Source organism: Anastrepha ludens, chromosome 2 (genome assembly GCF_028408465.1).
Source record: "Anastrepha ludens isolate Willacy chromosome 2, idAnaLude1.1, whole genome shotgun sequence".
Lineage (NCBI taxonomy): Eukaryota > Metazoa > Arthropoda > Insecta > Diptera > Tephritidae > Anastrepha > Anastrepha ludens.
Genome location: NC_071498.1, coordinates 56,251,469 through 56,395,647, shown reverse-complemented (window position 1 = coordinate 56,395,647; position 144,179 = coordinate 56,251,469). Strand labels below are relative to the sequence as shown.

The 144,179-nt window shown below is 36.6% G+C and overlaps 8 protein-coding genes, 1 long non-coding RNA gene and 1 other non-coding gene across 17 annotated transcripts; 7 read left to right on the top strand and 3 right to left on the bottom strand.

Moving 5' to 3' along the window:
• Positions 1 to 73,179: 73,179 nt before the first annotated feature.
• On the top strand, positions 73,180 to 74,622 carry LOC128871530 (microfibril-associated glycoprotein 4-like). Its single transcript, XM_054113353.1, has 3 exons — positions 73,180 to 73,348; positions 73,424 to 74,137; positions 74,371 to 74,622. The coding sequence occupies exons 1-3, from the start codon at positions 73,230 to 73,232 to the stop codon at positions 74,495 to 74,497; spliced, it is 960 nt and encodes a 319-aa protein (XP_053969328.1). The 5' UTR covers positions 73,180 to 73,229; the 3' UTR covers positions 74,498 to 74,622.
• Positions 74,623 to 74,801: 179 nt separating this feature from the next.
• Positions 74,802 to 92,843, top strand: LOC128871529 (ubiquitin carboxyl-terminal hydrolase 15). Of its 4 annotated transcripts, none has more exons than XM_054113351.1 (10): positions 74,802 to 75,287; positions 77,119 to 77,323; positions 77,407 to 77,979; positions 78,037 to 78,199; positions 78,262 to 78,789; positions 78,863 to 79,234; positions 87,059 to 87,289; positions 89,616 to 90,073; positions 91,286 to 91,504; positions 91,662 to 92,843. In XM_054113351.1, exons 2-10 carry the CDS (start codon positions 77,220 to 77,222, stop codon positions 91,789 to 91,791), a joined length of 2,778 nt encoding a protein of 925 aa, XP_053969326.1. In that variant the 5' UTR covers positions 74,802 to 75,287; positions 77,119 to 77,219; the 3' UTR covers positions 91,792 to 92,843. The 4 variants fall into 4 exon arrangements, with proteins under 4 accessions (XP_053969326.1, XP_053969325.1, XP_053969324.1 ...); XM_054113350.1 differs by lacking the exon at positions 74,802 to 75,287 and adding an exon at positions 76,896 to 77,055 and having other exon boundaries at positions 77,124 to 77,323; XM_054113349.1 differs by lacking the exon at positions 74,802 to 75,287 and adding an exon at positions 76,896 to 77,055.
• A 4,675-nt stretch (positions 92,844 to 97,518) lies between these two features.
• LOC128871526 (protein CLEC16A homolog) lies at positions 97,519 to 102,645 on the bottom strand. 2 transcript variants are annotated; one of them, XM_054113346.1, is made up of 12 exons: positions 102,163 to 102,645; positions 101,939 to 102,078; positions 101,705 to 101,853; positions 101,482 to 101,624; positions 101,322 to 101,408; positions 100,345 to 101,264; positions 99,831 to 99,947; positions 99,304 to 99,762; positions 98,881 to 99,188; positions 98,554 to 98,822; positions 98,296 to 98,445; positions 97,519 to 98,231 (listed from the first exon to the last, which is right to left on the bottom strand). In XM_054113346.1, exons 1-12 carry the CDS (start codon positions 102,363 to 102,365, stop codon positions 97,904 to 97,906), a joined length of 3,273 nt encoding a protein of 1,090 aa, XP_053969321.1. In that variant the 5' UTR covers positions 102,366 to 102,645; the 3' UTR covers positions 97,519 to 97,903. The 2 variants fall into 2 exon arrangements, with proteins under 2 accessions (XP_053969321.1, XP_053969320.1); XM_054113345.1 differs by having other exon boundaries at positions 98,296 to 98,496; positions 102,163 to 102,644.
• A 356-nt stretch (positions 102,646 to 103,001) lies between these two features.
• On the top strand, positions 103,002 to 104,203 carry LOC128871527 (uncharacterized). The gene is made up of 4 exons (XM_054113347.1): positions 103,002 to 103,138; positions 103,210 to 103,377; positions 103,442 to 103,644; positions 103,745 to 104,203. Exons 1-4 carry the CDS (start codon positions 103,030 to 103,032, stop codon positions 104,135 to 104,137), a joined length of 873 nt encoding a protein of 290 aa, XP_053969322.1. The 5' UTR covers positions 103,002 to 103,029; the 3' UTR covers positions 104,138 to 104,203.
• LOC128871528 (28S ribosomal protein S33, mitochondrial) lies at positions 104,141 to 104,658 on the bottom strand. Its single transcript, XM_054113348.1, has one exon. The coding sequence runs from the start codon at positions 104,531 to 104,533 to the stop codon at positions 104,189 to 104,191; it is 345 nt and encodes a 114-aa protein (XP_053969323.1). The 5' UTR covers positions 104,534 to 104,658; the 3' UTR covers positions 104,141 to 104,188.
• Positions 104,659 to 108,136: 3,478 nt separating this feature from the next.
• Positions 108,137 to 111,167, top strand: LOC128871517 (60S ribosomal protein L3). 2 transcript variants are annotated; one of them, XM_054113343.1, is made up of 6 exons: positions 108,137 to 108,235; positions 108,490 to 108,682; positions 108,880 to 109,048; positions 109,661 to 109,796; positions 110,153 to 110,542; positions 110,739 to 111,167. In XM_054113343.1, the coding sequence occupies exons 1-6, from the start codon at positions 108,233 to 108,235 to the stop codon at positions 111,090 to 111,092; spliced, it is 1,245 nt and encodes a 414-aa protein (XP_053969318.1). In that variant the 5' UTR covers positions 108,137 to 108,232; the 3' UTR covers positions 111,093 to 111,167. The 2 variants fall into 2 exon arrangements, with proteins under 2 accessions (XP_053969318.1, XP_053969319.1); XM_054113344.1 differs by lacking the exons at positions 109,661 to 109,796; positions 110,153 to 110,542; positions 110,739 to 111,167 and adding an exon at positions 109,311 to 109,654.
• On the top strand, positions 108,731 to 108,811 carry LOC128856141 (small nucleolar RNA U43). Its single transcript, XR_008453807.1, has one exon. It is a non-coding gene; the product is annotated as a small nucleolar RNA U43 (small nucleolar RNA).
• Positions 111,168 to 115,877: 4,710 nt separating the features above from the next.
• On the bottom strand, positions 115,878 to 122,648 carry LOC128871503 (HIG1 domain family member 1A, mitochondrial). The gene is made up of 3 exons (XM_054113341.1): positions 122,371 to 122,648; positions 116,853 to 117,045; positions 115,878 to 116,528 (listed from the first exon to the last, which is right to left on the bottom strand). The coding sequence occupies exons 1-3, from the start codon at positions 122,462 to 122,464 to the stop codon at positions 116,510 to 116,512; spliced, it is 306 nt and encodes a 101-aa protein (XP_053969316.1). The 5' UTR covers positions 122,465 to 122,648; the 3' UTR covers positions 115,878 to 116,509.
• A 259-nt stretch (positions 122,649 to 122,907) lies between these two features.
• LOC128871482 (uncharacterized) lies at positions 122,908 to 123,857 on the top strand. 3 transcript variants are annotated; one of them, XR_008456024.1, is made up of 4 exons: positions 122,908 to 123,033; positions 123,088 to 123,155; positions 123,216 to 123,564; positions 123,612 to 123,857. It is a non-coding gene; the product is annotated as an uncharacterized LOC128871482 (long non-coding RNA). The 3 variants fall into 3 exon arrangements; XR_008456028.1 differs by having other exon boundaries at positions 122,909 to 123,033; positions 123,216 to 123,496; XR_008456020.1 differs by having other exon boundaries at positions 122,919 to 123,033; positions 123,216 to 123,857.
• A 5,006-nt stretch (positions 123,858 to 128,863) lies between these two features.
• LOC128871466 (ATP-dependent DNA helicase 2 subunit 1) lies at positions 128,864 to 131,127 on the top strand. The gene is made up of 2 exons (XM_054113340.1): positions 128,864 to 129,670; positions 129,723 to 131,127. The coding sequence occupies exons 1-2, from the start codon at positions 128,995 to 128,997 to the stop codon at positions 130,937 to 130,939; spliced, it is 1,893 nt and encodes a 630-aa protein (XP_053969315.1). The 5' UTR covers positions 128,864 to 128,994; the 3' UTR covers positions 130,940 to 131,127.
• The last annotated feature ends 13,052 nt before the right edge of the window (positions 131,128 to 144,179 follow it).

The window sequence follows — 144,179 nt, the reverse complement described above, 5'->3', positions numbered from 1 at the left end:
CGCCTCCCACTTAGCACTTGATGATCACATTTATTGTATGAGGTTGATAGGACTAGGTGAGTTTCCCAAAACTCTTTGAAATATTGCACGTTCTCATGCGACGCGATCACAATGAAAAGTCACGTGTTCCGCACTTTCGATTGCATTAGGGCATATTGGGCATACAAATTGGCTATGTGCCAGCGGAAAGCGGTGGAAATTTTCCGTCAGGTAATAATCAGTATCACCTGCTTTCTTTTCAGACACTTTTCGAGATGTGATATTTCTACATTTCTACCTTTTTTTTATTTTGTCAATCACTTGGTATGGATTTTTAAATGATCAATTCCCAGCACTTTTTTCACACGAATGTATTCACAAACATCCGTTTTTAACCAGACACTGCACTCATTATGAGTATTTTCAGAAAAATTGATATTTAATGATTATTATTTATTGTTTACAGATCCGAGTGGTCTATGTGAAATCTATTCAGATCAGCCAGATATACCTGACCTAACCGATTATTTTGTCTTGTGTATTTTCTCCAAAGAATGCTCGAAATTTTTTTATATGAAAAAAAAATTATAAAAAATTAACGCGATTTTTGAGTTACTTTAAATTTCAAAGCCATCTTTCAATACTTTAAATAAAAAAATTATCAAAAATTTATTTTTTATTGCATGTAAACATATTGAAAAATTCTGAATTTTTTTTTTTTTGTATAAAAGCAAAGTTAACCTCAACGTATAAAAATTGTCACTTTTTCTACTAAAATTGAAAGGCCTGCATCTAAAAGTTTTCCAAATATTCTGATCAAAAATTTTAAATTTTGATGATAATTTTTTGAAATTTTTTGTACGCTATTTCAGACTCTGGTTTAAAGGGTTTTTGTTATACTATATTAATATATATATATTATATACTATATTTTTATAAAAACTTAATGAAAGAAATATAGCATAAAAATATTACATATCTTATAAAAAAATTAATTAAATGGCTTAAATTTTGAGAGGTTCGAAATTGACTTCCAAGATATGCTTTAATATAATTTTTTCTTAGTTTTTAATATAAGAATCTGAATCTGCTAGAAACGATGTTGAAAAAATAATACAGTTCGATAAAAATTTACTCGCCCGATGTCAACACCAGCCCAAGTGCTTTTAGTCTCCGAGGCTTTACTAAACTTTTCAGTACTTTCAGCGCTGGAGCTTCGCTTGAGGTTTCAGCTTAATCGACGTCTATAAAGCTAATATTCGTACATAGGCCATCAAGCTGGCATAAAGCTCACGAGCAGCTCAAAAATGATATTATCGCCTTCAAAGTACTCACCATCAACTGCAACGCACTAATGCTCCAGGTATAGCAATCAGAGCCGTCTTCGTTTTTTCCATTACTTCATTTCGGTTGTTAAAACGCGTTCCCCGTAGTGTTTAGCTTTTGCCAGGCGCAAATATATAGAAAATTTAAAACTAAATCAACTGTTTCCTACAGCCAGAAGCAATTATTCGCGTTAGATGAATGACCACAATTATTTAGTTATTTTAAGAAATCATTTTAAAGTTTCCTGTAAGTAAGTTAATGATAGTGTTCATGTAACAACATATTACCTCGTTCAAAGGGGATGTTGTAAAATGTGAAGGAGGCTTAATATTGAATAGCAGCTAACTTATATTAGCTAAAATAAACGTTCTTTCCTTTTTCCCTTGGACGTCAGACGGTGTGGTCATGCAGAATATATATAAACATACCCGCACTGTTTATATAGGCGAATGCTCTATAAAGGATGATTTTTTAAAGTTCTTACATACGATTATACAATAAATTGAAATATAAAATATTTGTTGAGAAAAATTTGACATTTATAAAGGGTGATTTTTAAGAGCTATAGGAAAGCTTTTCAAAAAAATACACGTAAAATTCAGAAAAATGTATGAAATTTTTATTTAAATCGATATTACAGTCCATATAATTTAATGTTTGAAGATTATTTCATGCAAATTTTGACATACTCTTCCCAATGTTTCGGCCCGTATCTCACATACCTATAAATGCTTTAATGTTGTCTTCCAATGCGTTAATTGAAGCAGGCTTATCTAAATAGACATGAGCTTTAACATAGCCCCACAAAAAATAATCTAAAGGCAGTATATCGCACGATCTGGGTGGCCAATTGACAGGTCCCGAACCTGAAATAAAATGTTCACCGAACTCGTCTCTCAACAAGTCTATTGTTACGCGTGCTGTGTGGCATGTGGCACCGTCTTGTTGAAATAAATAAGAAAGTGCGCAAGTTGTTTCTTTCTCGTGCTAACCGGCGTCAGTTGGACACACCAAGTGAAGCCAAGTCCTTCTCCACCTGAACTTTCCAACGCAGAGGAGGCCTTCCTCTTCCTCTGCTACAACCAGCTGATATCGCATCGAGTACTTTCAGAGCAGGAGCGTTTGTATCCATTCGGACGTCATGACCCAGCCAGCGTAGCCGCTTGATCTTTATTCACTGCGCTATGCCTATGTCATCGTAAAGCTCATAGAGCTCATCGTTCCATCGCCTACGATATTCGCCGTTGCCAACGAGTAAGGGTCAAAAAATTTTGCGCAGAATCTTTCTCTCAAACACTCCAAGCATCGCTTCATCGGATGTTGTGTTCGTCCACGCTTCTGCGCCATATGTTATTACGGGCATGATGAGAGCCTTATAGAGTGTTACTTTTGTTTCTCGAGAGAGGACTTTACTACTCATTTGCCTACTTATTCCACTATCTGTCATACTTGGATGTGTTTAATTTCACTCTCATCCGCACGATTTGGCATGTTTCGAGAGCAAGTTTACAGCAAATTTTTGTTCTGATAGAAACAACTCCTGTTATCATGGTGCAAGATCCATGAGTTTTCTTTCCACAAATTGGGCCGTTTCCTACGCATATTCTCTCTCAACCGTTGCATAACTTGCAAATAATATTCTTTATTTACCGTAGAACCGTTTGGAATGAATTCCGAAATTCCGAGTGCACAACACCATGATAATCATAGAAAACGAGTAGCATGACTTTCACTTTTGACCGACTTTGACTTGGTTTTTTGGGTTTCGGCTTATGTGGATAGCTCCATTCAGCCGGCTGTTAACTGGTTTGCATTTCAAACTAATATACCCACGCCTCATCACCTGTTATGATGATCTGGACGTTGGGTCCCAGTTCACTTGCTCAAGCATGTCTTCAGCCACATTCTTCCGATCAATTTTTTGAAAGAAATTCAACTTTCTTGGAACGAGTCGAACAGCCACGCATTTCATGCCCAATAAATGGTGTAAATGTAATGTTGAGAATTGATTCGTGGGACACGCTAAGGTCACGAGGTACCTCCCTCAAACTTAAATTATGGTTTTCCAGCGCTATTTCCGTGCCTTTGTTGAGGTTTTCATCCGTTGATGGGCGACCAGATCGGGGAAATCTTTCACGACTTCTCGGACCTCTTCAAAAGCCTTATAACACTCGTAGACCCGTGTTTTTGATAATGCACGCTTGCCATAGGCTTTCTGCAACATTTTCAATGATTCGGCATACGAAATCCCGTTCAAAACACAAAATTTAAGACAAATTCTTTGTTCGTTATTTTTATCCATAGAGAAAATCGCAGAGCACACCTGTGGTTGACAGACATAATTAAATACTGATAAATCAAAAAAAAGCTAATTGACAGATCACGCTCAATCTCTGCGACACTATAGAGAGCAGTTGTACCAACATTCCTGCAAAAAAAATTTTGACATATGTGTACGTGTAACGCTCGCTTTTTAAATGAACAATTCGCGATATTTTTTTGACAGAATGTATATACGCGAAGACTAAAAAAATCTTGGTACGAAAACCAAGGCACTCGGATTTAGATGTACGAATAATTTTGTGGTACGATTCCGTACGGTCAAACTATGATCATGCGAGTAATTTCCAAGTGGTTACCTAAATGTTTAAATTAATTTAAATCTATTGCTACTAAATTAGAGCCTAAATGTTCTTCAATGGTTACGAAAATTTTCGATTTTTCCTGGTACCTCTACCGGCACAGTCTCTTATATTATTTGCATATATGGCTGTACAAGGAGTTCTGTTGGATGTTATAAATACATACAGTTGCATGCGTCTGTTTTCTGATATTAAAAATAACATTACATTTTAGCTGTACTTTTCGTATTATTGCTGTTTCTGATGGCAAATTAATTCGCTGCCACTCGCTGCTCATTCGTCACTCTTCCGTTTCGCTGACTTTTACAAGTGTTCCTAACTGCAGACATATTTTTCTAAATCGTTTGACATTTTTTTCTCTCTGTTGTTATTTAGTTTTGTTGTGGATTCATTTATATTTCAATTCTCGAAAAGCAAACGTAAATCGTGCGTGTAAACAACACAGTTGGTCTGTCCATTATCGCAAAGGCAACAGCGACGTGAAGCCCAACAACATTTACAAGCTTTTGCAGCCAATGCCACCCACTAACCAGGCAGAGAAGTTACATCTCATACGCCATCAGCCAGCCAACTAAATTTCATACAAGCAAAAAGTTATGATTTCGACAGAGCAAAAACAATGGTGCATGAAAAAAATGCTCGTAAATGTGACATAAACAGATTGAAACTGTTTACTGTTATTTATAATAAATTACAGTATTGTGCACCCGACACGCCCACTTGTACACAGAGTTTTCGTGGTTTGTATTTAATAGGTTGATATGCATCAAAAGCTGTTGCACGGCCACATGCGTTCGTAATCAAGTTGAGTGGGTTTTCTGCTCTTCATTATTTGAATAATATGCCGAATCGGGGTGAAAAATATAAATTGCGGTGAATTTAATAGTGAACTATTGAACGAGTGTAATATAGTATATGTACACACACATCTACAAAATACAATACATACTTAGTTTATATATAAAATAATTGGCGTCTACACCTTTTTGGGAAGTTTGGCAGAGCTCCTCCTCCGATTTGTGGCGTGTGTTTTTTGATGTTGTTCCACAAATGGAGGGGCCTACAGTTTTAAGCCGACTCCGAACGGTAGATGGTTTTATACAAGGTGAAGTCCAAAATAAACAAGACTGGCGTCATAAATATGTTTTTGGTGCCGCCATCTTTTTAATGAGTTATTGCGTTGGAAGTGATAACCCTAGCTGACTTACAATGAAAGCTTGGTGACATTCAATTCAGTGGAAGCGAAGTTATTGCGTCTAAAGTATCGGCATGTTTGTGTCATCGGCACAACAATAAGTTTCGAACAAATAGCTAATATCAAATTTTGTTTTAAAATTGGTAAAACGTTTACCGAAACATTTGAATTGATGAAAAAAGATTATGACGATGATTGTCTATCTCGTATCATAGTTCATGAGTGGTTTACACGTTTCAGAAATGGTTGTGAGGACATAAATGTCAATAAACATACGGGCCGCCCAAAATCAGTAACACCCGAAAACTCTATCGAAATTGTTCGTAAATTTATCAAAAATGAACTGAACAACATACGAAAGACTTCATTAAACATTGTAACTGGTGATGAAACGTGGTGTTTCTAACATGAACCTGAAACTAAACATCAAAGTGCCGAATGCAAGGCCCCAGTCCAACCACCACCCAAAAAATCACGTTTGGAGAATTCAAAAATCATGTCGATGCTCATTAGTTTTTACAATTCCAAGGGAATTGTCCACAAGGAGTTCATGCCAACGGGCCAAACTAGTCAAAAACATTTTGACCATCAATCACTCACCGTAATCGCCTATTCGCAAAATTGCATTTGGCCATGAAAGGAAAACGTTTTGCACCCGTAGAGACTATCCCAAAGGCTTGTACCGACATCCTGAAGGACATTCCGGCCAATGACCTGAAACACTCTTTAGATTGTGCAAATTATTGTATCGAGACCAGAGGGGACTATTTTGAATAAAAAAACTTGAAGCTATCAGAACAAAGCTTCCGTCGTTTCTATTTTAGCTCAGTCTTGTTTGCATGAATTCAGGGTGCGCCATATTTTATGTCGGTATGTAAACGCTGAATAACTTTGTCATTTACCAACCGATCGACTTCAACATACGTGTTTTCGATACGTCAATTCAGTACACTTTCAACCATGGATCGCTTTACACCGAAACAACGCGCTGAAATAGTGACGCTATACATCGAAAATAGTCGTTCTATTGTTCTAACTCAATGCGCATATCGCAAAAGGTATCGCGGCAAACAGGCACCGTCTGATAATACTATTCGTCATTTGGTGTCGAATTTTTTTGATCACGGGACAGTAGGAGATCGTCAACATGCCGTTCCTCCACGACCAAAACATTCCAATGAACTTGTTGAAGCAGTGAGGGAGTGCAATTGACACAAAGTATATTGCCGACAGACCGATTCACGTCGCTTGGAATACGAACAGTGGCTCGAATGGTTGACACTGGATCCAATTTTTGGAAGCAAATTTTAATGACTAACGAGGCACATATTAACCTCTCTGGTAGCGTGAATAAACAAAACTGCCGCATTTAGGGAACTGAGAATCCACACGAGATCCATAAAACGCCATTGCATGACCGGAAAGTAACTGTTTGGGCCGGCATTTGCGCCAAAACCATCATAGGGCCATATTTCTACCGAGAAAACGAAATGGTCGATGGAAACCGATATCGCTGGATGTTGGTTCATTATGTCTTCCCGCAAATGCGTGAGAAAGGTTTAGACGATTACTGGTTTCAACAAGGTGGTGCGCCATGTCACACTGCGAATGCAACAATTGAATTTCTGCAACGGCAATTCCTGGGAAGTCTAGTGTCAAAAAGAGGCGACATCGACTGGCCAACCAGATCACCTGATTTATTCCACCCCCCCCCCCCCCTTCCCCCCCGGATTCCTTTTTGAGGGGTTATCTGAAAAGTGAGGCTTACGCCAACAAGCCGCAGACTATTGACCAGCTTAAGGCAAACATTCGTGCCGAAATCGTCGCTATAAAACCCGAAATGCTTGACAAGGGGATGATAAACGCTGAAAAAATATCGCAGTTTGTGATTGCTAATAAAGGCGGCCACTTGATTGATATTATATTTAAAAAATTGTTTTAATAAATTATAAATAACCAAACCAAATAAAAATACCTCACTTATACAAATCAGTTTTTTTTTTCAAAGTTATTCATTGTTTTCATACCGACATAAAAGTCTTATAAAAAAAAGAAGTCGTAGAAAAATTAGTCGTTGTGCCTAAACTTATCCAAACTGTACTATTCAATTGGTGTAGAAAGAGCAAGGAGAGCCCTTTTGATAGTTGCAAGAGAAAGGTCATATTTCCCTTTTTTTAAATTTTCTTAATTATGTTTAAATTTTGCACACCTGCTATTTAGGATAACAGAAAAGCCCTTCTATGCATGCCAATATTGAAGAAATGTGTTATGAAAGCGTGAGCTACAGTAAATGAATATCTAATTCAGTAAAATTAATTCAGTAAATTAATATCTCTTGAAGCAAATTAAAAGGCTTCATTTTCTTCTTTAATACACAACCAAATGTTTAATGTTTTTTTTTATTTTCTTTCTTTTAATTTTCTCAACTATGCTGCTAGTGTGCCTTGCACATTGTCCTGGTGACACTTTAAATTAGAAAGAAGACGCACACAGTAACTTGAAAAGCATAGTATCTTCCAGCGCATTTGTACATATACATAGGAATAACACCTAAGAGTACAACAAAAAAGACAAACTAACTAATATTTCTTTTAAACACATTTTTCCTACCTAAATACATACTTATAGTCTATTTTTCCCAAGCTCACTCTTTTCACATACATTTTGTTAGTGTCACCCGCAGTGTAATCTCTTTCACCCGCAAAGGCAAACCCCAAAGATTTGTATGAAAACCCCGCTGTAGTTGAAACTCGTTTATAGTGTTGGTGTACTAAGTAAAAATTAAGCAAAAGTGCGCTTTAAAAAAATTATAAATGTACCCATTTTTTCCCGGCCTATTCAATGGCGCTTGTTTTGCTTTCTTTCCAAGTGCTTACTTATTTTCTCTCGTACTTATTTACGAGCAATGCAAAAATATCGCCCTGAGCCAAACATTCGTTTCACTACTTTTGAGTGTACAGTAGATTTTAATGCAACCTGCAACGACACTATTTTCTATTCGTTGCTGTTATTTAGTAGCATAAATTGTTGTTGTTGTCGCTGAGTTTATGTTCAATGTTGTTGCTAGCTAGTGCTGCTGGCAATGGTAGGCCATTTTTTGAAATTGCAACGCAGCAGCTCATCAAGGCGACACCGACAACCTCTTGGTATGTATGTATGTATGATATAATAGATGTATATGCATTGTATATCCATGCATATGTATATATATTCATGTGCATGCAAGTGGCGGTACAACAACAAACGTCTTTTATACCCCATATATTTCGAAGTGCATAAAAGAGGCAGAACGAGTAGCTTTCGGTGAATGTAGGTAGCTGGTAATGGTGGTGCCAATGGCGGACGCCTTCGCTTCCACTCTACAATAGCAACAGCAACAAAATCAGTCGTTATGTTGATTTCCGTCGCTGCGCCTATTCGCTAGCGAACTACTATACAATGGTGGCCTCATTAGATGATGTGACTCACAAATAGTGCAAGGATTCTATTCCTTTTTTTAATCTTTGTTTTTTCTATTCCTACGCGCACAAAAATAGTATTGAAAATATACGAAAATATGAAAATGCTGGTTATAAATTACTTAGTGTAGGTGTATATCGCAACGGCCTGTCAACATCCACACGTCCCTTATATGCATTTTTGTTTTAGTACTTACTTAATTTTGTTTTTTTTGTGTCAGTGGCAATCAATCGAAATGTTCTTTGTTGCATTTTTCACTAATTATGAAAAAGCCGAAAATTAACAATCAATGCATCGTACCTCCGCACTCTTGGCCTTCGATATAGGTATGTGTGTAGGAACTCAATACAATAGGACAAATACTACAATTTATTGAGGAATATGTACATGAAGGGATCAGAATAGATCTGTCAGGTCACAGTGCTAAGACCCCTCATAATAATAATAATACGAGTATGTATGCAGGTTGCTATTCCAGTTTAGTGATATGGCAACACTACTGCAAATATGTCAAATTTGGCATTGTCATCACAAAGTTTGACATTTTAATAGCAATCATACTCAGAAAATGTTTTCATACGAGGGATTTTTGTGTTGTTTACAGGTTCTTGAAGCATTCACTTTGGTCAAAAACTGAATTTAAATCGTCAAAAATTTGCGTACGACGATTTTTCATGATCGGCTAACAACAGTGTACCGATCAGCTTAGTTTGACTCTTTTAACTTATCAAATCGTTCAAAAAATGATGAGGATATGGGTAGTTATATACATATATGTATGTTATATATAATATTCTGTTAAAAAATATCGGGAATTGTTTATTTAAAAAGCATTCGTTACACGTACACATATGTCTATTTTTTTTTGTTGGAATGTTGGTACAACTGTCCTCTATAGTGTCGCAGAGATTGAGCATGATCTGTCAATTAGCTTTTTTTTGATTTGTTAGTATTTAATTATGTCTGTCAACCACAGGTGTGCTCTGCGATTTTCTCTATGGATAAAAATATCTAACAAAGAATTTGTCTTAAATTTTGGGTTTTGAACGGAATTTCGTATGCCGAATCGTTTAAAAAGGTTGCAGAAAGCCTATGGCAAGCGTGCTTTATCAAAAAAATGGGTCTACGAGTGGTATACGATTTTTGCAGAGGGCCGAGAAGTCGTGAAAGATTTGCCCCGATCTGGTCGCCCATTAACGTCTTCAACGGATGAAAACGTCAAACGTCGACAAAGTCAAGGAAATGGTGCTGGAAAACCATCATTTCAGTTTGAGGGAGGTAGCTCGTGCCCTTAGCGGGTCTCATGAATCAATTCGCAACATTTTACACCATCTATTGGGCATGAAACGCGTGGCTCCTCGACTCGTTCCAAGAGAGTTGAATTTCTTTCAAAAAATTCATCGAAAGAAGGTGGCTGAAGACATGCTTGAGCAAGTGAACTCAGACCCAACATCCAGATCATCATAACAGGTAATGAGACGTTGGTATATTAGTTTGGCATGTAAACCAGTCAACAGGCGACTGAATGGAGCTATCCACATGAGTCGAAACCCAAAAATCAAGTCAAAGTCGGTCAAAAGTGAAAGTCATGCTACTCATTTTCTTTGATTATCAGGTGGTGTTGTGCCCTCGAAATTCATTCCAAATAGTTCTACGGTAAATAAAGAATATTATTTGGAAGTTATGCGACGTTTGAGAGAGAATGCGCTTAGGAAACGGCCCAATTTCTGGAAAGAAAAGTCATGGATCTTGCACCGTCTCACAAGGCTCATATTGTGTACACTTTTTTATCCAAAAACTCGACAAATATCATCGAACAACCACCATATTCACCGAATTTATTCCTATGTGACTTTTTCCTTTTTCCAAAACTTCAATTTCCATTCCGTGGATGCCGCTTTGAGTGATAAGAAGAATTCGCTGAAGGAGCTGAAGAAGATCTCTTCAAACGCGTTTAAAAGGTGCTTTGATGACTGAGCTAATCGTTGACAAATTTATATTGCTTCGAATAGAACCTATTTTGAGGTTTGAATAAGAAATGGTGCCTTTAAGTTCCTAATTTGAGTTCTATGAACACTTTTGATTGAATGAGCAGGTTTTGTACGAATTAATTCACTCTACCTGAATTCTACTTTAAAATTTGTGCTCTTTTTTTAATTTTTTACACTTTTTTAAGTTTTAGAGGTTGTTCAGGGCCCCTATAAAAAATATATTAGTTACAATAATTTTTTTTAAATAAAGCACAGAGTATGGTTTTTTGGGCATTTGTCCAGAGAAGATTAAATAATAATATACCAATCCGTACACATTTTATACCAAATTTAGGAAAACGTGTTTTTCCCATTGAAATTCAGTGGTAATGGCGTTGGCGGCACAAACAAACAAATAGGTATCTAATTTTTTAAGCCAAAGTTCAAATAAAGGGCGATGACAACAAGAAAACCAGAAAACACTTTTTTTTTGCCATCCTAATATGCTTGTACATGGCAGTCAACTACTTTTCAAGTTCAATCAGTTCGATCTGTGTAGACAGATTATCACCTCTACTAGAAGTCCAATGACACATTTCAATTTTTGATAACTAATACCCGGCCTTGTCCATATGTAGATAAAAAATGTGTCGATACTTCCATTATCACTAAACCCAACACACATCTTTTCGTACATCTTGCATTCGATCTGCTTCGCGCATGTATAATAGGGTCGCCCTGACTTCCTCGGCTTCAGGCTTCCATACTAGCGAAGATAGCCTTCTTTTATTTTTTGCTCAATTGGCGTTATTTTAAGCCTTCTACGAATGTATAGGTTTTGGAACTTTGTCCAATGGTGTGATCCATGTTGACCGTCTCAGCATTTTCATTTATGCAGCTTGAAATTTTCTTTCGTGTGGATCTTTTAGAGTCTAGCATTTAGCTCTATATAACAGGGGGGACGCGCAGCCGTTTTATAGATTTTGCCTTTTAGATGGAGCGGCATCTTTCTGTCGCATAGTACGCCGGTTAGTGTTTCCTATTTTACCCAATGCTGCACGTTTTCATGGCTTTCTCCGGTATTTGGACGGAGCCCTATTACTTAAGCATAAAGACCACGTTTAGTGGGCTGTCGTCATCCAATAGGAATGGTGACCTGCTTGCTGATGTTGAATTGGTGGAAAACTAGCAGGGCGTGACCTCTGCCTTTTTCCTGTTTATTTCCAGTCCATACGACACAAGTTTGTTTTGCCACTGATTCAGCGTGGCTTGAATATCGTCTGGATCTTCGCTCACCAGCCCAATGCCATCTGTGTAGTGTACACGCAGCATCGGGTTGAGTGTTGGCGGTTTTGTAGTCTTTTACTTTGTAGACTTTTACAGCAAACTCATCACTTTCGCCAGCTACTGCTCTAACTTTTGTACATAGTTACGTTGTCATACATGTCCTGTATTAGTACGTAGTATTCTGGTACTCTCTGTGCCCTGAAGGCCTGCCATATTAGCTTATGGGGTACTATGTCGAATGCTTTTTCAAGATCTATAAAAATAAAATAATGATTGTTCTTATTTTCTCTATACTTCTCTATTAGTATTCTTATTGTGTGAATAGCATCACTTGTGGATTTGCCAGCCATGAAACCACACTGATTTTACTGATCTCTATCAACCGCACGTAGTCTATTATTTAGCTGTAAGTGCTTTACTCCTCTGCAGGGGTAAGCTTTAGCTTTAGCTCTAACATTTATGAAATGAAAATTCTGTCAAAGTTATATAAGAAAGTTATATATGAAATTTCTATGACAATTTATAATCTTATTAACTTAAAGAGCCTTGAGAAATAATTTGGTTTTTAACTTACAACTTTTGTCGCGAGAATTCAAGGGTGAAAATTTGCTGATGTGACAAGTCATAAATTTTCGATTATATGAATATGATAAACCTGCTGACTGGCGTTAATACACTTAATCATGGCTGATTAAAAGCCAACACAAACAATTTTTTGGCAGTTGTGGCAGCAGCCTCTTCACGACCAATTGTTTATACTTGTATGAGTGGGTTGTTGTTGTTGTTGGGGAAAGCGTGTGGCATGATAAAAATGATGAAATTACTTAATGGTGCGGAAATGCGATGATAAGAAAAAGAAGAAATATGTACTTTTGTACGATTTGCGAAATTCTTTATTTTTTCATGCTAAAACCAGTTAGCTTGAGAGGACGAGAAAGATTTAAACATAAAAGGGACGAAAATAACTGAAAAATTAGGAAAAGATGTAGTCAAACATGAATATGAAGATGAAGATGTTTAATGAAGATGAAGATGAAAATGAAGATGTAGTCAAACATGAAGATGAAGATAAAGATGAAAGAAGAAGTAGAAAAGGGCAGAAAACTCTGGATATGATTGACACTTGGTGTAGCGCGAATAGGCTATCGGCAAACCCTACCAAGACTGTTATTGTCCTCTTTACTAGAGAGAGGAAGCTTAATGGACTCGTTAAAAGGAGTCACAATTCAGGCATCCAAAAAAATTAAACATCTTGGAGTAATCCTCGATAGTAAACTCTTTTGGATGTCACACGTTGAATTGGAGGCATCCCTTTCTTTTCATTTATTATCACCTATGCATCAGTGGTCTAGAGCAGTAGACTCTCTCTTGTGGGAGTCAGGAGGACCTTATCAACAACACACTGTGGCCATCTGTTGCACCGAAGCAACAGACTACTTTAGGCCTGGCATTAGATGCTCTAGTTATTCTACCACCAATTGATGGTTTCATCCAAGGAGAGGCCTTGAAGGTCATCTGCAGGCTGAAACACAGTGGGAATTGGTACGGCCCCTGTCCGACATTGGACAACATAAAAGGCATGGGCCGAAGTCGAAGTCAAACGATCCTCTCCATACACCTTGACTGCATGTCATCAGGAGTCGTAGAGAGGTAGAGTGCGGTGCTGCCAGAGGCTCAATTGAGGTCAACACTGTGAAACACTGTTTTCGTATTTTCACTGACGGCTCCAGGACCGAGCACGGTTCCGGCTCTGATGTGTACATGAAATCCTGTGGGACAAAACTACGTTTTGCTCATGGAATGTACGCATCTGTGTGTCAAGCGGAGGTGTATGCTATTCAAGAAGCAATGAACTTTGTTGTAGAAAACAGATGGAGGGGCTGATCTGTATGAGTCTGCAGCGATAGCTTATGGCCTTAGACAGCCCACCAATCTCTTCAAAGGTAGTTGAGTCCTGTAAATCTAAGCTGAAGTATGTATTCTGATGCTAATATGGGTATCGGGACACCTGGGTATCGCGGGTAATAAGACCTCTGGCTCTTTAGCTAGGATGGCCCGGAGCCCGTTCAACCACTCCCTTATTTCGCCATCGAAGCCACGGTTATCAAATAGAACACTTCAACCCACAAACGAGTTGTGAGCCGACCGACTGTCACAGAATCTCTTGTCATGAAGCAGAAGGGGATGTAGGCAGCTGGTTGAACTGATGACGGAGCACTATCTATGGGCGAAGCACTTGGAAAAGGTAGGCATCTCGGATAGCGCACTCTGTCTAGCATGTGAAGAGGAGGATGCGATGGTTTACCATCATGAAACGGTAGCAAGAGAATTCGTTCGGTTTCATGTTGGTATATTAAAAGATATGACTTTGACGACATGGATACGTTGACAAGGAGAAGCCACTTGTATAGAAACTCATCCTGTTGGAGTTTCTATAAAAAGTGTTGTCCAGCGATATATGTATGTTCCCCGCTCATACCCACAGTGGGTAAGGAGAAACTTTAAATTTAAAGGTTAATTATGTTACCGGACACCCTGTATCTAATGACTAGCTTCAGAGAAATATCCGAAAATTCCTTGATTGATCTGCCCAATTTACCCGATCTGAATTCGATTGAAACCTGTGGGAAATGATTAAGATGAAACTCAACTGCCAAAAGGACTAATTTTAAATCTTTTGCTTACTCTAAATATGAGTGTTTGAGATTGAGGCAATAAATTTTCGTGTTTAAAACTTTTCTATGAGTCCAACATCTTCTTTATGGAATGTTGAGGCTTTAAGTGTTTCTTTGTCCACCAAAAATGTTTGAATAAAGGTTTAGGAAAGAAAGTGAAGGAAGACTTAAATATGTATTTTAATTTTTGATTACAAGTCACTCGTTCCAGGTATCCCTAGGCCAGTTTGACAGTGTTCCTTCACTTGGAACCAAGTTTTACTACTGAATGGTTGGGAAATATGCTAGAAAACACAAAAATGTCCAATTCCTGTCAAAAAAAATATAAAAACATGCAAAAGAGGTAGTTCCCTTCATGGCATTGCAGCTTAGGTTTTTTATGAGGAGCTTTTTCATGGCAGAAATACACTTTTTTCTTCATTTGGTGTTTCATCGAGATTCGAACCCACGTTCTCTCTAAATTCTGAATGTTAGTCACGCACCAACTCATTCAGCTACGGCGGCGAAATTATAAAATAATAATAATAAATAATTAGCTGAACATTTACCAGCTGCAAAATTAGAAGAGCCCAAAGAAGCCGATGTATAGTGTTTTAAATTTCGAAATACCTTAATTTATTTTTAACTATTAACAATATGGCAACGCTGCCAGCAATAGAACAGATTAGGAAACTTAAAACAACCCTGTATTCGTCAAATAATTTTATGTGAAACTACACCCCCTTTTTTGTATCATGGAAAAACTTTTTGAAGAAGCATAAGCCGGAAAAATATTAAAAAATGAGATGGACGAATTTTTTTAATTTCATGATCATTGTTAAAAATCCTATGGTAATTTAACTTTCCGAAATTTCTCCAAATTCACTTAATTTAATTGGTTTTTTCGATTTTTATAGCTAAAGTTTAAGTTAAAAATCTTTCCGTGTTAGTTCCGCTTAAAATTAGATTTGATTTAATTTATGTATGAACTACAAGAACTCATGCGTACTTTGAGAGATTAAAAACTATTTTCAAAGTTGTTGAAGACTATTCTTAAATTAAATTTTGAACGCAGCTGTAAGCAGCTTGTTTTATGACTTTTTCAATTACTTAGATTGGTTGGTTAACAAAACACATCTCCATAATTTCAGGTAGAGTCCAAATTCCATTAATTTGCACCTGACACATAAAGAAGTCTAATATACGAGTTTAAGTGAAGTTGAAAAAACGTAAAGCAATTTAAATTTATTGTAATTTAATGTAGGTTGAATGCGAGTTGAAATTAAAAACGTAATGACATTAAACAGAGCCATGACTGGCTCAACGGCGCTTATTCGGTCGACTGTCGCTGTGCAATCATTTGAACTTCATAGATAAGCGAACGACTGGGTTTTAAGTGAGGGTGGATTGATGACAACGCACACATGCACAAATACTTATATATTCAACATAAAAGTGCAGCATTGACAGTGTAAAATATTTGTATACATAATTTGTGCGCACACATACATACACACTCATACACTCATATATCGCCGTTAAATACAGTGGCGCAAATAAATTGCAACGGTTAAACGCATTTTAACTCACTCAACGGCACACATTCCGACATAACTTCACTACCACTTCCGCATATTTACTCCCACCATTTCTTGCCCGCTCCATTTTGCTCGGTGCAAATGAAGTTCGAGTTAAAAATCTACTCCATCCATCTACACATACCCCACTTTGCTGCTCGTTAATTCGACAGCGCGATTTTCATTAAACAACGTCAACACCAGCCGGCCAACTTAATGCACTCAACCCGAGGCGGCCGTGCCTACGCCCACTCATAGTTTATGTGTGCGCCCATATATTGCATGTGTGGCAAATAAACAGCATGCTTTTACACGCACACATAAATGCCTACGAGCGTATGCGTGTAGGTGGTTATAGTGGCTTACTCGCTGTTCGCATCAATACTCGTTTGTTTTTAATGAGTTTACTGGCAGCTTTAGTGTTGAAGATTTTGTTAATTTTCGGCGAAAATTTGTTGGCTCTTTAATAAAGTCGGAGTGGTGACAGTTTTTCTGTGAGTTAAATACGAGTTGAATACAGTCGAATTTTTTGTGTATAGGTATGAATGTATGTATGCGCATACAATGTACATTTGTAGTGTATTTATGGGACAAAGAAATGGAAAAATGAACTTTGGAGGGATTTTGTGATAGCTAAATGCTTAGAAATGGTATTTCACAATTCGGTTTATAGCTGAGACTGGCTATACTATATATATATATATATAATTGGCGCGTACACCCTTTTTGGGTGTTTGGCCGAGCTCCTCCTCCTATTTATGGTGTGCGTCTTGATGTTGTTCTACAAATGGAGGAACCTACAGTTTCAAGCCGACTCCGAACGGCAGATATTTTTATGATCACAAAAAATATTTCTCTCATCACAAAAAATATAAAATATATATATATAAAAATTAAGCCGAAAAAAGTGTGCATTTATCCGGGGTAATCTCAGCAACGCGTGTAAGGAAAACAATGAAAGTTTCACACATTGTTGGTGTTGCTTTGGTAAAGGTTTCTGTGAAGTTTGGTTGAAATCCGATAACGCGTGTGTGTGCGGTGCGTCGGTTAAGTGAGTGTGTTTTTGCTATTTGCCGCACGTATTTTTTGTACCGCACATAGCATTCATTAGAATGGAATACATTTTGGTCGTGTGTGTCTGGGCCGATTATTATGAAATTTGGTACATATATATATTTTTCCACGGTGAAGGTTAGTATAATATGCTCATTGATTCCACTCGCCACCAGGGGGCGCTGCCGAAGGCCAAAACGAGGACCCGGGTAACCCTAGGATGTGTTTTTACATTGTGGGCAAAGCTACTGATGAGTGCTTTAATACAGAGTATTTTTTAGATCTCTGAGGGACCAGGGTCTCTAGATATAGCCGAAAAGGTGGGCCAAGGTACCCTTGGATGTGTTTGTACAATATGGGTATCAGATGGAAGCTGTTGATGAAAGCTTTTAAGTGAAGTAATTTTTTCTGCCCGTTTCCGGGATGAAGAAAGGAGATGGAGCTGGAGATGGAAGAGGAAAAGGAATAGCTACAGGAAGAGGGAGAGGAAGACCACTTATTATTAAAAATTAAAAAAAAAAAATTCTAAAAAAATTTTAAGATGTTATTATTATATCTGAAGTTAATCTGAAGTCAGTTATAGTGAAAAATTCATTGTATCATTGCTGGCGTGATTGGTGATCGTTTCCTTAATTTTTTGCAGAAAGGTTATGCTAATATGAGATATTACCAATATCATTCATATATTTACGTATTACCTGTGTACTCACAAATATACGGTTGAAGCAAATATATGTCAGTTTTTTTACTTCGCCTGGAAAAGTTTATATAAATTTAAGAAGAGTAAATAGAACTTATTTTATATCAGAATTCACGCAAAAAAGTCATTTGTACCTGAACACATAGCTGGGTTAAAGCGGGGGGGAATAGAACAGTTCTCTTCTCCTTCTCCGCTTTTTCGCACATGTAATTGTATGGGATGAGTGCACGATGGCATATAAAAAGTCACTGGAAGCGCTTGATAGGACATTACGAGATTTGCGTAGTAAAAATTAAATGTTTGGTCGTGCCTTAGTGCTGCTGGCAGGTGATTTTAGACAAACACTGCCTGTTACTCCTCGAGCAACTGTAGCAGATGAATTGGCTGCATGTTTGAAATCATCATATTTGTGGAGACATGTTCAAACACTCAAACTAACTACAAATGTACGTGTTCTAATGCAAAATAATCCATCAGATGCTCAATTTTCACAGCAATTATTGGATATTGGAAATGGCAAAGTTCCTGTTGATAATTTAACTGGCTTAATAACTTCACAACCAAACTTTTGTCGAATAAGTCAAACGAAAGAATAGTTAATTCAAAGTATTTTCCCAAATTTGCCCCAAAATTACAAAAATCATGATTGGCTTAGTGAACGAGCCATCATGGCTGGCAAAAATAAAGATGTGAATGAAATGAATCCGGCTATTTTGGCTAACATACCAAGTCCAGAACAAACATATCAATCCGTTGACACTGTTACAAATCAAGATGATATTGTAAATTATCCCACTGAATTTTTGAATTCCTTTGATTTGACTTGAAAATAGGAGCACCCATTATTATGTTGAGAAACATAAATCAACCACGACTATGTAATGACACTCGATTAACAGTTAAGAGAATGATGAATAACGTCATTGAAGCAACAATTTTGAATGGAAAATACTCCGGTGAAGACGTTTTAATACCGCGAATACCAATGATACCATCGGATATGCCGTTTGAATTCAAACGTCTTCAATTTCCTGTTCGCCTTGCATTCGCGATTACTATTAATAAGTCACAAGGCCAAACTTTATCAATTTGTGGTATTGATTTAGAATACCCATGTTTTTCTCATGGCCAACTTTATGTTTCATGCTCAAGAGTTGGTAAGCCATCGGTATTGTTCATTTATTCAACAACGCATGGAAAAACGAAGAATATTGTATACCAAAGAGCATTACAATAAAAAAAGTAATAAAGTAAATCACATCAAACGTTTTTTAATTTCTACTACTATTTAAAACTTCTTTCATTACTATTCATGCGCGAGAATTTTTATAAAATACGCACAGTATTTTTCGGCTTAATTTAATTAATTAATCTTGACCTTTTTAAAGACGACCAGCGGAACGGGCGGGTTTTCGCTAGTAGCATATATAAATGCCATTCTTCAATTCGTATATTCGCAATCTAAAGGATAGATTTCTAAACATACAGATATATTCCTGGACTTACTTACCCGATAATACCTCGTGACTCAACGATAATCTTATAGTAAATTTGAAAGAAAAAAAATTATATTTTTTATAGACTTTGGCACCTGGGATAGTTTGATTTGATTTGCAACATAAAGTCCAAAAATAAATTTCAAAGCCAATAAACTGTACCGGGTGTATGTAATTTATTAACTATTCTAGCAACTGTTCCAAAATCAACTTGCGCGAATGAAAATAAGTGTATGAGAAAAAATGGAAACTAGTTTGAAGTGAAAATTTTATTAGCTTAACATAGCTTAAATCACTTTTTGGCTCTACACCAAATCACATTTTTTAAGTAATTATTAAAAATAAAGGCCGCACCGATTATTAAATAGAGGAAGTAACAAGTTTCAACCAAAAAGTTTTTTGGTCTTAGTATTTTCGAGGTAAAATAGATTTTAATTTACAACTATGTACATTGAAAGAAGGTATCAGCTATGTACTACCATTGCACTACCATTGGAGAGGACTCCTTAGCAATAACTTTTCTTACACAATTATTAAATTATTGGCAAATATGAGTATCATTTTATAAAGGGATGGAAAAGAGAATTTTATTTTTGGAAAAAACGAGATCTGTGAAGCGTGTGCAGTTTTTCCAAAGATATTTGAAGCACTGAACACTGCCTTCTCTGCTTTATTATGAAATTATTTCTTCTTCGGTGGTCCAAGTAGGAGTTCCCGCCATGACGAGGACAATTACTCTCGCTATGCTAGTAACTTAAAATTTAGTTGATTTACCAGGTAGATACCTATGAAATGAGGTTTTCAGCTATTCGTCCATAGATGTCACTAGGAGTATTTTTAAACCTTCCCAAATGTCTTGTTTTTTTCGTCTATCATCTGTCAACAATATTCAGTTCATTGTTTGTTCCGTTTCATACAACAATGCATTTTTGTCGCTCTTAAAAATGTCGAATTTCGTGCCTTCAAACTACGGTTTGCGGACATCGTTGATTTTCGGTTATCTATTGAAGAAAAAAGCTTCTCAAGCTCATCAAATGCTTAAAGAAGATTATGGTGGGCATGCTCTAAGTAGAGCACAGTGCTTCAGGTGGTTTGAAAAATTCCGAAGTGGTGATTTTAGCGTGGAGAACGAGGACCGTGGCCGGCCAAAAAACCAAAAAACCATTTCCAAACGTTTGAAAGACATGGGAATTGGTGGAGATGTACGATTGGGAACCGCTGGTGCATGCGGTTTACTCACCAGACTTGGCGGCTTCCGATTATCATTTGTTTGCATCGATGGGCCACGCACTTTCCGAGCAGCGCTTCAATTCTCACGAAGAAGCCAAAAAATAGCTCGATCATTGGTTTGTGGCCAAAGACGGCAAATTTTTTTGGCGCGGCATCCACAAATTGCCTGAGAGATGGAAAAAATGTGTCACTAGCGATGGCTATTATTTTGAAGATTAAATTGAATTAAAAAAGGTCTCATTTCATAGGTATCTACGATGGAAGTAAAAAAAATGAACGACCGTTTTCGAGAGTTGCACATTTTTTATTGTATTATTTGAGGTTAAAAAAATGTATTCCCTACGTTTTTGAAATTTTAATTGAAGTGCAAATTATTTGCATACATTTCAAACCTTATATCACCAAAAACGGATGAAAAATAAGAAAGCAACACAATATTACGCTAAAATTTTATTTAAGTTTCGAGTTATTATTTCGAGGTTGTAAGAGACTTCGTTTATTTAGGAACCAGCATTGCCAACGATAACAATGTCAGCCTTGAAATTCAACGGAGAATCTCTCTTGCCAACAAGTGCTACTTTGAACTAAGTAGGCAATTGAGTAGTAAAGATCTCTCTTGACGAACAAAACTTACACTTTATAGGGCTGTCATTATGTCCGTCGTATTACGAAAGATTTTTAGACCTTTGCATGCTGTCAACGGCGAGTATCGCAGGCGATAGAACAAAGAGTTGTTTGCTCGATTAACACTAAGCCTACCGATACTTTATGTATTCCTATTCCTACCAAATTTCTAGGTAAAACAATTAGCAAGAGATAAGTAAATCTTGAAAAATACATTCAATGTATTTTTTAATAAAAGTCGCGAAGGCAAACGGCGATTTAATAATGTTATTTCTAAGAACTTCTCAAAAAGTTTAAAATGTGTTATTTGACCAGTCGTGGTAGATTCAGTGTTAAAAATCCAGCGACTTCTTGGGTGGGTCATGTCATACGAATGGGTACAAACGCTCCGTCCCTGAAAGTATTCCATGTGGCTGGTGGTAGCAGAGGAAAGCCTGTTCTGCATTGCAAAGATCAAGCCCTTCTCCGATTTCACTTTATGTGCTCAACTGACACCGGTTAGAACAAGATAGAAACGATTGCTACGCTATGTTAAACTCGGCCAAAATCGCTTAAATGGTTATAGCGCCACTCAGGAAGAAGAAGATTCCGTACTCGATACTTTGTGCAAATACCGTTCAAATGTCAGGAACGAGAAGAAGCTTGTATCTTTACTTTTATCGGAATCGAATGATCACAAATTTGGTCATCAGATACATATCATTCAAAAAAACTGCAAAAAGGTTTTTACAAAAAAATTAAAATTTCAAAAACTCTTCTTTAAGAAGATAAAGAGAAAAACAAAAATATTAAAATATCAAAATGATCCACTTTTCTTTGTAAGTACATTCAAGCCACTAAAAACTTGTAAATTATATTTTTTTATTAGTAACGTTCTTACGGTCATGCTCAAACGAGGGTCATTTTACTTTATTACTATATTATAATTTTAAATATATATCAAAATTTTTGTTACTACTCGCCTTAGTGAAAAAAAAAATTGCCAACAAAATGATACCTACAAATAAGTTTAAGAGTATCATTGGTTTTCAGCGCTACCGACACCTTTAGTCATTTATTATTTGTAAGAAACTATTGACGAGCATTTTACACACAAAACGCCTCAAAAGCCTTAGAAGCTTTGCAAAAATGGAAAATGGGGAGCAAACAGCTGAAGAAGCCAATTTGCTACTGTATTCATAAACACGTACAACTTATGCCTACTCAAATAAATTTAATGCACAATTGTTCTACACAATAGAACTTCACATTTTGTTCTATGTAACTTAAAGCCAATCTAAATCACCAAAAAAGAAACTAAAAGACGAAAGCAACCACCAAACATTTCACATCGCCAAGGACATCAAAGATAGCAGTCGATGGATGGCATTTCGCTCAATGATACAATTAAGTAGTCACAGACAATTACGCCAGACATACAGGGGGCGTTCATTGAAATAGAAACACCACCACATTTTTAGTGAAAAGTAGAAAGAAATGGTAAGCAGTAGTATCAACTGCTTTGCAGAAGGGTAAAGTAATTTTGAGAATTCTTAAAAACATCCTAAAAGACAGATTACACAGGCCGACGAAATTTAACCAACATTCAGACCCAGAAACCAGACTATATATTTCCGAAGGTTTATGATGCGCTGAATCCAAATCTGGCCTCAGAATTGCTCTATCAGCTCTGGTTTTCGAGATATCCTAACCTAAAAGTGCAAAAAACCCCATTTTTGCCCATATTTGAGGTTATGTAGCCTTGCAGATGTTTACTTTCACCAAAATTAAAGGATGGCATCTTTAAATACAATCCTTCTTTTTTCAAATGGCGTTTTGTTTGCTCAAATATCATTTTTTTTCGCAGAGATATCGCATTTTGAAATTTTCATGTTTCGAAATTTTCCTACACCTGAAAATCGATTAAGATAACATAGACATGATATATTCGATTACTAATTTTCTTGAATTGAGTCTTATTTTTCTTAAAATTTCGTCTCACACCATAAGTGTGCTGACTCACCACATCCCTACACTATCTAACCTTTGGGTACCGAGTCACACACAGCCCTAACCCCTAGAAACCACCCCTATCATACCGCGAGCAGGCTAACCCACATAACCGCAAGCAGGCTTTCCCACAAACTCCAAATTTACATACTATTAATCCATATATTTCAGGCCCTCAAACCCAAGAAAATTAGTAAGCGACTATATCATGTCTATGTTATCTTAATCGATTTTCAGGTGTAGGAAAATTTCGAAACATGAAAATTTCAAAATGCGATATCTCTGCGAAAAAAAATGATATTTGAGCAAACAAAACGCCATTTGAAAAAAGGAGGATTGTATTTAAAGATGCCATCCTTTAATTTTGGTGAAAGTAAACATCTGCAAGGCTACATAACCTCAAATATGGGCAAAAATGGGGTTTTTTGCACTTTTAGGTTAGGATATCTCGAAAACCAGAGCTGATAGAGCAATTCTGAGGCCAGATTTGGATTCAGCGCATCATAAACCTTCGGAAATATATAGTCTGGTTTCTGGGTCTGAATGTTGGTAAAATTTTGTCGGCCTAGTTCCATTAAACACGAAAGATACGATTATCGTAAAAACTCAAACTAATAAATTAATTTTAGTTATCAATCCGAATTTTGCATGGACAGAGAAGCAGATATTGGTTTAAATTATTTCGGATACTTTTCCTTGTAGACTAGTGTTATCGATATTTCACCGATGACTTGTAAAGACGTCCTAACAAAAACAATTTAAAATGGTAATTTTAAGTTAGGTTAGGCACATTGGACAGGTAGTAGCAGTCAAACAAAAACAGAAGGAGCAATGTGTTTTGTTTTTGCTTTTGGTACCTAAGGCGCCAAAATCCAGAGTAATAAAATATTTATTATACATTAAATAGAAAAAAATTAATTCAGTTGCTCTCCCGCTCCTACCTGCTCAATGGGCTTTCAGTCAGTGGATAAAATAAAATTTTATTTCCGGATTTTAATTTTAGAAAACTTTTTTGTGAACTTGTCCCGATCGATTCCAATTGTTTTCTACTTTATTTTAAAATGTTTCATTTCATATTTCAATTCCAAGAACATTCGTTTTGTTTGAGTAAATTTAAAAATGTTAGAGTATTTAGAAAAGCCGCCAAGCCTAATTTTATAAAAATTAACAACCATTCATACGGAAAGCCAGTATTCTTTAACATACAAATATATGTATAAGACTATATCCTTTATTTATTTATTTGCAATATAGATATGAATAAAATGGAAAATTTTCAAAATGAACATAGAGGAACGACAAATTCTCTATTTTTCGTTAAGGTTTTAGCCTGGTTTCAGGCTACTTGGGTTGCTTCCAATTTTTGCTTGGTACAGCGGAATCATGTATTTAGTGTACGTCCCTGTCTAACACGTTAACGGTCGTTATTTGGTCGGCGAAGAATGTGGCCTAGCCAAGTCCATTTTTTACTCCGAATTTCTATTTCTACTGGCCTGGTGTCTGTGCCTAACAAAAGCTCTTCATTTGAAATACGGTTTGGCCAGAAAATTCGTAGTGTTTGTCGTAGGCATCGGTTGATAAAAATTTGGAGTCTGCGACTTATTGCCTGCGCCAAGCTCCAAGTTGTGTAACCATATAACAGCATTGCATTGGCACTGCAGTTCAAGAATCATATTTTTGTGCTCAGTGAGATGTTACTGCATCTCCAAACTTTATTGGGTGTAAGAAAGGCACTTCTCGCAATATTTGTGCGGTCGTTGATATCTTCTTCGGATACGCCATCTTTAGTAATTTTACTGTCAAGGTAACAAAAGCTGTCAACATCTTCAATGGCCTGACATCAATTGAGAACGGGTTTACATTTGATGTATATGCATAAGCTTGGTTTTTCGTGTATTGATTTTAATAATAATTTGCTAATTGTTTAGTCGAGCTTTTCTGCTAAGAAGGTATGTACGGCCTCACATTTTTACACAAATGGACTTACAATTTTATGCCAACCCCAAATAGCAGATAATATTTTGTGAGAAATAATGTGAAAAAACATAGAATTATTGAAAAAAGATGGAAGAGAAAATATTTTTTTTTTAGTGTACGAATTACTTAATTAACCACCTAATTTGAGAGAATCATCTTTTTTCAAGAATATTTTCAGCGGCTAGCGTTCGGCAGCAATAAATTCTGGGTGAATTAATAGAATTTGTGTGCAGATGAGCTGAGCAAATGTAACTGAGTCGTCGTGAAAATAATCCTGTCTCAGAATATGGCGATGCAGAATATAGGCGAAGATCTCGGTTTTCCTTATGTTGTTGATCGAAAATTGAGCTAGGAACAAAATCAGAAGTTACATAAAAAAGTTTTCGAGAACATTTTAGACGCTAAACGTGAAGATTACAGATTTCTGCAAGTTGAGGCTCCATAGCATACATTGAAAAGGATTAAAAATTCTTGCTGAAGATAAAATTAATTTTTAGTATTTTAAAATTTTTTAATTTAACCTTTTCAAAATGTGCTTTCCGGTGACTATCAATTTCTCTTCACTACACATGAAGCGGCAAACGCAATGATTGACTCCCTTAAATGTGGAGATGCACCATTTGTTTGGCAGCAAAGAGAAGTCGTATATTTTTCTTTATTCAGCGTTAAATTCTTTTAGTTACACTAATCGAGTCACTACTGTAACTGAATTAGAATAGTGTGAATAGAAATAAATTCTATTGTCAATATCACACTTTTATTCCACGCATTAGAATCTGGCTTCGCCTTAAATAGTTTGCCTTTTTCTTATGCCTTTCCACCGATTTGGCGACATTCGGCAAATGGCCATTCACACACACTCTTCCATTGGCACTACTCAGGTAAGGGGTGAATCATGTTGGGTGATAATAAATGTTGTTTGCGGTTAAGGGTTAATAACTACAAAAGATGCGCCACAAAACGTGGCAAATAACAATAGAGTGCGAGCATAAAAATGTCACTAAAACGGCAGTAAAGTAAGTGTAATAAATAAAATACAGAAAAAAGAAAGATGTCAAAAGCAGACAAAGTCTGTCGACAATCTATTTGGAGCAAACAGAGCGGGTAGGCAATTGCAAGAGGCTTTTAAAGCCCTAATATACCCATAGAAAAGGCAATTGACTTGGTATTAAAGTGTCTCAAACTTTATTTTCCTAATACTGCATGTGTGCTTCGAACTATTCGTTTTCATTTTTAATTTTTTTTTTTCTTTTTTGAAACTCATTTATTTTTTTTCTAACTATTTTTCTGCTGCTGCTGTCATTTTAAGCTTTGAGCGCATTACGAGTAAATATGTGTACTGAAGTGGTAATGCAGTAATGCTAATGAAAAACTTTGCCACCTCACATGCACTCGCCGACCCAAGGCATTTATAGATAATGTAAGAGATATGTAAGCTCTGGGGTTGTTACGTCCTTGGAGTTTGGGGTGGCTGGAGTTCACATGTGTAGCCACTTATTAGCTTGCTTGCGCTTGTACTCATATGCATGCATTTCCCTATTTATGTATGTGCGTGTACGAATTGGTTGTTTGTATCTTCTTGCCTGCTTGCTGTTGGATATTTATGTGACTTACAAGTCCCACGCAGACAGGCGTAAATTTGTCAACGCAGCAGAAATAACATCAGTACAAGGACAACAAAGGCGATGCAACATGCGAGTGTAGTTTAACTGCTGCATTTCCTGTTCCCACCGCAGCAGCGCTACGGTTGTGATGCAGAACAGTTTGAGGAAATGTTTAATAGAATAAGTGCACGTTAGTAAATACATTTATGGAAGGTACCTAAGTACTTTTATTAAGCAGCTTTAAATAAATTACTTTAGCAGGGATTCTAGATAGATCTTTTTAACTAAAATATTATTTTAATTGATTAAAATTTTATTAAAATTGCTTTACGTGTATTGAGTTATAAAAAATGTATTAAGTTTCCAATAAAAATAAAATAAATTAATAATTGGCACATACACTTCTGTTATGTGTTTAGCCGAGCTCCTCCTCCCATTTGTGGTGTGCGTCCTGATGTTGTTCCACAAATGGGAGATTCTACAGTTTTTAATAGCGGTTACACCTCGGCAGGCAATGGCAAACCTCCGAGTGTATTTCTATCATGAAAAAGCTCCTTATAGAAAATATCTGCCATTCGGAGTCGGCTGAAAACTGTAGGTTTCTCCATTTGTGGAACAACATCAAGACGTACGTCACAAGTAGGAGGAGAAGCTCGGCCTTTTTACTAATTTATACTAATTTATTATCACATGAGGTGTTTTTTAGGTCTGGTGAAGCCTATGGGACTTGCAATAATTTCTGTGACAAAAGCGTTTGAATGCGATTGGAGTAGTGTGTTGAGTGATGCGTATTTTCGTATTTCTTCAGTTATTGTGGGTACTTTGAGATCACGATGAATTTGTGCATTTGTGATATACAGGGTCCCGCACTCGAAGTGTAACCAATTAAAAAGGCCATATATTTAGATTAGAAAATTACTTTTATTCAATTCAAAATAAAAAATTAGTGAAAATAATACAAAATCAGAAATCAATTTACTTTTGCTCGATATGACCTCCTTTTGCCTTGACTATACACTTTAGAAGGTCCAGAAATGAATCGCAAGCTGCCCGAATGTGACTTGCAGATCTTTTGGCCGACTCGCGGACAATGACTTTTTTCAGCGCCTCGAGGCTGGTTAATCTTTTGTTCGGACCTTGCTCTCCGAAATGGTCAAAAGATAATAATCCATCGGATTCGCCTATGATGAATTTGAGAGCCGTTGTGTGGGCGATATGAAGTTCGGAACCTTGTTTTTTAGCCATTCTTGGTTCCCTCGAGCTTTGTGAGACGGTGTCGAGTCCAGTTGAAACGTCCATGGTCTGTCGCTGAAATGTTTGCTGTGAGCGTAGGCTTCTGAGCAACCTCCAGAATACTTTTCCAATAATATTTCAGATTTACCTTTACACCAGGCTCGATGAAAGCGATTGGAGAGCGGTAACAGCGGCCCAAACCATTACCTATGACGGGTGCTGCCTCCTGGTGGCCAATCGAAGACTCAAATTCTCGTACGAACGGTCGGTCAAATAAACCCCATCGTTTTGGGAGTTTTCGAATTGCTCAAATTGAAAAATTTTCTCGTCAGAAAACATAATGTTCGAAAATTTACCACTTTCGGCGAAGCGAATCAGCTCTTCGCTCTCTCAAGTCTGACTTCTTGCTGCTTTGGTGTGAGATCATGCGCCGTCTGGATCTTATACGACTTTACTTTGAGATCATTTTTCAGTATGCGACGGATACTACGGTCAGATATTTTTAGATCTTTTGCCATTTGATTGGAACTTCGTCGGAGATTTCGCTCAAGTCGCTTCTTCACTTTTGAACCATTTCACGTGACGTTGCAGTCTTTTGGTGACACCTCCATGACGTTTCGCGATGCTATCAGTATCATTGTAATGAGTAATGGTACGATAATCAAAAACTTCATTTGCTTTAAAGTGCTCGAGCTCACGAACAATCACTGGTTGTTATTTTCCAGCCAAATATAATGCAATCACACTATTACTTTTGAAATCCATTACTGATTTTCTTTTGCGCTTGTAAACAATACTCTGGACTGTCATTTAGCCAACTAACAGACAGCAGATGTCCGTGCATCAGCGGAAGCCGTCTGAATTTGGTTACACTTCGGGTGACGGACCCTGTAATAAGGGTAATTTGAGATCATTCTGAGGGTTTTCGTGAGGAATCTTTGAAGTATTTCGATGTTGGATTCACCTGCAGTGATTCCAAGTTGAATGCCATACGTCCATATAGGGTTAAAGAAAACTAAGTAAAGTGATAGCTTACTTTCGAGAGCAACATGAGAATTTCGATGTAGTAGCCAATATAGGCTTCTAAGTTTTATTCCTAGAGCCTTCCGTTTGGTGAAAATATGGGTTTTCCATGTGAGTTTGCTATCAAGACGCATGCCGAGATATTTTGTGTCCTTAGCTTGGAGGATAGTTATATTATTGAGCTTAACGAGTGGGCAAGTTTTTCGATTTAGTGTAAAAGTGGCTTGGGAAGATTTTCTCTCGTTTGACTTACTGCGCCACTCTTTCAACCTTTTTTATTAAATCCCTCCTGTAGTTTTTGGTAGGCCACAGGGGAATCAATTGTGAATACGCCAGTTCCGACCATTGGTTCTCCAGAAGCTGGGCCTATAATACTTCCTTGGGGTTCACCAGCTGAACTTACACATAGTTCAGACTGTTCTTCGCCTTGTCTGATAAAGAAATATCGATTTTCGAGGCAGGATAATAAATATGTAATAGTTTATTAGTAGAGTGGCTTTTATTTTATAGAGTAAGTCATAATGCCAAACGCGGTCAAATAGATATATCGATCGGTAGATATATCGAGAAAAGCCGCTGCGCAATATTTTTTTTTTTTTTGTTCAAATACTTTGCGGATGCTGTTTATGAGTCGATGTACTTGTTCGATGATACTGTGTTTTTTCCTAGAACCGAATTCGTGATTTGGGATAATATTTCAGTCTTAAATTATAGTCTTCATTCCTTTGAGAAAAAGGGATTCCATTACTTTAGAGGCAATAGGCTGATTGGCCGATATGATTCCACTTGTTCAGCGCGTTTTCCTGGTATGAGAATCATTTTTTCTTGTGCTACTTTTCATTGAGGGGAAACAAAACCAGATGTAAATGTAATATAATTAGATATGTACGTAAGAAAAGTGACCCCTTCTTCTAAACTCGTCAGATAAGACCCCCAGAAACATTAAGCTTCCTCACAAGGACCCACTTGTTGAATAAATTTTGCAGATTGAGCAGTGTCAGAACGTGTCCTCGTGTTTTTTGCGTTTTGCAACAGATTCTGCATCGTCACCTGATGCTTCCAATACGCGGTAAAACTTATGGTCGTTTGAATGGAAAAAAATTAGGAATTTCGAAAACGATGTAATTTGCACATATAAGGACGCAAACTGCATGCCTCTTCCTTTCTTGAATTACATTCTAGTACTCCATACCTCATCTTAAAAAGAGCAAAAAGAAAAATAATGGTTTTCCCCAAACACTCGCTTTCCGGTTAGAAATAGCTGCTATTCGTGTAAATGGTTACACGATGATAACTGGAGACCTGTGTGAGTTATGGTGATGTACTTTTTATGGCAGTAGTGGGCATTTGATTCTCATTTTATTTGTCGTCTTATCCTAGTTTCTGGTGTAATTATGCTTTATTAGATTCTTTTCCTATTATTTCTGTCCTCTCCGTAATTTACTATTATTTTTTCACAAGCACAATTAACATTTTATCTACCAACAGAGTTTTCACATGAACTCTTCATGAGCCGGCGCACCGATTTGTTGACAGAGTGGACAGCTATGAAAACAAAAGTATTCACAAATACCGTTGTAATCATAATACTGGCAGAAACAAAAGCATAATTGGAATAACAATTTTAAGCCGTTTATCACAAGCGGATGTGTTTGTTTCCTTCGCTGCTGAGCTTGCGCTGCAAGGAAACTGCTTGCTTTTATTCTGTGGCAGCATTGTCATTTTGCTTTTTCTCTACTCCATTTTCACTTTCGCATGGTCACTATTTTTTCAAAATTTTCTCTACCTTTATCCATTTCAGAATCCGACTCAGTGGAGGAAAAAACAATCAGTAAAGTTTTCAGTGCGCTTATTTGTCCAGTAAACCAAAATCGCCAATTTTTTAGAAATTATGTAGTGGTTTTTTTTAAGGTCGGAAGTGAACTGAGAGTAGGCGAACATGGCGCAAACCTCGACTAAACCACTCAGTTGATCAGTTGATTAACATAACAATTTCGATTATTTCTGTGATTTTATCGACATTTTCCTTACCATCAAAAATGCGTTAACGGAATCGACGAAACCATTGCGAGTATTTTGCTGTTACAGTATCGGCACAATAAGCACCATTCACAATTTCAGTGGCCTGGCTTGCACTTTCGCCTTTATCAAAGAAAAACTGTGAAATATCCCGAATTTTCTCTTTGTTGACTTCCATTGTTCACACCCTGTAACTAACAACTGAATGGAACAAACGAATTTTTTTAGTGTGACAGCCTTGACAACGAGCACAAACTTCAATTTGTTTGATCGATACTTTATGAGATATCGATTGCTACAATGGATTTCTTTTTTCCCAAACTAATATTTTGTGGATTTTTTTCAATATTGACAATTTTAAAATAGAGTTTTTAAAGTGAAATATCATGGACTAATTTTAACCCTTAAAAAAATTTTATACAAATTTTATAAAATTAAAAAAATTAAAAATAAACCTTTTAACAAATTTGTAAAATTGTTTAAGATGTTTTTTGTCATTTTTGGCACTTTAGCTCTCTCAGTTGAATATTTACAATTACTTTTATTGTATTAAAGTCATTAATTTAAAATATATTATGTAAAAAGTATGTTTGATAAAATAAACTTTTGAAAAAAAAATTTTTTTTTTGTTCAAACTTTTTCGGAAAATAATATTTTTTCCGAAATTTTTGACATTATAGCTCCTTCAGTGATATATTTACGACTACTAAATAAACTTTTTACAAGACCTTTTTTAATGAAAACATTTTTTTTTTTAAAGAAGAAGAACAAAAAATTATTTTTTTGGTTAAAACTTTTTGGGAAAAGAATCTTTTTTGCGTACTTTTTGCTACTGTAGTTCCCTCAGTGGAATACTTATGACTACAACCATTAATTTTAACCCTTAAAATATATTTTTGATAAAATGAACTTTTTCAAAAATTTGTTTTTTTTAATAAAAAAAATATTTTTTTGCGTTTCACAATTTTTGGGAAAATATTCTGTTTTGCCATTTTTGGCACTTTAGTTCCCTCAGTAGAATATTTGATATTTAATAATATTTAATATTATTTATTTAAAAGATTCTTTTTTCGTCATTTTTGGCACTATAGTTCCCTTAGTCGAGTATTTACGACTACGTTTAATATATTAAAATCATTAATTTTAAGCTTTTAAAAATATTTTTCATAGAATAAACTTTTTAACATTTTTTTTTTAAATAAAAAAATTATTTTTGTGGCTCAAAATTTTTGGGAAACGATTATTTTTTATCATTTTGATACTGTAGTTCCCTCAGGGGAATATTTTCCGACTATATAAAACCATTAATTTTAACCTTTAGAAAATATTTTTCATAAAATAAACTTTTTAACAATTTTTTTGTTTTGAAAAATAAAAAAAATAATTTTGTGGTACAAAATGTTTGGGAAAAGATTATGCTTTGTCATTTTGCCACTGTAGTTCCCTCAGTGGAATATTTATGACTACCTTTAATATTATATTTAATAATTAATAAAACGTGTTTTTTTAGTCCAAACTCGGAAAACTTTTGCTAATTGGCTATAGCACGAATGTAAATGTATGTGTGTATGCATGTATCTGATATGGGTGTCGTTGAAAACGATCATCTAAACGCATAATTTCTACACAATTCCTGAAAATAATATCCAAGTCTGCAGCAGTCTACCTTTCGAAGTTTGTTTTTATGTCCTTCTATTGCTGTTGTTCTTGTTGTTATTGTATTGTGTATTCAAAGCCAACGCAGCAACTTTGCTTTCCAACACATAAGGAAGTGATAAGTCGTCAATGGCAGCAAAATGCGTTCTATAGTGCGGCTATAAAGTCAAACCAATACAAGAACACCCATATACACACATACGAATGCTTGAACCCATTTGCATATGCTACGTTTTTTTTCACAGCATTGGTTTAGTATTGAATTGTGAAGGGCATCCATCAGTGGTTCTCACTCGATTGGTCATATGTGGGTATATGCATACATATAAACAACAAACTCGCACGTGTATGTGCACTTTACGCCATTCACGCATATGCTTTTGTTTTTGTTTTTTCTTTATTTTTTGCAGCTGCGTTGTTCACATCTCTCTTTCACCGATTCTACAGGATGTTTTTGCTACTCTGTAGGTATTTTTGTGATTCGCCCGAAAATGTTTGTCATTAAGCTCTTACCAGCCATTGTTTCTGTCCCGCTACGAAAAAGCTGCAATGTCAAAATCATTCACTAGTGAATTTCGCATCGTAACAAGATTAATGATGTCATACAATGTTCACTTGAAGCGCTGAAGGCATCAAGCAATAGTGGCCAACAAATTGTGCTGGACATCTGATTGGGCCATTGTGCATTGAAGTGTAAGCGTTTGCGATGAATGTTCATATTCACTGGAAAGTTGCATACGCTTGCTATGATAAGAGCTGCCTATTAATGGTAGCTTTTTAAGCGAATTCTGGAATAGAAAACATGGTGTTGGTGGCAATAGCTAATCAACAATATTCGAAATAGTTTATGTTAACGAAAGTCACGTGACCCAGAGTGCGGCAGACATCTGTATATTCAGTTTGGTTTGATTAGCTTAGAAGGGTTGCGCTTAAAACGGGTTCACTTGGTGTACAAAAACACCTTTTGGGATGATCAGGAGAGGTATCATTAGGTATCATTCTTAGGCTATTCCGACCTTTGTGCTAGTCCAAGGAGGCTCATCAGCGATACTGTTCTTACAAGGGTTCATTCGATCCTCACAGAGTCGCGTTGTTGTGGCAGGAAATGATTTCCGAAGACCTATCCTTACATACCTTTAATCGCCGCGCACCTTTCGGGGAATGGAATCAGCTCCTCCAGGAGACTATTTCTAAACTGTTTAGGAGGAGCTCGGCCAAACACCCAAAAGGATATACGGGCAATATATTAGATCCCCGCCAGAAATCTGAAGTGGCCTCCTCGAAGTGGTGGCAGAGTTGAGGGCGCTCTACTTCTTTTTTCACTATTTAGCTTAAATAATAATCATGAGTGATGGGCATATGACCAGCAGTCGTTAACTTCCTTAGTAAATAAGTAAAAAGTGGTATGTTCGCTTTCGAGAGCATCTGTATGTTCCTCATTTTTCGTTCTTCGAACGTTGGTCACAAGTGGAACGCGGTAATCTGCAGTTTCGTCCAATTGCTAATGCTGTAGCTGCTCCAGTCTTCTTCTCAACTTTGCAAAAAGAGTAAGGAGGAAATTGTATGCTTGAACTCGATTCTTTTAGTCGTTTCTCAGATATCAACCTCTGCTCATTTACCTAGGCACCACTATCTCCGAGTTCCACAATTGATTAACGCTGTGTTTTCCAATGGATTTTAGGGATTTCCCACATTTTTAAAAACATTTTCAGTTAGTCACTGCAGATCCAAAGACCAACCAGAAGTAGGCAGAGTTTTGAACCAGCGGGGTCCATCATACTTACCAGCTTTTCCCCCACGGTAATTGCAATGACCTCGACTTGAGAAGCGATAGAAAGTTCTCTAAGTAGTTAAACTTCTGCCATAGAGAATTGTTGGGAAAAGAAGCCAGTATGTATTTTTGAATAATTTACGAAGAGTGGAGTCTGATTCTCACGACAGCCGTAGCAACCCGGATTAGGCTGTTTCAACAAGTGGAATCTGGTCATCGCTTAAAAGTTGCTATCCATAATCTAATAGTCATAGTTTTATGTTCCACTTCTGTTCCATTCAAGACCTAGCCTCTACACGATATCTGCAGCCTGTTAAGCACCCTAAGTTTTAGTACACTATACCTGAACAAAAAGTTCCCGGAATATATTCAGAAAATTCAAAACTCAAGTTTATTCCTCAAAAATGATATTATCGTCTTCAAAGTACTCCGCATCAACAGCAACATATTTATGCTAAAGTTTGATCGAGCTTCAAAAATGTCCGAAATTCTAAGTATGCCGTCTTTGATTTTTCCATTACTTCATTTTCGTTGTAAAAACGCGTTCCCCGTAGTGGGTTTTTGACTCGATTACACAGAAAAAAATCCCAGGGAGCCATATAAGGTGTTTTCGATGGCTGTTGGATGGTATTCGTTTCATTCTTGGTCAAAAATTCACGGACAATGATGGCATTGTGCGACGTTGCGCTGTCATGATGCGAAATCCGCGAGTTGTTTTCGCACAAATCTTTTCTTTTCTGGCGAATTGCTTCACGCAAACGTCTCATAACCCCCAAATAATTGTCCTTATTAACTGACTAATTATCTGGCAAAAATTCGTCATATACCGTTGTAATCCATAAAAACCGTGAGCATTGCTGTCTTTGTTGACTTAAAACTACTCGATTTTTGTCTTGGTTCATGTGAGACTAGCCAATCAATCGCCTGATGTCTGGATTGCGTATCGCACTCATAAACTCATCTCTCGTCTCTAGTAATGACGATTTGATGAATGTTGGGTCGGATTCACCCTTGGAAATCATGTTTTTGGCGATATTTGATATTAACGCAGTCCTTTTTTTGAATAAAATTTAGATTATTTGTGACCAACTTTACAGGAACACGGCGCAAAGCCAAATCATTAATTCCAATATCCTGAATGGATCCATAAGCAATGTTCAAGTCCTCTACCAGCTCTCTGATGATTAATTTTTTATTATTGATCAACTTTCACCTTATTGATGTTTTCATCAGTCTTCGAAGTCGATGGTCTGTCATTACGTTCGTCATTGCCGACGGACTCACGATCTCTTCTGAAGCGTTCATGCCGCCTGTAAATGGCGGTTTTCTTAGGAGTATCATTACTGAAAGAGTTTACCCAAAATTTCTAAGGTTTCCGCACCAATGAATTAATTTTTAACGGAAAATTCTATACAAACTCGTGATTGTAAATTCAATTCCACTTTTAAAACTTTAAAAATCGAAAACACGAGCAGAGATAGATTCACTTAAGATGACGTAACTTTTACAAATGTCAAGCAAAGGCGAAATGTTGTTCACAGCCTAACAAAAACAACAGAGCTCAAATCAGTTCACTTAGAATATCACCTGGCGGTTGTCCTGGGAGCTTTTTGTTCAATGTGGTATGTCTGTACGTGGAGTAATCAGAAATATCTACAGGCAATTAGTGCATATGAAAAAGAAATTGCACTTTAACCTTGACGTCCATTATGCTCTTATTCAGCTAATATATCCTGGATTGAATCCCCACAGCCTATTGAGGTCTTAGATTTCCAAATCATAAACCATTTCAGCGGATGTCGATTGTGATGAATCGTTTCCTAAAACTGAATTCAATCCTCACAGCCTATTGAGGTCTTAGATTTCCAAATCATAAACCATTTCAGTGGATGTCGACTGTGATGAATCGTTTCCTAAAACTGGATTCAATCCTCACAGCCTATTGAGGTCTTAGATTTCCAAATCATAAACCATTTCAGCGGATGTCGATTGTGATGAATCGTTTCCTAAAACTGGGGCATAATGAGACATATGAAGAATAGTTGAACAACACGAGCTTCCTTTTAAAACTGTAAAGCATCGCAATACATTCTCACCTACTCGTACAGCATATTTACGTAACACGAATATGTACAGTCCTTTGCCAATTTATTGACTGCATCAACTAGTAAAAAAGTGTCTACGTACGGGCGGAGTTGAAATTTTTGGACTATTACAAACAACCGTCAGGTGTACAAAGTTATATTACCCTAATGCACTACTCTGTGCATGAATATGCAAATAATTGTAAGAAAAAAAATTAAAAACAATTTTCTATCGCGACCTAACACAACAAATCACAACCTGCCACTGTAATGTATCTAAACCACCAATGTCATCACCGGCTATGTTCTTGATATTGAGAAAATGTTAAAATCACGTAGCCTTAGCCACGTAACTGGTTTGTGGCACAGACGATGAGAATTGGCAATATTTTCCTTTTCAATTTGCAATAAAATAACTGCTTGAGCCAAAGGTGTTAGGAAAGTAGAAAAAAAAATCTTTCTCCCAATGGAACAGATAAGAATTGCAACAAATGTCGTGGCACAGAGTGATAGGAAATACATAAACAAACAAGATTTTGTAAATATGTGTAGTTGTGTGGCAGAGCAACTTTAAGGGAATAGGGAAAAGTATTGACGGTATTACTGGTGAAAGATTGAACTTCGAATTATAAGACAAAATTAATTTTTTATATAATATTTTTCTTTTCAGTTTAGGGTTAAGAATTTATGTTTTTAATATTAAAGCTTTGAATGATGATTTTAAAAGTATCCAGAAATAATCACACATTTCATCAAACTTAAATTGATTTTTAAGAAGAGTAAAATTTATTGTATAGAACGTACTCTGTGGGCAAAAAGTAAGGTTAATTTATTTGTCAAACTTCGCGGGATTAAAATTTCGCTCTAGTTATTTTTTTCATGAGTTGGCAGCACTGTTAATAACATCTGGGCCAACTTTCATGTGAATGTCATTATCAGTAATATATTTACGCTTGTGTTTACCAAACGACCAAGAGTGCATTTTTCGATTTTTACAATGCGTGATTTGATTGAGCAGAGAAGTGCCATCAAATTTTGTTTACGGAACGAAATTTCGGCTGCGGAAACGTTTAGCATGTTGCAGAAGCCATTTGGTGATTCGATCATGTCGCAGAAAAACATTTATAAGTGTACAAAGACTTCAAAGAGGGTCGAGACGGACGACCATCGACGTCAACAGATGACCAACACGTCAATAAAGTGAAGGAGTTAGTGCTCAAAATCGTCGGTTGACTGTTAAAGACCTTACTGATATGATCGGAATATCAGAAGGATCTATGAAAACCATTTTGAAAGACCATTTGGGCCTACGAAAAGTCAAATCTCGTTCTTGGAAAAAAGTCGTCGCGTTGATGTGTGTGAAACAATGCTTTCAGACTATCAGGACAAGCTCAAATGCATCATTACGGGAGATGAGACTTGGATTTATGTAAGTCGTTCAAAAATAAAGGTAATGATGACCTTTGAGCGTTATGCGTCGTTTACGTGAAGCAATTCGTCTAAAAAGACCAGAATTATGAGCCAACAACTTTTGGTTTTTGCATCACGATAATGCACCGTCTCACACTGCACTCGTTCTTCGTGACCATTTCGCCAAAAATTCCACGCATATCGTTCCGCAACCACCGTATTCGCCTGATTTGGCTCCGTGTGACTTCTGGCTTTTCCCAAAACTCAAGAGACCACTCCGGGGAACGTGTTTCGAGTCGATTGAGGAGATAAAAGCTGAATCGAAGAAGGTGCTGATGGCTATACCGGAAATGGACTATTTGGCATGTTTCAGGGATTGGAAAAATCGTTGGCATAAGTGTATTTCATCGAGAGGGGATTATTTTGAAGGGGATGAAATTGATTTACAAGAATAAGTAAAGATTTTTCATTTTACAACCAAATTCACCTTACTTTTTGCCCACAGGTATAAGGCCAATGGTATTTTATTTAAAAGAAATAAATAGAATTCTTGATCTGTTTTGACCATTCGACATTAATCGCACTTTTAAGGCTTTTAGCGCTGTCAACTATCTTCCGCTTTTGAAAACTGATTGAGAAAGTATTGCCCATCCATTGTCGATTAGGTTAAGGCCAGGGCTGCAGGCACACCATTCTAAAATACGTGTATTTTTTTTTTTTGCTGCCAAAATCTCTTTTGTTGCCTTAGCGTCAAGAATAGCTGCGTTGCGATGTTGGAAAATCCTCTCGTCATCGAAGTTATCATCAAAAAAAGTAATAAGATATGAAACATATAGGCGTTTTCGTTTGACACCAATGGTACCACGGAAGCACTAACTGTTTGACTGATGAACGACACTCACAAACTCCTGAAGTAGCGCTCACGACGATATCAGATGGAAATAAGTCGATACTAACAAATTTGATATCGCATTCTTCCGATATTTCTTTGCCTTCAAAAAATGGAGCAATGGAGACTATCGATGACATAAAACCTCCATATGTCAAAAGGAGAGGATTGCGTACAGATCCAATTTTGGTCAATATAACGCAAACGCGACACATATAGAGACATAAGAAGACGAGCTTATAGCAGGAAGTTGGCTACTTCATGAGCGTCGTTCTGGGCTCCCCCGAAGTAATGCAGAAAGTAGTTCCGGAAAGGGAGTATCACCCCAGAAGAGGAGGAGGGATTGTTTTAGTGGCCACACCACTCAACGCAGTCGACAACGGTCGCTGTAAATGCAAAGGCATTTTGAACCCTATCTTTCTTCTCCTTAATTGGCGCGATAACCGCTTATGCGATTTTGGCCGAGTTTAACAAAGGTCCCCTTCCTCTGCTACCACCAGCTGGTGTTCGGACGACATGACCCAGCCAGGGTAGCCGCTGGATCTTTATTCGCTGCGCTATTTCTATGCCGTCGAAAAGCTCATACAGCTCATCGTTCCATCGCCTACGATATTCGCGTTGCCAAGGTGCAAAGGTCCGCAGAATCTTTCCCTCGAACACTCCAAGCATCGCTACATCGGATGTTGTCTTCGTCCACGCTTCTGCGCCATACGTTAAGACGGGCATGGGGAGAGTCTTGTAGATAGTTAGTTTTGTTCGTCGAGAGAGGACTTTACTAATCATTTGCCTACTTAGTCCAAAATAGCACTTCTTGGTAAGAGAGATTCTACGTTGGATTTCCAGGCTGACACCGATAACGTTAATGCTGGTTCCTAAGTGTTAACGGTTAACAGTGACATGGGTGCCGATACGCGAGTGCGCCGACTGTTTCTTTGATGACCGAGGTACTTCATTCTGTCCTCTTTCACCACCAGACCCATTCGCTTTGCTTCTTTATTCAGTTTAGAGAAGGCCGAACAAACAGCGCGGATGTTAAGGCCGATGATGTCAATATCATCCTTTGTCTTCCGTTTATCATGCCAATACATTTGGGACCCATCTGGTCCGTCTAGATTGAACTTTTATCCTTGGGAAAAAATTAATTTTCTCATTCATCTTCCCAGAATTGGTGCTTTTCTGCAAATGTCAATCTGTCCCGTTTGTGTCGTGTGGTTAACTTAGATTTAGGTACTCATTGTACATATTCTCCAACTGTAATTTTGTCCCGCTGGATTCCACGTAGACACTAGAACCGGAGCCGTGCTCGGTCCTGGAGCCAGCCGTGAAAATGCGAAAACAGTGTTTGCCGGGCTCATTTTTAGAGTTTGACCACAATTGAGCCTCTGGCGGCACCATACTGTATCTCTTTTCAAGTACGACTCCTTCTCAGTTGTCTCATGCCGGATAGGAGTCGTACTAATTCCCATTGTGTTTCAGTCTGCAGATGGCCCTCAAGGCATCTACTTGGATGAAAACATCTAGTGTTCGTAGACTAACTAGGGCATCTAATGCCGTCCTGATTCTCACGAAAGGAAGTTTACTTCCCCAGAACACTGTTGCATAGATGATAATAAGTCTTATCATGGTTGTGTATATCTAAATGATCTTGCTATGAGAAAGACACTTTTGCGCTGCCAGAAGACTGTCACTCTTTTGGATGTCTTTGTTTCAACGTGTGACTTCCAAAGAGCTTATTATCGAGGGTTACTCCAAGATATTGATTTCTTTGGGTAGCTGGATTGTAACTCCTTTTAGCTTGGGCAGAACGAGTCCCTCAGAGTTTAATGCACTTTTCTACAGATGTTCATAAACGAAGGGCTCGTTAACAAACAGGGAACGTCGTCCGCATATGCTTGTGCTTAGACTCCCGCAGCATTTAAAGTGGTGAGTAGACGATCGATCACCTTACACCACAGCAATGGAGACAGCACACTGCCTTGGTTGCAGCCTCTATTAACCCCGGTTGACACCAGCAGATCTTCCTTTGTTCACACCGTGACGATTCTTTGGACTATCATCGAATGAATCCAATTCACCAGCACCCGGTCTACGCCATTATGTATTTATGTATTTATAGCTAAACATGTAACTTCCCAAATATAGCACTAAGGTTTGGTTTTCTACCACTTCTCTTGGTACATCCGTACTTTTCTTTCAAATGGAAGTAAAGGCAAATCACAGTTTGTTTTAGTAAATATCATCATAAACATCTTATTCTTGTAATTTTTTCGTGCGGTGTATACCTTTACTTTTATTAATTTTTAATATCTTTACTTTTTTTTGATTTTCTATTGCTACACTTTTTTACATATTTACTAATACAAATTTAGCCATAGTTTTAGTTTTTACTCACGTTTCCATTTTTAACTTTAATTTAAAAACACGTACCAAAAAAACCGTTTACTTTTTTTTTAATCTTCATAATATATCATATGTGCATTTAGTATGCGCATCCTGCCAGAAAGAGTACAAAGTGTAATCTTCATGTTAGTCATAATAAAAATATTAATTTCCCACACCTGCATTTCAATGCGAAACTACTTCAGCTTAGCTTCACACTAGCATACATTTAGGCACTGATGCGCACCACCCATCATTTGTTAAGTGTTTTGTGGCAACTTTGCGGAAAGTACTAACTCTTACTTACATACACGTATTTTGTTTTTTTAATTTCTGTAATCCGTGCAACATATCTTTACACATTGATGCACATACTGAAAACAAACTACGAACAACAGCAACCACAATGAAAAAAGTGTTGCAGTCAAACTAACAAATTAAAAAATGCAACACCGGAAAACAAAGTAGAAAAGTAATGTTTATTTACAACGTAAAAGCTTGAGTGAATGTGGGCATTTGGGTTTATTTGCTGTTGTTGCTCTTTGTTGAGACAGGAGTTAGCCACTTGACATAGCATAAGGGGGCGCATAGGCTCCGTGGGAGCGCAAAACTATAGTGCAGATCTAAATAGGACTCTTTTTTTTTAAGAAATAAAGCTACAAATTTAAAATTTGAAGGTTATAATAGCCCTTCATTTAAATGTATTATTTTTAATATTTATTGGCAAATCATAGATTTTCATTACCAAGGATAAGACCAGGGGTGCATTAAACAACTGCTGGGCATTGCACTAAACACCTCTTCACAGGTTTACTCAAACATATCCATGTATTAATATTAATAATATTTCTGTCCGCTTTGGTCCAGCTAATCGAAACAGTCTGTTACCTGAGCTCATCGTTAGATGAGATTCACGTTGACAACTGATCACTTCACCGCTCTAAGCAGGTATATGTAAATTACTACAACAACAACACCAAAAACAAACAAGGATGCGATCAATCGGGAAGATTCTCACTAAACAAGACTAAACGCAAAGAATGTTATCGGTAAACGAGGGCACTTGCCTGGTAGGAACATTTTATGGTTTATTCAAGTGTGAATGAATTAATAAAATTGAGGTTTGCCCTTTGATCTCTTCACCTTTTTGCGCTCTACTCATCACAGAATCTCATCCAAATCCAGTTCCCTTAATAAACTTAAGATAGAGTTGGGTAGGGTTGAGCGTATATGCCTTTTTCTGGCTGCAACTGGCCGAGATGTCTCAACCTTCTCCGCGCTATAGCATCACATTCCAGAAAAAGGTGTGTTCGATTCTCCCGAGACTGGTCGCAGAAACGACAGGAGCCAGCGGGCCATATCCCAATCCTGTGCAGATTACAGAACCATCTGCAATGACCTGTGAGAATGCGCGTGTGCATTCTATTCCTATATTCATATATATGAGGTGTGTTCAAAAAGTATCGTGAAATTTGTGTTTTGTCAAAAATTATTTATTTATTCATTAATATCTATTTTGTTATTATGCATTTGTTCCAACGTTTGTTCCAATCTTCGAAGCAGTTCAAAAAATCATTTTTTTTTTATCTTGTTCAGCTCCTCCTTCGATTCCGTCTTTATCTCGTCAATCGTAGCGTAGCGGCGTCCTTTCATGGGCCTCTTCAGTTTCGGGAACAAGGGGGCCAGATCTGGGGAATACGGTGACTGTGGCATCCTTAGTGTGTTGTTTTTGGTCGAAAAGTCGCTCACAAGCAACGATGTGTGAGCAGGGGAGTTATCGTGATGCAAGAGCCAAATCCAGCCGCTTCTGGCGGATTGCTTCGCGCAAATTGCGCATAACTTGCAGGTAGTATTCCTTATTGACCGTTTTACCCTGTGGCAAAAACTCATAATGCACAACGCTCCTGCAATCGAAGAAAACGGTAAGCAAAACTTTTACATTCGACCGAACTTGGCGCGCTTTTTCCGGTCTTGGTTCGTGCGCCAGCTTCCATTGAGATGATTGAGCTTTGGTTTCCACGTCATAACCATAAACCCACGATTCGTCACCAGTTATGGCCCTCTGGAGCGAATTTGGGACAGAGTCCAACATCTCATTAGCAATTTTCATGCGATGCTGCTTTTGGTCGAAATTGAACAGTTTGAACTTTGCGGCGACCCGTCTCATACCAAAATCATTGAAAAAAATTGAATGGCATGAGCCAATTGATATGTCTAGGACCTCAGCAACTTCTCTAACGGTGATTCGACGATTGGCCAATACCATTTTCTTCACTTCATTAATTTTTTCATCTGTTGTTGAAGTGCTCGGGCGTCCGGCACGCTTTTCGACCTTCTGAGAACATTTTGTACCACCTATAAACGTTGCTTTGGTTCAAAGTAGCTTCTCCGTATGACACAGTCCACGTTCGGAATGCATCCATGCACTTAATTTTGGTTCTTTGATCCATCTAGAACAGATAAAAATCGAAGGCGAGCCGAAACACGTGCAAGCAAGCAGCTGTCGACAATTAACTGAACATTCAAAATAGCCACACTCATCGGCACAAGTGAGAGACATGAGTACCAACATATCGCCACAAAAAAATCGAAATTCAAATATACGTATCCTGCGAAAATTCAAAATTCGCGATTCTTTTTGAACCCACCTCGTATATGTATATAATTAGCGCTTACACCCTTTTTGGTTGTTTAGTCGAGCTATTCCTCTTATTTGCGGTATGTGCCTTGGTGTCAATCCGCAAATGGAGTGACCTACAGATTTAAGTCGACCCCGAATAGCTTTGGTTTTTATGAGAAGATTTTTCACAGCAAAAATACACTGGAAGGTTCACAATTGCCTGCCGACAGGCATCCGCTATTACGAAAAATCTTTCTATCATTTAGTGCTCCAAGCTTATCCTGGGTCACACCTATTATCTATATCATTATTAAACTTTATTAAATTCCATATATTAGTTTTGTTTCCAATTTAATCCCCCATAGCCTCAATACACTTGTCAGTTATTGAAATACCCACTATAATTTTGACCATCAAAACATGTTTTTTGTTTTAAATACCGTCTCTTGCATTTTTCCTGGTCATCAAAAATTTAACTTCTTGCATACCTATGTAGTTATCGTGACCATTTAGCCGATATTACTTGCATATTTCGCACTTAGTGTAAAAGAACGCATTTCGAGATAAAAATAAATGTTGAAGCCTCTCTTATTTGTATACAGCGCAAATGGTACTCCCTACCCCACGAAGTTCATTCTGCGTTCATAGCAACACATTAAAAGAAACACAAATTGCAACCAGGATAACTAACAAAGAGAAGCGGGTGCCCACAGGAAATCCATGAACGGCCATGCAACTAAACATTGATGTGCAGTCATTCAATGAAGATATGCAACTTTTTTTGCAAGTTAAACTTTTCCTGTGCAACGTTTTATGAGAACATACACATGCACAGACATATGTACATACGTGCCGACATACTTACATATGAATTGCATGTGTAGCTATGTATATGTACTGCCTATGTAAAAGTAGATTAATAAAAAATTAATTGAGAACTTTAATGCTGTCTGGCTGGCAAAAATAGTGATGCAAGACCCAGATTCTGTGAAGCAAACATTATTTTACAGACCAAAAACTAAGCTTATGGTTTGGAATACCAAGTTGTAGGACAAAATGAAGTCCAAAATAAACAATAGTGAGCTATAATAGAAACGACAAAAGCTTTGTTATGATAACTTCGAGTTTATTTATTCAAAATAGTACCCCTCTGGCCTCGATACACTGTTTTGCGCGATCTAAAAATTTTTCAAAAGGATGTTTCAGGTCACTGACCGGAATGCTCTTCAGGATATCGGTACAATCCTCTATGGACGCAATTCGTTTTCCCTTCATGGCCAAATGCAATTTTCTGAATAGGTAGAAGTCACAGGGAGCCATGTCAGGCGAAAGCGGTGAGTTATTGATCGTTAAAATGCGATTTCTAGTCAAAAAATCAATCACAAGAGGGGATCGATCGCGGTATTCTGGGCAAATTCGACGAATGCTATGCAACAAACGCTTCAAAACGCAGAGATAGAAAATTGCTTTGACGGTTTGACCCGTTGGCACGAACACCTTGCGGACAATTCCCTTGGGATCGTAAAAACGAATGAGCATCGACTTGATTTTTAACTTCTCCAAACGTGAGTTTTTGAGTGGTGGCTCGTCTGTGGCCTTCTATTTGGCTCATTGACGCTTAATTTCAGGTTGGATGTTGGAAACACCACGTTTCATCACCAACTACAATTTTGTAAAGGAAATTCTGTCTTCTCTCGCCTCTTTATTAGGTAGGTCTTTCGAATGTTGAATTCTGAACAATTTTTGATCCTCAGTTAACTTGTGCGGAATGAAACGTGCACTTGAATTTCAACGATTCCCGATTCCATCAATTTCAACGATGATTTCGGTTAATTCTTGATAAATTTACAAACAATTTCTATGGAGTTTTTGGTGATTACTGATTTTGGGCGGCCCGTACGTTAATTGTCATTTATGTCCTCACAACCATCTCTGAAAAGCTTGAACCACTCATGTACTCTGGCATGAGATAGACAATCATCGCAATAAACTTGTTTAATCAAATGCTTCGGTGAACGTTTTACCGATTTTAAAACAAAATTTGATATAAGCTCTTTAATCGAAACTCATTTTTGTACCGATGACACAAACATAGTGACACTTTAGACGCAATAAATTCGCTTCCACTGAACCGAATGTCACCCAGCTTTCACTGTAAGTCGGCTAGGGATGCAACTTCCAACGCACTAGCTCATTAAAAAGATTGCGCCATCAAAAACATTTTTATGACGCCAGTCATGTTTATTTTGGTCTTCACCTTGTATTACAAGATATTGGTTGGAGTACTGACGGGGCACTGTCTCACCCTACATCACACAGCCAAAATGGGATTAGTCCAGAGCGATGCCTGTAACACATGCAACGAAGCGAATGCTGGGGTATTACTCTCCCACTCCCTGCTGTTTGTAGGACTAGGAAGACGTGCGCAATGAATTATATAATATATAATTATATCTTCGACTCTAAATGCATAGCACTGGTAACACAATGGGTCCTAGAGGTCTAAGTAACTTGTTTTACTAACTCTTGATTCCTTATATATGGTGATGATTTGAAGATCCTTCGAACCATTTAAAACTCCTTAGCCTCCATAAAATCCAAACTGGCTGAATGATGTTTCACCCTGGTATCGAGCCAGTGGTCTCCAATTCAATTTAAGAAATTGCCTTCACTTATCATTCTCCAAAACGCGTGTCGATATCCCCACTTCTTTTTATTGTATTGACGGCACTCGGCTATCCGCTCTTAACGAGATAAATGACTGAAGTGTAATTTTTGACTCGAAATTTATATTTAATACCTTCTAAATTGCACCATTGCTAATGCATATTTAGTACCAGCTTTTATTCATCATTTAAGCTCAGATTTCACAGATCTCTATACTTTTCAGCTATTGCGACTTTTTGCTGGAGACCTCATCACGTATGTTTGTCATATTTCTAAGCTCGAGTGGGTTCAAAAAACGTGCGTGCATCTTACTCTTCGCTTGTTGAATTTTGCCCTTCCAGTTCCCTCATACCTGTACAGAGCTAGATGTGCACTAATTAGTTCAAATCTCTTCAAAACAGAAAAACTACTCTTTCGCTCACCTTTGTTTTTGACTTTATTAAGGGTGTAATTGATTCACCATATCTTTTCGAGCGGTATAGACCCGGTAGGTTGTCTCAGCTGGTCTTCTTTGCCTTTCCTCTACTTCCTCAACAAAGGAAGGAGAAGTTACCGATTCCTAGACAGTAAAATAGTTCTTGGATGTTGGATTAATGAGAACTCGGGGCAGCCCAAGAAATTAAGACTCAAATAAAAATGGCAAGATCAGCATTCTGCAACTATAAAGAAGAGCCCTGAGGTCATAAAATTAGCATGCAGTAAACAATTCTTTCGTCAAATACTACGTAGGCAGCTTCTCACGGCGCTGAAACGAAGGATAGGGCATATTCTAAGAAATCGTAAGTACAAAATGTTGCAGTTCATCCTGGAGGGCAAAATGGAAGGAAGACGATGTATAGGAAGAAAACCAATATCATGGTTGCGTAATGTTAGACTCTGGACAGGCATAGGAAACAGCAGAGAGTTATGGAATGTGACAAGAGGCAGAGAAGCTTTTATCGAAATCACAAACAATATTTTTTAGAAACTTTAAATTGTAATTGAATTGTAATGAAAATTGAATTGTACGATCGCTTACGTTCGAAAACCAACATACAAATAAAGAAGAAGAAACCCCTTTCCTGGCTAATTTTTCTAGTGCTTAATACGACATTCCAGCACCAGTCTTTGTATAACCTAGAAAGAGTTGAGAGCCTTGATTGCTGCCTGGTTATCAATAAAAATAGATATGCTTCTGTTGGTCTAGTTGAGTTCAGGGTTAAGGGAGCGCATATTTCTATCTCCTAGTCTTCGTTTAAAAAATACTTACGTTCTTGCCTAGTACTCCCGAGTTTCTTTTCTCTGATCTGCAGACACCTACCTGTGCCTTCATCGGTGAGTGATCCGCCCGTGTATGATGTTCTGATTTATTTTTTTACATAACCCTTCATGTCCGATTGCATTGAGATCTCCGGGATTAGTACAGCAAGAGCATTCATGAACGCCTGAGCCAATGGTAGCTTTACTTGTTCCTAAATAATACACAAATATTATATTAATAGTCCATGATTTGTAAATAAATTCCAGGTAAAATATTAATTAAAATTTCTCCATCTCAGCTGAGAATTGTAAACAAAAAAATATTAACTCTAAAGTTGTTTTAGGTAGGCGATTTTTTTTTTTTGGTTCTGTGTATTTATTTGCTAAGTGTGTTAATATATAATTTGTTTTTATTCAAATAAATATACTAAAATTGATACGCCTTGCTTTTTTATTACTTACTACAGCCGGTGCAGCTGGGTGAGTTGTTGCGTGACTACAATTCGGTAATGCCCCGGTTTGACTCCGGGGGATGGAAAAAGTTCTGCATGTACATAAAGTTCCATTTCATTCTGTGAACTCATTCTTTGTTTACAAGCCATTTGGTATCGACGTGTCACAGTGTTTTCTACAATGAAAAAAAATCAAGTATTGTGCAGTGATTGAATTTTTATTTTTGGAAAGGTTAAAAGCAAAGTAAATTTATGAACAAATGTTGAAAGTGTATAAGGACTTCTCGGCATCAATTAGTACAATAGAAAGATGGGTTACTGAATTTACACATAATCGTACAAGCCTTGACGACGATCCACGTCAAGGGCGTCCACAAACAGCGGCAAACACGGCAAACAAATTCGAATGCGGCTTTCTCAGCAACATTTAGAGCGATTTCGAAAGGACAAAGTGGATGGTGTGCTTCGATTCATCCCTATGGATGAAACTTGGGTCTATCTTCCTGATCCTAAATCGAAACCAGGTTCTTCGGTTCCGAAACGAGTTCGAGCTTTGAAGGTGTTGGCATTAGTTTTTAAGGATGCGAAAGGAATTTGGTTTATGGATTACTTGCAAACTTATAAAATAATAAATTCTGTCTATTAGCGTAACTTTTTAAACCAGCTGAAGGAAAAAATTCGTGAAAAGTTTGCAAAAGAAAAAAAATATTTTCCATCAGGATCACAAAAGCATTTTGACAATGGCTAAAATCCATGAATTAAGATTTGAATTATTGGAATATCCACAGTATTAACGAGCTTTGGCCCCTAGCGACGACTTCCATTTATTTCCAGACCGAAAAAAATGCATGCGTGGAAAGCGTGCTTCATCAAATGATGAGGTCATAACAGCTGTCGAAGCGTATTTTGAAGCTCTTCCAGATTCTCACTTTAAAGATAGAGTACATAAATCGGAATCTCGTTGAAACGAGAGTATTAATGCGCAAGGAGACAATACTGAATAAAAAATTGTATTTCAAACCATAAAATTGTGTTTTTCTTATCGAATCGCGAACCTTATTGAATAACCTAGCATATTTTTGGTGGTGCAAAATAAATCATTTTATTAGTTTTTAAATCATTTTTTTAAAAGTATTAGATAAAAAACGAACGTGTGAAACAGTATATCTTGACGTAGCCAAAGCTTTTGACACAGTATGGCACGCAGGACTTCTACAAAAACTCTTGACTTATTTACCAACAGACTACTACAAATTAATGAAAATGTATATAACTGGAAAACAATTTTATGTAAAATTCGAAGATAAGTATTCTGATATACTAACAATGGAAGCAGGTGTACCGCAAGGTAGTGTCCTTGGGCCGCTTCTTTACCTTCTTTATACAGCTGATATCCCTACACCGGCAGCTAAGAACTCTTTAATAGCAACATTTGCAGACGACACTGTCTTGCTAGCATCAGGCAAAGATCCAAGAACGGCTGCTTATAAACTTCAGGAATTACTTGACAACACCACTCAATGGTTCGAGAAATGGGGAATTAAAATAAACGAAGATAAAACCGCCCACTTCACATACACTAACAAGAGAAAAAACAATACAATCCAATATTCATAAAGTATCCACCACAACACAAGGGCAAAATACTTCGGTATGATTATAGACAATAAACTTAACTGAAAGTTACACATTGGACAAAAACGACGCGAAATCAAGACTAGGTTTAAACAACTTCATTGGCTTTTGGGAAAAAATTCAACGCTCTCACTAGAAAATAAGATACTAATATACAAAATAATTATAACATCAATATGGAAATATGGCTCAGAGCTTTGGGGAACTGCGAGCAGTACAAATATAAAAATTATACAACAAAGGCAAAATAAGATACTTCGTATAATATCAAAAGCAGAATGGTATATACTAAATGATAATATCCATCGAGAACTTAAGGGGGAACGCCACTGTGAAGGGTCAAAAAATAGTCGATTTTTGGGAATTTTTGTTTGTAAGTAGGATCGATTTGGGAATTTTTTTTGTTCGAGGATCGGACAAAAGGCAATATATTATATATGTATTAAGCTATATTGATATAAATCTTTATTTAAAAATATTGAAAATTTACAAATTTATGTAAATAAACGTAACGAGTTAAAAAAATGACATCTTCTGGTAGCAGAGATACAGCAATGAATAATCATCTGAAATCAAAAACCCAAAAATTGTATTAATCTACACAATAGTGGCTATCGTTATACGTAGCCTGTTTTTTTTTTTGGACAAAATGGTGGTGATGTGTGTTTTTCACCATTTTTTTTATTTTCAACAGGCCCAAAAACATAGTTATTTTTAAAATTTTGAAAATCGGCTACGTACAACGATAGCCAATGCGATAACAAAAATTTTGAAAAAAAAGAAAATTAAAATGGGTTCATTAGTCTTCGAGAAATCGTTGCCACCGTATCAAAAAAAGTCGTTTCGAGAAAAACGCATTTGAAATAAAGCATCGTATCGTAAGCGCTACGGGGCCGAACCGACGGGCGCTCACTTAAATGCACATAGAATCGGGAATAAAATTCGCTTTAAAATTTTTACCACATTTTCTTGAGTAGATATACTAACAATTTATACAAAAAAAAAAACGATTTTTTTGAATTTTCACAGTGGGAACGCCTCTTAAAGTAAAAAGAGTCCATGAAGAAATACGCAACAACAGCTTAAGACACACAAATCGACTACTAGAACATTCTAACAGGGAAAATCGGTAACTTCCATTAAAAGAGGAAACCGAGACGAGGAGACTTAAGCGCAAACGACCAACTGCAGATGTAAATGGTGTCACAATTTTATGAATAAGAATGAATAAATATATAATTAAATAACGAGTTAATTTTTAAAGCAAATGTATATAGGTTTATTGGCTTCTAAATAAAGAAAGAAAAATTGTAAATATTTTAAGTTGAAATAGAAACAATAACAAAGGGTTAAAAAAAACAAAAAGAAAGTAATAACAACTTAAATATAAATAACTAAGTTTAAAAATAAATATTTAAAGTATCAAAAATCTTTATTTTGTCCTTTTCGCGCTTCATTGCATCATACAATATGTTTGTATATTGCAGCTATCTAGTTCCCAAGTGTCAAATATGATTGACGTAAGATGCCATTTGCCAAAATTAAAAATTTTCCGAAAAAGCGATTAATTTTGAGCCACCTTGTATCATTAATACTATCACAAAAACTTATAAAAAAAAATTAATATAAGTTATTTTCTGGTAGTTTTCAAAGTTAGTTGATGCGCTTATAATTATTTCACTGAAGTTATGCACCTCAACTGACTAAAGACTTCGAGTGGGAAATGGTAAGAACTTCTTAATTCGCCTAATACAATATTCTGTCACCTCTTCTCAACATCTTTTCTCACTTTTATAAAGAACCTTTATTTGAAAAAAAAGTCTTAATAGGCTTACTAAAAAGGAATGAAAGCATTTACTTAATCAGTTTGAGCAGTAGCCAATAACAACGAGGTGCGATGCATTTATTCCCCGCAATATAAATCTTAGTCGCAATGTAATTAAGTGCAGTAGCAGCTGAATTTGTATGGAAAGTTGTATGAAGGTGTGAAGCAGAACTTAGATTTCTGTTTCTAATGCGACGGTCCTGTTTATGGAAACTTTTTTCATCTTTTTGAGAGAAATATAAGAGCTTGTTTTTCGTGCTTATATTTGGTTGCCCAGTTGGCGTAGCGCCAGCAACATGTAGCCAGCCTCTGCGTGTGGGTGTATTTGCGAAATGGATGCGTTGCACAGCAAAATTTCGCCTAATTAACTAAAATGCCATACAAACAAATACCAGTAAATTTTTAACAGTTGCAACTGAGTACTTAGTTGCAAGGGGAAAAATAGAAATTTGCGGCAAAATTTGTTTTTCCGATTTTTTTCATTTTGTTTTTTTGTAATAAAAAGTAAAAGCTGAACACGAAAAAGGTCGACCTACATCTACTAATGTGCTGCTTCGTAATAGTAAATCATTAAACATTACACTTCCGATCTGCCTCCCAATGTGGGTGTGTGCACACTTCCATAGATAGGTGGCATTCAATACTGGGTACAGAGTAATTTTGCTAAATCATAGTGCAAACCGGTAGCTTGTAACAAATTGGGTGTTATTGAGCGGAAAGTCTGTTGATAAGACAACAAGACTTCTTACTCATATCAGCCGCAGTAAAAGGAGCAATTCGTTGTAGTAGTAGTAGTAGTGTCTTTAACGGTCATGGAATAGCATCATTCGTCATTTTCCACGCACATTGAAATGTGTCATCAACATTAACGATGTCGCATCAACATTTTTCCATTGTCATCAACGCAATCAGCATCGAAGAAGGCCGCGTCAGTTGATGTTAACGCAAGCAAAGTAGAGGTTTTATCTATTTAGTATGTAAACGATTTAATGGCGGAAGCAAAGATAGCAAAGAAAAAATACAAAAAAATAACACCAGGAGTAAGCAAAAACAAAGCACGTCAAAGAAAAGAAGGAAAAGTGAAAAATTAACTACACCCTCCAAACCACAAACAACAAACATCATTAAAAAGCCAATTGAGCCGAGCAGAAGAGATAGATGGCACCACCTTCCATGTACGCGCTTCACCAAATACACGCACACACACGTACATTTTTTTCCTCGTCCATACTGTACAACAACTCACTATGTGCCACCAGACAGTTGCTTGTAACTGTCGTTAGCACACGCGACATTGTTGGCATTATAAGTGCCAGCAAAATGCCAACGCCAGAAAACAACAACAACATCAGTAGGCTTCATATTCTAGGGAAAGAAACACAACCCCCGGTCGCCGTCAAAGGTCAGAGACCAAAGAGTGTTGCGCGTGAGTGCTGCTGTTGGGTGATTTGTCTGCAACGCATCAAGCTGCAGTTAATGTTGTTGTTATTATTGTAGTATTCGTTAGTCCTTTTTTTTTGTGCTGCTTCTGCTGTTCAATCGTCTGTGGTTTCTGTTTTTAATGTCCACTTTGGTGCGACGCATCGAATTAGCTCCTGCTGCCAGTTTCCGACCAAACGTTGAAATGTGTGTGTGTGTATTGGTGTGTGTCCAACTAATTGCTTGGGAAAGCGTGAAAATGATAAAACAAAGTGGTTAACCAAGGATATTTTTCATTTGGTAGGTGGAAAAGGCATGAAATTCGAAAAGGTATCACTTAAAATTTTATGAGGAATTTAAAAATTATGGGCCTATTTTAGATTAGCTCGAGTTAAAGCATTAAGCTAGTAACGCAAGTGGCAAGAGTCTAGAGTCCTTTTTCAAAAGATCATCACTGCGTTCTACTCATACAACCAGATGTTATAGGATGCGACACTCGAAGTGTAACCAACTTCAGACCGCTCGCGCAGCTGATGCACGGGTATCAGCTGTCTGTTAGTTGGCTAAATGACAATCCAGGGTATGTTTAACAAGCGCGTAATAGTGGATTTCAAGCGTAGTAGCGTGATTGTGGCTTTAAAATCACAACCAGCGATTGTTCGTGAACTCGAGCTCCTTAAAGTAAAGAAAATTTTTGTTTATCGTACCATCACTCGTTACAATGATACTGATATATATACTTATATATAATTGGCGCGTACACCCTTTTTGGGTGTTTGGCCGAGCTCCTCCTCCTACTTTTGGTGTGCGTCTTGATGTTGTTCCACAAATGGGGGGACCTACAATTTCAAGCCGACTCCGAACGGCAATATTTTTATGAGGAGCTTTTTCATGGCAGAAATACACTCGGAGGATTGCCATTGCCTGCCGAGGGGCGACCGCTATTAGAAAAATGATACAATGATACTGATAGCATCGCGAAATGTTATGGAGGTGGTCATCAAAAGACTGCAGCGCAACGTGAAATGGTTCAAAAAGTGAAGAAGCGACTTGAGCGAAATCCCCGACGAAGAAACTGAAAATATCTGACCGTAGCATTTGCCGCACACGGAAAAATGATCTTAAAGTCAAGCCTTTCAAAATCCAAAAGGCGCATGATCTCACACCGAAGCAGCAACAAGACAGATCTGAGAGAGCGAAGGAGTTGCTTCGGTTGACCGAAAGCGGTCAATTTTCTTACATTGTGTTTTCTGATGAAAAAAATTTTCCAATTGAGCAATTCGTAAACTCTCAAAACGATGGAGTTTATTTGACCGACCGTTCATACGAGAATTTGAGTCATCGATTGGCCACCAGGAGGCTGCACCCGCCACAGGTAATGGTTTGGGCCGCTGTAACCGCAGATGGGCGCTATCCAATCATTTTCATCGAGCCTGGCGTCAAGGTAAATCCGAAATATTATGGGGAAAGTTTTCTGGAGGTTGCTTTGAAGCCATGAGCAGATAAACATTTCAGTGGCAGGCCATGAACTTTTCAACAGGACTCGGCACCGTCTCACAACGCTCGAGTGAACCAAGAATGACTAAAAATCAACGTTCCGAACTTCATAACGTCCACTCAATGGCTCTTTAATTCACCAGACGCGAATCCGATGGATTATTCTCTTTGGGCCATTTTAGAGAGCAAGGTCTAAACTAAAATATTCATCAGTTTCAAGACGCTAAAAAAAGTCATTGCCCGCGAGTGTGCCAAAATACCTGCAAGTCACATTCAGGCAGCTTGCGATTCGTTTCTGGACCATCTCAAGACCATAGCTAAGGCAAAAGTAATTTGATTCTTAATTTTGTATTGTTTTCACACATTTTTTACTTTGAATTGAATAAAAGTAATTTTGGAAACTAAATTTATGGCCTTTTTAATTGATTACACTTGGAGGGCCGGACCCTGTAGTTTATTTAACACGTCCACCCATAGCTATATCGAATTATTCGTATGATTACATATTATTTAATCTATATTTTGAGCATTAAATAGGTCAGGAAAAAGCCTACTGCGGTTCATGAGACGTTGCTCCGTGTCGAAAATGAACCATTACCGCTGATTTTCTTTTCCTAGAAAAGACCCAAAAACCTCTTCTGTTCTTAAAAAATGTGTACAGTTAAGCTGCTCCTAGCCAGCTCAACAGCAAATTCATTACGATGACTTGATATTTTCTCTGCACCACTTTGCAGGCCTAGATGTCACTCTCACAAAAGCCAAAAGCTGAAACAATAGCACTGTTCCTCAACGTTCTGAGGTTAGAACTGTGTTATAAGCCTCTCAGGCTTCTTAACCTCAACCTAAAAGGCTCACTGAGTCTGATCACGCCATAAACCTATCAATATGAAGATCCATTGTAGTATTTCCTTCCAGTGTTTTCGGAGAGAGAAAAAAGTATCTAAGTTCTTATCAAAGAAGATTATTGAGCAAATATTATCTGATGTTCTGCAACTTCCTGTATCGTTGAAGGAGTAAAAGATAAGTACATGTAAATACGTTTTTTCTAAGGTCTCAATTCAAGGGTAACTAGAGAACTCAGGCATATGGTAGATAGCTTCTCACTTTCAGAGCACCTGTTTGACATGATTTGACCACCCCAATAATACCAATACACGCCAAACGCTGCAATTGCTCGTTGTTATATTCAGACCATGACCGATCGGTAAGATCGAGCATTTTCGTTCTAGAAATAAAGAGCCCCATATGCTTTCTTAACATTGCATTCCGTCTGGCAGTCTCAGCAGGAATTTTACGGTATTGCATTAGCCGTCTCGCGTACACCTCTCATAATGGTCACCAGTTAAAAATCTGATCCAGTGGGTCAATGTTGCAGATAAAATATACAAAGATACGATAGCGCATATTCCTGTAGCAGAACGATTAGAAAAACGGGGCCTAGGCTTTCTATATGATGCTAAACCTTCTTCCGGTGGACGTGCTTGCCCACTAAAACGTAAATCTCTAGAAAAAGAGTGCCAAAAGAACCCACGGTGGAATATTAACCGAATTGTCGGAGATTCTCTGATTTAGTGAGTTATATAGTACATATAATATCGACCACAACTGTCATTATCAACGTAGAAAACGGGCGCTTTTAGAAGAGCCCAATGTTTACACGTAAACACAAATAGATTGAAGCGGAATGATAAAGTCTCTGACAGTGCATATTTCAACCATCTTTGGGTATCCTTTTGCTTTCATCTTCCCGACTATTACAATGTTTTTCAGGCTAAACTTATGACTATCAAGGAACCACGATATAAGTAAAATAAGACGCGATATCTGGAAGTGATTGGCTGGTTGGTTGGTTAATGTGGTGATTAATCCAGAGTTCAACTAGCGCTTCAGCATCATTTTGTTGCCACATTCTCGCTATCAACTTGTTTCATATTTGTCAATATTGATGTTCATTTGAGGTTGTAGGTCCCTCGGTGCTTGTGGTTTGGTTCCTCCACCTGCATTCCGCGATTTGTAGATATTTGAGGAAATTGCATTATTGATTGCAACCAGGGGTTTGAATACCGATTCTGCAAGAATGTTATTCATGCAGATTCTCCCCTTGCCAGTTCTTCGGTTTTTCGTTTCGTTCAATGTGCCGATATCTCGGTACCCAGATTAAGGTTTACACTCGAGATAGTAAGGCTATTTCTTCTTTGTTCCACCAGTTTAGATTGTTTTAACTAAATCCAGTGCTTGACTATCCGAAATAAAAGCGATACTGCACTTAAAAGAGAAGTCTGCGATTATTAGCCTGCAAGCTTCCCCTATTACCAGTACTTCCATCTGAACGACACTGCAAGTAATGGGAAGACGCACAGATTTTTCAATTATAAGTCTATGCGAATTTATACCAGCCCTAATGCCAAAATACATTTTTGAACCATCTGTGTAGACTGTAGTGTCGAAGTTGTTTCGTAAAAGCCCCAAAGTAAAGTTGTTGTACATCTGTAATGTTGTTGCTGAGGTTGAGAGGTTTTTGTCAGATGACTATAAAATTGTGTCGCCTGCAAATTTTGCTATAGTTGAGTTAGTTTCGTCTGGGAGTGGTATGTTAGAGGTAAATAAGACGTATAGCAGTGTATATATATGTATATGTAAGTATTTATCATTGTATTTAATGTAGAAGCATCGATCGGTAAGGTAGTTCTGGATAATTAAATAAAAGTCCAGTGGTAATATTGTCCAGATTTTATACACGAGATCTTTGTACCAAACTTTGTCAAAAGCTTTTGCGACGTTCAAAAATACAGCAACGCAATATCATTTATTTTCCATGCCTGAAATTATTTTTTGTATAACTCAATGTATTTGATGGATAGTTGAATTTTTTTTTCGAAATTGATGATCTGGAATGATATTTTTTTGTGCCAAGTATTGGGGTAATTCTGTCATGGAAAAGTTTTTCTGCGATTTTAGATATAGTCGGAAGTAGGCTTATAGGTCAATATGAAGTTAAAGCTGTTGGATTTTTAGTCGGTTTTGATAGCGCAATGGTTTCTGCGACTTTCCTTACTTTTAGGAAGTATTGTAAGCGGAAGATTGTCTTAAACACGTTTCTAAGGAATTGGTAGCTCCATAAAGGCCTTGCTTTTTTAGGTTTAAAATGTTTCGAATAAATTTTACGTAGTAGATATGTCCATTAAGCTATTATAACTTACTGTATAAGGAAATAGTCTTGAATATGCAGGGATAAAATTCTATCATTTACTTATTGCTTTTGTTATTAATTGATTAATTGATTTCTGTTGCCCCAGAGGTACTTTTTAATTTTTGTTCTGTATCGATAGAATTTATGTGAGCAATAGTGTTGCATTAATTTCTTTCAAAAATCACGCTCGCAGAATTCATTTCTCTACACCCCCAAACCAACTTGCACCGGAAATAAATTTGTTGCATACCCACGGGCGTTTGAATTATGAAATTTAGTGCAATTTTCTTATTAGCTGGCAAGCCATTGTGTAAAGTACACTGTGAGGTGTGTATTATTGGGAAGCTACACGGATAGATATTTCTATTGAATAGCTGGGGATATTGAAGCGATAAATTACCACAAGATATGCTCACATTTCAACAAGTTAGTCCTTTTGTCTGTACGACTGTCTCCACCAAACGCCAGCCATAAATACAGTTCATTGTGCGAGCATATGCGTATGCAAGCAAGTGTGGAATAGCACCTAAAGGAATTTAACAAATACTCACTCCACTCGTCAACAATTCCCACTCGAGAATCATTCCAATGCAGAATTTATGGTTTGTAAATTTCTGCAAGTAAAATATTTGTTGCAACGTTCGACTTAGCACCCAGGCGAATACATATCTAAATATACATATACATATACATATTTGTGTGCATGATGTCAGCGCATGAGATGGGTTAAAGAAATGCATGCATAAGTGTTTATTTAGCTATGTTTGTGAGCACAATTGTATGTGTATGTGTGTGTTTGTTGCACAAATATTTGTCGCCTATAAATCACATGAAAATTGCACTAATTGTAATGTTACGCCTATTGTTCAACGATAATATCCTTTTAATCCTTACTGTCACACACACACACACATATGTATATACCCAAGCATAGCGAGTGAAAAGAAAAGTATGCAAATTGCCGCTTACATATACATACATGCATTCATGAGTGTGTGCCTATTTGGTGTGCCTGCGAGTGTGTGGGTGTGAGCACAGCGTGGACACTTGCGAAAATTTTCGAGGAATTCCAACAATGTAGACGTTTTTATGCTAAAACTATTTTTGCATTCAAAAGCATGGAGTAGGTGAGGATGGCAGGGAGCCAACAACAGCAGCGCTGCACAAATCAAAGCGAATTTTTTCGTTATAGAATGGCTGCGAGCCTTTGTATAATCGGCGTACGATTTTTTCGGTGCAAACACTTTTGTTCGCATGATTTTTTTTATTTTTTATTGGTACTCTTTTCTAAATTGTCGCGTAATTTCACTTGAAGTAAGCTCTCCCCACCTGCTACAAATAGCCGGTAAAATTTATTTAGCGCACGCGGAAAAAATAAACTTTGGAATTTTCATAAATTCCTACCAATTTACATGAGCCGTGCAAACAAAAAATTCACAAAGAAAGCTTATACGGAAATATGAGCTCGATCAAAACTGCCATAAAACGCACAGTGGGTAAAAGTGTTTGAAATATTATAATATATAATAAAAAAATAAAATAAAATTATAGCAGCGAATCTTAGAAATATTTCGGATTTCTGCAACTTAAAGGAATCAACCACGCACGATTGAAAGCTGTATTAAAAACGAGTCTGAACAGTGGAAATAAATGCAAAGCAATTAATACCTGGGCCATACCTCTTTTGACTTACTCGTTTGGAGTAATAAAATGGTCTCAAAGAGATATCCTTCGGATTGAAACGCTGATACACACCACTTTTACTAAGTTCCAAAGCCATTACCCCCAACGCGCTGTGGAAAGAATATCGCTTCCTCGAAACGCTGGTAGGGGAGGCATCATTAATATAGCGCTTCTACACTTTTCGCACACGTCGAAGCTACGTACATATTTTTTTAGCAGCGTGTCTCATCTATTTAAAGCTATCGCTATGGGAGATAATGGCTTTGCCTCACTCAGTTTGATCGAGCAGGAGTTCCCAGTACCGGAGGGGGTTAAATCCCCAGCAGAAATGATCGCAGCATGGAAGGCCAATACAATACACGGTGCCCATCCGCATGATCTCGAAATGGAATGGATAGACGCACAATCATCCAATTTATGGTTGAAAAGAGAAAAATTATTTTCTGAAACAGAAGGTTTCGCAATCGCTATTCAGGACCGAGTTATTCCAACCAGAAATTTCCGAAGGTCGATACGTGGCGAGGTAATAGAAGATAAGTGTAGGAGGTGCGGCATTTACGGTGAAACAATCGCCCATATAATTGCTGGATGTAGCGTACCTGCCCCCCGTGAATATGTGATGAGACATAACAATATAGCAAAGATCCTCCACCAACAACTTGCGATAAAACACGGTCTCTTACAAGCAGAAGTCTTGTATTTTAAATATGAAGCAAAGGCAATATTGGAAAATGCAAATTTTAAACTGTACTGGGGCAGATTTATTTCCACAGATCAAACCGCAACTGCCAACAAACCTGACATCATCTTGTTCGACAAGATAAATAAAACAATCGAAGTAATCGATATAGCGATGCCCCTTAATCGCAACATCCAAACCACATACTCCACTTAAATATCGAAGTATGCAGCTTTGGCCATAGAACTTAAATTTATGTACAAAGCGATGGAAGTGAAGAAGAGGGATTAGAAGAAAAAGTATGACTGCCACCTTTTTTCGAAGATTTTTAAATATTTAAACAATAGTAATCGCATGGGCGTAGAACTTGGACTACACTCCACTGTGGAAAGGCCGGAAACTCTGCACTTCACCAAGCAGTCAGTGCAGCTGATGACAAATTTACACCTCTCAGAATGATGCACGAGTTTAACAGCAGGAACACTACAACACAAATGGACAAAGTTGAGCAATGGTCACGAATGCCCATACATGGTGTAAATAACATCGAATTGAAAAGCCCGCATGTCGATGCGAAACAGTCGCACTTATGGCTAATCAATAAAGGAATTTTCGCGGAAAGAGAAAGTGCTCTATTTGCTAGGCAAGATAGAGTAGTACCCACGGGAAATTATGTAAAGTACGTCATCAAAGAGCCCAACGCTCCGAAAGCCATATTTCGTAGATGCGGCGGCCACGGCGAAACTCTAAACCATGTTCTAGCTGGGTGTACTCTATTAAGAACCTCTCTCTACCTTAAATGGCACAACAATGTTGTAAAAATTATACACCTACGAATTGCACAAATGTACGATTTTCACCGTGAGAAGATATTACCGATATGTTCCAGAACCAGTGCATGAAAATAAGAACATGCTTCTCTATTATAACAGAACAATCCTTACGAATACCACAAGAACTCATAATAGACCTGACATATTTGTGCTGAATAAAAATGACAACACTGCGTTTTTCATAGACATTGGCGTCCCATTGAACAAAAATATTCATGAAACGTGCACAGAGAAAATCGGCCAATACTCCGATTTGGGGATTGACATCAAGCGGCAGTGGAAACTCAGAAAGGTCTTTATATTGCCACAGATCATATGGGCCCATGAACTCGTTCACGTAAATCTGACGGAAAACCTCAAGAAGCTCAAATTGGAGAAGCACTTTATCTATGACCTCCAAAAAGCGGATCTGCTGAATTCTTGCCACATCATAAGAAATTTCCTTCAGTAAATTAGTATACATATATTTAATATCACATTTTATTAGTTCTATTTTAATTTAGAGTACGATAGTTAAAAACTTATTAAAAAAATGTAAACATCTGACTTGCAGCTAAGCAGCCGCCAAGTTGTGTAAGTGCCTCTCAAAGAATGGGATGTTTGATAAAGTTAAATACAATCGGATGAAAGCATGCCTGCCGTTTCAATTTTAAGTGTGCTCTGCCCAATCCATAAGAAGGGTGATCCTGCAATCTGTGCCAACTACCGTGGAATTAAAAAAAATAAATAATTGGCGCGTACACTTCTTTTGGGTATTTGGCCGAGCTCTTCCTCCTATTTTTGGTGTGCGTCTTGTTGTTGTTCTACAAATGGAGGGACCTACAGTTTCAAGCCGACTCCGAACCGTGGAATTAGTCTTCTAAATATCGCCTATAAGGTTCTAGCGAGCATATTGTGTGAAAGGCTGAAGCCCACTGTCAACCAACTGATTGGACTTTATTAGTGTGGCTTTAGACCTAGAAAATCCACAGTCGACTAAATATTCACAATACGCCAAGTCTTGGAAAAAACCCATGGAGAATCGACACACACCATCTTTTCGTCGACTTCAAAGCTGCATTCGACAGTACGGAAAGGCGTTACTTGTATGCCGCGATGTCTGAATTTGGTATCCCCGCAAAACTAATACGGCTATGCAAGATGACGTTGCTCATTACCAGCAGCGGCATCAGAATCGGGAAGGACCTCTCCGAGCCGTTTGACACCAAACCTCGTTTCAGACGGGGTGACTCGCTATCGTGTGACTTCTTTAACCTGATTTGGGAAAGGATCGTGCGAATCGCAGAACTTAATCGCTCAGGCACAATATTTTATAAGAGCGTCCAATTTAAAGATTTTAATTAAGTTTAATTTAAAGGTGCCTAAACCCTTGGTTGACCATTTGACCGAGTTTCTGCTCAAATTTGTGGTGTGCGTCTTGATGTTTTTCCACAAATGGAAGGACCTACAGTTTTTGGCGAAAGAGCTTTTTCGTAGCAAAAATTCGCTCGGAAACGTAAAACTGTCCAGTCACTACAGAAACTTGTTCACGATTAATCACTTCGTTGATATCAAAGAAAAACGATCACCGTATCCACTGCATTTCAGGATGATTTTCAAGGGTATTTTGCCACATCGCACTAAAAATCAGACCATAACACGTTACGTTAGACCCATAAAACACTTGCGAAAAGTGATATCGATTTGAAACATCGACTCAAACTAAAGAGAGGTCCCTAATTTTCGGACAGTGTTGCCAGTTTCCGAGTTATAGCTTAATTCCCAGAATTTAATTGCCTCACCTCGTAGTAAGACTAATGAAAACAACTATATTTAAGCAGACTTTGAGTTCACCCCGTGTTGACTTTAATAGAATATTAGCACTATATCACTTCGCCACAATCCAAGGGCATTTATGCTACATATATATATATATATATAATTGACGCGTACACCCTTTTTGGGTGTTTGGCCGAGCTCTTCCTCCTATTTGTGATGTGCGTCTTGATGCTGTTCCACAAATGGGGAGACCTACAGTTTTAATCTGACTCCGAACGGCAGATATTTTTATCTATGTTACTCTATCGATATTTAGAATATTTCACGTAACTGTAAGTTAAAGGGGTTACATAGTACGTCCAGCTAATTTATTTTAATGTTTCTTTACAAAACTTGGTATATAAAAAATCACATGACCCGAAGTACAATGAAGGAAAGTTGCTCCACGGTCTGCATCATTTCTCCTTGAAATGTTGATGGATCTGTAAAAAGAAAAAAAAAATCTTATAAAATACATTTGTGGTTATAGTCAGTCGAGCCGGATTTTTGAATTTCGAAAAATTTTGCAATTTACGGCATTTAAAAAAAAAAAGTATGCCTTTTACCTCATAAATGTCACACTTTAAATATGTTTATAAAATTTTTTAATAAAAATATCAAAAATCCGGCTCGACAAACTATAGAGAAAACACATTCAAATATTTAAAAACAAACACTGCATGAAAAAGTATTAAAAACTGTATGAGTTATCATGCAGACTGTGCTGGAAAAAGTAGTTTCGATAAAAACGAGTTTAAACTTTCTGACTCAAACGAAGTACAGCAACCTATGCGTATCAAACTCTCGTCGGGCAGTTACATTTTTTACCATAACTTTGCATCAATGGGGAATTTTTACAGGCGACTTTCACAGAAATACGCCTAAAACTATAAAGATTAGTAATCTGTAAAAAAATCGATTTTTTGAAAAATCTGGACGTATGTAACCTCTTAAGTATTAAAAATGTTGAATAAAATACAAAAATCAAGAATTTGTTCAGAAAAACTAAGAGTGTAAAAAAACAAACTATTTCACAGAAACCAAAAAACATTTATAGACAAATTTACTGTTCCAAATCCACTGTCATATCACTTCAAACAAAGAATATGTATTTATGTGTGCATGTGTGTAAATAGCCATCTCATTGTCTAATAAGCACTTAACGAGATAAGCCCAATTTCATTTCAAAGGAAATTTCGTTAAACTTTCTCGCGTAAACTTTTTACCTCTATTTGTTTTTTTTTCTTTTATTTGGGGTTTTTTGGCCTGGAATACGAGTACCCGATGTCATTTGATATGCTTTGGAGCAGCTGTGAATAAGGCTTGGCAAAATTACTCATACGCCCCTCCACTCTACCCTAAGCCTATTTTAAATCACAATTGGTGAAAGTTGAAATTGAAATTTAAATATAATATAAAAATTACTATTTGCACAAATTTACCACTCATGAGCGGTGCACTTGAATAAAGTTATGTACATATGGAGTTTGGAGAACTTCCTTCTACTTCCGAAGGAATATTTGTGAAGTTAAGGCTGCCTCTTCCCATTTAAGTCAATAGTTATGTTGTGTATTGCTGTGGTATGATATCAATAATATCTACTAAATCCTTGGCATGGACACTTGTACATCAAATGGGCGTGGTCATCTTATTGTGTATTGATATTGTATAACATTTGCTAGGTGACCAGCAAGAGACACATTTATGCTCGACATAAAATAATTTTTTTGACTAACAAGTAAGTATTTATTAAGGCTACATATACGTCTATGCGTTTAATCGAGTAAGTTGAGCAGTTTGTGGATCATTAATCAATTATTTTATTAACAAAAGTTTTGCTTAGGAAAAGTGAGCAATACTTCAATAATTTTAAAAATGACCATTCAAACAACTTTTCACTTTGTTCATATGTCGTGTAATAATGCAAAGAGTGCCAACCAGTTTAATGTTCGCACATTTCAAGTTTCCTCATTTTCATTTTTAAAGATATTAGTTTGAAAATTCGGCGGATTCAACTAAGTATGAGAAAAAAAATTGCTGAAAGCAACTCTGCAAACTTCGAAAAATTGTTTTATTCGAACAACATTTGATCGCTTTTGTAATAATCCATGATTTCCAAAAATGTTGCATGAATTTTTTTAATTTGGCACCCCGATCTGCCATTTATTTCCTCAATTGTATTTAAAATATAGAACTATGGACACATGTAACTTTACCACAAATTAGACACACTTTTTTTAAAGCATTTCGCACTAATTTCAAATTAAGTATATTTTGCTGTAGAGGCACGTGGAATTTTTGGATTTTTAGGGTGGGTACATAGGAAGACTGCTTCAAATCGTTTTTCACACGCTTAACTCATTTTGTAAAACCAACATGAGCTTTCTGAATCTCTCACAAACCTAACAAATTTCACAACGCGTATTGCGAAAAAAATACGCGTATTTAAAAGCACTCGCATTTTTTATAAAGAAACTCTAAATTTGAATTTTGGCAGTCACGCTTCCATTAGACAGACTGTAATTCCATTGCTCTCAAAGCCTCACGCCTGAAAGTATGCAATGAAAAATTGTAATACACTTATCACTATATACAGGGTTGGCCATATTAAACTGACCCATTGAGTAACCCTATAACTTTTTACTGTAATTTCAGATCAGCTAATGACATACCGCGTTGGAAGCGTCAGTCGAAGGAGATTTATACCATGAAACAGTACACCCCAATAGAACGCGCTGAAATTGTTCAGCTGTACATTCAAAATTCCTTCTCGATTGTAAAAACGCAACGTCATCAAATCATTATGAGTGAAGAGGCCCATTTCTCCTTGAACGGAACCGTAAATAAGCAAAATTGCCGTTTCTACGCCACTGAAAACCCTCAAATTATTGAAGAGGTACCTCTCCACGACCAAAAAGTTACAGTCTGGTGTGGCATTTGCGCTGATATGGTCATTGGGCCGTTCTTCTTTGAAAATGGTCAACACCAACCATTGACCGTCAATCAAGAGCGTTATCGGGCCATGATAACCGATTTTGTGATGCCGATTGTTCGTGAAAATGGTATGGAGCACTTCTGGTTTCAGCAAGATGGCGCACCACCACACACAGCACGAGCCACCGTCAACTTATTGAAGACTTTGTTCCCTGGCCGTTTGATATCAAAAAGCGGCGATTTTGACTGGCCGCCACGATCACCGGATTTGACGCCACCGGACTTTTTTCTTTGGGGCTATTTGAAATCTAAGGTTTACGTCAACAAGCCAAAGACACTAGGCGCACTTAAGGCCAATATCCGACGGGAAATAGCCGCCATATCGGCCGAGACGCTGGCCAAAACTATGGAAAACGCCGAAAAACGGGCACATTACGCTATACGAGCTAAGGGCGACCACTTGCGCGATATCATATTCAAAAAGTGATGTAAACGAATCTCCTTGAACTAAATTAAATGTTTTTCACAACGAAACACAAAAAAATGTTTCTTTTTCCATATTTTTTTAATAATCACAAGGGTCAGTTTAATATGGCCAACCCTGTATATACTACTAGCTTTAACCCGCGGCCCCGCTCGCGTAGGAGTAGTTTTGAGGGATTTAGGATATGTATATAAAAGAATTACAAACAATAATTTCATAGAAAATAATTTTTTATTAATAACCATAATATTGCAATAGCCGGCATCCGTTGCTATGCCTTGTTGAATAAAATCAAAACAACCAATCAGAAAAATAGCAAGCAAAATTATTATATTGGGTCATAGTTGAACAGCTTATGCGGATTATGAAGTCTAGAATGTGCTATAAAGTGGGAAATAGGAAAAACTAAGATTTTTTAGATTAAATTTAAGCAAATATTCGATTATTAGTGACGAATGAGAGTGGTGGCGCGGCCTGGGGGCTGTGGGAAGGGACTTCCATCATAAAAACATGCTTAGTGTAGATTTTACAACAAGAACAAGCACATATGATTATGAGCGTGAGTAAATGCACATTTAATAAATGCGGCACCATGAACACATTTTATACACACATATGTAGATATAATATATACATACATACATATGTAGATATATATATACATACATATAAGGCTCAACATAAACGCCACATTAATTACACTCTCGCAGCACTTTGCTCCCGCTGCAGTTCAAATGCTATTACATCAAGGATGATAAAATTGTGAGAGTAACTGCGACCAAAGCTTTGACAGAGAAGCGCATGAAATGAAAGCAAAATGTGTAAAGTGAAGTTAGTTGATTACGATGTGGGTATATATATATATTATATATATATATATATACATATATAATTGGCGCGTACACCCTTTTTGGGTGTTTGGCCGAGCTCCTTCTCGTATTTGTAGTGTGCGTCTTGATGTTTTTCCACAAATGGAGGGACCTACAGATTTAAGCCGACTCCGAACGGCAGATATTTTTTTGAGGAGCTTTTTCATGGCAGAAATACACTCGGAGGCTTGCCATTGCCTGCCGAGGGGCGACCGCTATTAGAAAAATGTTTTTCTTAATGTTTTTTGTTTGGTGTTTTCACCGAGATTCGAACCTACGTTCTCTCTGTTAATTCCGAATGGTAGTCACGCACCAACCCATTCGGCTGCGGCGGCCGCATACGATGTGGTTAGCAAACAAGAATGATATAAACAAGATTGCGCCCATCAGAGAGTGAGTGACGTCACATTAGCTGAATTGTGCAGTGCTGCCAACCATTTGCTCATTGTGGTAAATTTAGTGCTTTTTTATACCTGAAATGCTACAATTTTTAAGTTAGGTGTTTGTTTCGTTTTTTAATTTAAAGCTACCGGCTCTGTAATTTAAAAAAAAGACTGTATTATTAATCAAAGGAAGGTTAAAAAAGGTTACTCTGAGAAGAATTTAGTGCTAATGAAAATTTGCTGATTCTTAGAAAATTTCGTATTTTGAAAGTGTAAATTCAATTTTTTGCTTCTTTTAAGTTAATGCAAGAATATTAAATGTTCTTCTGGCAACTCTTCTTCGCATTGAAAACCTGTTAACACATTTTAAAAAGCGTTTAAATTTACTGAATACGAATTAAACCATAGAAGTGTAATCGTTTCTTCTGGTCCTCAATCCTTAATGCGACATACACATCAATAGGTGTATTTATAGCAAAAATTTGCAGCAAAATATCAGAAAATACTGAAGAAACCATAAGGGCATTGTTTGCAAAAAGAGGACCTTATCTTATTACATAACCTCAAATAGGTATAACAAAAAAGAGTATCTCTTAATAAAGCCCATAGATTAAATTTAACATAACCATAACACATTTAATTAGGAAAACGCACATTTTAAAGACAATTTTTCACGCATGCAAAGTTCTTTAAGTAATTTAATAAAAAGTTGATATTTTATTTTCTTTAAATGGGCATTTTAGTGTATTTTTATATCTAAAGCTAGGCAACACTGCAGTAGCGAGATAGAGATTTGACTGCTGGAAAGAGAAGAACATCAACAATAACCTCAACCGTGAGTAATGTGACCAGATGTTAAAAAAAGTAAAGTTAAATAAAACTGAGTGGATTATTGAACTAATTGTTAAGAAATGTATATTTTACAAGATTATAAACATTATATTTTAATTAAAAGAGGTTTTAAATTGTCGTTAAGAAAGAACTAAAACTCCGAGACTAAATAACATAGAAAATGCTGAATAAAGTTACGAAAATGGCATCTGGGCATACCGGTCAGCAATTGTGCTAATATGACGTCCCTTTTTGTCAAATTCGCTGAAAGCAAAGTAACCGTACCACGATAGGTACCACCTCATCATTATTTCCATCAAGGTAGGCAAATTATGGAAAGTTGTGTGTTTTACAAATGACCAGAACGGGGATTCAATCACGAAATTTGTATTGATTTCGATGAAGGCGGTGATCTACTGTATGCAGTATAGAAAGAGCCTGGAATGCAAAGATCCCATACCGCTGGATTGGCTCATACTAGCTGCTACTATATAAAATCCGAAACAATTTGAGTTACCGCGAGAGTTACAAGCAAGAACTTGTTTTTACTGCCACAAGTCGTATAGAAATGAGTCTTGTGGTACGTGTGAGTACTGCCTAATTCTTTAATTGAGATGAAAGGACACTAACGGACTTAATGCAAAATGCCTTGAACGCAACATGGGAATGGTGTAAAAAGGAGGGGCTGTCGATCAACCCTAACAAAACCACAATAATCCCCTACCCCAACAGCTGGCATGGAAGCACTCCTTAATCTTCCACCACTTCATATAGCAATCCAAGAGGAAGCAGCTACGCAAGCACTCATGCTACACATGAAAGTAAATTTCAAATTGGGCAACCTCACCGGTCACCTAAATATCCTAAACAAAATCAAAAACACCATAAGCATGGCTCAAGTTTCAGACCACATTGACCCAACCCTCTGTTTCACAAAAGGATACTCAGTTACCTTTCCAGAGAGGATAGAGTGGAAAACAAACCCGAAATGGATGAATGATGATTCACAAAAATGGTATACTGATGGATCAAAAACACCTTACGGTGTAGGAGCAGGTGTAGTGGGGCCCAGAATCCACAAATCATACACTCTCACCAGGGACACCACTATCTTCCAAGCGGAACTATACGCAATAATGGAAGCAGTAAACATCATGCAACGCAGAAACCACAAGAGAGTAAGAATTAAAATACTCTCGGACAGCCAATCAGTCCTAAAAGCTCTAGATAGCTATACATACAACTCAAAAACCCTCTTAGAATGTCACAAGGCACTCAATAATCTGGCATCCAAAAACAATGTCTCATTAATTTGGGTACCGGGACATGAGGGATATGACGGCAACGAAAAGGCAGACGTTCAAGCCAAAAAAGGGGCAGATGAAAACTTCATCGGACCTAGTCCTATGTTCGGATTCAACAAAAACAACCTAAAACAAAAAATAAAATACTGGGCCAAAACTCTATTAAATCAGCATTGGAACAATGTAGAGGGTCTTAGACACTCCAAAAAGTTCCTAAGTTTCAACGCTAAAAGAGCCAACATGGCCCTCACGTTAAACAAAAAGAGCATTCGCACTCTCACAGGCGCCCTCACGGGTCACTTCACCTGCAACAAACACTTACATAAATTAGGCATAACTAACACCAGCACCTGCAGATTCTGCTGCGAAGATGAGGAGTCTATGGAACATCTCATTATCGAATGTCCGGGGTTGACGCATAGAAGAAAAAGGTTTTTAAACAAGTTCATGCTTACAGATGAAGACCTTCAATCACTCCCTCAGAAGGAGCTGGTACAATTCATAAGCATACTTAACAGTCAATAGACAGCATAGGGTGCACAATAGATCAATATGGTCGCAGTGCTAAAGGGCTACTCCTTAACCCTCTACAACCATTAACCATTAACCATTCATTGAGATTACGTGAATCAACTGATGACCCTACCAACTGTCCACTAGAATTGGTTTTTTGTGGCCGGAGTTTCGAACATTTGCACTTCCGAATGATAGTCATGCGCCAACCCATTCGGTTACGGTGTTTTCCAAACCACCTTTGCGTAGAGAAAACACCTAGCCAGCTCATCAGCCATACAGTTTTCTTTAAAGAAATTGCTTTAGTGGAGTAGTTTGGAGTTTTTGGTTTGTTTAATTATTATTAACGATATGAAGAAAATACAAGGGGAAGGAATAGCTAATTTGATTGCGCAATTGGCTGCTAGTAATAAACAGTTGGGGGAAATTCGTAAAAGATTAAAAAAATTATGGCAGCAATACGCAAGCGAAATTCGATATTACGTTTTAGAATAAGCAATAAGAGTACAAAGCGTTTAAGGACACACGTGTTTTTTTTTTATTATATAAAAGCATAATTAATAATACCTAACAAAAATTTTATTAGAATTTTGTCTACAAACCTTTTTTTTGCCGGCGTCCATTTTACTTAGTTTTTACTTTGACGTCTCCCTTTCCAATCGTAAAAATAATTATCCATAACACAGAAAACATAGAGTTGTATGTAAAAAAGTATGCTAATAATATAGGATAATTTTATAAACTCAGATTTCGGGAGAGAAATTTTGAATGGGTAATCTCGCCTTTTAAAACGGATTGGGAGTTAAGCACGAAATTAGCGAATTTTACGGAATGTACTGATTTGTTGAAGTACCAGGGATTATGGCTGCGATTTATTTACAACAGAGGTCGGCAAAAACTGAGAGAAAAGAATTTAAAATGTGTGACCACCATCAGACAGTTAACCGGTTCTCAGCGAATTTGAAGGGATCAGCTGATTTGCGGACGCAACAGGAGTTTGTTTGCGACTAAACGGAGATAGTATTGGTGATTTAAGCAGAAATCAACGTAGGCATTGGTTATGTTACTCTGTTCCCGTCTGAACAACCAAAGACAATAGCTTACCGGGTTCAGCCCTCAGCTAGGGTAAAAAACGAAATCGAGCGAGTAAACTTCGACTTCCAAGGATGATGGATTGCTAGATTTGGACAATAACAAGATGAACTACAAAATTGTGAGGAGAACTTCGGCTGCACGTCACGGGAGTATTCGCCAGCCGAAATCTGCGCGATAATTTCACATACATATATTCACATACTCGTTCAATCAGTCATTGTTCAAGTGCCAACGAAGCAACATGAGTGAGGACTGTGTAGATTTTTTTCGTATATCACCAACACAATCTCAGTTTTTTTCGTATACAAACCGTTATCATGGCCCCGGACACGTCGGCCAATCATCTGATTATTTCAAATTTATTGAGAGCCGGTTAACGGCCTGATATTGGTCACACCTTCTGAATATTTTTCACCATGTGAACAACAACTGATTAGAACACCATAAGAATACGTATGAAATGAGCGAGCACAATTCCTCTGTCGATTTCGCTATGATGGCGCAGCCGAAGTTACTCTCACATTTTTACTTCGAATGGCCAAACATTGTGCTCCATCACCCTGGGAAGATCATCTAAAGGTTAAGGGTGTTTGCGCGATCGACTCTTCGCTCATTTGCCTTCCCACCTCATTTGGCGCGGTCAACTGCAGCTGAGCTATTGCTTGGTATATGCATTTCATTATGTACATAAGTATTATGTATAATTATGCAGACATGAGTATGTAACTATATACAAATGTATTCGGTTTGTCGCATTATATGAACCGATAACTGTAACAACTGTATTTTAAAATAGTAGAAGTGCCAACGATGTAAATGCATACGTGCTAAAAAACACTTGCCTAAATGCTTAACATTTTTAATACATATTTAACACAGGGGCTGAAAAGTCCCGGTCCTCACACATAGATGGCACTAGTTTTATTGAATTCATCTCTTTTTCAGTTAGTATTAAGCTTAAAAAGACAGATGTTAAAATTTCACGATATTCTATTCATTAGTTCGTGAGTTATTGTGCTAAGAGTGGTGCTACCTTTGTTATTTTCAAAACAATAAATCAAAAAAGAATTTCGTGTTTTAGTTTTGCATTGCTTCTTGATGGGAAAAAATAGCGTTTAAGCGAATCAATGGCTTGAAAAGTGTTATAGGGAATCCGCTCCATCAGAAACACCAATGAAAGGATGGTTTGAGGGCTTCGTGAACTGAACGTGGTCGCAGAGACACCGATGATGCACAATGCAGTGGACGTCCAAATGAGTGATGAGCAAATTAGTAACACCAGAAAACAACAAACAAATCCACAAAATCGTTTTGAATGGCCAAAAGGTGAAGGTGCGTGACTTAGGTGACATCGTAAAGATATCAAAAGAACTTGTTGGCTTTATATTGCATGAGAATTTGACTATGAGAAAGCTTTGTTTAGAGTGGGTGCCGCGTTTGTTCACTGTCGACCAAAAACAAGAACGTGTTGATGATGGAAAACAATAGCAAAACTACAAGAATTGAACTTCGAACTGCTCCCACATCCACCTTATTCTCCACATTTGGCTACCAGCGACTAAAAAAAATGCTCGCCGGTAAGAAATTTCGGTCGAATGAAGAGGTTATCGCTGCAAGTGAGGCCTATTTTGAGGCAAAAGATAAATCGTGCTACAAAAGTGGTATTGAAATGTTAGAGCTGCGCTGGAATGATTGCGTTGTTCTTGATGGAAATTACGTTGATAAAAAAAGTTAATTTTGAACAAAAAAAAAAACGAGTGTTCTTTGTTAGGCCCGGGACTTTTCAGCCCATGTGTTATGTATGTGTATATGCAAAAAGCTAAGTGTATAAATTCCGCAAGGAAAATAAACGGTTTCTTTTTTCGGAAACTGGAGTTGTTGTTGCTGTTCTAGCAGCAAAAACATTCCCCATGTATATAAACAAAACACTCAAGCATAGATTATTTATTTAAAATATAAAAACAGTTAACTTGCTGGTTTATAAATATAAACGCGCGCTTTTGCGAAATCATTAGTTAATCTCATTAGTACCTCGAACTTTCAAGACTACAAACATGTTGCGGTGCAGCATAAAACTTTTGTTAACAATTTTCGTAATTTCAACGGTGCAGGCAGCCCCTTCTCATGAATCCAGTGATTGCTTAGAGAATAAAATAGACCTAATATTAGAAAAGTGAGGTTTACCTCTTTTTTTTGTCTGCGGATATTTTTGCCTTTACGACTATTTGACTATTTATTTGGCTTTCAGATTGGCGGTATACAATGGCAGTGTGGGACATCTAGCCTCACTACCAAAAATCGAAACACCAAGATCATGTTTAGAGGAAAAGAACCAAAAAGACAAGAACGATGAGAAATCAAAGCGTTCAGTGGACAGCCGTCACATGCGTCATTATCGACGCCGCGATACCAGCAGCACCGAAAGCAATAGCAACAGCAACAGCAACCCCAAATGTTCCGAGCGTTTAGCACAGATTTGTCAAAGTAGCGGTATAAGTGAAATCCAGGTGGACGGTGGTATATCACCCTTCAAAGTGCTCTGCGATGGCGATCGTTGGATGGTCATCATGCAGCGTTTGGATGGCTCCGTTGCCTTTCACAATCGCACCTGGGACTCGTACAAAACGGGTTTCGGTACTATTAGTCAAACGAGCGAATTCTTCTTGGGCCTGCAACATTTGCATGAACTCACTGTTAATGACTACTTTGAGCTACGCATTGATTTGGAGGATTTCAACGGTGTAGAAAAATATGCACAGTACAGCGATTTCAACGTCCTTGGTGAAACTACCGCGTATAAATTAGGCGTCTTGGGAGCTTACGAGGGCACAGCTGGTGATTCGTTCAAGTACCATGAAGGTCAGCAATTTAGTACGGTGGATCGCGATAATGATGCCAGATCGCAGGGTAGCTGCAGCGAGGAATACAATAGTCCAGGGTGGTTTAAAAATTGCATGGATGCGTAAGTATAGCGGCACTTCTTTACAGTTCATTTGGTAGCATTACAAATATAATAATTTTATATAATAATACTATAGCAGTCTGCACACGGAGGTCGTTATTGTCATAATTCGTTATTCCGTTATCTTTGCTGTGTGCGAACTATGAGACAAATAATGAGCTCTTGTTAGTGTGAGGCCAGCTTATGTAAGTAATCTTCTATTCTAATTTATGATTTTTCTTCTTATTTTCAAGTAATATTCTTGGCAACTATTTACAAGGCGATACAGCTAAGTTCAAGGAGGGCATGTTTTGGGAAACTTTCCGTGGTCCAATGTATTCCCTTAAGCGGGTCAAAATGTCTATACGTGCACGGTGTTAATATTTGTAAAAATATTTGTGTATCGAAAAATGTCATGAATAAAATATTTGTTTTACTTGTTAATTTATGTTCTGAAGAAAAGTTAAACAAAAAAAAAAAAAAATATATCTCTTATTTTTAAATTACCTACTAGCGATCCTCATATTATTTAACTTACAGTAAAAGCGAAAGAAAGAATACAAGTTTTCATATGAAAAAAAATATAAAATAAAATTTGGCTTAAGAGCATAAAAAAAAAAATATAATTACTTTGAGATCAACTAAGATCAATTCTTTCATTTGACTTCATTTGTTTTTTTACTTTTGTTCATAAAAAAACTTTCCGATTCCCTACCTGCTAAATGCAAGCAAACAGGTTTATTTTAAGAAACTTCACTCCGCTTTTTCTCTATTGTCAGCGCAAGTAGTTCCGTTATTGCATATGATTCTCTTTACAAAAAAATGCAAAAAGCTCTGATGGAAATTTGTAGCCCGCATACTTCAAATGTAACCAAAATTTAGCTATTTGAATTGCTAGACATTTGTGAAACTTAATACAGTTCTTAACTGCATTTAAGTTCTTGATGTTCGCGATTGCATCGAGATTAGGAAATCAGCACTTTCACATTCTCTGAAGTTTCCGCAAATATCACTATCCAGGAGGGTAAGCAACCACTTAAAAAAAATGGAAGACCTATACCCGCTATATCGTTGTTGTTGCAATAGTGCATCCAGCTCTGTCAGGCGCGGTGAAGTTACCGGTCACGGGTCGTCGTCGTCGATCTCATCTAACGGTGGCTATTTCAACGGGGTGAGTTACCGTAAGCCTGCATAATAGAACGTTTGAAATTACTTAAACTAAAAAGAAATAAGTAAATAATTGGCGCTTACACATCTGTTAGGTGTTTGGCCGAGCTCTTCCTTCTCCATGCGTCTTGATGTTGTTTCACAAATGGAGGTACCTACAGTTTTAAGCCGACTCCGAATGACAAATGGTTTTTTGTGAAGAGCTTTTCATGGCACTCGGAGGTTTGTCATTGCCTGCCAAGGGCCGCTATTGGAAAAACTGTTTCTATCATTTGCTGTTCCATTCCGAATGGGTTGGTGCGTGACTACCATTCGGAGTTCAGAGAGAGAACCTCGGTTCAAATCTCAGTGAAAGATCAACAGCGATCGCCCCCCGGCAGCCAATGGCAAGTCTCCGAGTTTATTTCTGCCAGGAAAAAGCTCCTCATGGTCCCTCCATTTGTGGTACAACACGCACACCTCAAATAGGAGGAGGAGCTCGGCGAAACACCCAAAGACTGTGTACGCGCCAATTATATATATATACATATATATGCACGAAGATTCGAACCTACGCACTCCCGAATAGTAGTCACTCGGCTACGCGGCCGCACTAGAGAGTAGAATTAAACTTGCGCTGAAAAGCTGCCCCTTAGGGCACTAATGGTAATAAAATTTACTATTTATAAGAGCGGGTCCACAGTTCGTAGTAATACTCAAATTAAAATTAAACGTTATATGTTTCACTTAAGAGATTTATGTTGTTTGATGGTATGAGCCACAATTTGACATATAGAAAATTTTAATACATATATACTAAAAAATATGATTTTCATAATTAATTCGTATCTTGACATCTCGCAGAAAAGACCTTTGATCTAACTTTAAAGGCATAATAAGTATGCATGGGAAAAGATTGTACTAATGCGGCAAATCGAATGAATTAAAGAAAATGGTCTCGCTACGAATCAAGAGGTTACAACTAAAAATCAAATATCCAGAAATATTGTGATGGGCTAAATAAATTTAATGAAGCAAATCAACGCGTTATGTTACCAAAAATTTGTCAAAATACAATCAATAATAAAATCAGAAATGAAAATTCATTTTAAACTAATCTAATCGTCAAGATATAAAAAGTGTCTGTTACCACGCCCGACATGTAGAAAGCCTTCCATATCAAGAAAAGCAAAAGAACAGAAATCGCATAAAACATTCAATAGTTATAACGAATCACAATACTCCGTATAATTCAAATATTATTAACAAATGCACAAAGCAACAAAAGGAAAGTTAAAATTTCCTGCCTGTCTCACAACCTCAAACGGTAGCGGAAAAGGAAATCAGCGCAATATTTGCCCATGTACACCCTGTGCGTAAATAATAAGCTAACATGGATAACTAGTAATAGTCAACTTTATAAATATTATAAATGTGCCTCGTTTTATTTAAGTACATTTATATTATTTTATATAACACATGTTTTATTTTATTTTAAATTTCACATGTTTTAGCTCGCATCCGACTATATATTCCAATTACAAAATAATATTGTTGAATTAGAATGGAATCTTTTCTAATTTATTAATTTTCACATGATATCGATAACCAGTAACAACCACCACCAAAGTCAGCTGATTTCTCACTTATCGAGAAATGTCAACTTTTCGCTGACGCAAAATGGAATTTTATACGCGATGTAATTGAATATTTTTCCAAATTGTTTTTAAGGTTTCTGTTTTTGCTAGATTATTAGAAAAATTAAAACAAATTTTATAAGTTGTGCTAAACAGGTGAAAAATTATTGGAAGACATGAAATTTTGTCTATTTATCAAGCGTGTATTTTTCTTGGCAGAAAAGGCGTATCAGCCCAGTGACAAACATAGAGAACAATAAAAGATTGGCCAAAGGCACCGGCTTGAGAATAATTCAACAGAAACACTTATATTTCGAGAAATGCCGAAAATGGCACAAGTAAAGGATTTACATTTAGGTAAAACCTTGAATGATTTGGAAAAACATTCCGAGATTCCAGAGGCGCGGACGAAGAAAACTCAAATGTAAGCGCATACACATGCAAACATATGAATAATTATAATGTACATATTTAATTGGCCATATGCCCAAATAAAACTCATTTCAGATTGGTGGAATCGGCTCGAAAGCTATTACGTGAAGCGGACAAATATTTTCGAGAAGGTGATGAAGAACTGGCCTATGTATTATATATGAAGTATTTCAACTTACTTCATTGCATACATTTGAAGCCTGACTACCCAGAACATAAGCAGACTGTACGGCAAATACTAGGCGGCAATTCCAACAACAAATTGACCATGAACAAGCTGGAGCAGCTTAGCTCTTCACTGAGTCGACGTTATGAAGCAAAACAACTTGCTAATGGAGCCAAGCAATCTGCAACATTAGTGGCACCTACATTGAAATATAACGAACGTGTACGTGACTACAACGAGCTAAGCGCTTCAGAGAAATTTGACCTGTTGAAAGGGGATACGCCAAGCACAGCGGCTACGAATTTATCAGGTAGTTACTACACGCTGCAACCATTGGGTATCATAAAATGTGAAGAAATGTTTGAGCTTATGAAGAAGAATAATGTGCTAATAATGGATTGTCGACCGGCTAAAGATTATGAGACATCTTATTTAACATATCCCTACTGTTTTAATGTGCCCGAGGAGCATATAGTTGCAGGGTTAGTGCACAACTTTATAATTCTATATATCATATAAACATTGAATGTAATTTATAGCATGTCGGCTGGAAAATTGCAAGACAAATTAGACAGTAGTTCAAAAATTTTATGGTCGGCGCGCTCAGTAAAGGAACAAATCGTCTTAATGGATTGGAATACAAGAGATGCCAACCCTTCGCCAACTTCGCCTATTGCCATACTGCTTGATATACTACGGAATGTAAGTTTTTGTTTTTTAATTTGTATGCACAAATATCACTTACATATAATATATATTTGTAGTGGGATCCCGACGTAATTTACCGTTCACCTATTAAAATTCTACAAGGCGGCTATGAGTTCTTTATTATGATGTACCCAACCCTGTGCACCAATCCTAGTGTGCAAGCGCCTCAACAGAATAACAATGATTTGGATTTAATAGATGACATCGAATATCCTTCAATAAATGATATTACAATGAAGGAAGATATAAGTGGTCAGAGCTACTCGTCCAGACCAGGAAGCAGTATGTCGCGTCCACTTACCTTCACCGTCTCACAACCACCACCGAGCGTAGATCGCACTAGTAAAATGGCTGCTATGAAGACGTATGAACAAAAGCAAAAACCTATTGTGGAATTAGCTAAGGAACAGGAGGAATTGTTGGAGAAAGCACAAGCTAATGATGAACAATTGAAAAAAGCTTCACAGAAATTGGATACGATATTCGAAAAAAATAAGCATAGTCCAGATAAAAAACCGATGACAGCAACCGAAACAGAATTGCTTTACTATATAATGCAGTTGGAAAGTGAAGCTGCAGATTATGTATGAAAATTTAAAGTTTATATTTGTTAATTAAATATTGTATGACCTCGTTTTTTTTTTCGCTAATTTACAGAAAACTGAAAACGATCGTCTGCTAGATGAAATTGAAAAGTATAAAAACTTTAAGAAGGAGCAGGGTGATGAGTTAACGCCCAACGAAAAGGAAGATCTTGAGAATACTGCACGCCAGATTGAGCATAAAATACAAGAACGACAAAAGCTCAATGAGCAGCTAGAACGGGAGAAAGAACAACGTGATCAGCAGTTAGCTATGACCATTGCGCGCGCAAGGGTACCAATAGACAGAGGAGATGATATGTCCAAACCAAAAATACCACAATTCGATCGATCTGTGAAACCGCATTTGTCTACAGTGACACAGAGCAATGTCACAACTTATATAGTAGATAGACAACGCGATTTCTCACCATTACCCGGTGCAATGGTAAGTACCTAGACGCACGTTGCAATGCATACAAATGAATCACGTTTGAAGTGCCAAAAAAAGATTGAACAACGTAAAAGGAACTGGTAGACTCATGTGCGCCGCTGGCGTCACGGTGTAAACAAATTTCTTGTTTTCTTATTTATTATTGAGCCGTACACTCAAACAAATGTGATGAATTGTAGGGCTTGCTTACGAACATACTCACGGCATGTGAAGGTACCCCACACGATACCAACCACCTATTCACATGCGCTATTGAACCCACCCACCCTCTAGATACAATCCGTCGAAACTGTTTTCAGTAAGTTTCCTAGGCCTAATGTTAGATGTGTTAGACTAGAGACGGGCAGCAGCGTGGCACGCTCGCAGCAGAGCGTGCTAGCAAAGTGCTAGATGGGGGGGCGACAAACTTACATCAGAAGGGTAAGCAATAGGCGTGTACGTATATTAATCACTTCTGAGCAACGCATATGTGTTTGTAAAAAAGAGAGTGAAGCTTTGCCAATAGCAAAGTTACCAGATAAGGGGACTTCATTCCATGTTAAGGGATTTCGAAGGGTTGATCGTTCATATTAAATAATAAAATGCTTTTGGTTTTTTTATTGGAAACGCTTCTTTGAATATTAACATCATCTTTGCAAATTTCTATTTTATTTACTTTTATAATTTTTGTAACCAAGAAGCATAGGCGATTTTATAATCAAGAAGTTTGAACATTCGCAGTTCAAAGTTTCATAGTTGCTAAACTATGTGGAGATAAATTTGTACTGACAAATCGGTGTATATTTTTCTGAATGAAAAAATTGTCTTCGTTTACATATACCTAAGTATGTATGTATATCGTATGTTTTTATGTTAGTGCATTTTTTTTTAAAGAATGCTGGTCACAACAGCGAACAGTAATCTCAACCAGCCATGTTTTATTTAAACAATGGATGTTATACATTTTATTTTGTTAAAAAAGACAATTTATACATGTTTCCATTAAAAAAATAGAGGATTTTTTCAAAAAACATTGAGGAAATTATCATAGCAGAATGGGTATTCTTGGTGAGTACTTAGTTGCTCTCAAATTCAAATCACACGCATATGGCAATGCGCACAGTATGACAAAGTACACAAAAATGATTAGAGAAATTTGTTTGCATCCGCTCATGGATTTCGCACCATCGGTGGCAACGCAAACCACTTTTCGCCATGATACACCCATACGTTCAGTACATTCATTAACACATTGAAATAAATCTTCACCTTTAGTCGTCCCAGTCATTGGAATAATGTCCAAAAGTTCTTCACATATATTTAGGTGGGCATCAACTCCTCGGATAAAAATCGCTAATTGGGCTATGTCGGGTATATCTGTACTTTTGTCAATTGCCAATGAAATCGCTTTGAATGATTTTATACGCTCTTTTAACTGCGATTCTGTAATTTCCGCCATTTCATCTACTCGTCTGCTAGTAGTTCTACGAGATAAGGGGACAAAATTCCTACTGCTTTTAATATACAAGACTTCACCAATTCGCCATCCGAAAATGCACGATTCTCACGAACAAGGTTTAACGCGATTTCATAAGTTGCACGCTTTGCATCTACAACGTAATCTTCGCTTTCCTAAGAAATTTAAAAAAAATTTTAATAATTTCAATTTTTCCGACCTTCTGTAATTTGGCACATCGAATCGGGCTCTTCGTTTAGACTTAGGGATTTGTATATACTTTTCCTTTCTTCTCCTACATATTCATCATATTCACTCCTATGCAGCTCATAATGTCTCTTTATGTTAAACACCTCACACACCACACGTTTTTCACATACAAGGCATTGTGATTCTCCATCTACATATTTGCATAAAAAAGTTACACTCCACTTCGGATTCAAATGAAACAATGTTCTTTTATTTGAGGTGATGCTGAACCAAATGTTTTATATTTAATATTTTATTTAACTTTGCTTATCTAAGTTAAAAGTTAAAACAGAATAATATATTACACATTAGAAATAAATTTATGTTTTTGTCGGCAGTTGAACACTGTGCACTTTGTTTTGACGTTCGCCGTTTCAAATTTTTAAATAGAATTTTCAGCACTTTCACTGCAAATACACTTAATATTAGTGGTTTTTTATGCGACAATAGTATATAACTTACGGTCTCAAAAAATATCGTCGAAAAATGAAGAAATCACGAAAAAACTGATTTTAATTATGAAATGTCAAAACTTATGAGGAAGAGTTGCCGCAGTTGTTAAATGTGGGAATTAATTTTGGGCATTGTTGATTTTATTATTCATAATTTATATACATAAGTATATACTCTTGGTTGTTTATTTTTATTTGCAGTTGTGCATATCAGAGTGTATTGGATTTAGATGGGCGAAATTAGTTATCAATCACGTCCACTTTTTATGAAAAATAAAAGAAAAAATGGTATCATTCAGTAGCTAAAAATTCTGAAACATTCGACAAACTTCTGTAGCTGAAGAGAGTTTGCAGTTTTATAAAGTAATTTGCTAAAAAAATTGATTTTCTGGATTTCTTAGCTCAATTTAAAAAATATATATTAATATATCCGATCTCAAAAACCATTTAAGTAATCATAAGATAAGTGTGAATAATTTACAGATTCGTCAGTATATGCAGTGATCAATATTATTGAAGATATAACTGACATTGCTTTCCAATTTGTAAGATTTTAATTTAATCTCAAATTAAATATTTTCAGAGGTCTTAATTTTCTTTACATCTAGCAATTAAAAAACAGTATTACGCGAACTTTTGAAATGGTTAATTGCTTGTTTATTGTTGTTCATTATCTTAATTCATTATTATAATAGAAAGTGTAATATGTATTAAATTTAGTTATTGAAGAAAAATGTACCAAAAAACCGATTTTTTTAGAAATTTGTTGATATGAAGTTAAAAGTTGGCATCCCTGGTAAGAATTCATGAATAATTGCTCTCTCATTCAGGGTACAAACACAGACACAACTCGCTCAATTTTTCTGTTTCTTCCCTGTGCTTTGTTATCCCCCTTCACCTAGCACTTTTACGCACGCAGAAGCACACGCTGCTGCACAGTGCAAATGTGCTGAGTTTGCCCATCACTATGTTAGACGATATTGATGAATGACAGCTTCACTCCGGCAGGGCTTATTATACTGCTATAACAACAACAACAGCAAATTTACTCAGTACAGAGGCATGTAAACCTACATACATAAAATTAGAGCAATAAAATACAATATCTACATATATTTTAGAAAAAAGATTCTTCGAAACTTCTATTGCTCCAGTTTATCTACAGCTGCCAAATTTATAAAAACGAAAAATGTTTTGCGAAATGTCAAAACAACAACTATTATACCTATTTATATATTCACATGTGTATGCTTTTAAAATCGATTTGAGTACATAACACAATATCTGCCCATTTGTGCATCATTCCTTTCTTAGTCACGTTTCGCAACATTATACGAGCGTCTTTTAACGACCATGTCAGCAGTCTAGGTTGAATGTGTTAATGACCGACTCTTATTTTCACTAACGTGATCCTCCCCTCTGCAGCTGTTCCACGCGCTCATATCCCATATACATACATACATATATGTTCAACGTGCAAACATACGCGTGCCCATGCACTTACTTACAACAAGTACTGTCTTCTGCCACTTGAAAAGTGTGGAATGCGCCAAGTTTCAATGGCCACCTGCCTATCAAGCCTAAAAAATCAATGTTTGTTGCGTGTGTGCATTTGTCACACACTATTACTCGTGCATACATATGTACATGTGAATATACAAACACACATGCCAATGCTTGCCAGTCATAGCGCCTAAGCATAGGCTAGTTCAAAAACTGACTTCATGCTATTACTTTCTTCTTGTGTGTGCCTTTGTTATAGTTAAATATTTTTTAGATACCGCTTAATTTCATATTCTCATGCGGCGCATATGTTTAGGGTAACCCAACTGTCATTTGTTAGTCCGTCTGGCCATTGGTGTTTTTTTTTTGTGTGTGCTGCTTAGCGACTTGCCCAATAATTAACTTTTGTGAGGTACCTTAGTCTGTCGTTGTCTCTACTCAAAGCATGTTGTTGTGCGCGCAATCCGAAACGCCACCAATCGCCAACTCAAAGCCAAACATTTTACAATCGTTTACATATTTTACAAGCAACAAAAGTAGTATTAGAAGTAATAATTTAAGATGATTGTGGTTGCAGGCGTGAAATTGAATATACCGGCGACGCATATTTTAATTTACACATCATTTTTTCCACTAAAACGGGTGCGTTAAAAGATTCCTTTGCCATGCATTGAAGGAAAAATTATGTCTTGCATATTTTTCGGCTGCACGTAGTAGTAAAAGTGTATTGGGCGCACAGTTGTGTTAAGCTGCAGTTAACAGGAGAATGGGCTGTTCTAAACAAAATGCTTTTGAACATTTGAAGCAACTGCTAAATGTCTATCTTATTAAAAAAAACATAATTGAATCGTTTTAATATCTTAATATTATTTTTAAAGGCTTATTTAAAGTTTTAAAAATGTAAGCTGCTCATTTCGTTTCAGTTTATTCTCATATTTGAGCACTTTCAAATAAAGAAATTCCAGGCTGGAAGATTTTTAAGTGTAACACATGGGCGGAAAAGTTCCGGGCCGAACAAAGAAAACAATTTTTTTTGTGTTTGCTCAAAATTAGTTCTATTTATCAACGTAATTTCCATCAATCAATCATGCCAGCGCCGCTCTAACATTTCAATACCAATTTTGTAGAACGATGTATTTTTTTCTCAAATTAGGCGGCCATAGTTTCAGCCTTTCAGTTTTCTTACCGGCGAGCATTTTTTAGGTCTGCGAACTGCCAGTAGTCGCTGGGAGCCAAATTCGGCGAATACGGTGGATTTGGGAACAGTTCGAAGTTCAATTAATATAGTTTTGCCATTGTTTTGATTGACTTGTAACACGGTGCGTTGTCTTAATGAAACGAAACCGTGAGCACCCACTTTGAACAGAGCTTTCTCATAGTCAAATACTCATGCAATATAAGTCTAACTCGTTCTTTTGATATCTTTACGATGTCACCTAACTCACGCAACTTCACTTTTTGGTCATTCAAAACGATTTTGTGGATTTTTTTGATGTTTTCTGGTGTTACTGATTTGCTCATTACTCATTTGGACGCCCGTTGCATTGTGCAACATCGGTGTCTCTACGGCCACGTTTAAAGTCAGCAGACCATCGTTTTGTTGTTGTTTCTTAGGAAGCGGAGTCCCCATAACACTTTTCAAGGTATTGCTTCGCTTGAACGGTATTTTTCCTCATTAAGAAGCAGTGTAAAATTAAAACACGGAATTATTGTTGATCCATTGTTTTGAAAATAACAAAAGTAGCGTTACTTTTAGCACAATAACTCACGAACTAATGAATTGAATATCATGAAATTTTAGCAGCTGTCTTTTTAAGCTTAGTACTAACTGAAAAAGGGATGAATGCAACATAATTAGTGCCCTCTATCTATTAGGCCCGGGACTTTTCAGTCTATGTGTTATCTTATTAAAAAAAAAATTATTAAAAATATTAAAATAAATAATTTGCAATCATTTTAATATCTTAACATTATTTTGAAAGACATTTTTTAAACTTTTCAAAATGTAAGCTGCTCATTTCGTTTCAGTTTATTCTCATATTTGTACACTTTCAAATAAAGATATCCGAGGTTTAATGATATTTAGGTTTACACTCCTTTATTATTGGCGCTTTCGCCCTTTTTGGGTGTTTGACCGAGCTCCTCATCCTATTTGTGGTGTACGCCTTGATGTTGCTCCACAAATGGGGCTACCTACAGCTTTATGCCACCTACGAACGGCAGATGTTTTTTAAGAGGAGCTTTTTCATGGCAAAAATACACCCAAAGGCTTGGCATTGACTGCCGAGCAGCGACCGCTGTTAGAAGAAGTTTTTTCTATCAATCGATGTTTTGTTCCCGGGGTTTCAAAGTCGTGCACTTTCGATTGATAGTCACGCACCAACCCATTTGGATACGACGGTCGCTACCATTATTACAGTACATAAAAAATAAGCGTGTGACTTCTTAATTATTAACTTAACTATATTTCTAAACCACTTTAACATAATTTTAGAGGCTGGAGCCACTGGTTACCTCTTAAGCATATATTTTAGGCTCATATATGTATATGAAGCTTTATATTTTATTTGTGGTTAGAAAAATACTGTACGCTATTTAAGAGATTTTTCATCATACAAATAAAAAATAGCGACTATTTTGGGCTTTAAATTTAATAAAAATACTGCTTAGATATTTAGCATTAGACAAATTAGTAAAATACCTACAACTTATTTATACATTTTAGGGAAAATACCCAATCCTCACACGGTTACATATTCAATCAATTTACAAAGCAACACAAAGGTTCTGCAGGTTCAGACTTGGGAAGTGAAGTGCAAAAAAAGGCAACAATTTCGGAAAGTAATTGATTATACCTATATGAGCATTTAAAAATTGCATGTGAAGTGCTTTTCAAAAGCACTCAACAAAATTACTTTCACACAAACTATCTGTTGAGCCTGAGTGTGTCCTATAGTGGACAGCCGCTTCAACCCAAACTAACCTTACTTTCCGTTCGCTCGAACTATCGACAGATCTTTCGAAAATGTAACTGTGTGATCGGACGTTTGGTACTCTTGGTCTGCCAGAGGGACATTAATAAGGAAAAAGTTAAAAGGAATTTGGTCCTGGTGATGAAAATGATTGTGGTAAATTTTTGCCAAAAAATATAAGAAAGTTTTTGATGGTATTTGGAAACGCGGTACTGGAAATCCATTCTATATACCACTGATGAGAGAGTTCAGAGCCAATGGCGATACATTTTTTCGAAATTTTGATTTTTATTGTGAGAAGGTGCGATTTCTTATCCAGCAGCAGAACACATCTATGCCTGCGGTCATGAGTTCAGAAGAAAGAAAGTCAGTGGCAGGTTATGTCAGTTCCTTTCTTGAAATTTATTGCCGAAATAATGAGAAGTACTTTCCCAAACTACTTTTCGAGTGCTGACTCAAGAGAATAAACTTTTTCGCAGCAAAATGAGTTGGCAAGAATTTTCTTTGACATTTCTGGCCGATGGTAACATTCCAATTGATTTACTTTCTGACATTTGCTGGTCATGCAAAGTGCTTTTGAGAAATGGACTGCTAAAAAATAAAAATACGCGTTCAAACTATTTTTCAGTTGCTCACACACATATCTGACCGCAACTTAAATGTAAGAAAATTGTTTCAAGTTTAAAATAGGAAATTAATAACCATCTTCATAAAAATTTGTTTTTCAAATCCTTTATAAAATGCCATTTCCAGATGATTTTTCTTTTATAAAACCTTTCCTTTTTTTATTTATTTATTTATTTTATTTTTTTTTACTTCATTGTACGAGTATTAATCAATCTCGCTTTTAATGTTCGATTCAGTTCCCTTTGAATGTGTTAAAAAATATCGATTTGTAAGATGTGGCATTTTCTTTATTATTGTATTATTCATAAATTTCACCAATAGAGGCAGTTGCTGAAAGTTTCCAGTCAATACTTACTAGTTATTTACCATATATTCATTTCGTAAAGAAATATTGCAATTTTTTTTTGCTGAATGACAAAGTAGTAACTAAAAGTATTCGAGGTCAGCTCCTACCACTCCTGTGTGTGGTTCCCATACAGACAATACATAGTTGGGCCGCAAACAAAAACTCATTTTTAGTTTTATAAATAAATATCAATCAGTTCAAGGTTACTCACATTTATTTTTACTGCTTTCTTAGGGTCGCGGCTTGACCGGCTTAAAGAACTTGGGCAACACCTGCTACATGAACAGTATAATTCAGTGCCTCAGCAATACCCCACAACTCACCGAATACTGTATAACCGACAAATATAAGAACTACATTAGTCGCAGTAATAAGACGAAAGGTCACATTGTCGAGGAAGTAGCGGCCCTCATTAAAGTTTTATGGAATGGCAACTACAAGTGTGTGGCCAGCAAGGACTTGCGTGTAAGTAATAGGTCTATTTATAAGTTCGTGCGGTTTTACAACAGATGGCGTAACTTGATTATTATTCCATCGATCCACATTTCCAAACATTCATTGGAGAGCTACTGTCGTAAGGCACAAACGTCAGTATAAGTTTTTTATTTGAAGCGTAAACAACAATATTTTTACCACACTTGAAAATGTCGAATTTCGTGCCAAATAATGTGTTTTTGCGGGGAATTCTTCTTCATTATTTTAATATGAAGAAAAAAGCAGCCGAAAGTCATCGTATCTTGGTGGAAGTTTATGGTGACCATGCTCTATCTGAGCGAACGTGCCAGAAGTGGTTTGCACGCTTTAAAAGTGGTGATTTTGGCTTGGAAGACGAAGAACGCGAGGGTGCGCCGCCAAAGTTCATGGATACCGAATTGGAGGAATTGCTCGATCAAGATCCGGCTCAAACGCAAGAAGAGGTTGCAAAAACTTTGGGAGTTGATCAATCAACCATTTCCAAACGTTTAAAAGCCATGGGAATGATCCGAAAGGTAGGCCATTGGGTGCCGTATGAATTGAAGCCAAGAGACGTTGAACGCCGTTTTATGGCATGCGAACAACTGCTTCAACGGCACAAAAGAAAGGGTTTTTTGCATCGAATTGTGACTGGCGATGAAAAGTGGGTCCATTACGACAATCCAAAACGTCGGGCAACGTATGGATACCCTGGCCATGCTTCAACATCGACGTCGGCGCAGAATATTCATGGCCTGAAGGTTATGCTGTGTATCTGGTGGGACCAGCTGGGTGTTGTGTATTATGAGCTACTGAAACCGAATGAAACGATTACGGGGGATGTCTACCGACGACAATTGATGCGTTTGAGCCGAGCACTGCGAGAAAAACGGCCGCAATACGCCGATAGACACGACAAAGTTATTTTGCAACATGACAATGCTCGGCCACATGTTGCACAAGTGGTCAAAACATACTTAGAAACGCTCAAATGGGATGTCCTACCCCACCCGCCGTATAGTCCAGACCTTGCGCCATCCGATTACTATCTCTTCCGATCGATGCAACATGGCCTGGCTGACCAGCACTTCCGTAATTACGATGAAGTCAAAAAATGGATCGATTCGTGGATTGCGGCAAAACCGACCGAATTTTTCACAAAGGGAATCCGTGAATTGCCAGAAAGATGGGAAAAAGTAGTAGTAAGCGATGGACAATATTTTGAATATTAAATTTTACGTCAATAAAGTTTCAAATTTCGAAAAAAAACCGCACGAACTTATTCATAGTCCTATTATATAATAAAATTCAAAATATAAGCAAAGTGTATCACATTTGCACATATGTATGTATGTACATATACACCAGTGTGCACAATAATAGCAGCGGGTCATATTGTAAAGTTTTGACTATTTATTTTGCCTTTTTTGATCAAAAAATATAGTTTACATTACAACAAACCCCATATAACTAGAAGTTTCAAACTTTAGGCATCTTCTTTGCGCCAAGCGTTAGCAAGTGGCAACTGCTATAAATGAAAACATCTTGGCAGAGCTGGAATAGAGCTGCCTAAAATTACATTTGATTGTAAAATAGTCGCTAGCGGCGAATCTTGCTCGCTAACTTTGTTGTTGTTTTCGCATACAAATTTTTCGTCAAGTTAGTCCAGCAGAGAAGTAGCGAATAGAAGAGGCCTTTGTATACAATTTTAAAGAGTTCAACAACAAAGTTTTTAGAACAATTTCATGTATGGCATTTTATGGCCCCTTAAATTTTTTTAAAATAAAGTGCAAATTTGAGGTGCTAAAAAATCGCGGTGATTTTTCACATTTTTTTTTGTTGGCCTTGTGCACTTTCTCCTCATAAAAAAACCAACTCGAATTCTGAACCTTTTTATACTGGCACAATATTATACAAAAATTGAATGGGGTACAAAACTGGATACTCAGAAAAATTCTGGCTAAAAGTTTTAAATTTTTCTAATTTTTTGTTTTTATTTATAAATTAAATTTTTTTTTTTAATTTATACATAGTCTGATTGTTCGAGTTATATGGTTTTTAATATAGTAATTATTAACAATAAAAAAAAATAAAAAATTGTCAAAAGTTTGCAATACGCCACACTGCTATTATTATGAACACAGGTGTATATGTATGTAATTTGTCCTTACGCACATATAGGCATACTTTTGTCTATAAACAGTATGTGATAAATGTGTGAATAGCTGGTTGGTCTATTTTTGGTTTTTATCTGTCCATATAAAACACAAAAGAGTTCATTAATTAAATATCTTCCCCTCCATCTTGCCCTCCACACCCATCATCAATCCCTACACAGTACGTTATGGGACAATATCAGCAAATTTTCCGCGGTATCGAACAGCAGGATTCGCACGAATTTCTGACCATACTCATGGATTGGCTGCATTCTGATTTGCAAACGTTGCATGTACCCGAAAAGACACGTGATAATATAACACCTTCCGAGAAGGCGTGGCTGGAATTCACCAAAGCAAAAGAGAGTCTCATATTGCATTTATTCTATGGCCAAATAAAAAGCACCGTTAAATGTGTCGACTGCAACAAAGAGTCCGCCACTTATGAGTGTTTTTCGAATTTAAGTCTGGAACTGCCTTCAAATGCAAACGTTTGTTTTCTCACCCAATGTATGGACATGTATTTTAGTGGTGAACTTATACATGGCTGGAATTGTCCGAATTGCAAGAAGAAACGTGATGCTGTGAAAAAACTGGATATTTCAAAACTGCCACCTGTCTTGGTAATACATCTCAAAAGGTGAGAAATGAGTAGACATATTTCAGTTATACAGTAAATTAGATTTTTTCCAGACGCATAGTTAAGGGCAGGGTTGGGCATAGTGCACTAAATAATTAGATGTAGTGATAATGAGACTCTTATTTTAGTTACCACTTTAGTGGTAGTGCAAAAAGCCCAGACGTGGTTAACCAGTTAACTGTGTTTGACGAGTATAGATGGCAAAAAAAAGTGGTAACCTTAGGTATTTAAGTTGTAATAGTTGTAAAAATAAAACATATTCTTAAATTTCAAAATGTTTAGAATAATTTGAGACTATGCCGGAATAAAACAAAAAATTAAAAAATAATAATAAAGAAAAATAAATATATGGAAAAATAGTATGCGCTTGACGACCATACTCGTCATCGTTCGATTTTCGCGACACAAATTTGTGCGCACTGGAGCACATTTGTAAATGGAGCAACACAGTTAACTGGTTAAGGGATTAGGCCACTGTAGCGACGGTAAAAACTGTCGCTTCTTGTGCATACAATAATTTTTTTTTAATATTATAATTCTTATTATTATTTTTTTCTTTTTTTTATTAATATTTTTTTTTTTTTTCTAGTTCTCTTTTTACATGAATCTGATTTAACACCAGTTAAAAAGGAAAAAAAAATATTTTTTTTCACGAATTGATTTTTTTCGCGATTTTCAATATCTTATGAATTTTTCCTGAATCTAATAGAACAAATAGAGTGAGATTTTTTGACGCAAGCGTTTAAATTAGTCTCAGGAAAAGTCTTTAAAACTCAGTAGATTTTGCCCTCTCCGTTTAATAATTTATTTCTTATAATATATTTATTGAATTAAAATATCTAAGCACGAAATAATTTTCAGTGAAGACAAAAAAAAATTTGTTTAATATATTTTTCACCTAATTCCCTTTTTACGCGAGTTTTTTGGATTGGTATTATCGTGTAAAAAGATAATTGGCAAATGCTTTTCCGTTAAAATTTGAAGTCAATCAAACGCATTCGAAAATGGCATTTTTTCCTACTTGCTCATTAAACTAGTGTACTTAAAGCTTAAAAAATACAAATTCTCAGAAAACATGCTTAAGCTTTTGGGCGTAGATATAAAATTCATATTGATCTGAATAGTTTACACTTCGTTAAAAAGTAGTGTAGATTTCTCACAGATTTCTATAGCATTCTAACTTTTTGATCTCCTATATCGACGTAATTTTAGATTTTACGCCGATACCGACGCCGTTGGCAATTCGTACAAAAAGAAGCAAAACTATGTTCGCTTTCCGCTCGAGAATCTCGATATGACGCCTTATATTGCCAAATCCGAATCGCGTTCAGCGACACCGAAAACGTATCAACTTTATGGTGTCTCCAACCATTATGGCTCCATGGAGAGCGGTCACTACACAGCCTTTTGCAAAAGCGGCAATTATGGCAGGTATGTATTTATAAACGAATATACACATGTAATGTGTGTAGAGGTGTTGGGGGGATGGCGGTAATATTAATGTACGCAAATTCATTATGTGCGAGCTTTCTCACATACATACACGTATAGTTGTTGTATTAACACGTTTTTAATTCTTATTTACCAGATGGTTCAAGTTCGATGACCAGGTCGTTACACCGCTTGACACTTCCAATGTGGTATCCAGTGCTGCCTACATACTCTTCTACACTTGGTTGCCGCCAATTCAAATAACCGATAACAACAATACGAACTAGCCTTGAAATCACTTGCCGGATACAAATATCAAACGTCAATACGACAAAAACATCTTTACGATTGCTCTATGCAGTTTTGGGTGCTTGCTGCGTGAATGTTTGGCGGCTCGAATAAAGCAAATACTTACCATAATTACAATAACTCGAGCTATAGCCGCATCAACAATTGTGATTTTCGCAAGCGGTACTCATAAGCAGTCATTGCATTTTTTGTTAGTTATTTGTTTACGCATTGTATGGAAATCCTACACGGCGGGTTGGTTGTGCATGCGTTCGGACTAGTCGCAGTTAAATAACTTGAAGTTGTTGATTTAAACAAAAAAGGATTTATTTTTGTTTTTTTTGTGTAATTGTTTTCCAATTTTTGACTATTATTAATAATATTTTAGTTCTCATAAAAGTCTTATGATAAAAACAAAAACAAAATCAAACGACGCTCATACTGAACGGTACAACGTAATTCAAGAGAAAGAAAAACAAAAACATATTAGAAATTTGTTTCTATTTCCGTTTACTTTATTGATTGTTATTGCATATTTGAAGAGATGTTAATGCATGCAACTACAAGTATACATACATATTTACATTTATTCTACAGTTTATGTACAATGTGAAAGAACCATACATGCATTCGTGTATATGTGCATACATACATACATACATATACTCCTACATCTAACAGTCGCTTTAAATATTTCCAGTTACTCCTGCGTCGTTGGTTATGCAGGCGAACATATACTTACATACATACATGAAATAAGCAACAATATATAAATATAAATAAAAAAATTGAATTTTATGCAATATTAAAACTAACACTAAAAAATCGTTTAAAACTAAAAAGCAAAAAAAAAAGACAAAAAAAACCAGTTAAACAAAGAAAGCAAAAACGAAATAGCATAGTAAAATTAAATTTAAATTTTAAATGAAATTAAGACTACACGTGCATTATAAAAATTAAAATAAATAAAAATCTTTTTGAAGGAGTATACTATTTTTAGAAAAAGTAATACGAAACTGCTTTATGAAATATGCAAATAAAATATACACAAAAATAAAAAAAAATATGTATTATATTTTATAATATATATATATTTTTTCTTCGAAATATGGGCATGTTCAGCCACGCAATTGCAACCTATTGTACTTCACCGCGGGTCTATAATTCCAATAAGGCTTCCAATGAATTTGAGCACGTTTTTAAGCTTTTTGGACTTAGAGTCGCCCCACGTAGATGAGCGAGTCTTCAATTTTCGAGGACTGCACATTCGTAGAGGATGTACTCAGGCGACAGGCGCTTGTTTCTGCTAGTTCTAGTTGCTTGTTCGATACTCTCTTGCGTATGCTCTGTAGCATTATTGCATATGATGCGATATTTGAAAGAGTGAGAAAAAAGTAGGGAAATTCCTGCAGTATTAATTTAATAACTAACGAGGTATAAGTTGCGACGATGTATATAATTATTTTCAGATTTGGAGCATCGATTTTCGAAAAAACCTATATATTTTTCAAATTAAACTCATCTTTATAGCCCAATCGACAACGGATCAACAACTTGATTCCAGTCGAGATATATTACATTTTTCGATAAAAGCAATAAAGGAATCATACTGAACATTAAAATAAAATGTATTAAAAATTTGAGTTAGTTTTCGCCTTCTACAGGGTAGACCAAATAAGACCACTAATGTAAAGCACAAATAACTTTTTTATTTTTTTAACATATTTATTTTCCTCTTTTTGTAGGTTATAATTTAATTGTTGGAAATTTATTATGGACCCTTACAGTACAACACAACGCGTTAAAATTATCGAGTTTTTCTATTCTTGTCAACGATCAATTGTTTTAACGCAGCGTCAATATCGGATGAAGCGCATTTCCATTTAAAGGGTTATGTCAACAAACAAAACTGTAGATTGTGAGGCTCTGAAAATCCAAGGGCAACACACCAACATCAGTTGCACGCATCTAAATGTAATGTTTGGTGCGTTGTTATGGTCACTAGAGTTATCGGTCCATATTTCTTCGAAAATGAGGATGAAACGCCGGAATCGATTTCAGGAGCTCCTTACAGAACATTGATTGAAAACTTTTTGCGGCCAATGGCGGAGCAGTATCCTAATTTCAACAAGATGGAGCAACTGCGCATACTGTTGGACAAACTATGGACCTGCTGCGTGACATTAGTAGGTCTTATTTGGCCCACCCTGTACATACTACATATATCAATCGCGTTGTGATGAGCAGCAGATGGTCAACATTTTGTTGATAGAATGAATGATGTGGTCAATGTTGCCTACATGTTCGCTTAGCATGTCATGCTATCTCATAAATAGAAACACTGCCCCAATTATTGAAGCCCGACCACACCATATTAGAGATATTTAGTTGGTACAGCATCAAAAATTTGTCTAAAGTTGTTAAATACCATTTGCAAAAGTTTGCAAGCCTACCCAAGTACACAAGTACACAAATACACTTCTTACAAATAGTATTATGACTCTCATTGAGCACCTAAATTCTATACAAAGGCATGAACTGTTTTTTTTTTATTCAAATATCAATAACACTAAACGTATCCATAATCATGCCGACAAGTGCTACTTTGGACTAAGTAGGCAACTGAGTAGTAAAGTCCTCTCTCGACGAAAAAAAAGAAAACTTTTTAAAGCTCTCACTCTCATGTCGTCCGAATGGATACAAACGCTCCGATTCTGAAAGTATTCGCTGCGCTACTAGATGGCGGTAGCAGAGGAAGAGGAAGGTCTCCTCTGCGTTGGAAAGATCTGGTGAAGAAGGACTTGGCTTCACTTGGTGTGTCCAGCGGGCACGGCTAGGATGAGAAAGAAACGACTGCGAGATTTGCTAAACTCGGCCAAAATCGCGTAAGCGGTTATCGCGCCAATTAAGAAGAATCAACTAAGCTTAATATATGCGCATGCCGTGGACCTGCCTTCTTATAGCCTGGCAAAATATTAAATAAAAAAATTGTTTTGAGAAAATATGTTAGCGCTACAAAATTTGTGTATTGATTTTCGTGGATGGGGTTCGGAGATCGAGCCTACATAAGAGAGAAGTAGTGGCAGTTCGGAATGGAACTTCGATTTCCATTTTGTTGCCCAGTGTAACTTCTTCTTCTTTCATAGCGTTACAACGCGGGGTGCGTCAAAGCTTCCTTCAAAATGCTCCTCCAAAGCGAGCTATCTTGAGCTGTTGCTTCGTAGTTACGTATTCCCAGCTTCTTAAGATCGTGTTCCCCACTGCGTCTATCCAACGGTTCCTTGGTCTGCCTTTGGCCTTTACGTCCATTAGCTTTCCTGTCAAGGCTTTCTTCACGGTACAGTCAACAGGCATACGGATCACATGACCTAGCCATCTTATGCGCTGCGCTTTAACAAAACGCACAGCTGTCTCGTTCTGAGTTAGATCGTTCTGAGTTAGATCGTTCAGTTCAGAGTTCAATCGGATTCTATAGGTACCATCATCCATTCTTATTGGGCCAAAGATCTTTCTTAAATTTTTCTTTCCATGCGAGCAATCTGAGCACAATCATCAACCTTAAGAGTCCATACCTCACGACCATATGTTAGGATTGGTCGAATAAGAGTATTGTACATAGTGAACTTTGTAGCTTGAGACAAAAGTCGGGACTTGAACAAGTTAAGGTGGCGTAATACGCTTTGTTGGCGACGTTGATGCCATCCCTGATGGCGGAAGTTGAATCACCGCTACATGCGAACATAACTCCTAAGTACTTAAAATGCTGCACTGCTTCAAAAGTATAGGCTCATGGAAATTTGGCATCTGTGCAGGCCGCCTCGATTTCAACAGATATTTGGTTTTGCCCTCGTTTACAAAAAGGTCAATATCGTTCACAATTTTGTTCATTTTTAAGAAAATTTCTTTTAAGTCATTCCTATTTCTTGAGATAATAGCGATGTCATCTGCATAAGCACATATTTGGGTTGTTTTAGTTATCAAGGTACCACCTTTGTTGACTTCCCTTACGACAAAGTGCAGCATCAAATTGAATATGACTGTTGATAAGGCATCACCTTGTTTTACACCTGTTTCAATAGGGAATGACTCTGTGAACTTCCCTTGAATTATCACTTTTGCTTGTGTATTTGTGAGCGTTGCGCTAACGAGCCTTATTAGTTTGGCAGGTATTCCAAGAATAAGCAATATGTGCTGGATCCTATCTATTTTAACACTGTCGAAGGCTTGTTTGAAATCAATGAACAGGCAGTGAACATCTAGCCCATATTCATAGTGTTTTTCAAACATTTGGCTAAGAACAAAACATTGGTCATAGTGTAACAGTAATCATTTAAAAAGCAGCATAAAAAATGCACTATAAATTTTTCGACGAAACTGCTAAGTAAATAACTTTGGTCGGACAAAAATCCAGATTGTTCCAGTAGTTCGGGCTGTCATAAGAACCATTTTTTAAGTGCACGCTTAAGTGGTTGCTTTAAAGTTTATCGAGTTATTATTCATGAAAATAATATATTTTTGCACCTTAATATAAAGTAAAATATATTTAAAATAATTTTACAGAAATGGCCACAGAAACCCGAAAATTATAAAACTTCGAAACTTGAAAATCTCTGTGGAGAAATCTTTTGCTTTTCTCCTCTCTTACAACCTTAAAGATAGAAAATATTTTTCCAGGTATTTGCAAACTTTCGAGTCAAAAACTAATGTCCTCTCATCTCGCTGGTTGGAGGTAGCACACACTCTCAGCATCGAATCTGCAATTCACTGTTGATCATTCTTAGCCCTGCCATAAGTTCTGTTACAAATTAAGTAGATATGAAGTTATAATATTTTTTTGAATGAAGTTAGTTTTATTTAAATTTATATATAATTTATAAAAACAAAACTTTAATTTTAACTCGAAATAGTCAACATTTGCTTTTACACAATCCATTCAGTTATTGCAGCACACACGGCTTCCATGGATATTGACATCGCTGTTCGAATCAGATTGTTGGAGACTCTCCAAATTTCTGTGAGGTCTTCGATAGGTCATGTTCTCCAATTCTGACCACAAATTGTTTTGTAATGGATTCGGATCTGGAGTTGCAGATGGCGAATCTTCTGCGGCTATGAACCCAGGAATATTGTTTTTTAGCCACTTCTGGGTGGATTTTGTCTTATGGGCTGCAGCGGAAGCTTGCTGGAAGACCCAATGCTCTCCACTGAAGAAAGTACTGCTCAATTGCTTTATCACACTTTCTAAGACATCCTCCCGGTACACTTTTGCTCCGGTCTCTCATTTTTCGCAGAAATGAAGAGATGTAACGCCTTTACAAAACATTCCCCACCAAAGGTGGCCACGCTGAACCTTTGGATCAACTTTTTTTCGTCTTTAGAAATTTTAACATAGCTTTTGTCGTTTTGCTTATTAAAATCTTCTTCGACAGTGAAAATTTTATCATCGGTGAAAAGAATATTTTCATTGCCGTTCACCGCGTGCCACCGAAGAAGCTGCTTGCATCTGTCGAGTCAAACGCGTTGCCAAAAAATGACCAATTGAGCGACGGAAGGCGTTCATGTGTATAAAACAAAAATAAAGAAACTTTTTTCTGCGAATTCGTTCTCGCCGTATGCATTGTAAAATTTGTCACAGAATTTATGGCAATACCAAGTATGTTTTATGTTTGCACGTCATTTTGAAGTGTTTTATATATCTTTATTGAGTTAATTGTATACGCAGTATATAACTTTAGATTTTTTATTAAATTTTATTCACAATTGGCATTAGTAGATCTTTCGTGATAAAACTCAGCTTATAAGTCTAAACAAGTCAAGGGTCAAGGACTATAATTTATTAAAATACATCATTGAATACAGTTACTATTTGTCACAATTTGAATCTAACAATTTGAACCTTTAATTCTAAAAAAATCCAAATTAAGCAAAAGGCCCACTTCCAAGTATTAAAATTTAATAATTACTACAATAAACATTTTACAAAACCCATTTCTATTGCTTTTACTTTGTGTTAATATATATATATGTAGATATTTACCGAAAACGAAAACCATGAAAAAGTGTAGCATCTTCCATATTAACGTAATAGATATTTATAGCAAATCATATGCCTTATACTGTTTCGATAATGCCCCGCCGTCTTTGATCACTCGACGCTCCTTCCTCACTGCCAATGAACGATGTCTCCTCAGAGTTGGCAACGGGTACTACAACTTCCTTCGCAATAGCAACACCATTTAGCTGTGACGCGTGCAGCGGCGCCGGGGAATGCGTCTCGCGCGGTATACCATTATGCACCGAAATAGCGATCTGCTCATAATTTAATGCGCGTGACGGTGTGTGTGCACGTGTTGGCGTATTAACGTGTGAGGAGTTTGCACGTGAATGTGGACTGTTGTTACGCGAATGTTGAAAGTCCTCAAGTGGAATTTCTTCAGAACTATAACACAAAGTGGTATTTGAAATTCCTTTTTGACTCACTCGCAAATGCCATGTATGCTTACCGTGGTCTGGGTACGCGCGGACTACTATCACGCGAACGTGTTGAGGCCCGATTCTGTGAATTCTCACGCGACTGTGACGAACTGCTAGGCGAATGTTCGCGTGCTGCCGATCCATTTGATTCACGTGTTTGCGATGTTGACGATTGTGAGCTGGAATTGGAGTTGCGTCGACGCGGACGACCGACATTTTCATTACGTATACTAAACAAAAAATTGCATTCTATTAGTGCATTAAAAGCTTAAAATCCACTAACTTACCCTTCAATGGAACGATTCTGCGCCATTTGTATGCGACACACGCCGCCGCTATTGTTTGATTCACGTTTTAAAGCTGCAGCAAAGCCGGGTACTCGATTCGCTGTGGACAATATGGGACGGTGTTCGCGTGAAGAACGAGAACTGCTGCTAGCGACGCTACCAGCACGAAGGCCAGCCACGGCATAGACGGGCGAGTCGATTACTTGGCCTGGTATTTCGATGAGTTGCGCAATTTGGTACATTTTCTTCTGACGTGCCTTGCTGCGGCCCTGCAAGATTTGAGAAGGTTTAAACTTGCGCTATTTATATTCGAAATATCAACCATACCTTCGTTAACCTTTGCTTCGCAGCCATGCAGCGTATGTGATCGTCGAATAGGAATTTCGCTGATAGCAGCGGCGTACGATTATGCGTCGCGCCGCCACGATGTACAGTGATGTGCAGGCAGCGCGAATCATCCTTGTCGCCCACCACCTCAACATCCTGCAGGAAGCCCACAAATTTTGCCACACCCCAGCCAAGCAATTTGGCATCTGGCTCTACGAGTATTAGTTGCAGCGAATCTATGACAAGAAATCGTCGCTGCTTGGTGCTGTCCTTGGTGATAACAGTGCAGGCAATCAAGTCGCTGTTATCTAAAGCAAAGAAATGCAACAATCAAGATATCAATAAAAAAAAATTGTGCTAAGTGTAAGAGCCGCATCGAAATGTCCATGCTACCTGGTGCATAAATTAAACAAACGCACTTACTTAAGTCCAGTACGTTGTCAACCTGCACTAAATGCATAGTGTTTGTCAAGGGCAGCAATGTTTCTTTCTCATTTAAAAACTGTTGGCATGTACGGCGTAGCAGAAAGAAAACACGTATAGCGCGACGCGCTTTTTCTACTTCCCCGCATGGTAGACGGCGTGTGAAATTGATGCCCGTCAGTGGAGTGCCAGTTGGTGGTAAGAGTATCGTTGAATCCATACACAAGAATTCTACATTCAAATTTGTTTTACGCATTTCATTAAACTCATCCTCAAAAAGATCAAGAAAGATGTCTTCAGATTTATAAAAATTACGCAGTACTACCATAGACTGATTACGCGCTGAAAACAATGCGTCTTGTTGCACTTCTGTGATGCAGGCCTCATCGGTATACGGCTTGCTGAAAGTCACAAGCAGTTGCAATGCGATTTCAATTGTTATGAGACGTATGCGGCAGGCTGCGAAAAGCATAAAGAGAAATTTAGCGTTAAGAATATAGAGTATTTAATAACTCGAATTTATTTACAAGGCTGATTGGAGAGTGAAATTATGTGCAGCAGGCGTTCTATTAGTTCCGTTTTATAACTATAGGAACCCTTGGCAGATTTGGAGAGCACTTGTTCGAACCACTCGTTTTTCACACCTGTATGATGAAAAAAAGTACATTCGAGTTAAAAGTACGTCAGTTTAGTGCGAAATGTATTAAAGTAATTGATACATGATAGACGAGTTATACAGATGAAAATATTTACATAAAATCGAACTGAGAGTTTTACATACCATCTACAGTGTCGGTTTATGAAGCATAAAGTAGTGAGAAACACATCACCATTCGTTTTTTTAATGGATAGCATTACAAATGAAAAAGTAGAAAATAATGAAGAACAATATGGTGCGTTAGTAAATTGATATAGCGTTTGTTATAAGATGAATAGGCGGATGTGAGCTATCACTTAAAAATACACAAATATGGCCATATAATTTTAGTTATGCCCACATTTCAGTGTGTATGAAATGAATTTTGTTTTCCCTGCACTTACCTCTGTTGTAGGCCATGGCGTAAATGAGACACAACGCCAAAAGCGCCAGATAATCATTCTCTGTGCAATCCAACGCTGATAGCACCATTTCTAAAAATGGCCGGCTCAATTCACTATATGCTTGCGTGGGCTGCACGAGCTTCTGTAGCTCTTCTTTCTCTTCGTCAGTAATGTTACCCAATTTAACATTATTCAGCACAACTTGCGCCGCGGCACTTGCACTGCCTACAGAAATTTTACGTGCTGACAGTTCGGCATCACTATCTGCGCCTGCCGTTGCTATTTTCGTTGTTGTTGTTGTTGTTGTTGTTGTCATAACTAAATGTTCCTCTGCATTTGTCGCCAAAGCCAACGCAGCACCACTTGTACCAGCGGTGGCCTCAACCGTATTTGAATTATCACCGTCATAGCTATAACTCGTCGAGTTCGCACCCACAGTCTCTAGTGCTTGTTCCAGACTTTCACGTGGCTCACCAAAGCCAGGCACAACAGCTAAACGATGCTCTACATAAGCATTTAATATTTCAGCAGCGCCCTCTTTAAAAACGCCGTGGTCGCCATTGAGTATCACCCAAGCCAAAGCATGCACAAGCGGTGCATGCGTGATCACCAGGAATACCAACGACAACAGATACAAGGCGACAATGGATGAGACACGTGGATTGTTGATATCTTGTATGTCGATATCGACCGGTCGATTTAAGACCGCAGCTAAATTTTGTGTAACCACGGCGAGTGAGGTAGGCGGTGGCGCAGGTGTAAGTGAGAAGATATATAGCGGCACAAAGAGCTTGTGCAGCAAATGTTCCGTAAGTACGGCATTTAAATCGTCTATTTCGAGTAGTAATATATCATTAAGGTAATGCAGATGATCGAGATGTTCAGCTACTAAATTGGAAAGCTTCTGATTCGATTGGTGGCTGCGAGAAGTGTACAAATAAGCATATTTTTTATAAAGATAAATTGTAGTGTCTCACTCAATGTCAGTGCGCACACAAGTGTCCAACTCCAAAATATGCTTGCCTATAAACCATACCAGGTTACTGAAATAAGGCGCAGCAGTTCTATGGAAACACAAACATTTATGAAATGATTAAATTAAATTTACCAAACCAAAAAATGATTTCGACTACATACTTGTCTCTGATAAACCGCAACATGCTGGCATTCTGAACTTTATATACATTCAATGAGATGGTGCGTACCGCTATCCGCACCATAGATTCGGGATGGTTGAAAAATTTAATAGCCTCTGTGTAAAGTGGAAAGTCATTCGTATGCTGAAATCGTTGAATAATTACATTTTTATGTATAAATATATTCTATAAGTAATTCAATTAAATTCAAATTGCATTCATACTTCATTGTAAAAGAAATGTATGGTATGTGTATTGAGTTTAAGGCTCAGCGTTTTTAGAAATAAAATGTAATAGCCCATTACATCCTCGTCGGAGAAATCAAATTTATGCACAATTATTGAGTTGACATGATTATTGCTCAAGAGATAATCTACAAATGCAAATACAAAAAAAATCAACACAATTATTTCTTATTACACTATAAATCATAAATTTGCCCAGCTGTATTTACTTACACAACGATGTCTCATTACGTATGTTTTCAAACAAAATATTTAAGGTTTGCAATAGTTGCACACACACAAAGCTCGAGCCTCCACTTTTTTGACGCATTATGTGTAAAAAGTAGGACAGCATATTTTTCTCAAGAAAGAAACTGCAAATAAAATATAATCGTATAGTTAATCAGCGCTAGACAACGTATTGTAAATATATACTATAAATTGCTTTCGTTACGCACTCAAACACAGAAGAGTCATGCTGATCTCCCCAAATCAGTATTTCTGCAATGCAACGCAGAGACTCCACCAAGAGACCGCGATTACTCTCCGAAACTGTGGTATTTTTTTCTAGTATACTGTACAGGTACTTAAGGTGTTCCAGTGAAAGGCGATTCTTTGGGCGGTTCCAATTCCCTCCAAACCAACTTCGACTCCGAAACATTCTGTTCTGCTGTACAACCTGAAAAGGTTTATACGTATTTTTCACAAAAAGTTCTACAACTGGGTTAAGTGTTGAAGTCTCGAGTATGCTGCTCTAATGTACAAGTACTTGTTGACAGCGTTAGTTTATTTTTCCATTTAATTGCGTTTTTACTGCAACTTTTAATTGCTTCCCTCAATACAAAAACTAAAATTTTCCCCTTCACCCTTATTTTTATGAAAAGCCTTTTGCCTTGACAACTGAGCAAAATCGTTGACTGTTGTTGTTGTTGTTGCAGCAATCTGTTGTCATTTCCTGTCATGAACATATGATCGGCTCTACCTGTTTGTAACGGCGTGATATAGCGCCAGAGCCGGCTAAACAGCAATTTTCGCTAGCCTATCTGTGTTATATACAGTAAAATTATATGATATTCAAATATTTAAATCTAGACCTTATTATTATTGGTAAATATAGTTTATTTGTTCCTATAAATGCGTGTTTTTTGTTGATCGTCATAAAAAACTATTAATGTTTTTGCTGTTAAAATGTATCGATACAGTGTCGATATATAACTCCCTCATCGATATGCAAGTCTTCCTATTTACTTGATGTTTGTAAACAATGAATTCGCCGAGTAGTGCAAAAGGTAAAAGAGATAATTTATTTCATTTCACTAACTAAAATGTTTTCTAGTCACTCACATTTAAAAAGACGAACACCCGAAGGCGGAATTCCACGTCCAGATTATATCGAACACCTGGTGGAAGAGTACCACACCACTACCAACGTTGGTAAAAAAAACCATCAATCAAAGCTATAAGAATAAACAAAGTAAGAGCAATTAAATTTTTAATTCCTACAGAGGCAAAGGAGCAAGTAACAGCAAATTTAGCTAATTTTGCTTATGATCCAATCAATTGGGAATACCTATGGGAAGCTGGCGCTTTAGATGTATTTGAAGATTGCATTAAGAGTCCAAATGAGCGGTTCCAACTACACGCACTTGCTGGTTTTTGCAATATGTGCTTAGGTAATTTATATAAGTATTTAATTTGGTCAATCGACGAGTTTCTATGAACTATTTGGGTTTTCAGATGCTGCATCGTTTAAGTTTATTACTAAATCTGAAGTTTTCGCCCCAATCAACTTATTAATGCAGACTTCAGAATCCACCGACATATATCTCAATTGCATTTCTCTTTTCTACCAGCTACTCACTGCAGACATTTGCACGCAAAAAGAAAAAAGTTTAATTGTCACCCCGCCCGTGTGGAAAACAATTACGAAGTTGAAAAACGTAAGCCCTGATCCGCGTGTTAAGAACCTTGCCACGTTATTCTGCGAGGATTTTGGGTCACGTGTTGAAGAAAAGGAAGATTTCAAAAATGTACTTTCAGGTTTTAAAGCGCCTCAACAGTCAAATAACAACGAAGTATAAAGAGATCAAATTAGTTAAACGCTTCACCCAATTCGAATTAGACCAGTTTTCATCATTGACAGCCGATAGCAATCCCATACATAGTGTAGACACTCCAATATCCGAGCGTAAAGTACATGGAGCTTTTCTCAATGCAATTGTGGCTGGCATTATTGGCACTCAGATGCCCGGAGCGGGAACCATTGTATTAAGTCAAAAATTCAGCTTTCCGAATGCATGTCTTGTGGACGTAGATACTTTCATTTCAGTTCGTTTAGTTAAAGAGCGAAAAATTTCGCTCGTAGAATACGAGTGTCGCCAAGCCGAACAGATTGTCTTCATTGGTGAAGCTAAACTCTTAATAAAACGATAAATATTTCACAAATAACTAAAATAAACATTTTTATTTACAAAGATAAACACGCTATTTTTTGGATGCACGTTTGCCTTCTCCCTTCTTTGGTGGCGCCTTGCCACGCAACCTTCGCATTCGTTTCATTTCCTCCTTAAAGTCTTCATGCTCATCACGGAATAAACCATAGGCGCGTAGATTTTTCATCAGAATATGTGTTTCCACATGCCTTGGATACCAATTCTTCAAAGAATCCCGCTTATGCACTGGCTCTTCAGCGAACATACGAACTACTTTCATGGACTTATCATTGGTGGTACGCGCCACTTCGCCGAAAATACGATTGGAAAGAAAGTTCATCCGACGTGCATATTGGGTACCCAACTTAATTAATTCATTGTATTTGTTGCCGGACATTGTAACTTAATAAATCTGTAGTCTAGTCCTAAATAATACTTCAAATCTGGGACTAAAATATTTGTTGTGGTTATGTCATTTATCTGAGGATATCAGCTGTTGAAATTACATCACAGTGTTGTATTCGCAACGTCTGTTCTGAAAGCAAATTGTATACTTGTGACTATTTCTAAACTTTTTGAATGTATCAATAGATGGCGCCTTCCGAAAATCTTTCCGGCTAGGTAATATTGTGATTTGTAACATTTAACCCTTTCGCTACATCTTTTTATTGCGCTATCCAAAAAATCCAAAGTTTTGTCTGAGTATTTATTTTAGGACCAATAACAATACAAATCATTTTTTTTTTTGTTATGTGCTTTTTTTTAATGTTGCCATATGGCAACAAATGTTTTGTATTGTTTTCAATCGCAAATAAACTTCTTCTGCAATCTAATGCAAGTTAACACCTTACGAGAAATTTGTTGTCATATGGCAACAAGCTTAGTTTTAAAAATTAGCACAGCTTTTAAAGCTGCGAGCGAAAAAATATTTAGATGCCAAATGACAGATTGAACATTTTTATATATACTTTATTCAAAAATTGTTGAAAACATTTGCCCAAAATGCCTCAAAAATCTAAAAAGGCAAAATACAGGGTGGCTGATGAATTTTGCTACATTAAGAAACTCAAATAACTTTTTTTTTTTAGTGTATGGAATTTATTTTTTTTTTCAAGTTGAAGGTCATTAAATTTTATTTAATGTAGCTTAACTAGTTTTAAAAATAATTGAATTTAAATGCCCCCCATGCTCGTTGACACAAGTGCGGCATCTTAGTAAAAAGTTGTTCATTGCTGCTTTGAGAGTTGCGACAGGAATAGCCGCAATTGTTGCCCGAATGGATTGTTTTAGTTCATCCAAATTTGTTGGCTTTGTTTTATAAACTTCTTCTTTACATAAACCCCACAAGAAAAAGTCAGGTGCAGTAAGGTCAGGCGACCTGGGGGGCTAACGAAATTCGGAGTTTCTTGAAATCAGTTTATTGGGAAATTTTCGTCGCAACTCTGTCATAACAGTCTGGGCTATGTGAGACGTTGCCCCATCTTGTTGAAACCACACAGAGTTGAAAAGAATTCTCTTTCGGCGTAGTTCTGGATAGAAAAATTCTTTCAGCATTTTCAAATAACGGTCTCCAGTAACCGTAACGGTGTGACCATTTTCTTCAAAAAAATAAGGCCCGACAATACAGCGTGAAGAAACCGCACACCACACTGTCACGCGAAGAGGATGCAATTCCGTCTCGTGGAGTATCTGTGGGTTAGAAGTACTCCATATTCGACAATTTTGTTTGTTCACATTGCCGTTTAAATCGAAATGGGCCTCATCAGACATGAAAAGGCAGTTTAACATGTTTTGGTCTTCTTCCACCATTTGCAGGATCTTCTGGCAAAATTCCAAGCGAATCGGCAAGTCTGCTGCATTCAGTTTGTTAACCATTTGAATTTTGTAGGGAAATAAGTCTAAATCTTTGTGCATTATTGTTTGCAAAGACTGTCGGCTGACACCAAGTTGAGCAGATAAGCTTCTTGTTGAAACCCTTGGATTGCTTTGTATAGCTGCAGCTACAGCAGCGATCGTTTCCTCCGTCCGAACTGGTGGGTTTCGATGATAAGGCCTTCTTGCGACTGTTCCTTGCTCAGCAAAATTATTCACCAGTCTCATTATGGTCCATCTGCTCGGGGGATCGCCGCCAAACATCCGCCTGTACTCTCTCTGTACCAAAACTACGGACTCCAGTGCGTGATAGCGGCGGACTATCCAAATTCTTGTTTGCGTGTCCCAGTTATCCATTTTAATAAATTTTAAAGATCAATCTGCAAATTAAAACAAAAATGGAACAGATAACTTAAAAAGAAAAAAAGTTATTCAATTTTTTTTTGGTAGCGGCTTTCATCAGCCACCCTGTACAAATTTCAGAGTGAAGTGCTATATGCCAGAAGGCTTTCTTTAAAAATGTTGTATTACCGATATATAATGGGCGGTTATTATTTATTTTATTTATGTTTAACCATTAAACTTCAATTTTTGAAAATATGTAACAAAAAAGTTGATATTTTTTACAAGAGAGTGTTGACGGCCTTTTAAAGTTTACTGTTGCCATATGGCAACAATATCGCGAAAGGGTTAAACTAAACAAACTAATATAATGAAAACGAAATACCACGTATTAAAGGGCCGAGCGGAGATAGATTCTAGATATTGCGTGTACGAACGATCGGGGGCACAAATCTTGAAAGGATGGAGAGTGACTGCAGATAGGTCCTTCTCAGGTAATATGTACCTGGTGTACAGTATATCAATACCAACTAAGCAGGGCAAACCGGTTCCACCCCGCCGAGACATAAATTGGTATAGGTTCGAGACAACGTGAGCTAGCAATCTATCTGGCTCGACCTACCAAACGAACTCAGAGCTCCAGCTCGACTCAGTAGTAGATGAGATGATTTTAGCGTTTCAGTGCGTGGCGAAAGCAGCTTGCCCCCAAGGCCGAAAAAGGGGAAACCGAAACCTCTATGGTGGTCCTCTGATATACCAAATCTGTGGAAGGAATGAAGAAATATAATGTAATGAAGCAAAAGTAGTCCAACTCTTGGGACTAAGATTTAAGTATGCCATAAGGGCGACTAAAATATGATCTTGAACATTTATCAAAAGATAGAAAGCAGGGAAATGCAGAAATAATTCCGGGACATGTTTCTATTACTATAAAGCCGAGATACTGCCAAGGACTTGAAGTCCTCGTAAACGTGCGCCCGTGCGCCCGTATCAGCTGACACGATGAAGCACCGATTTACGATAGTACAGAACGGAACGGTTCATTTACATGGGGCTCTCACTAGTTTCATCGTGTCAGCTTATACTGGCGTACGTTTACATTGGTGAGTGTGGGCATCATTAATGTATTTTTTTAACAACTGCGGGCGTCACCAATTCGATAACTATGGTTTGACAGCTGAGAATAGCATTTCTATTCAGTCCTGCAAGTCAGTATAAATCGTTTAAACCTTAAATTGTTGAAATTTGCTTTAAAAAAAATAAATCTGTTCGCGAAATTTATTTTACATGTGGCTTACACGCTGGTGGCATGATGCCCTTATTTCTTTCGAAATAACCAGGGAGCTGCTGTTACGTCAATGGCGAGCGCTATCACGCGATGCTAACTAAATTTTTGTTTCCAAAAATTAATCAGCTCAATATCGACGAGATTTCAACAATTTATTTGACTGATCGAACGAGCTATGTAACTGGTAGCCGTGGTGGGCATATGCCAGATATTATATTAAAAAAATAAATGCCATGGAATTATTTACCTGAATATTAAAAATTCATTCCAACACTATTTATATTTTGTATTATCATTTCAAGTTCTTATGATCTTAAAAAACACCCGATATATATTTTCCACAAACCAAATAAATAAATAAAAACTTGGAAGCAAAATCTTGCCGTGATAAAACATTATACATATATCCTTCTGATTCGCTTCACATCCAAAACTTGTTTAAACATTCAGAAGAAAGATGTCGCCCTCGTTAAAAACTTGTTCGCTTATGAGTTTTGATAAACCGCAGCTTACTTCTATGAGTTCCCGTTTGCTAACTTTCTTTCCTTCATCGTCGCTTGATGAGAACAGAGCAGTCTGAAAACTTTCTGAAAAATGGTAAGAAAATACATGTGAAGTTAAATAATTTGAAGTTTTTGTGACCAACTTAAAATTTATAAGTGTATTCGTTTATAATGTGCAGTAGTGATATAAGTGAATTATTAACTATGATGGTTTTCTAACCTCGAATTATTTTGCACACGTGGTTACATTGATTTTATTTCAATTTAATTTGTCATTAATACCGGTAATCTTGCTATACAATCTTGTGTGTAAATTCTTAAATATATATGACTTTTTTTCTTTTCTAGTCTCATCGTAAATTCTCCGCGCCACGCCATGGCTCTATGGCATTTTACCCCAAGAAGAGGTCTTGCCGTCACCGCGGTAAAGTTAAGGCCTTCCCCAAGGATGACCCAAGCAAGCCAGTACATTTAACCTGCTTCATTGGCTACAAAGCTGGTATGACTCACATTGTACGAGAAGCCGATCGTCCTGGATCCAGTAAGTTTTTGATTTTTTTATTACATGAATTATAAATATTTATTTCTTGTGATGAGAAACAGTTAAAAATTTATGGTTAGAAAACAAATGATATCCATGATTATAATATAACTAGGGCGGACTGATTAAATTTATTAACATAAAAATTGATAGTATTTCAACACGTGGTCTAAATTTTGGTATTTTCATATTTACAGAGATCAATAAGAAGGAGGTTGTTGAAGCCGTAACCGTTTTGGAAACTCCACCAATGATTGTTGTTGGTGCTGTAGGTTACATTGAAACTCCCTATGGTCTTCGGGCTCTTGTAAATGTATGGGCTCAGCATTTGTCAGAAGAGTGCCGTCGTCGCTTCTACAAGAACTGGTATGTGAAATTTTAAAATAATGTATTTTTTTTTTATAATGGGTAGAAAATTTATGTATGAACACGTGTTGCTTTGTTTAATTTAAATGATGATAGATGGTAACTGACTTCTTTGAAGATACTAATATTTACCATCCCTGCTTGCCTTCCTTCTGACTATTTTAAATAAATCAATCGTGTATCAAATGCTTGAATGATAAGTTTTCTCCCATGTTGTTTACTCGATTTGAAAATTTTACTAAATAAAATATAAAAATCAAAGCTCTTCGATCAGCATGCTGAGAGGGCTTTTAAAATATGTAATAGTCGTGTGAGCGCCATATTGTTTACCAAAATTCGTAATGGTTTTGGTATTCTGATATGTGTAGAACTCATTCGTGACCACGGCATGGAAGACTCTGATCTCCGCTCGCTTTCAATTGCGATGAGGTCGACTTCCTTCTGTTCTTTTTGCAAATTTTCACATTAGCAAAGAAGTTGAGTGTACGACCACCCACCCAATGGAGCTGAGAGTAAACTTCAATTGGCTACATATAATTCGTGGTTATTGCACTGTGCTATTGCGCGTCCATTGAAAACTGAGTTTGACGATTGCAATCTGCTTCGATTCAGGTACAAATCCAAGAAGAAGGCTTTCACCAAGGCCAGCAAGAAATGGGAAGTTGACTTGGGCAAGAAGAGTATTGAAAATGACTTCCGCAAAATGCTCCGTTACTGCAAAGTCATCCGTGTTATTGCACACTCGCAGGTAATTATTAAATCTACAATAAATTTTTATATAAACTTTTATGTATTAAACGCGACGTCCTTGGATCATGGCGTCGAATGACCTCTGCAATCTTCGGATGAATGAGTGCGTTTGATGTAGTGTTCCTAAAAGGCGGTCTTGCTGTGATGTTCAATGCACAGTTATATAACCGCAACGTCGCAGAGCAAATTGCCCTTCGGGTGGCGATTCTTGATATATTCCAATAACTGCGCATAGCCACTTAGGCCGTAACCGCACAGTTAAACCATATCACGAACAGTACCAATCTTAATATAAAATTTGATTTGATTTGGTTATATCAGTTAACTTAAACACATATTAAAATTTGATTTTAGATTCGCTTAATTAAGCAACGCCAAAAGAAGGCACACATCATGGAAATCCAATTGAACGGTGGCTCCATTGAAGATAAAGTTAAATGGGTGCGTGAAAACTTGGAAAAACCCGTACAGGTCAGCAATGTCTTTGGACAGGATGAGATGATTGATTGTGTTGGTGTTACCAAGGGTAAAGGTTTCAAGGGTGTCACTGCTCGTTGGCACACAAAGAAATTACCACGCAAGACGCACAAAGGTCTTCGTAAGGTTGCCTGTATTGGAGCTTGGCATCCATCTCGTGTGTCCTTCACCGTTGCACGTGCCGGTCAGAAGGGCTACCACCACCGTACCGAGATCAACAAGAAAATCTACCGCATCGGTGCCGGTATCCACACCAAGGATGGAAAGGTGAGCTAAGAAAACAAAAATACTCACTCAACTTTCAACTGCATTGATGATAAACTCATAAAGTTCCGACATCAAACATAACTTTTATTGATACCAAAATGATAATCAAATGATAGGACTGATTTTTAACACTGAAGAAATAGCTGAGAACATTTCGTAACGTATTCTTATTTCTTATTTGTTTAAATTTTTGCAGGTTATCAAGAACAACGCCTCCACTGAGTACGATTTAACCGATAAGAGCATCACCCCAATGGGTGGTTTCCCCCATTATGGTGAAGTCACCAATGATTTCGTCATGTTGAAGGGTTGCTGCATTGGCTCCAAGAAGCGCGTGCTTACATTGCGCAAGTCGCTATTGAAGCATACTAAGCGTTCTGCTTTGGAACAAATCAAACTCAAGTTCATCGACACATCGTCAAAGATGGGTCATGGTCGTTTCCAGACCCCAGCCGACAAGTTGGCATTCATGGGCCCACTCAAGAAGGACCGTCTCAAGGAGGAGGCTGCCGCCGCTGCTGGTGCTGCCACCACTTCGGCCAGTGCTTAAAAAAGCTGTTGATTGTATTATCCACGTCTACAATACCACATTGATTGTGGTACAAATAAAAAGTTTTAGTAAAAACTGAGTCTTTAAATTAATTTTGGCAAGGGTAAATAAATGGGTTCAAATAGTTGATTTTAGTGGGCTTTAGTCTTGGGTCTTGTGCGTTAGGTCATATACAGTGGCTCACAGCTTATTTCGTGTGCCCGTTTATCAAAATAAAAAAGTTTAATATTTTTGTATAAACTTTATTTAGAAAAAAACGTTAACGTACATTCAAAGATAAATTATTTCTTGTTACAAACATACATAAATAAACTTAAATTATTTCTTCTTAAATAATATATTTACAGCAAAATCAAAATTATAAGAAAATCCACGTCACACCTTATTTCGTGTGCTTAACCAAACTAGAAAAAACATGATTTTTTTTTTAATTTATTATGTTTTTACTAATCTAATATTTTGTAGGGTAGCCTTTTTGTTTTAATACAGCTTTTAACCGGGATTGCATGGAGCTAACAAGTTTTCCAGTGTATTCAGGAGATATTTTCTCCCACTCCACTTGCAATGCTGTTTTTAGATCTTGTTTGTTGCTTATGTTATGTTTTATAATTTTTTGATCCAGAATATTCCATAAATTCTCAATTACATTGAGATCAGGTGATTGTGCTGGCGTTTTTACCACATGAGGGCAATTCCATATAAGCCACCGTTGCACTAATTCCGACTTATGCTTCGGATCATTGTCCTGATAGAACCTGAACCTGTCCCGAATGCTTAATTTTTCAGCACTTTGTAGTAAATTATTTTTTAATAAATTCAAATAAATAAATAAATCCATAATTTCGTCGATAAAAACCAAGTTTCCGACACCAGCTGTTGACATGCAGCCCCAAACCATTACATGGCTCCCACCGTGTTTTACTGTACCACGCAGATTCTTCGGGTCCAGCTCCGCGTTGGGCTTACGCCAAACGAAAGACTTTCCATCGGAACCAAAGAGGTTGAATTTGCTTTCGTCGGCGAAAATAACGTCATTCCAAAATGTTTGGTCTTTATTAACATGGTTTTCGGCAAACTCCACCCTTAATCTTCTGTTATGCTCATTAACAAACGGTTTGTTTCGAGCTGTACGACCATGGAAATCAGCTTTACGCAGAATTCTTCTTATTGTTTCAGGATTACATGACTTATCAAGTACTTTTTCAACCTCTTTTGTCAAAGCTGGCGCACTAATTCGTGGGTCTTTTTTAATTTTTCTTAATATCCACCTTTCATCAGCTTCTGTAAAAATTTTGTTTGGAGCTTGGCGGCCTTTGTCAACCACTCTTTTTTCACGAGAAAAGCGTTGAATAATGTACTGTACTGTGGAAGTACTTAAACTTACAATTTCAGCAATTTTTTTCTGCGACTTTCCATTTTTGTAATGCGTAATCACTAATTCGCGCCTTTCAATCGACGTACGACGACCCATCACGGTATTTTTAAATTAAGCTGGACAACCGACTACTTTCAATGTGTAAACTAAATAAGGATATAATCTAATATACTATGCAAAACAAATTTCTATAATTGCTAACCGGTTTACTGGCACCGATAACGGTAAAAGTGAACACACGAAATAAGCTGTGACGTCAATTTACCTAGTATTCTGTTTTTGTTGTAAATATTCTACTAAAGCAGAAAAAATTTGAATGCATTTATACATGTTTGTAATTAGAAATAATTTATCTTTGATTGTGCATTTAAATTTTTTTTAAAGTAAATCAAATAAAAATAATTTTACAATTCTTTAGTTTAACATACAGCCACACGAAATAAGCTGTGAGCCACTGTATATAGGCTAGTTAAAAAAAGCGTATCCTTACGATCGAATCGAACCATTTTGAGGAAAAAATTCGACCAAAATACCGTATGAAACCAAAAAAACGGCGTGGAAGCGCTAGTTGGATTATGAACTATTCACCACTGGAACCATTTTGTGGCAGGCAACTTATTCACAGTCGCTCCATTTCGTGTCAAGCAAAATTCTATAGATACATAAAATTTTTGCATGCATACATTTAGGCGGGCAGCTTTGAAAAGCAACGTAATTGCATAACAGTTTGAGTAATATGTGGTGAAGAGCAGTACGCTTGGCTTTTATAAACGGTCTTGAGAAATGGACGCTTGAATATCAGTAGTGAATAATTCCTCGACGGTATCTTTTTGTTATATCATCATTGACATTTGTCAAGTAGACAGATGCACAATTTTACACGATAGAACAACGCGTTAGAATTTTTGGAACTTACTATGCAAATGGTTGAACTTGAAGAAGGCTTTTACACAAGCCTTCAAACGATTGGGCCATTCAGTATTGCAGTACGCACGGTTTCCATGGATATTGACGTCGCTGTTCGAACCAATATATTGTTTGAGACTCTCTTGTTTTTATCCACTGCTGAGTGGTTTTTGTCTTATGGGCTGGAGCAGAAAGTTGTTTGAAGATCCAAAGCTCGCCATTGAAGAGAGTACTGCTCAACTGCTTCACCATGCCTTCTAAGACATCCTCTTCGCACCCTTTTGACCCGGTCTTAATCCCTTTTTCTTAGAAATGCAGAGATAAAACACCTTAACAAGACACTCCCCACTAAACCATTAGGGAGGCTGGATAGTCTTTGGACGTCTTTAGAAGTTGGAGCATAGATTTTGTCGTTTTGTTTATTAAAAACGTCTTCAACAGTGAAATTTTTCTCATCACTCCCAGTTCCTTTACTAAACTCAGGATAGAGCTGGGTTGAATTGAGCGTATATGCCCTTCCTCTGGCTGTAATTGGCTAAGATATCTCAACCTTCTCCGCACTATAGCGCATTGGAGTCTCCTGAGATTGGTCGCAAAAGGACAAGAGTCCGTAGACCAAATCCCTATAATGTGCAGATGTCCATAATGTGAGCATTCTCAGTTTATCCTTGGTATTAGTTTTTTAAACCTCTTTTAGTTGTACACTCCCAGTAAGGATTTCGCTTGGCGTATCCCAATAGTGTGGTGTCAGCAAACCTCCCTTAGCCCTAGGTCTTCCAGAAAGGGCTCGGGCCCTCGGTCGCAGCCTCTCGCGCCAATGCATCCGCTACTTCGTTCCCAATTATACCCCTGTGTCGTGAGACCCAAATTAGCCGGGTGCAATTGTGCGTTCCTAGTAGAATAAGTTTCTCGATACACTCAAGGACCAGTGAGGATTTGATCTCACAGGACGATAGGGCCATGAGTGCCGTCTGACTGTCACTCAGAAAGACAATTCGCTCGTTCTTGACATTTCTGTCTAAGTTTATCTCTGCACATAGACAAATGACACACATAGCCGCTTGGAAAACTGCCCATGGGCACAGAGCGCGTGGTTCTGGGGCCGTAAATTCTAGCGCCTATGCCTTCTGGGGTCTGCGAGCCATCTATGTACCAGTGCAGAGTACACACCTGGAAGTTCTTTTCAAATGCAGGTCTACTCCAGTTCAACTTATTGCTCAGTGCAATTCTGAACTTCTTTTCGAATTCGATCACCTTAATGATATCATCTCTGGGGTAGTTGGGTGAGTGAGAGCTGCTGCTTTAGCACTTCCACTTTCCCTCTCCCGAAGCCTTCCCTGGTAATATTCAGCAGGATACGCTTGGCTGATTGTTGAATAACTATATGGAGCGGAGTCAGCTCCAGCATCACCTCCATCGCAGCTGCATCGCTTCCGTGATGTACACGCATGCTAAGCGCTGAAGCTTAGTTAGCGCTGCCCACACCGTCAAGAGAGTGACTCTCGATGTCTAAGAGACCACTCCATATGTCATCATTGGTCTTATTATCATGGATTCTTGGGCTACAGCCCCAAGATTTTCCTACCAGACGTTTGCAGATTATGAGAGCCTTTGTCGCTTTGGACAGGGTTGCGTCAGCATGCCTCTTCTAGTTAAGCTTGGCACCCAGCACAAGGTCAAGATATTTAACTTTGCTGACCAAACAATAGCCATGAGTCTATTGTCTATGCCGTTGTCTTTCATTCTAGGTAAGACTCTTTCCACGGTGAAAGGGAATATGTCCACCCCAGCACACCATATTTTTGCCAGGTTTAATAAAGCTCTTTGCAGGATATCGCACCTTCCTCTTGCTATAATTACAACGTCATCCGCATATTCCTCACACTGGATTCCATTGTTTATCTCAAGTGAAGCATGTCATCTACTACTAGGCTCCACAAGAGGGGTGATAAGACTCCCCCCTGCGGGCACCCCTTACTTGTTTGTATGGCAAGACTAAGTATACTTATATGATGGCCACGTTGTTGGTTATTATTATAAAACCCCTGCAGAAAAGTTATGCAACAGAAACAAATGAACAAACTAGAAACGTTCCCACTGCAGTCGATTCTATGTTACCGGAACGACCCGAATTTATATCCGGCCAAGACTGTGACTTCAGCAGCGTTCCCCATAAAAAAGGAAACCCTATAACAAACTAGAAATCGTATATATATACATATATATATACAAATTGGCTGCCATGAAAAAGCTCCTCATAAAAATATCTGCCGTTCGGAGTCGGCTTAAAACTGTAGGTCCACAACATCAAGACGCACGCCACAAATAGGAGAAGGATCTCGGTCAAACACCCAGAAAGGGTGTACGCGCCAATTATATATCGTGTAGATACGCTTTAATTTTAAATGTGAAATTGCCGATTTCTAGTTCTTCACATCGATTTAGTGCTTCAAAAGACATAAATATACAAAAATATCCATCACACAACTTCATAAACAAGTAAATTCATTTTGATAATTTTTTTATATTTCTAATATTTAATTTTAATTTTTATATCTTTTTTACATTTAACTTAAATTAATCAATATAGCATCTGTATATTAAATCGTTTAACTAAAAGAAAAGATTTCTCAACATTGCATTAGTTCGCATATCACAGACAATAGGATCTCGACATTTAAAATAAACCAGTTTTGTAGTCATTTTAATCTTAACTTACATACAGTAGATATCCTATTGTTATGCAATATATTTATGTATATTGAAAAAATGTGCATTGTATGAGTATGTATGTAATATCTATGTACAAACTTAAATGTTGAGACGTTCAGAAATGGCCTCAAAATTGCTAAGAAATTATTTGAATAGTGAATGACAACGGTGCGCTGAGAAGAGTGGAATTAAGTGAGTGTGACACGTGATTGGTGAGAATAATGATTTCAAGATCAGTGTTACTGTGATTCAAAGAAGCTCCAAAGTGTTATTGTAATTTTGAAGTGGCTGTAGATGCAATCTTACATACATACATACATAGGTGTATTGACACTTTACAAATTATAAAAATATGTCTTAGTTATGCATGACTTCCAAGACATGAGAGGCCAAAAAATACTCAATCAATAATTGGAGCATGTTTTTAGTTGGAAACTTTTGTACTGAAAAAAAAGAAAAAGAAAAAACATTTAACCAAGGAAAATTAAAAACTAATATAATATACTTATAGTAATACATTTACAGTAACGATAGATGTGAATATTACTTTTTTAATAATTATTTAAGTATGAATTACTGAATAAGGCTAGTGCTGATAACAGATGTTTATGTTTATTAACTGAAGTTTATCTGGTCACGCTAAATGTTTTTGAGGTACTGATTTTCTCAGAAAAAAATTTCAAATTCACATTAATTACTGACAAATACACACATACATACACTATTAACTAATGTAACCTAAGTGCTACAAGTCAAGTCAGTATTACTTTTCTGTGGGTTTTTTGTCCTTGAACAGATAATCGTTTGCCATCGTATAAGCCAGGCCCAAAGTTAGCGCTCCGACTACGGTACCTTGCGCGGCGACACGTAGTTGCATTAGGAAAACACTTGTGCTCATGGTGCCGCGATTCTTATATTTATAAGCGCCAATTACGCCAGCTGCTACGAATCCAGCCAAACCTGCAAAGAAAACAAACATGTAATTATTATTATTATTATGTTATATTAGGAGGGTGGAAACAAATAAAGTAATGCCAAGAGAGCTGGAATTGAAATTAAAAAACTCTTTTTGCCTTATTGGTAGATGCTCTATTCTGTCTATTCGCAACAAATTACTGCTATATAACCTAATCCTTCAACCGATCTGGACTTATGTATGGTATTCAGCTATAGGGATGCTCAAGCGAATCTTGATTCTCGAATCTCGATTCCAAAATATAGTGTCAAATCAAATCAAATCGTCAATGCCACATACTATGTGAGAAAGCGCGACCTCCATCGTGATCTTGGTATGCTACTCGTCACTGACGTGTCGAAAAAGTGTGCTATGGCTCACATACAACGTCTAAGTGCACATGTGTCGCATTGACTTTGCTCCATCCAAGTACTCATGGTCGGCGGCTGAAGCGCGGCAAAACAGTGTTAGACCAGATGGACATTCATTCTGAACTTATAAATATTGAGGCATCTTAGCTTTGCATTCTTTTATTTGTTCGATGATATTTAGTATATTCTAGTTGTAATATAAAAACTTTATTCTATTTGTTTTAACATACTGTGAGCGTCAAAATAAAGTGTACAAAGCATTTTGTTGTAATATGGATTTTATTTCAGTTTTTTATAACAAAACATTATATTTTAATCTCATGTTTTTAAGTAGTATTTTTAGTATTTGATTCTCTACTTAATGCTAGAAAACAACAAAAATTTACAACAACAAAAGTTTTAAAACAAAAACAAAATTTAGTGCATATTTTACGCGTCAACATAAAGTGTACAGAGATATATTTTACAAAAATGATATCCATTTAGTATTTTGTTGATTTCCCTTTTGCTTTGATAACGGAAGACAGTTTTCGGGGCATCGACTCAAATAGTTTTTTTGTCACGTCAGATGAAATTTTATCCCACTCTTCCTGTACAACGAGTTTCAGCATATCCATATTGGCGATTGTCCTTTTCCGGATTTGGCGGTCTAAATGCTCCCACAAATGTTCAATAGGGTTTAAGTCCGGTGACTGTGGAGGATGATTCAATGCCTTAGGAGTACAATAAAGCAGCCATTATTTTACTATTTTTGCTGTGAGCTTGGGATCATTATCTTGTTGAATGATCCAAGAACCCTGCAAGTCTAATTTCTGCACACTGGTTAGCAAATTATTTTGTAAAATATTCAGATAAACTGTTTTGTTCGTGGTTCTTTCAATAAAAACCAAATTGTCAACTCCACTTGCCGCCATATATCCCCACACCATCACCGAACCCCCACCGTGTTTAACTGTGGTTATCAAATTTTGGTCGACATACTCACTATTTTTGGCTCTCCAGACTTTAACCGGTTTTTTTCTGCATAATCAAGACGTTTTTTATGAACTGTCGATATAGCAGCTTTTTTCGTGGGAGACGACCATGTAACCCATTTGCGTGCAACGCTCGACGTATTTTGCTAGCACTTGCGCTAGTATCTGATGCAGTTAAAACTTCTTATGATATTTTGACCACCCTTTTAAAGGGAGTTTTCTTCACATCACGCACTAGAGACCTTACTTCAGTCTCATTTCAAACTTTTGGACGGCCTGCACCTGGGCGATTTTCTACTTTGCCGAACTTTTTGTATTTGACAATTATTTTTTTCACAGTATTATGGCTTCTGTTGACAATAGAGCCAATTTCACCAAAGGTTTTACTTTCATTGCGAAGCTTTAGTACCAGTTCTCTAACATCAGTCGAAGTTTGTTTACCCATTATTGAAAAAAACAAATAATAGAATTTAATTTACTGTAGACAAAAACTTTCCACTCTGCCGATCACAACCAATTAAAATACAATATGAAAAAAGTTTCAATGCAACGAAAAAAGAAGTAAACAACCAAATATAACGCTATTTTTTACGGTACAACATCGCTAAAATGCTACTGATATGCGCTGTACACTTTATTTTGATGCGTAAAATATGCACTAAATTTTGTTTTGGTTTTAAAACTTTTGTTGTTGAAATTTATTTTTGTTGTTTTCTAGCATTAAGTAGAGAATCAAATACTAATTTAAAAAACATGAAATTAAAATATAATGCTTTGTTATAAAAGACTGAAATAAAATCCATATAATAACAAAATGCTTTGTACACTTTATTTTGACGCTCACAGTATCTACATACATACATATATACATATGTATGTACGTTAAAAAAATTTGAAACGAGATGTAGGTCAAGATATTGCCATTTCTCAGAACAATTCTATTCAGCCTTTGGTTTCGAGAAAACAATTACAATCTTTTTTCCCAGTCCAACAACAATAATGCATTGGTGCACTCAACTTTTAGTATTTACGGCAACATCGATAGACAATTTATTTTGCATTTTATTTGCTTTATTTTTTTTTTTTTTAATTAAATACTAGGTAGCTCAACTGAACAAATTTTTAATCTTTGTAATTTTGCCTGCCAACATTTTAATCAGCTGCTCGTAAAACTTGCAAATTGTTACTGATTTGGTATTTTTTATATATTGGATTTTTTTGATATTTTTCTCTCTTTGAGAGCAAATTCTCGGAAATTAGCTTACTGGATAAGTTTTTACACAAGGCGAATTTATTACAGGTGACAGCAAACACATATAAGTAAAACCCTACATGTATTTGTTGTTGCGTTTGGTGCAAGCATCATGTCAAAATCAGCAAGCAAATGTAAACATACGAATGTAAACATACCAATACATACAAACAAAGCATATCATTTTCACGTAAGCCATACCTACGGCGAAAAATTCAGCTGGGTGAATGCTGTCACCTTATTAAATCCACCTTGTTTTTACATTAGCAGACCGCAAATAAACATAATAAATTGTTTGAGCATGAAAACATATACATATATATAATTAGACACACGTGCCTACAATTCACAAATTATAACATTGGCAGTTGTGCTCACTACGACTCTATATGTAATATATATAGGTATTATATAGCGTGCCTATTTACATACATATATATCGGACTTGTTACGTTAAAGCGTAACAACTCAAAATCTGAACATTTTCAGTAGAGACGAAAAACTGTTTCCGTAAATATTAATAATATAGGTATTACAAGGAAAAAAATATGTAATTGCACGAATATATCATTAAAAACAATATAACGGTTGTTTCATTCTTATTTGTTTAGTAGTTGCGCTAAAATAACAAATTTTTGAGTTGTTACTCTTTTCCTTTTCATTTTGAGTTGTTACGCTTTAACGTAACAAGTGCGATATGTGTATATTACGCCTAAAACAATGACGAATCAAGTCTACACGCGCCGCTGATAAAGTAGGCTACAGATGACATACCGAAAATTTTTTCCGCCACTATGCAAACTTCAAGCATCAACACAAAATGAGATAGTTATTTTTGTTTTTAATGTAATTTTTTGATTTTTGGCGAACATGCCCACCAAGGTGGATTTATTAAGGCGATGGCAACCACCCAGCTGAATTTTCCGCCGTAGATATGATCAACGTCAAAATGATATGATTTGTTTGTATATATTTGTACGCTTACATTTAAGCTATTGGTGCAAGTGTAACATTTATTCACGTTTGCCAATTTATTGACTCGCGGTTGTCCTTTAATTCGGATATGCAGGCATCTTCAAAGCAATTTCTTCAGGCCTACAATTTAATAAATTAATCGGAAATACTAAGTAATTTAAGCGCGAAGCTTGAATTGCTTTATTTACGTTTCACAGGCAAATCACCCCGAAAACAAACAGGCGATTTTGACGTGATGCCTACACCAAAGGTAACAACAAATACATGTATGTTTTTACTTATATGTGGTTGCCTTCAGCTGTAATAAATTCGCCTTGATGCCCACAGAGCCATTTCTCTGCTTGGCTCACTTGATGAAAATTTCCATGTGAAAGCAACAAGTTATCGATCAAGATTCACCGCTTATACCTCATGAAACTATTTCACAACAAATGTGTTTTAGGCAGCTTTATTTCAGCGTTGCTTATTTACACCAGTTTTTCATCTACATACAGGTATATATACATCCTGCTATTTCCAAGTTTCTACATATTATATATGATATGAACTATGCGCTAAAAATTGACAGTGGAATTTAAAGATGTTTTATATAACAGTTTTGGGTTCTCTTTTTTAGAATATTTAGGTTTTAAACCAAACGAAGTTCTGCTGAGTCTAGACTAATATTCACATTTACACACATATGTATTTAAATATAAATATTCTAAATCTGTCAGACAAATGTATCCTTTTACCATTTGATTTCAATTTTTCTCATTAGTAATTACTTGTACACAGCAACTATGAAAGCGAAAGCATACGTTCAAAATTAATAAAATACATATACATACATATATATTGTATATGCATATAGTTGAGAAACATGTGAACGGTAATCTATACTGTACGTGAATCTTTGAGTGTCAGCTGTCTATGCGCCACATAAAAAAAGCCGATAAGTAGACAGCTGAATTGGAATTCACCCAGCAACTTTAGAAAAATGTTCACGACAATTGGAATAAGTGGCATTAAATAATATACTTAAGATAAAGGTAAATTTATAAATGAAAGTTATGAATGCAATTCATAGGAGCAACACATACATATGAGCAATTCATCTAAATCATTACATCACCAATTTGGTTTTTATAATGGAAAGGCACATGTATTGAATACATATAACTAATTCGAAATACTATTAAGGAAACTAGATTTTACTGCAAATATAATTTAATAATTGCGACAGTATGATGTTCTTATTTCCGTTAATGCAAGTCTTTCAAAATGAATCATAGAAAATACAAGACCCTGAGCAAATAAAATAAAAAAGAAACAAACGCTGCGACCGGAGAGTATATTTACGCTATGTTATGTAGGCAAAGAGACTGTTCATGGCTGTTAATTTGAGAATATCTATTTCCTGCTTAGGATAAAATATCGCACTTTTTACTACATTTGCAAATTTTTTCTCAATCAGAATATCAAATATGTTGAGTACACATTCTATTTTTTCAAAGTGTAAATTATTGTGTAATTATCACAAAAACTGAAAACGGTTTCTGCACGCGTACGACCCTAAGCATGGCCAAGGTCAAGGTGCAAATGGAAGAATACAAACAAATTCCTCCCAAAAGCAGTTGGTGCGCGTGCAATTATCGTGTGAAAGTGTTAAGTTTGTTGTCGTGTCAGCAGAGACACGTTTTTACAATTTATTTGCTTCAAAGATTTGTTTGTTTAAACTATAGTTAGTTATATAAAACTTAAAGGTAATTTACTTACCAATAATCATGAACGGTGAATCCTTTACTTTTCTTGAAAGTTTTCCGCTCTGACTTTCGTCACTACTATTCTCAAAGTATGATTTTGAACTCATTATTATTTATTTTAGTTATTTGTTTAGTTAAAATATATCGGGAAATTCACTAAGCACAAATCAACAACTTCACTATTTTTCGATTTTAATGTATGCCGTCATCTACTGTATGACTTTATAGAAATGCACTTTCTTCTATCGCCAAGATTACTTTTAACGATAGTGGTCGATTACATGATTCAATTATAGAAGGTTAGGTAAGTAAACAGCTTTCTCGCTCCCTCTTGACATATCGGCTCCCTTATTTGAAAACGTGTTGCTTCTTTACAAAAAAAAGTACCTATTTCACAAAAAAATTTTTGAATTGTAGTAAAAACTAAACTTTTGGTGCAAATTATTTGGTCGGCAACACCGTTTCCACTTTGACGCTTTGCTTTGTTATTATTCGTTGAAAATCTTTTATCTGTTTGTAAACAGATAAGTAAGTATAATAATAAAAGCTAATTATTTTGTAAATTAACGTCGTTTTTCACTATTTAGGTCGATTATGTCTTACATATGGTGATAGTCGATTATTTGGAGTCGGCTTTCTGCTGCAGAAAACCACCGGTTTGTGAATTTTCATACATGTAAGTCCAGATCAGACATTTGTAAAAATTCTTATTAAACTTTTTCATTCATAGGTTTTTATAGCAGCGTTTTTGCAAATATAACAGAGACCACCTTACATACAATACATAAACTACAGTTAGTAAGTTCTTTTAGAATATTTGCTAATAAATTGTAATAAATAAAAAGTTCTTATTTGTAGGACTTCACAGACGGGCAATTGCTGCGGAAGGTGTGTGTTGAAGAGCTAGGTGGCCCAACTATTGTGGTTTTTAGAAACGAAACGCGCGTATTTCTACCATTGTCTCATGTGGTGCTACGGACAATTTCATAGGAGACATAGAGCGTGTTGTGTATGATGGTGCAAATACCTGTTTAACATGTGACGGTCATTATGTGCCTAGTACTGCTACCTCTGAAATCAATTTGACTTCCGAACTGGCTGTCCACGTCGATACCTTACCCCATCTAGAACAATATGCTGTACGTAGATGTATGCGCAACACTTACACGAGCAAGTCCTCGCGCTTTAAGTGTACAATTACAGATAAGTTGTAATGATATATTTGTGAGTTATTTTTAAGTTTTTGGTTTACAGGTTTTTGATTTCTGCCTGAAGTAAGTGCAGCGTTCCAACACCTATACGAGCAAGTGCACCCACATTCCTCATATTTCCTCTCCGATTCATTACTGAGACACGTAGTATTGATATACGTAAATTTACAAACCATCACAATTACTAAAAGTGGATTATATTACCAATATCTAAAATTTTTCGATGTATTAGTTTTAGTCTATATTAATACATTTTCCTATTAATATTAGGGACGGAAAGTATATTAAGGTAGACAAATTTTAAACTATAAACTAGTAAATTTGTAATTTTTATTGCAAACTATTTTAACTCTTCTAATTTTAATTTTTTTCTTATATTTAGAAATGATCGACTGAACTTCTGCTTTCGCAATGTCTTTACGGTAACATACTACATGTATCTATATTACATGTATTGTTATGCACGAAATAAGAAAAAAAATTAAACTTTCTGTTTCATCTCATTCCTGTCGATTAAGTATATTTTGACCTTTGGTGTATTAACCCTTTCGGTCCGAACGGGACTTATATGTCCCGGCACATATTTGAAGATAACTAGCCTGGAATTAAGCGAATTTAATGGACTTTATTTATCCCATTTCGTAGTAAATGCCATTCTTAACGGTATTTCCTTCCGTTATTTGAAGTTAAATGGTAAACACGTGTTCATTAGTCAAAAAACAAACGCAAAAGTGGACGCGAATTTTGCAAGTGGTAGGTTTTTTTTGCGATTTTTCGTGGTTTCTTCAAAGTTTACTGAAAATATATTTTTTTATTGTGCTAGTGCTCTATTATTATATTGAGGTAAGTAAGTAAAAGTTTTTGTGTTATATAACAAATTACTGGCATTTTTATCCTGGTGGGACGTATGTGTTCCATCAGTATTCTTGTTTGCTCCTTACCATAAGTAAAAACCAATTTTTTTATACTGTATTACTTGCTCATTGTTTTCTTCACTTTCACTTTACTGAAACTAAATATATGTTGAATTCATAATAAAACAAACTTTTATATAAAGCGATATTGGATCATAAAATACTAAACGGGACAAATGCGTCCATAAAAATACTGAGGGGGCATATATGCCCCAGCCCCTCCCACCGCCCCATTTTAACCGTTAGCGGCTTTCCGTACCGAAAGGGTTAAAAGACTTGTACTATTGTAGTAAATTAAACACATTAAATTCCTTTATTATGACTATTTTTTGTTCTCCTCCACAAAATATACTCAAATCTATTGCAAGATTATATCGTCCCCTTAGTATTAAAATAGCCTATAAATTTTTTGATGTTTTGAGAAAATGAATTTCAAACTTTTTGTCGAAAGTAGCTCTCACTCAAATCTCGTTATGTCTGTAAATATTTATTATTTTTTGACTGACGTTTTGACCCACTTTGTGGAACTAGAATTTGACAAAATTTTGACCACATATAAAATCGACGATGGAGAATCCAAAAATTCAATAAAAAAAATAATAGCCTATGAGCACATAGGCTATTGTTATACTAAGGGGACGATATATATGTATATATATATAATTGGCGCGGGTGGGGTGTTTGGCCGAGCTCTTCCTCCTATTTGTGGTGTGCGTCCTGATGTTATTCCACAAATGAAGGGACCTACAGTTTCAAGCCGACTCCGAACGGCAGAAAAAAACACATACATAAGTAACATCACATAGTTCTGCGTGTTCTTGTGTTAGATAAACATCGAAAATATTCTAAATAAATATTACATTTGTTTAAAGAAAAAACTATAATTTTTCTGTCGTTTCGTTTTAATGTAGATTAAATAACCAATATACTTGTTTTTCTCTTAGTACAGGACTAATTAGTTACTTTACGTACTTTTTTACTACCTCTAGGCAAAAAGGGGAAAACATTTTTCCCTTTTTCCCATCCTTCGTAAATGCAGCCCTAAAATAAGGGAGTGTCAAAGCGCCCTTGTCACTACTTACCTAACCTTCTATAATTGAATCATGAATAAATATTACATTTGTTTAAAGAAAAAACTATAATTTTTCTGTCGTTTCGTTTTAATGTAGATTAAATAACCAATATACTTGTTTTTCTCTTAGTACAGGACTAATTAGTTACTTTACGTACTTTTTTACTACCTCTAGGCAAAAAGGGGAAAACATTTTTCCCTTTTTCCCATCCTTCGTAAATGCAGCCCTAAAATAAGGGAGTGTCAAAGCGCCCTTGTCACTACTTACCTAACCTTCTATAATTGAATCATGGGTCGATTAATAATTGAATAGACATGAACATAGTACAGATGTGTAAGTGAAATCACTCTCAACTGGTTGTCAAAAATATCTACAGCTGACATCACCTGATTCTTTTATGTAACATGGTTGCATAAAAAATAATTAAATTTCATAGAAAATCGTATCAAAAAGTCTAAAAAATGTCGTACAAATTTAGATATTTCTCAATAAAAACACATTATTATAGCTAAGAAATATATTAAAAATATTTGTTATTGTGAATTTGTTAGGATATTACAATATTTTTATTGGAATGGAAAAAACATAGAATTAAAGTACATTATCAAATGCATTAATTACCAATAAATCCACAAAATTAATCTATCCGTTCACATATGGCAGATTACCTGCAAAATTTACAATCAGCTGTCAATACGGTTGTGAAAGGTTATTCTTCATAGAAACTATTTTGGTGGAATATTTCGGTGCTTTTGGTAACTATTATTGCCGTTTTTTTTAACTATTATTACCGATAGCTAATTTAGAAGTAGAAGGAATAACTAATTTAATTGTGCAATTGGCTGCTAATAATAAACAGTTGGAGGAAATCCGTAAACGGCTTTTACAATGTTTCAAAAAATGTGCCCTCGAAATTCGATATTATATTTCATAATAAGCAATAAAGGCCAAAGCGTATGTAAACACATGATTTTTTCTGTTATATGAATGCATAATTGATAATACTCAACAAAAATATTATTAGAATTATGTCTACAAACCTGTTTTCTCTATCGGCATCCATTTTGTTTAGTTTTTATTCTTATTTTTTTTTATTTGTTATTTATCGATAACACAGAAAACACAGGGTTGTATGTCAAAAAATATGGTAATTATCTAGGATTATTTTATAATCTCAGATTTTGGCAGAGAAATTTTGTATGGGAAATCTCGCTTTTTAATTACGGATTGGGAGTCAAGCACGAGAAAGTAGATCATCTATTTATATGTAAACATATTATTAGCCCCAATTCTGTTGACTGCACAGAACGTAGATGAATTTACGTTCTCTGTTGACTGCTTTACAGGATGAAATGTGTGCAAAATAATTTTATTTTACATTTATTTCCTTTTCATATAGGGTGGTACATTTGTCGATGGGGGTTTACATTATTTGGCTATATTTATTACAATAATTCATTTTTTACAATTAATTTTAAAATATGAATATTTTCATCAATCATCAATTTAAATGACGTCCACGGAAAATGCGTAAGGAAAGATCAGCAACAGAATTGTATGGAAAATAGTAATTTGTTCTGTAAATAAAAGTCGAGTTTTCGAAGAAACCACTCGTCTAAAAGCGCAAGAAAGTACGTAATCGACATTAATGTTTTGAAATAAAAATTATGTATTTATGATGTTGAAAGAAATAAGTTAAGGTCGGTTATTGGTTTCAGTTGTTTCTAAGTCAAAAATGTTGAATCAAATTAAAAAAACGAGTCAATATCTGTAAGTCTAAAGATAGAAATAGGCGACCCACGACTAAGATTATTCCTGTTTATCATATATATATATATATATATATATATACACATATATACAATATATACGATATAGAACTAATGCAGATGATTCCTTAATCTACGTAAAAGAAACAAGTATACAAATTACGAGTTGTTAATATGCCGTGCGATGAAGAGGAATTTATTTTATGGTATTTTCTTCTTCATCGGAGAAGAAATGAAAGAAAAAGGAGGCACTGGGTACATCCGAACATTACGAGAACTCAAGAAGAGTAACAGAATATTCGTATGCACAAGGGAGTTACAAGACGATGATTACAAATTTCAGACTATTGCTTACACAAATAATTCCAATGATTACGAATTTCAAACATTTTATAGAATGTCTAAAAATGCTTTTATAAATGTAGAAATTTTGAAGCCGACTACACAAAAACAAAAGTACTGAAAAACGAAAATAAACTGTAAGCGTACAGAATATTTGACGATTCTGCTGTACGATAAGCGTCATGCTGCATGCTTGCTTTGACGAGAGCAGGTAGCTGACGACCCGAGTGGGGTTCCCCATTTTAATACATATGTGCAACAACGAAACATATGCATCGGGTGATTTTGTCTTATATGCTACGATGACGATACAACCCGTGCGAAGGCCTTTACTTGATGTCTTCATTAGCGATTTCGCATCATTTACGATCATTGTATAGATCCATAAGTAAAAACATTCTCAACTGATTGCCAAGAAGTCAAAACGGTCTTTTATGTAACATGGTTGCATAAAAAATGATAAAATTTCTAAGAAAATCGTATCAAAAAGACTAAAAATATATAAATTTAGATATTTTTCCATAACAAAATTTTATTATAGGTAAAAATTACATTAAAAATATCGAAAATATTGAAGAAATCATTTGGTATTTTTTTGTCGATATTCTATTCCTTTTAATGTTACCATACAAATTCAATATGCTCAAGCAAAAAACCAAGAACTCATAGACGCCGGTCAAACTCACACCTAGGGTGCCTCTCAAAAAAATAAGAAGAGGAAGAGTGCATATCTGTATAATGCTTCCGATGCATCTCAACTTGCTTGTATGAACATTGCAAACTAGCTGTCAAGGAAGAAAAATAATAAAAAAAATGTCACTCAAATTTCTAATATAGCACCCGGTAATAAGATACACATTGAAATGGACATTTTACTTAAGTTTAAAAGATATTTAATACAAAGCTAGGAGACACTGCGAAAAAATTACAACGATATCGGAAAAAACTTAATTGAAATCTTAAATAAAAATCATAAAGAAATTGGCCAAAATTGGATATGTGCGTTTTAATACAATAGTGTGGCTTAGATATAACTGTATATAGCCCAGCGTGATATATCCCCACTAAAATTCCAAGCTGTATTAACCGATTATGTAACTCCATCCTAGATAGATCATAGATTGGCGCCACTGTCAATTCAGTACGATACAAAAATATTATTTGGTTATTTGCCTCACCCTGTGCCAGTTTTGAAATTTATTGTGTAAATTTCGTCTCCAATGCAATTTCTGTTTTGCCGCCATCAGCTGTTATTCTAGCTTTGCAAATAATTCTACATTAAAACAATATTGCAGTGAATCAATGGTGAAATAAGGTCTGTTTTGACAATGGCAGGCTCTACGACTAATTGGAATCCAAGTTATGATGTTCTAAGCAGTGACAGTGAAGATGACGACGATGAAACCAAACCAAACTATAAAGGCCGCGAAGCGCTAATTTTCGTGCTTGACGCTAATCTCTATGAGGAGTATGAACGGTTCGTAGTGGCTTTGGATATTGTACGCAAAGCTCTAATATCTGGATTGCTAGTAAACTCCAAGGACCTTATTGGTATCGTATTTGCCAACACTGCGAAGAATACAGATCCATATGAGGCAAGCAGTTTGGATAATATTGTGGTTCCACCAAATTGTGCTGTATTCCTACCATTACGGGAGTTATCCAAGTCCATTGTGGAACATTATTTGCGCTTTATGGAAACCGCGGAGCAAGGTTTCGGTGTCGATTATGGCATAGTAGGCAATGATGGAAACAGCGACTTCTCGGTTATGCTGCGTTTGTGCATAAATCTTTTCGAAAACGCTGGATACAATTTGGTTTCATCCACATTGGTTTATCTAACTGATAGGGCAACACCTCATCCAACAACATCAAATTTATATCAAAGAGCTTTGCAAAAAGCAAAGGATCTGGAGGGAAAAGAAATTGAATTTCAACTGGTGCCTATGGTAGATGAATTTGACTATGAGCCTTTTTATAAAGAATTTTTAACGCTTGTCGAAGGTTGGCCTAATAATTTTCTGAATTGTTATTTAATAAATATATATTCTTTCAGATGGTGATATTGAAGCATTTGATCCTCGAAATCCCGAAGAGTTGCGCACGTTGTTATCTGATCGTAAATTGCGTCAAAATGTGCTGAGGCGTTCACTAGGCCACTTTAAATTGTCGCTAGGCCCGGACTTGATCATATCAGTGCAATACTATAATTATTTCAGAGCTCGCTTCATGCCGCGAAAAGTACGGCTACTACGTAAAGACAACTCCATTGTGCAGCAGAAGCGCGTAATTATGGTGCGCAAACAGTCTCAAGAAACAATGGATATCGTGGAAGAACATCAAGTTAAACAAAGTGGTGGTTGGTATGAAATTAACTTGGGTGATATGCCAATACGCATTACACCAGAGCAAATCAATCGTGTGCGGAATCTGCATGCGCCAGGCATGATGCTACTCGGTTTTAAATCGATATCGGAATTTCCTGAAAATTGGTACTATAAGCCACAAAACTTCATGTATCCCGATGATAAAGGCATTAGTGGTTCGAAACGTCTATTTCGAGCTCTGTGGGAACGATGTATGGCACGCGAAAAAATTGCTATTTGTTTATTGATGCGCAAACGCAAATCAATTCCTCGATACGTTGCATTGCTACCCGTGGAAGGGGGTGACCCTGAGGGTGACACATCTCGCCCGTTGCTCTCAGGTGATGGTTTCAAAATAATTTACTTACCTTTCGCCAAGCACATACGAAACATTGACTTCACTGATTGGAATACTATGCAGAATGAGGCCCCCGAAGAAGGTGTACAAGTGTTCGAGAAAATAGTTGGTAAGTTGCGTACTAAATTCCAATCCAATTTGCTTGTCGACCCTACTGTGGAGGCTTTGCAGTCCAACATACTAGCTCTGGCACTAAATATAAAAACCGATAGTGCTGGTCTTAGTGGAATGCCGGATACAAAGCGACAGGATGAACGCATTGCCAAAATATTGCCGCGCTTAAATGAAATTTTTGGTGAAGATGCAGAAGGCCCAAAAAAACGTGCGGCTTCTGCTAAAACTGCTGGCAATGCAACTAAGGTACCTAAGTTAGATGTGGACAGTTTGAAGCAACTGAATTATGTTGAGCAGCTGGCAAAGAACGATACTCTGAGTAGCTGCACTATTGCACAACTGCGTGATATTTTGCAAACACATTTTGATGTACAGGTTCCATCGCACTCGAAGAAGCAGGATTTAATTGACCGTGTAAAGGATCTGATAGATTGATTGTTGGCTTAGAATGCCTTTGTTAAAACACATTTCCAGTTACCCAAACTTAAAAAGGATATTTTAATTATATTTGTGTACATACATATAAGAAAATGAAAACGAATTTGTACCAGCAAAATATGCATATAAATTGTTTGAGGAGTTTTTTATTAAATATGTTTTTATGCTCTCAGTTTTATTAATAATTTAAAGTTTTACTGTCTTATGGTGGGTATTTTGAAACAGCAGCAATTTTAATTTTTAAATACGTATATAAATATATGCGTTTGTTGCGAATTAATTTTTGGTCAAATTTTCTACACCCGAAAAGCGAATCGCTTTTACACCAAGAACACAAATAATGCAAATATTGTGTGCATACTTCCCTGATTCGCAGTGGTGATACACCTTACGCACCTACCTATACATTCGAATGTGTATTATTTGTTGGCAATACCCCTTATTTTGCGTTATTTTTGCATTGTTGCATTGCTTACGATGAAAAATTAACAGTTAAGTGCAATTCATTGCGAAAAGGTCAGCGATAAGAAACTTTATAAAAAATGGTATTTGGCAGCAGCAGGAGTAAGTGCACTAACTAGAACGTGGAAAACTATAAGAGAATTTTAAAAATGAGAACGAAAGGGGGAAATGCATTCAATAAAAAATGATGAATGATGTTGGTCGAAAAAAAGCAAAGAAAGGCAGTTTGCACGTGCCATTGGCTGAGTCGACGAAATGCTGGTCAGCGCAAAAGCAATATTAAAATAGCAGGAAATGTTATATACATACATATGTGCATTAGCATGTATGAGTATGCATGTGTGTAGTCGAACAACTGGTTTCAGGGGCGGCGAATGCAAATACATACATATATACACTCAGCAGCAAAACTGTGCATACAAGACAAAGTTAACTTCACTCGCTGAAAAGATAATCCGTTCCAAATGTTTCAAACTTAAATTGTTATTTATTTATTTTATTATTATAATACACATTCTTTTTTTTATAAAGATATTTACCAAAAACAGAAACATTGTACAAAAAAAAAACAAAAATAAAAATACTTCAAGGATATTGAGCGCAAAAGTCTGCGTACAAATCAAGGCAGGTACAATACTAAGCACTTAACGCACGTTGGTTAACCTTTCCTTCCGATAACTTCTAGTGAACGTCTTGGCATAGATTCCACTAACTTCAACATTTCTTCGGATGTGATTCTTTTCCACTCATCTATCATTAAATTCTTGAGCATTTCTTTGGATGTAACGGTATGCTGGCGAAAACTACGCTCTATAGAACTTAAATCAGGTGACTGTGTAGGAGTTTTAAACTGTTTAGGGACGTTGTATAACAACCAAAGCTTCGTTCGTTCATTGTATTGATTAAAAAAATAATCGGACCCCAATCCTAATTTATCTACACTTGGCTTCAAATTACACGGTGTGACAAAAAAAAAAAAATTAAATATACTTTTATGGAGACCTAGCACAACTTGTAGGTATAGTAAAACTAAGAAACATGGTATAGGAAAAATTTCCAATACACCCCCAAAATCTCATTTTATGGCCATAAAACCGTTTTTCTGTAGGTTGATGTGAAGAACCACTCCTAACTTCGCCAATTTCCATCCGATTTCGAATTTGTTTTTTTAATTCGAAAGAACAAAAACAAGCCTTTTTGACAGTGTGTTGATATTTTTTCTGAAATGACAACTGACGAGACTGTAGACGGAAGTATTTGGAATTTTTTTATTTTTTCTCTATTTTTTCAACTTTGACATAATTTTTACGATATTATCCGATATTGAGGATTTTTTTTAGTACACTGCTGTTATAGTAAATTTAATTTTGCGTCGAATGAGCTATATTTGACTGTAATTGAATTATAATTAAAAGAGTTGTGTGAGTTATAAGATTTTTTTTTTTTTTAATAATTTGGTATGTAGGTATAACTTACGCTAAATAGGAATAAGGACGTGTTTTGATGCGTTATTATAGATACGTAATATTTATTGGAGTGTATATGTATACATAAGAGTACACTGTACTGCATACAACAGAACTGGTTAGAACTTACGAAAATATCTGACATATTATAGCACATTTTTTTTTCAATAGAAATATGAAAAAGCTCCCAAGTGTACCAAAGTTCACACTGTACATTGATTAACAAAAGAAGTTTGTTATTATAATTTAACCTTATTAAAACGTCAAAGTTTTATTGTTTGTTTCATTGAAATTCAAGAGATATAAATCAAAACGTTGCCAGAAAGGTCGGATTTCTCAATATTCTCCGATGATGTGGCATCATCAGCCTTATCATAAACCAGATGATTGTTATTTTTGTAAAACGGACGTCAACGGCCATCATTATAAAACTCGAAAGCACATAAACTATGCTGATGTTGCAACTGTTAAGAACCCCGTAGTCTTGGACGATATGATTGAATCAACTGCAAGTCATGAACTGAAGGAAGTTCAACTCATTGCTGATGATGATCAAACTGATAACAATAAATCTGATAATGAAGAGTACTTTCCGTCTGGTTCTAAGTCTTCAGAACGACACATTGTATAAAATTCAGATTTTCAGGATCTTTCTCGTGATTTACTTCTATCGGGAAGACAATCTGAAACGCTCGCTTCTCGATTTAAACAATGGAATTTAGTTGATGACGACTTAAGATGAATGATGATGATCGAATTTCTTACAGAGAAATATTCAAAACTGATGAAGAGAATGACAAATGTACCGTACCATACTAAACTCCAAAGGGCCGTTTCCAATGCATTTTTAAATTTGTAACCAGTTCCGTTGTGTACTGCACTGTACCGCACCGTACCATACCATACAGTGGTGCACTGCACAATACTCCAATAAGTATTATGTGTTTATAATGACACTTGTTATCATTTTCATGCTTCGAAACGCATACCAAATCTCGTAGTAAAAAAAAAGAAAAAATCTTAAAACCCACACAACTCTATTAATTTTAATTCAATTACAGTCAAATATAGCTCATTCGACGCAAAATTAAATTTACTATAACAGCAGTGTACTAAAAAAAATCCTCAATATCGGATAATATCGTAAAAATTATGTCAAAGTTGAAAAAATAGAGAAAAAATAAAAAAATTCCAAATACTTCCGTCTACAGTCTCTTCAGTTGTCATTTCAGAAAAAATGTCAACACACTGTCAAAAAGACTTGTTTTTGTTCTTTCGAACCAAAAAAGCAAATTCGAAATCGGATAGAAATTGGCGAAGTTAGGAGTTATTCTTCACATCAACCTACTGAAAAACGGTTTTATGGCCATAAAATGAGATTTTGGGGGTGTATTGGAAATTTCTCCTATACCATGTTTCTTAGTTTTACTATACCTACAAGTTGTACTAGGTCTCTATAAAAGTATATTTTCACTGTCGCACAGTGTTATCTTTCAAGATACCCAAATACACTTTGTGATCCATAGTTACCGGTATAAACTCTAAGTGTCCCATTCATTTTGCACACATGCAATCCCAAACCATTACTCCGCCTTCGCGATGTTTCACAATCGCTTTAAAATTTTGAACATTAAGGGCGGTGACTTGCTTTCTCTACACACAAGTTGTCTACCTTTATTGCCAAAAATGCAGAACTTACATCCGTGAAAAGCACCTTATTCCAGAACTCTTTGGGCTTATTTACATATTCTTTGGCAAAGGCGAGTCGCTTTTGTCGATTTACTAGGGATACCACTGGCTTTCTTCGTGCAACGCGGTTATAAAATCCAGCCTTTTTCAGAGCGCTTCACATAGTATCTTTGCTAAAGGATTTTAGAAACTGTAAATTAATGTTTTATGCAATTTTTCTTACCGTAACCCTAGGAGTATTTTGTACTTGCTGCCCGATATATCGTTTCTCCCGATTTGTAAGTAGTGGAGGTCGACCAGTTCGTGGACGGGATACGTAATCTCCACTTTCTTTAAAGTTTTTTAATGACTCTCTGGACTGAGGAATTCGTTCTTGCGACGGTTGCTCCTATTTTGCGAAAAGTTTATCCCTCCTTCCATAACCTTATAATAATTTTTCTTTCACCAACTTCAATTTCTTTTCTTTGGCCTCCATGATCTTTTACGCTCTTGAAAATTCGATAGATGCAATTGAAATTGATAACGTATGCATGATTTGGGCAAACGCATTATTTTTGGTGGAATATTTTAAGTAAGGATTGAGTTAAATTCGAAAAAGTAATTTTTTTTAATATTTCTGACATATATTTGTGAGCATAAATGCTAGTTTGTACGCACAATTTTGTTGCTGAGTGTATGTACATAAGTGTGCGCAGAAATGTCTGTATTCTGCAATTTGACGTCGATACGAAAAAATGGTGAAAACCTATCCAAAGTACAAAAACAATTCGAACGCTTCACAAATATTTATTTTTCTTTACAGTGGTCACACAATTAATTCGTACACTCACTATTTCTAAACAGATATACCTAATACTTAGCACGATTTGTTCAAAAGAACAAAATTTGAACATATTCGTATTCTTCTTAAAATTTGCATCGATTTACTAGCTCGACCTCGTTTATTGATATTCAAAATGTGTGCAAATAGTGGAATTCTTATCGATTCATGGAAACTTTGCGGGATTGAACCAGTCTATAAATCAGGTGATCGGAATAACGTCTGTAACTATAGGCCTATTGTCAAGCAGAGCACTATTGCAAATTTATTCGATCAAATAATACAAATAAAGTTATTTGATCACATAAATCAGGTTATATCACATTTCAGGTCTACCTGCTCTAATCTTGTTTTAGCTACAAATGAAATAATGAGTGCATTTAAAAACTGTTCCCATTTAGACGTAATTTATACAGACTTTTCGAAAGCCTTTGACAAGGTGGACGACTCAGTACTTTTGTATAAGTTGGAACACAATGGGATTCGAGGAAATCTCTTGAAGTTCTTCGCCAGTTTCTTAAAAGGTAGGATACTATTAGTGAAAATTGGACCCATTGTGTCTAAGGTCATAGTTAATGCATGGTCTGGTATACCGCATGGAACTCATAGCGGACCATTGCTGTTTACTATTTTTGTAAATGACTTACCTAAACATTTCAAGTTTGCCAACTGTTTAACGTTTGCGGACGATATAAAACTACTCCAAGAGGTACATAACTTAAAAGATAGTCAAAACTTACAGACGGATCACGATGGCTTTCAAATTGATGCTCATCAAACCATTTATTTCTGAATGTCAATAAATGTTTTATTTTAACATATATCAGGAAGCCAAATTACTTTCGTGTTAACTACAAATTAAGTAACTGTATCCTAAGTAGGAAGTGCGAAATGAAAGTTCTTGGTATTGTTTTTGATATTAAACTTTCATTTACTAAACATATTGATTATGTGATATCTAAAGCATTTGCAATGGTTGGTTTCATCACAAGAAATTCCACTGATTTTAAAGATCCTCAAACGTTGAAATCTCTCTATGTTGCCTTAGTACGATCTCGCGGAGAGTACTGTTCATTAATATGGAACCCATACTATGAGGTTCATTCGAGGAAAATCGAAAATGTACAACAGATTTTCACAAAAATAGGGTTGTTAATGAAATAAATGTACGCCTTCTTCTACATATATGCTGATATTGTTCTCTTAGCTGATAATCCTAATGTCATGCCATCTATGATTAAAAAACTAGAAATATATTGCGCTGAGTGGAACGTGGAAGTAAATTTAATAAAATATGAGATGATGGTCTTTAGAAAAGGTGGTCAACTAGCCAAGGCAGAAAAATGGTGGTACAAAGGTGTGCAAATAAAAGTGGTAGCAGAATATAAATACATATCTTGGTGTCATTCTCACCTCCAAACTGGCGTTTGCTAACCATGTGCAGGCCAAAAATAATTCAGCAAAAGCTAGCATTAATAAATAGTACATGGAACAATTTCTTAGCTAAGCTATATATCTCATACAAAGCTAAATGGAAGCTGTTTCAGGATGTGTGCAGAGCCATACAAATATACACTGCTCAAATGTGGGGTCATATGCTGTTCGAAGAAGTAAATAAACTTCAGCGTCATTTTATTAAAGGAATTTTCAAATGACCTGACTTCACAAACAACTCAATGACTTAGGTATGGCCTAAAGCTTGAAGAAAACCTAACTGCTACGGACTGGCAAGATCGCTGTATCCCGCTTTTATCAAACATTAAACTACAAAATTTAAACATGGCAAAACAAAAAGCACTATCAAGCACCACACGAATATATATTCACTTAGATCACTCAAAAGGAGAATCATACTTTAGAGAAGATATACGGTTCGCTGATATAACAACAATATTTAAAGCAAGATGTGGTTGGTTAAAATTGAATACAATAGGTTATGGAAACGCGGTAAAAATTGGCACACTATGCAACTCAAATGAAGAAGAAAACATGTATCACTTCTTAGGAAGGTACCCTGTACTGAAGGAAATCAGACAAAGATACTTAAATGCAGAGAAGCTAAACGACGCTTAAGTTTGTCGCTAACATTTTTATATAGGTATTTCTTTATTTACTGTAATTTATTAATTGAATTAATGTATGAATCAAATCAATTATTAACCACAATTTTTTATAAATTAAATAAAAATTACATTAAATAACGTAGTTTAAAATGGGCTGGCAAGATTATTCTGCCCCTTACCTGTATATATGTACATAAGTCGCCGCAAATTACTTGGCTTACAGTCCTTGCATAGTAGGCGAATATATTCCTCAATAATCTTTGTCTCTAATATTATATCATTAATGGTAATATCGATTGTTAGGAGTTATTAAGCCAATTTCAAAACCAAATATCTCTTTTTATAGTCTAAGAATTGATCGTTTATTCAACATTTCTAGTAACAGGTGGCGCTAAAGTAATCCTCCTACCAGAAAATGCTATAAATCTTGCGATTGGCCCCTAATGTCAGTTCTGTTTTGACATTTGTGTAGTAAACACAAACGAAATACACGTTAATAAACAATGTTACGCTACACTGCTCCAGAACGCGGAATATTGCTGACTATTTATTTGACCAGTAATCGGTCGGTGACTTTGGCACAACGTGAATTTCGTCGCAGATTTCCTCGCCGTCTAACGCCTACTGGTGAAACACTGCGACGTTTAGCCACTTGCCTCGAAGAGACTGGCACAACACGAGATGCTGCCAGGCGTGGCAGACCCCGGAGTATCCGTTCTGCAGAGAATATTGCTGCTGTAGCCGAGGATGTCACGGAAGCGCCGTCGACATCGACCAGACGACGTGCCACGCAAATGGGTATCAGTCGACGGTCTTTACAGCGAATTTTGGTACAAGATTTGAAGATGTTTCCGTACAAAGTCCAGACGGTTCATCAGCTGTTAGCTGCTGACCGCGAATCGCGTCTAACATACGCTCAAGCCATCCTTAATCACCACCAAGAGGAAGATGATTTTTCATCAAAAATAATCATGAGTGATTAGACCCATTTCCATCTTAGCGGGTACGTAAATAAGCAAAATTTACGCTTCTGGGGCACTGAAAATCCGCGTGTAACCCACGAAGAGCCATTACACCCGCTCAAAGTCACTGTATGGTGTGCTGTTTTCGCTGGAGGAGTCATCGGACCTTTTTTCTTCGAAGACGTCGCGGCCCAAACGGTTACTGTGAATGGTGAGCGCTACAGAGCAATGATCAACGAGTTCTTTTTGCCGCAACTTGATGAATTGGGATTGGAAAACACTGCACGTGCCACAACCGATATGCTGAAGGATGCATTTCCCGGGCGCCTAATCTCCCGTTTTGGCGATTTGCACTGGCCAGCAAGATCGCCTGATTTGACCGCTCCAGACTTCTTTTTGTGGGGCTTTTTGAAGTCACGGGTTTATGTCAACAAGCCTCAGACTCTTGCAGCTCTTAAAGACAATATCCGTCAAGAATGTGAGGACCTATCGCCGGAAGTTTTGGCCAAAGTAATGGAAAATGCCATAAAAAGGGCTCAAATGGCAATCAACTGTGGCGGCGGCCATTTACATGACATCATATTCTCGACTTGATGTAAAAAAAATTAAAAGACCAAATAAAAATAATCCACAAGAAGAATCAAAGTCTTTCATATTTTTTTAAATTACAGCCAAAAAACATCGCAAGGTTACTTTTGCGCCACCGCTAGGTATGCCTTTAATGAACCTCTTGAGCGATCTGCGCGATTGTGTAACACTTATTGTAACATCGTTAGCTTAAATGATAATATTGTAAAATTTAAGCTGGATCTGTTTACCATATTTAATTAAGTGAATTAGTCTGTAAGAACATTTTCTGTAGACTGAAGTAAATAAATAAAATAAAATAAAATAAAAATGAATATATTTATTCAATATTTAATGAACAAAAACAAATACATTTTTCGAATTAGAAAACTTAAGGCGATAACGAAATAAGGCACAATACATGCGTACATAGCCACATAAAGAATATGTTATTAAAAAAATAATAGATATAAAAAACGAGTATTTAGTACTTTGTTGGGCCACCTTTAGCTTTGATAACTGCTTCCAAACGTCAATGCATACTTTTAACCAATACCCTGGTTTCATTAGCTGTAATTTTCTCTTACTCAACACTTAAAGCTGTCTTTAACACATTGAATGCCATGGGGGTCACCGGTGACCGGCACTAAGTTTTTTTGTAACGCGTGGGGGTCACCTTGGATTGCAAGAAGCACGGGGTCGCGTCTGTCTTTGAATACCAAAAATGGTTTCGTTTAATATTTTCGAGGCGTTAGTACATTTTTAACACCTCCTACACCATTTCTAATAATGCGCTACAAAGTGTGAAAGAATTTAAGGATCTCAGGGTTTTATTTGATGCGAAATTTTTCTGCAGTGCTCTCTTTGATTTTATTCTTTCAAAAGCGTATTCAGTTGTAGGCTTCATTCGTCGTTCATTCTGATCCGTATGCCCATAAACGGCCATTTACGGCTCTTGTTCGTTCTCACTTAGCGAACGCCGTTATTATTTGGAGACCTTACGACTAACTTTCGATTAATAGAATAGAGCGCGTTCAAAAAATATTCCTTAAGCAGGCATTATGTTCCCTACGATATGAGCCCCCTGTTCTATCCTATTCTCGGCTAAAGCTAAGTAATTTAGAATCTCTTTCAGTTTGGTTTACTTTCAGTGTTGTTAATGGCCCCCTTTTATGGGGAAACTTTAAGACTAAATTTGCACCCATTGGTCGCGCACTAAGAGGCTATAATTTATTATCCAATTCCAACCTGCTTGATTTCGCTATATCCAGATCTAATTTTGTAAAAAAATTAAATTTCAGTTGCTTAATAATTTAGTTGCCAAATTTATTTCATTTTTCTTTACATTTTTGTCTAGTCTGTATGGCAATTTGTATTGTGGGTTAATAAAAAATAAAAAAATAAATAAATAAAAAAAATGAAAGAAAAACTTTAAACTTTTTGTTTAAACCTTTTAAGCTTAAGCTCTTCTATTAAGTGATGATATTTTTTTTTTGAAAAAAAATATTGTTAAAAATTAATTTTATTTATAAAAACTCCATTTTCGGAAGTATGATTAAACCGTTTCAGCTCACGTAAATCTTAATACTCGTATTTTTGGCGCAAGTCTTAAAATATAAGGAATTGTATAATTCCAGTGGAAACCCCGCATCCCTTAGGTGAGACACCTAATGTGCATACATACATATTTATCGACAAATATTTATTTTTCGTGCTGTCGTGGCTTGTTTGAATTTAGTATGAAAAGTTTTTAGTTTTAGCAAATATCTCGATATTAATTTTTTTTTCAATATTCAATTTTTTTTAAGTGAATCGGTAGAATATACAAGTAGAAAAATTATGACGCAAATATATTCGAGTAGGGGCTCAAGAAAAAACTTTTATGAAAATACGAGTACTGGGGGTACTTTTTCCAATAGGGGTTTTTTGGCAGATCACGCGTGACTGCTGTCAAACTAAATACATAATTTTTGTTAGTATTCATTGGCATTTCGTCATGGAAAGACTTACGCCTCTTCAAGGTTTACAAATCGTACAGTTGTAATACGAAAATCGACGCTTTGTGAAAAGTATTCATCGCGCGTTCAGGCCAACTTATGGTGTACATAACCGTTCAGCGATAAAGCCCAGGTCCTCCCAGTCGAAAAGCGAAATTATCCTATTTGGCTGAAGAGCAACCCGAAGCTATTCAAGAGCACCCATTACATCCAATGAAAACAACTGTCCGGTGCGGCCTATGGGTCGGAAGCATCATCGGCTCAACAATCTTCAAAACAGGTATTTTGTTGGTGTCTGAAGGCATATTTGAGCTAAAGAGCAATCCGAAACCATTCACGAACAGACATTACATCCATTGAAAACGAGTGTTTGATGCGGCCTTTGGACTGGAGGAATTATCGGCCCATATTTCTTCAAAGGCGAGGCTGGCTCCAATGTAAGAGTGAATGGCGAACGCTATCGCGCCATGATAAGCGACTTTTTGATGACGGAAACAGAAGCCCATGATCTCTACAACATTTAGTTCCAACAAGACGGCGCTACTTGCCATACAGCCCGTGAAACAATGGATTTACTGCGCCGTCGTTCCGGAGAACAATTTACCCCTCGTCTCGGACCAGTGAATTGGCCAAAAAAATCGTGTGATATCACACCTTTGGACTTTTATTAGTGGTGTATGTAAAGTATAAATCCTTTGTGGGTAAACCAGCTTCGATTGAGGCATTGGAACCCAACATTACTAAAGTTATTCAAAAGATACCGACTGAAGTCATCTAGCGAGTCATTCAAAATTGGTGTTTAGGTATGGCCGAATTACGGCATGGTTGCGGGGAACATTTGGATGGGATAATCCTCAAAAACAAACACAAAAATAAATAAATAAAAAGTCATGAAGGGTTCTACATAAAAATAATAAAGATTGCCCCATCAATTTGAATTTTCATTGCTTTATGTCAATTTCAAATCCGATAGCTCTAAATTGATTAAATTTGCTTTTCTTCCAATAGCTTTAAACCACTAGAAAAAGTTTACACAAAACTTTGTGCTTTAATACAAGGCCTATTTTTGTTGTTCTGATTTTACGGGCGCAGTTTTATCGTTATGAAAAAAGCTAAGATGTCGAAAAAAAACACAAATAAAGGAGTAATTCAAATTAATTAGCGGAAGAACAGCGTGGAGTGAACACTTCCTTTTGCAATTTACAGCAGTGGACCATCAACGAATAGCGAAAGTGCCATAACATTAATGTAACACACAGAGCAATCAATTTACACACATCCATACATCCATACACACATTCAAACTAATGATGGTCAACGCAAATAAAACGCGACACCTGCCATAAGTGCGCCACTTGAATAGGTGAAAGGCGGCCGCACACACCACTGTTCGTCTACTGCATTTTACGAGTGGAGAATTTTTTTTTGCATTGCGCACCTACACAAATACAAACTGCAGTTAAGGAGCGTGTAGAGAGTGCAGCATAAAAACGGAGGCACCATACGAGCATGGTATAACTCGAATGTGATTTAAAAGAAAAAATAAATAGTATAAAATAAAAATTCCTACAAAAATGGGGTTACCCGGAAGGGGCTGACCATTCGTTGTGTGCATTATTGCGCAGGGGCACGTAAACGGGGCGTTGCTGTAACAGTGATGATGTATAATACGTTAAATGTACATCTACAGATCTGTGCATGTATGTATGCATGTATGTGCTTGCCTGTATGTAGGTTGGTATTTTTTCTGAGCGGAACTGCGAGTAAAAAGCTTGAAACTTGAGTTCAATATTAACGACATTGTTTGTTTTTGTTGTTACTGCAGTCGAGTAAATGCTTTCACATATGAGACGTACGGGTGGAATATTACAAATCGCCATTGGCAAGAAAACACTTATGCCTTGAATAAAAGAAATCAGCTTCCCTTGGAACATGATTCTTCTTCAAACTGAGGTATTTTATTAATGGAACTGCACTTTTTTTATGTTTTCAAATTTATAGACGCAAAAACATTTTGATGACATCTAGGAGTGGATTAAGTCAAGATTTGTTCTTCCTTATATTGGAATGTTTAAATGGTTGTACACAAGAAACGGAGAAGGTAAAGAATAAGCTCGAATGGCAATAACAATTCAGTAGTTAATGAATTAATTATGATAACATATTTTTATACATTTTTTTAACATTACTTACAAATTACGACGTGTTCTTTTAATTACATCGTACCACAAAATTAAACTTCTAATTAAATAGGATACCGACAATGAAAAATTGGTAGAGAAACAAAAAAAAAAAAACAAACAAACAAAAATTTACGTGTATCGCAATTCGATAGTTTACGTCTAATTTTTGTTTTTGGGATGTCACAGTTTTAACCCGTTTACGCTTTCTTATGGTAAATAGGCGATGTGTTCAGCAGTGGGTTGTTATTCCCGTAAAAGATCAATGGTTTCGTTGCTTGCGTGGCACGTAGCTCCGTCTTGTTGAAAATAAACGTTGCCCAGTTCAATACCACTAAATTCCGGGCATAAAAAATCGTTAACGATCTCTCGATAGCACAATCCATTCACCGTAACTGTTGCTCCAGCTTCATTTTCGAAAAAGTAAGGTCCAATGACTCCGCCGGACCATAAGCCGCACCAAACAGTCACACGTTGAGAATAGAGAGGCTTTTCAACAATAACTCTTGGATTTTCTGAGCCCCACATCCGACAATTTTGCTTGTTGACGAAGTCACCAAAGAGGAAATGGGTCTCATCACTCAAGATGATCTTTCGATGGAATTCCGGATCATTTTAAAGCATTTCACGGACCCAATCATCAAAGGCACGACGTTGTTGATGATCGGCCGGTTCTTGAGTTCTTGTGTTAACTGGACTTTGTGTTATGCCTTAAGACCCAAATCTTTGTATGCAAAATACAGTGCAATGACGTTTGTGGAAGGCCTAATTTCAAAGAATGACGGTGAATGGACAAACCTGGGTTTTCTTCAACACTTTCGGCTACAACAGCAATATTTCCGGCTGATCTTGAGCGACGTGCACGGGTTTTATTCTTCACACCAATAACTTGTCCTAACAGCTCGGATTTTTTCACCAATTTCTGTATTGCGGTCCAAAAAGGTGCTTCACGATGACCTAAAAATGTACGAGTTTTACGAACCGTCTCTGCCAAATTTTCACCATTTTTATAGTGAATTTTAAAAATCTCA

Bases quoted from the DNA above. Each gene is read 5' to 3' on its own strand.
- LOC128871530 (XM_054113353.1), top strand. From the start codon at position 73,230: ATGTTGCGGTGCAGCATAAAACTTTTGTTAACAATTTTCGTAATTTCA. The intron at 73,349-73,423 runs GTGAGGTTTACC...TTTGGCTTTCAG, and splicing joins ATAGACCTAATATTAGAAAA to ATTGGCGGTATACAATGGCA. The intron at 74,138-74,370 runs GTAAGTATAGCG...CTTATTTTCAAG, and splicing joins TTTAAAAATTGCATGGATGC to TAATATTCTTGGCAACTATT.
- LOC128871529 (XM_054113351.1), top strand. From the start codon at position 77,220: ATGCCGAAAATGGCACAAGTAAAGGATTTACATTTAGGTAAAACCTTG. The intron at 78,200-78,261 runs GTAAGTTTTTGT...ATATATTTGTAG, and splicing joins TGCTTGATATACTACGGAAT to TGGGATCCCGACGTAATTTA. The intron at 87,290-89,615 runs GTAAGTAATAGG...ATCCCTACACAG, and splicing joins TGGCCAGCAAGGACTTGCGT to TACGTTATGGGACAATATCA.
- LOC128871526 (XM_054113345.1), bottom strand. From the start codon at position 102,365: ATGTTTCGGAGTCGAAGTTGGTTTGGAGGGAATTGGAACCGCCCAAAG. The intron at 101,409-101,481 runs GTATGTAGTCGA...GTGTTTCCATAG, and splicing joins TTGCGGTTTATCAGAGACAA to AACTGCTGCGCCTTATTTCA. The intron at 99,189-99,303 runs GTAAGTGCGTTT...TCTTTGCTTTAG, and splicing joins TGACAACGTACTGGACTTAA to ATAACAGCGACTTGATTGCC.
- LOC128871527 (XM_054113347.1), top strand. From the start codon at position 103,030: ATGTTTTCTAGTCACTCACATTTAAAAAGACGAACACCCGAAGGCGGA. The intron at 103,139-103,209 runs GTAAAAAAAACC...TAATTCCTACAG, and splicing joins CCACACCACTACCAACGTTG to AGGCAAAGGAGCAAGTAACA. The intron at 103,645-103,744 runs GTAAGCCCTGAT...ATGTACTTTCAG, and splicing joins CAATTACGAAGTTGAAAAAC to GTTTTAAAGCGCCTCAACAG.
- LOC128871528 (XM_054113348.1), bottom strand. From the start codon at position 104,533: ATGTCCGGCAACAAATACAATGAATTAATTAAGTTGGGTACCCAATAT.
- LOC128871517 (XM_054113343.1), top strand. The intron at 109,049-109,660 runs GTATGTGAAATT...GCTTCGATTCAG, and splicing joins CGTCGCTTCTACAAGAACTG to GTACAAATCCAAGAAGAAGG. The intron at 110,543-110,738 runs GTGAGCTAAGAA...AAATTTTTGCAG, and splicing joins TCCACACCAAGGATGGAAAG to GTTATCAAGAACAACGCCTC.
- LOC128871503 (XM_054113341.1), bottom strand. From the start codon at position 122,464: ATGAGTTCAAAATCATACTTTGAGAATAGTAGTGACGAAAGTCAGAGC. The intron at 117,046-122,370 runs GTAAGTAAATTA...TTTTCTTTGCAG, and splicing joins TTCACCGTTCATGATTATTG to GTTTGGCTGGATTCGTAGCA.
- LOC128871466 (XM_054113340.1), top strand. From the start codon at position 128,995: ATGGCAGGCTCTACGACTAATTGGAATCCAAGTTATGATGTTCTAAGC. The intron at 129,671-129,722 runs GTTGGCCTAATA...ATATTCTTTCAG, and splicing joins ATTTTTAACGCTTGTCGAAG to ATGGTGATATTGAAGCATTT.